At 49.3% G+C, this 142,875-nt stretch overlaps 7 protein-coding genes across 11 annotated transcripts; 2 read left to right on the top strand and 5 right to left on the bottom strand.

The window, feature by feature from the left end:
* Nucleotides 1-11,938: 11,938 nt before the first annotated feature.
* LOC122367100 (lysosomal aspartic protease-like) lies at nucleotides 11,939-37,649 on the bottom strand. The gene is made up of 9 exons (XM_043339907.1): nucleotides 37,218-37,649; nucleotides 36,058-36,184; nucleotides 35,790-35,913; nucleotides 35,087-35,205; nucleotides 34,468-34,667; nucleotides 33,560-33,682; nucleotides 18,300-18,447; nucleotides 15,737-15,829; nucleotides 11,939-12,765 (listed from the first exon to the last, which is right to left on the bottom strand). The coding sequence occupies exons 1-9, from the start codon at nucleotides 37,286-37,288 to the stop codon at nucleotides 12,604-12,606; spliced, it is 1,167 nt and encodes a 388-aa protein (XP_043195842.1). The 5' UTR covers nucleotides 37,289-37,649; the 3' UTR covers nucleotides 11,939-12,603.
* A 9,047-nt stretch (nucleotides 37,650-46,696) lies between these two features.
* On the bottom strand, nucleotides 46,697-47,986 carry LOC122367099 (heavy metal-associated isoprenylated plant protein 7-like). Its single transcript, XM_043339906.1, has 3 exons — nucleotides 47,698-47,986; nucleotides 47,405-47,589; nucleotides 46,697-47,099 (listed from the first exon to the last, which is right to left on the bottom strand). The coding sequence occupies exons 1-3, from the start codon at nucleotides 47,718-47,720 to the stop codon at nucleotides 46,978-46,980; spliced, it is 330 nt and encodes a 109-aa protein (XP_043195841.1). The 5' UTR covers nucleotides 47,721-47,986; the 3' UTR covers nucleotides 46,697-46,977.
* Nucleotides 47,987-54,092: 6,106 nt separating this feature from the next.
* On the bottom strand, nucleotides 54,093-69,788 carry LOC122367095. The gene is made up of 5 exons (XM_043339894.1): nucleotides 69,713-69,788; nucleotides 61,595-61,712; nucleotides 60,422-60,523; nucleotides 56,183-56,391; nucleotides 54,093-54,866 (listed from the first exon to the last, which is right to left on the bottom strand). Exons 2-4 carry the CDS (start codon nucleotides 61,708-61,710, stop codon nucleotides 56,226-56,228), a joined length of 384 nt encoding a protein of 127 aa, XP_043195829.1. The 5' UTR covers nucleotides 61,711-61,712; nucleotides 69,713-69,788; the 3' UTR covers nucleotides 54,093-54,866; nucleotides 56,183-56,225.
* A 7,578-nt stretch (nucleotides 69,789-77,366) lies between these two features.
* Nucleotides 77,367-79,761, bottom strand: LOC122367103 (testicular acid phosphatase homolog). Its single transcript, XM_043339915.1, has one exon. It carries the CDS (start codon nucleotides 78,917-78,919, stop codon nucleotides 77,804-77,806), a length of 1,116 nt encoding a protein of 371 aa, XP_043195850.1. The 5' UTR covers nucleotides 78,920-79,761; the 3' UTR covers nucleotides 77,367-77,803.
* A 455-nt stretch (nucleotides 79,762-80,216) lies between these two features.
* LOC122367102 (PRKC apoptosis WT1 regulator protein-like) lies at nucleotides 80,217-122,574 on the bottom strand. Of its 5 annotated transcripts, none has more exons than XM_043339910.1 (7): nucleotides 122,480-122,574; nucleotides 121,236-121,465; nucleotides 119,733-119,859; nucleotides 119,163-119,271; nucleotides 118,726-118,904; nucleotides 85,386-85,521; nucleotides 80,217-81,923 (listed from the first exon to the last, which is right to left on the bottom strand). In XM_043339910.1, the coding sequence occupies exons 2-7, from the start codon at nucleotides 121,381-121,383 to the stop codon at nucleotides 81,762-81,764; spliced, it is 861 nt and encodes a 286-aa protein (XP_043195845.1). In that variant the 5' UTR covers nucleotides 121,384-121,465; nucleotides 122,480-122,574; the 3' UTR covers nucleotides 80,217-81,761. The 5 variants fall into 5 exon arrangements, with proteins under 5 accessions (XP_043195845.1, XP_043195848.1, XP_043195846.1 ...); XM_043339913.1 differs by having other exon boundaries at nucleotides 122,473-122,516; XM_043339911.1 differs by having other exon boundaries at nucleotides 122,412-122,489.
* A 198-nt stretch (nucleotides 122,575-122,772) lies between these two features.
* On the top strand, nucleotides 122,773-135,941 carry LOC122367101 (OTU domain-containing protein 5-B-like). Its single transcript, XM_043339908.1, has 10 exons — nucleotides 122,773-123,312; nucleotides 126,019-126,194; nucleotides 126,869-127,088; nucleotides 130,794-130,949; nucleotides 131,818-131,974; nucleotides 132,362-132,582; nucleotides 133,270-133,389; nucleotides 133,795-134,067; nucleotides 134,430-134,535; nucleotides 134,872-135,941. Exons 1-10 carry the CDS (start codon nucleotides 123,172-123,174, stop codon nucleotides 135,012-135,014), a joined length of 1,713 nt encoding a protein of 570 aa, XP_043195843.1. The 5' UTR covers nucleotides 122,773-123,171; the 3' UTR covers nucleotides 135,015-135,941.
* Nucleotides 135,942-136,930: 989 nt separating this feature from the next.
* LOC122367105 (dual specificity tyrosine-phosphorylation-regulated kinase 2-like) lies at nucleotides 136,931-138,291 on the top strand (the record flags this gene model as incomplete). The annotated part of the gene is made up of 1 exon (XM_043339918.1): nucleotides 136,931-138,291. A coding segment is annotated over exon 1 (1,005 nt), but the record flags the coding sequence as incomplete, so codon positions are not given.
* Between the last annotated feature and the right edge of the window lie 4,584 nt (nucleotides 138,292-142,875).

Here is a 142,875-nt window from a genome sequence, read left to right as displayed (position 1 = left end):
ATTTAGGTATTTGACCGGGAAATTAATATATACCTATCCATCGATTGTTTGTTTCATCTACGGCGTAAATGAAGCAAAACACCTGGACCATAGGAAAATTTACTAACGAAACCACGTTTTACTTACAGCAAGTAAACGTGGCATCATTCACACATAAAAAATTGATAACCGTATAGTTTCAATCTTGCAGACGTCAGTCAGGTCAGAATCGTGACAAGCCTATTGATGAACTGTGTCCTGCTTCGAGAAAACGAGTCAAAACCACCCAATTCTTTCTGAATTAGGTACGTCAGGTCAGATTATCTGATCTGTAAGCACCCAGGTGGCATTTACTGACAGGGGCACCGGGAAGGATCATCTGAGGTGAGGTGAGGTCATCAACAGTTTTTAGCCAATAAATCACGACATGATGGGGCTAGATAGTTGTTAGTGTACCAAACCGTTCGCCTGGTCATGACGCGCCGATTGGTACCCAGCGTGACCTTCCTAGGTCAGATTTTGAAGTTGACCTATCTATGTAGGTCGTTATAAACCATGTTATTTGTTATGACCTCTGGCGACCTCAATATTGACCTGACCCAAAAAAGTTGTTTACAAAAGTTTTAAGTCGTTCAACGAACTATCAAACGCCGTTGCCGTTTGTCGCTACGATTCGTGCTTTTCGAGTTCTGACGGGGGCCAAAAAGGCCCCCGCCCGATTCAGAGTCTTTCAGAGCCCGCCCGGAATACGGTTAAGCGCTTGAACGATATATGATAATACACCAAGTGTTAGGTACTCTGACCGTCATCCAGTATCCATCCATTCCTCGCAGATCCTCCCCCCCCCCCCCTCCTGCTGCGGTCCGGCCGCCGCCGCCGCCGCCGCCGGCGCCCGAGTTTTTTTTTTTTTTTTTTGCCAGTTACCATGCCACTGGGAGACTTGTGATATGCGTATGTTTCTTACCGCGACAGCGGTAAAAATAAAGAAACATACCAGTGCGCTGGCCATATGAAAGCTGAACAAAAGTCTGCATTATGTTGCATATGTAATTATGTAGGCATGAGACCCTCTGTAGAAAGGAGGCCCCTTTAGGGAGGAGGCCCTCTGTAGAAAGGAGGCCCCCGGGATTCCTCCGCCCCTCCCTTGGCCAAATCCTAGCTACGTGCCTGGTCACCAAAAACAAAATATAGAAAAGGGCATGTGCGACACATGTTTTATGGGTCATTTTACTCATATAATTCAATAGGCACACTCAATAAGTGATATGGACCACTTCTGGATGAATTTCAGGTCGAGGTCAGGTCAAGGTCAGGTCACGTGAGGTCAAATTTTGAAGTTGGTTGTTAAGGCCTAAAAAGGTGTCTATCTGATGCAGTATTTCACGGCGAATCGAATGGTGCTATTTTTGTTTCCGTACGAGGTCTAGAACTTCCAAAAAAAAAATCATTTTTCAAAATTTTTGTGTGTCGTGACGTCATAAAATTTTGAATAACTTCCACATTTTTGAACAGATTCTTCTAAAAATTGGTATGTAGGTGCACATAGACCATTTCTTTGACATATATTCCGTTTTTTTATACACTCAAAATTTTGGATTTTATTAGTATTTTCCCAAAAAAGTCAGTTTTTTTGAAAAATTTTGGGCCAAAATCCAAATTTTCAAAAAAAACGAGATAGCCATTTGATAGACAGAGTAGAATCACGTATGACCTTTCTTGTTACGTCTTGATTCCTTTAAAAATGAAGATGTTAGCGGTGTTTGAAATTTTGCCATTTTTGAGGCGAAAATGGCGAACATGACGTCACTAAAACGTCATTTTCTCCAAAAAATTTCCGACGGATTTCGCTCAAATTTTCAGGGAACGTGTCAAATTGATGTATAATAAGTTACTGAAAGTTTGACGTCGCTGGCGTAACGTGTTTAGAAATTATTGGCGAAAAACGGGAGGGGGGGCAGATTCTGCCCCCCCCCCCCAGCGGGGCGCGGGTTAATCCATCTTTCACACAAATACAGCTTCCGTCATTTTACAATGCAGCACCACCCAGTATTTTTTTCGACAGGCAGCGTTACACAAAATTATGATTTTCAAAATCATAATTTAGTGTAACGCTGCTTGTCGCTTGAGGATTAATTAGCAAAATCAGATTTTGCTAATAAATCCTCAAGCGTTCAGGGGTCTCGAGTTCTTCTCCATGATCGTTCAGCAAACGCATAGATGACACGTCAATGTTATCTATGGGGAAGGGTTTGTTTCATGAAGGCATACCACAACGCCGACCATATACTCGTATTCACAATGTCTACCTTTTCTGTCTGCGTTACGTAGGTATGTGCAATGTGTGTATGTGATAAGTCAGTCACTAAGCCAAGTGCCGTGTGTACTGTATAGTACAGCAGCCACTGTTATGACGGTAAACATGCTATCTAAATGCTTCCCTTGTTGACCATTGTGCGAGCTTTGAAATAAGTCGATGAGCATACAAGCTCAACTAAAGGTACCGAGGACCTGCCTTAGTTTAAGCTGTCAGTGACTCTTAAAGTGCATTCATCATTCATTCACGTCTACTTAGCGCTCCCCTCGGAGCGTTTTCGAGAAAGTTGTTTTGGGATCATAAAAATAGGTAATGTTGCAATGCATATGAAGAAAGAGTTACTTACTGAGGTTACTGTCAATGACATTCAAAGAATGGTGCGCAAAAAAAGAGCCTGACCATTGATTATCACTATAGGTTAGTGGAAACGGGGTATAAGACGGACGGGGACGCTCTCGGTTCCCAAAGGGGTAGGGTGGGGCTGGGGTGCCGCAGGTGATGGTCGGTAGGGCGGTTGTCATGCTGTCATCGCTTTATCAAGTCGTTTCCACCCGGCCGTCCACACGTCACCATCTGATGAAAATCTCACACCACCCGCACCTGCCACCGGTACCGTGATTAAGATTTTTCACTTTTAGTGACGCAGTTTTTAGGCATCGTTATGGGAGAAGAACTAAAAACGACCATGACATATGCTTCCTTCCATCAAATACAGCAGTATGCATTCAAGATGTGTAGAACCCTTGACTATCACCCATGGTGCCGGGTGACAGGACTTGTGACGGGTTCAAGGAAGGTGGCACGGCACGAAAGTCGACTGGCTACCACACATAAAGATGGACATGTATGCGGGAAGCGCTTTCGTTTGATACATGTAGTAGTTTTACCTTGGTCTTAGGGCAAACAAAATTGGTCATCCCATTCCCAATCACACATGGGTCGAAGAAGCCCAGGGGCGTAGGCAGGGGGGGGGCCACTGGGCCATGGCCCCCCCCTTGGGCGCCGAAGGCGCCCTTTGCGATTGGAGGGCGCCGAAGGCGCCCTCCAATCGCAAATGCAATTGTGATATAATCGAATCGAAAAACAATCGCGACTGGAGGGCGCCCTCCAATCGCGAATGTGTTTACAGGGAAAATACGGATGGAGGGCGCCCTCGGAGGACGCCCATTCCAAATACGCCCTCCAAATACGGTTGGAGGGCTCCCTCGGGCGCCCTCCAACCACATTTGTAGGCTGTAGCTCTCTAAGCGTAACGGTGGTCGCCTATGTAAGCCGCTGTCCTGTAAATAAGCGCCCTCTCACCCGAAGGCACCCTCCTGTAGGTCGCCACCCTGCTACACATTGCCGCCCTTCTGCTGATCGGCGTCCTCATAATTATTGGCGCTCTCCTACCTATTGAGCCCTCATGTGAAATTTTGAAGGCCGCCTTTCTCCCTTTTGGCACCCTCTTGTTCAGTGCCGCCCTCCTACCTATTGGTTCCCTAGTCCTTCCTGTTGAATGTTAATCGGGGCCCTTCTCCTATTGGCGCCCTCGTGTAGATCGCCGCCCTCCTAACCACTGGCACCCTCCTGTTGATCACCGCCCTCCTATCCACTGGCACCTTCCTGTTGACCAGCGCCCTCCGCACAGACGCCCTCCTGTTCGTGTCATCCTCTTGAGCAAAGGCGCCCTCCTCACCATTGCCACCCCCATTTTAATCGTCACCCTTCCGCTCATTGGCGACTTCCAGTTGATGACCGCCCTCCCACCTATTGGCGACCTCTTGTTGATCGCCACCCTCCTATTGGTGCTCTCCTGTTCCTCGCCACCCTCTTACCTGGTGGCGCCCTCCTATTGATTGTTGATCGGCGCCCTCCTACCTATTGGTGCCCTCCTGTTGATCGCTGCCCTTCTATCCATTGGCGCCCTCCTGCTGCTCGCCAACTTCCTACCTATCGGTGCCCTACTGTCGAAACTCGGGCTGTTGATCGGGGCTCTTCTACCTATTAGTGCCCTCCTGTGGATCGCAGCCCTTCTACCTATTGGCAACATCCGTTGATCGCTGCCCTCCTATCATTTATTTACTCCTTTGGCATGTTTTTCAACTTAGTCGTTCTATTGCACATAGTTGATGTCTTGCCTGTGAAAACTGCCACAAATGAACGTGCATTCAGCACAATGAATGAAGTATCTATACCTACCAAAACTATCTACGCTCTACGATGCATAAAACACGTCTTTGGTCTTAACGGATTGATCCTACTTTACGTGCATCATGGCATCTATATGGATTACGATTAAGTATTGTCAACAGGTTCGGGCGCAACAGCAGGCATCTGAAGTTTCGGTGATTGAAACTGGTTATGTGGGTACACTGTATGCATCTGTGAGAAGGCTATGAAGGCTGGTCTGAGGTAATTTGGATGATGTTTACGCATCTCGCGCTCCGGTATCAATCCGATACGGTGATCTGGTGCGTAGATATGCCACCACCAATAAACTTTTATACATCGACACCCATGGGCCAAGCTTTCTGTATAGTTTGTGTGGCAGCGGCCCGACCAAACCTTAGGTATTTTTTACACCTTCAAATTTGGTAAAAGAGCGAGAGGAGCTTTGAACAGTGATCGTATAAAAGGCGTGCCTAAAAAGCGGAGGAAAAGGTTGTTTTCAAAAATTTCGCGCGCCTTCGGCGCAGCATTTCAAGAACACTTGACCTTTTGTGACCTGGAGTATAATGAATACACACGATGCAAAATCAATGCAGCACGACCTATACGAGGTTACGCAAAAAAAAACTGGTGGCATGGTAAAAAACGCCTCCCAACCCCCCAACCCCCACTGAGCGATTTTTTTATCTCGCGACCGTATGGCGCCCTCCTTGGGTGAGGTGGCGCCCTCCAAACCCTTGGCCCCCCCCTTCGCGATTTTCTAAATACGCCGCTGAAGAAGCCTGAACCAAGCCTGAACAGAGCCTGCCGTCCAATCCGACCGCACCGCACTCTTGCAGTTGGGCAGAAGAACTGTTAGTACTAAATGTATCTGCAAGGTGTCGCTACCATGCAGGCTTTTTTCATCCACGTACGGAAACTATCTTGAGTTTATTTGTAAATATTATTTTTAATGGAAATTTTTTTACTGATAATATCATAAACACCTTCCATTCTAAACCATTCAGAAACACCTTCATTTAAAGCCAGTAAAAGAAACTTGAATTTGTTACGATATTCAGCTATCGATGAAGGCACAAAAATTAACTATCGATGTAGGCAGTAGGCACAATCACTTCGAAATATTCGCACCGAGAGCAAGTTTTAATTCAAATTTCTATAGCTCTGCAATTAGATTCACCTTGCACTATGCATTTAAATCACCAGTACTATACAATCAAGACAACGCACCTGAAACGAGAATATTTCAACAAAACGTAATGCTGGACGAATATTGTAAACCGTCAGCTCTAATTCCCTGCGCCACTGCGCCACATGGCACCCAGCGTGAACTAGACGTGAAAAGCATCCCCCATAGGTGGCAGCACATACACCAAACGCCGCCAGCATATTTACCCAAACCGGATGTGACGTCAACTTTAGCCGGCTCGCGGCAAGCAAGGCCCTAAATACAGCGGCAAGCATATCCGTGCCGGTGACCCGAGATAAGAGAATATTGGCACCGAGTAATATTTTGTTTATATTTTATTACGAATTAGGTTGCCCGTAAATGTTCGTTCCACCCTCGACGATTATCTACTCGCAGCTCAAGACGAAACGCACACAGCTTGCCGGCGCGACGGTGCCGGATGCGGGATGCCGACACATTATTGACCGGCTGGGGGCCTGGGGCCATGCCCCAGGGGATATTGATAACGACGCTATCAGGATTCAGGCATGATCTCTGACAAATAAGCCGCTAAACGTTCGCAGCGCGATGACGGAATGAAAAGTGGGACTCGGGATTGTGATAATCGGCAATGGTAGCGAACGGAAAAGGCTGGATGAATAATTTACAATTGTACGACTGTCCGTGCACGCACTGGGCAGACTTAGGTATTATTTATCCTATCATTGGAGGATTCAGAATGGTAATATTGATCAGCGCATGCGAGTAGGGGACCTTCATGCGCCAATACCCAACTGCATTCAGAGGCGGATCCAGCTCAGAGTTTTTTTTTGGGGGGGGGGGCAAACCATAACAATTTATCGATTCTTTCCATGCATCGTCCATAGGCGTAACGTTAAAATTCTGCCGTTTGGGGGGGGCAAATGCCCATTTTGCCCCCCCCCCCCCCTGGATCCGCCACTGACTGCATTGTGCAAGACTGACGATTCAAATGACGAATACGTAAAGCAAATAATTGAAACGGCTCTAGGTCGACTTAGGCTTTTTCTATTCGGGCTGTCAAGTCGGCATCGTGGCGCGAGTTCATGTCACTTGTGTCCAGTGTCATTGACCTCCGCGGAGCTGTTTTTTGCTACCAGCGTTTAGGGGAATCCTCCAAAGACCACGCGACTACCATGCCTGTGTCCAAGATTCCTGGATCCTGTCAGTGCTGCACCCTCGTCCATCCCCTGAGACTGTCCAGCTATAAGAAATTCCTCCAAAACCCGGTATCAGCTGCGGCGCGACAGTGGCTAGGTCCAGGGGCGCACCCAGGATTTTCCAGGGGAGGGGGCCCGGGCTCAAAGGGGCCTCCGTGTTCCGCTTGCCAGGGGGCCTTTTCTCTATCGAGGGGGCCTCCAAATGGCTTACTTTTTGACGGCCTCTGTATGTTTGGTGACGTTCTTAGCGTTATTAGTAAAGCTTAACCCTCACCCTGGCAGGGGGGTCGATGCGACCCCCCCTAAGGTTTTTCAAAGATAGCGTAAAATTGGCGGCGCGCAACGCCGCTAAATTTGGCACAACCTATGGGGCAACCTTTTTTCATGTGATCTGCAAATTTCAGGTCCGGTCGACCTTGGGTCAGGCCACCATGTCAGAAAAACGGGTACAAGGTTATGGTCAAATTTAATTTTTTATGTACCTGTCCAACGCACAGTTTTGGACTGATTTCCTTCAAACTTTCAGGATGTGCTAAGTTCACCGAGCTGTATAATATGTAGTTCGTTTTTTATGTCACTGACCTGAGGTCAGTTAGGGGGTCATTACGTCGTAATGTTAAGCCTATGGGAAAATATTCAAATAACTCCTATTCGGAAAATATAGAGATGTCCGCTTCGTTGTATCCCTTTTGTTCTTTGATACCACAGTACTTAACATAATGTCACTCGGTGTTTCTTTGTTTGGTGTACTTATCTAAGGTTCAGGTCAAATGAGGTCAACTCAGGTCAAATGACGTTTGTGCCGATAACTTGTCACATAATAGAACAGGTTTCAAAATGGTATCATTCTGTTCCTCTTGAACAGCTGAGTCGAATGATATGCAACATTAAGCATTTCAACCATTCCTAAGACTTAAGTTTTACTTAAGTTGTGCACTTAAGTACACTTTAATACCTACACTTTTAAGTACACTTAAGCAAACAAAAAAAGTATATCATTCGACACGCCTTGACGTGCTGAGTTCACTGGTGCTTTTGTTTTGCTCTATCTTAACCCGCGCCGGGCCGGGGGGTGTTTGAACACCCCCCCCCCCCCGGCGGCTTTTCGCAGCTCCGCGCCGCCGTTTTTAACACACCTGTTCGTGCATCTTTTCCGCACATGCTGTGAAAATTTCAGACCCAGGTCTCTCAAGGTCAGGTCAGAAACAAATTAGAATGTTCGTCATGGCTACACCGACCGCACGATTGCCTTGAAACTTTCAGCGATTGATGAGAGTAACAGTGTATCTCGTGTATCCTATAAAAGCGTGTATAAAAACCTATTAAACGTGTATCTCGGAATTTCGATATCGGTGACCTAAGGTCAGGTCAATTTTGCGGCCTCTCTATTATAATTCAATGGGAGAAAATTGAAAGGCGTCTGATTTGCACGAACGCCATTCTAGACACTCTCAAACATCGGGATGTAGGTAAAATGGACACACTGAACCCGAAAATTGCACCTGTGACCCGGAGTGTGACCCCTAGTTCTGAGATGTCCCCGAGGTCATCTCAGGTCACGAATAGTATCTAACAGTTTTTTGCTAATAACTTCTGATAGAGGCATGATAGAGCGATGAAAACGCCTTAGATGTGTTCGGCTCGACGATGCGGATCGACTGATATGCAACATGACCTTTTCCGGTCAGGTCCTGAGGTCAAATTGTTAAGTTGACTTTTCAAGGTCAACTTATAGTTCATTCGACGCGTTTTGACAAGAGGAACACGATTCTGGCAAAAGTAATGTCGTGGCTTTTTTGAGTCAGAAGTTATTGCCGAAAAACACTGTTCGTAAAAAACGGCTATTTTTGGAGTTTTTGCCCTCTGGAGGCTAAACCGTTGACCTGAGGTCAAATCTGAGGACATATTGGCGAAAGAGCGTCAAAAGAGCTATCGAATGCGCTTTTCCGCGGCGCTGTAGCTCTATCGGTTCCCGAGTTAGCCGTTGGCAGTTTCCAAAATGTTGAAATAGCCAACATTTTACCTTTGGTGACCTCTGGTAACCTGACCTTTGACCTGACCCAAAAAATGACTGAAGTGTTTTCGTACTTATTTTGGACGCTCTTTTGAATGCCGCTTACCGCGTGTCGCTACGTGACCCAGGAGCCGAGTTAGAAGGGGGGTTTTCAGACACCCCCCCCCCCGGCCCGGCGCGGAAGTCGCGGAGCACCTGCCCGGCGCGGGTTAATTAGATCAAAAGTTATCAGCGAAAACTTTTGACCTGTTTTAGCAAATTTTTTACAATTATACCTCCCAAAAACCCCTAAATATTGACCTAGAGCAACCAAATTTGCACAGGGACGAGGATTTTAAGAGGGCCACCTACCTACCAAATTTGGTATTTCTAGGTGCCATAGGATCCAATCGCGAGGGGGGTCGCATCGACCCCCCCCCCCTCTGCCAGGCCGCGTTATGAAAAATGCCCTGCCAGGGCGAGGCGCTGCCCGGATAGGACCTCTTGTGAAGAGGGGCCTCCTATCCAGAGATGGCCTCTTTCCCAGAGACGGTCTCCTTCCAGAGGGGATCCAGAGAGAGTCCTGCCAGAAGGGGCCTCTTGTGCAGAGGGAGCCTTCCATCAGGAGAGGGCATAAAGGGTCTCGTTCAAGAGGCCAGAGGGGCCTCCTGACTCCTGCCCAGAAAGGGCCCCTGTGCAGAGGAAGCCTCGGGGTCTCCTGCCCATAAAGGAGCTCCTGCCAGATGGGGCCTCCTGGCTCCTGCCTAGATAGGGCCCTCTGTGCAGAAGGGAGCGTCCCATCCAGAAGGGGCCTCCTAAGCATAAAAGGTCCTCTGCCAGAGGGGACTCCTGCCCATAAAGGGTCTCCTGCCAGAGGGGGCCTCCTGGCTCCTGCCCACAAAGGGCCTCCTGTGCAGAGGGAGTCTCGGGGCCTCCTGCCCATATAGGATCTCCTGCCAGAGGGGGCCTCCTGGCTCCTACCCAGATAGGACATTTTGTGCAGAGGGGGCCTCCTGACTGCTGCCAAGATATGTCCTCTTATGCAGAGAGAGACTCCCATCCAGAGAGGGCCTCCTGCCCAGAAAGGGTCTCCTGCAAGAGGCCAGAGGGGCCCCCTGACTCCGGCCCAGAAAGGGCCCCTAAGTAGAGGAAACCTCGGGGCCTCCTGCCCAGTATAAGATTTCCTGCCAGAGGGGGCCTCCTGCCCAGTATAAGATTTCCTGCCAGAGGGGGCCTCCTGGCTCCCACCCAGATAGGGCCATCTGTGCAGAAGGGAGCCTCCCATGCAGAAGGGGCCTACTAAGCAGAAAAGGTGTCCTGCCAGAGGGGCCTCCTGCCTATAAAGGCTTTCCTGCCAGAGGGGGCCTCCTGCTCCTGTCCAGAAAGGGCCTCCTGTGAAGAGCGAGCCTCGGGGGCCTCCTGCTCATGAATGATCTCCTGCCAGAGGGGGCCTCTTGATTCCTGCCCAGATAGGGCCTCTTGTGAGAGGTGCCTCAAATCCAGAAGGGGCCTCCTGTGCATAAAAGGTCCCCTGCCAGACGGGGCCTCCTGCCCATCAAGGGTCGCTTACCAGAGGGGGCCTCCTGTGCAGAGGGAGCCTCGGGGGCCTCCTGCCCATGAAGGATCTCCTGCCAGAGGGGGCCTCTTGATTCCTGCCCAGATAGGGCCTCCTGTGAGAAGGTGCCTCACATCCAGAAGGGGCCTCCTGCCCATCAAGGGTCGCCTACCAGAGGGGGCCTCCTGGCCTCTGCCCAGATAGTGCATCTTGTGCAGAATTATAGTAGGTTAGACAGGAAAGTCAAGTGTAAAAGTACCCTAAGCGGTGCTCAGGGGGCCTCCTAATTATGACCGAGCGGGGGGGGGGGGGGGGGGCCGGGCCCCAAGGCCCCCCCCTTGGGTGCGCCACTGGCTAGGTCGGTGGGATCAGTCCCGGTCCCCGTATCTTTGTTGCCGCTTGTTTTGGCGGCCGTAGGCAGACTGTGTTGATAAAGTCAGCGTCTGTTGGAACACCGTACCGCCGACAGGGAGCCCACAGGGGTCGTCCACCCCCCCCCCCCGCCTTTCCCTCCCGCAGCCCCTTCAGCCTTCAGTCGCCCGCGTCTCCAGGTGCAGTGTCGTCCGTTCAAGGCCACACAGTACCTCTACGGGTACTGCCTCCGGCCATTAGCGTGTGGCAAGCAAAGCACCCACGTTGAATACACAGCCGAGGCTCGATCATAACTGAGTTTGCATTGGCCTGCAGCCAATGAGGTCAATGTGTGCGGGTGAAAAACCTGTTTGGGAGGCCTAGGAATAGCCTCGGGTTTTTGTCCGACGGGCGATGGCGCTTCCATAGACTATTGCTGCCAACTGAATATCGGTTCTCGCGTAGACTGTTTAGCGGCACGCGGATAAATCACGCTGTCACGGTAGGTACCCCCGCCTCCGACCACCCTTGTGGCGCAGTTGGCAAGTGCGTTCACGTTTGGTGTGGGAGGTCCTTGGATCAAAGCTGACCTCTGGCAGCGTTTTCCTCGGCCGGCTCCTACCCAGGAGATGGCAGTAACTGGGGAGTGTTCGCTCGGTCGTGGGGATTACCGCTGTGCCAGCCAGCGCCCCCGGCCGCAGGTATACGGGCCTGATCCGCCTTTAAACAGATCCTTCGGTCCGGTGACATGTCCCGAGGGCACGGCCTCTCTTCATGTCCCGGAGCAGCCCTCCGACCTGCCGGGCCCGAGAAATCGGGATAGCCCCAGCGTGCGCACCAGTGCGGTGCCACCTGGGGTGCGTGACAGGAAGCGTGCGGTCAAGGCTGTCCCGCGTAGTGGGTGCCGAAAACGCTTCGTACCACTGCCGTGTATATAGTGTACTAACCCAGTATGAATGTGTGCTACTAACGACAAAAGCCCGGGTCGGGCAACAAAAATATTAAAAAAAAGGTACCCCCGGCTCCAGACTGGCTTTAGGCTGGTGGAGCAAAAGAAACTGTAGGTAGATGCTAACGAGTGCCTTTTTGATGAGAGGGTTGACGGTCGACCTTTCTAAGGGAAGGATGATTATCAAACATTCGCCGCGCTGTGGACAATTCGACGTGCCTACGATTCAGTTTTGAATATCCAAGTCACTTGTCCGCCATAGCGCGATCAACTAACAACGATAGCTCTGCTCTTTTATTGCGTATCGTACGATAGCATGGGTCATAAACATTACATCACCGCTATTCGCTAAATATCACACCGGTTCGAGCACAAGATAGGCACAGATTGGGGTCAGTACTCCCCCACTTCCGTCCCTCCCCTCCCGCCAACTGGCCCCTCGGGTTTACCTCTCCCCTCTACGGCACCCCATTGACACGGACCCCAGGCTCATAACGGTCTCTCGTCCCCTACCGCGTCCTCGCGTCAACAAGGTGCCCTTTCAAACCGGCCCGGCGCGCCAAATTTGAACGGCGCGCGCCCGCGGGGATCACATCTCGTCGCGGCGAGGATCTCTAATAAATAGACGATAACAGCCACAGCGACGATCCATGCCGCGGAGACGGCACCACGCCCATGCGTGAAATCACTGAGATAGTCGCCAATAAATCTCTATCGATACAGATTACAGCCCTCTGGCCATGCCCTGATACTGGCGGCCACGTGGGTACCGGCTGGCGTGACGGGATCGCGCCGCGCCGCGCGGTGGCGCCCCCTCTCCCGCCAGGCCGCATTGTTCGCGCGGTTTTTGCCGCGCGCTCCGCCGGCCAGCCTCTGAGCGGGCCGCGGCGCGCGCTAGCCTCAACGCAGCACTTCGCGCGCGAGGAGTCTGGCGGCCGGCGAATCTACTTGGCCACAGCGAAGCCGACGCGCTGGCGAGTCATGTCGAACTCGGTGTAGTACTTGCCGATGAAGACGTCGCCCAGGATCCAGATGGGTCCCATCGGCGCCGGCACGTCCAGACCGATGAAGCCCGACAGGCACATGGTCTGGCCGGCCTGCGAGACCTGCGGCGGACGGTGTTGGAGTCAGAACGGATAAGACGTTACACGGCAGGAGGAAGGCAGCCAAGAAGTCAACTGCTTACATGAGAAAGTTTCGTAGTCCATGCTGCAACAGCAAAAAGCCGGCACTGAAGGCCAGAGACGAACGCGATGTGACTAAAATATGCTTAAAAAATAAGCTACCCGGGTAGTAGACGTCAGACCACCAACTCGGAACCATATACGGTTCATATCAAAACCGCATCGTATCAATCACCGCACAAATCTCCGCCAATCTCCCATTGTGAAGTCGTCGCCCTGTCCTCCCAGCGCCGCGCGCTGACGCCGCCGCTGACGCCGCCCCTGGCGCTCCGTTCGCGGCATGGCGCGCGGGGCCGGCGGCCGTGCGGGAGGGGGGAGGGGGAGAGGGGTCGGCCGGTTACCGACAAAGGCAGCGGCGCGGCGGCGGGCCCGCGGGGAAAGTGGCGGGAGTGAGCCGCGTCCGCTGATCCCGCGCTTTCGGCGGTCGGCGTGCCACGTGGGTCCATGCGGCAGGGAAAAGGCGGGAAACGGACGGGGCCAGAGGAAAGGAGCCGACACTGAGAGTGATTTGCTGGGAAGTGTGTAGTAGGCCTGAAGGACACAGATTTTAAAGCACTGGTGACAGTGTTCTACAGTGGATAGATCAGGTGTGTCTTCTGCTCCTGCTCGCGATTTCCATGAAATGTTTTTCGTAAGAGAAAACAAAAGCGAGTGAGAGAGAGAGAGAGAGAGAGAGAGAGAGAGAGAGAGAGAGAGAGAGAGAGAGAGAGAGAGAGAGAGAGAGAGAGAGAGAGAGAGAGAGAGAGAGAGAGCGAGAGCGAGAGCGAGAGCGAGAGCGAGAGCGAGAGCGAGAGCGACAGAGAGAGGGGGAGGGAGCCCCATAACCAAGACGTCCATCCGCTAGAGGCCCTGATTTTTCGAGATTATTTTTTAGGTGTGGATGAATGATTCAGTGAAGACCAAATCTAAAAAACGGTCCTTTTCCCACCGGGTCATGCATTCTGCACCAGCCTTCTCACTAGCTTCCTCAGGCGGTCCATCGGAAAGGTTTCTAAAAATCCATTGAACTTTATCCACATAATAAAAATTGTTTGATGCGGTTAGCGCTGCACTTTTTCCACCCGATAACCGGACGATTCTACTGCGGACGCGCGTAACGAACAATGCATTGCAGGAATGCAAGGAGAAATACAAAACATCCTGCACGGCGAGTTTGATCGACGGGCGACAACTGCGGCGCGCTAGTCAGCGCACGACCGGTGTTGCGCAATCAAAGGTTGTTTGTGCGGTCATCATGCAATGCGGTACGGGCACTGCCAGCCCGACCAACGGTATGACAGCGGCAGGCGAGTCAGTACTTAGTAATCGTTGGTTTAGGGGAAATGGCAAAAATGAAGGATTTGAAACAGCAACTGAATCAGACAAAAATGTCCCCGGTGTGACAAGATAACAGATTCAATCTTGTATGCCTAGCGCATCGCCTTTGACTCGGCGCCGGACAAAGAGGGATCAAAAGAAATGAAGCGAACACATGCTATCAAACTGATAAACAAAAATATGAAGCACATCGGGATAAAGCTAACAAACTAAATGGAATTAAAACTTGCGCAAAGAATTGTAAATCCCAGCATATCAATCGTGAGTTGAAAAGCAACGCTGGGGCCACGGGCTAAAATACTTTAGACTTCAGAGTAACTAAGCCGGAAAGCATTGGCAATGGCTTCCAAACTTTAAAAACAATCCATCCACATACAACTGAAAACTTGCAGACCGCGGCAGATTTTCCTCGACATAAGCCCAGAGCGGCCTGTGAAAGAGTTCATTGACGTAGGTGGGTTCCTGGAAGTTGGAACCGCAACCCACCAGTATGCGGTCTTTTGATAAAACAGAGACTAAGCGCAACTGATCCCACCCGCCCGTCTCCGCAAGATGAGAGGCAGCGCTGGCAATCACAGCTTTCATACCTTCATAGGATAATCATACCGACATGTAAGTTGGGATCAGTGAAAAATAAAAAGCCAGAGCATCTACAAAGTTTCACGTTCCGAATCAACGTCTTCAAGTTTGTGCCTTTGGAATAATCAGGGATGCGGAGCCGGAGCCGGAGTCGGAGCCGGAGCCGCCGGAGCCGGCATATTTTGCCCGGAGCCGGAGCCGGAGCCGGAGCCGTGAAACAATATAGACCGGAGCCGGAGCCGGAGCCGGAGCCGCCAAAAAGGGGGCGACTCCGGCTCCTTTTTATTTTTTGAAGAGGAAAAAAAAATAATTGACCTAGTTCGGTTTGACAGTACAAGGCAGTGAAACATATGGTATGTACTTACGTCATGGGCAATCAAGTGAATGAAAAAAGCCGAATATCCCCAGTATCCCACAGTACGCAATCAACTTCCTGTCTGCTCCTCCCCCCCCCCCCCCCCCCACGTCTACTGCATCCCCAGAACATGAGGACCGGTCATCAGGTGACGGCCATTGTTTTCAAGCCAGTGCAGTGGACTGCGACTCCCAGCACCGTCTCTGCCGAGACGGGTGTCAGCTTACGATGGTTCAGTGAACTCCGATTCGCGGCGACTGCGTTTCCAATGCCATCGCTTCCTAGTCCTTTGTTCTGCCAGTTCTCTCCGAGGTGCGTTTGCGCGGGGACGCGGTCATGAGCCGGTCATGGCAAAGAGTAACGCGTATAACCAATCCAATTTTTCTTCCACCCGTATTTAATTGATTGCATAGGGGATGTACTGAGTCGGAGTCGGAGTCGGAGCCGGAGCCGGAGCCGCCGGAGCCGGACCATTTTACTCGGAGCCGGAGCCGGAGCCGGAGCCGCCATAACATTTCACCCGGAGCCGGAGCCGGAGCCGGAGCCGATTTTTTCTCCGGAGCCGGAGCCGGAGCCGGAGCCGTCTGAAATTTCCACGGCTCCGCATCCCTGCTTTGGATGGTTGCAAACCAGGATGCTTACCCGGAGGATGTAGTCCTTGCCCTCGAGCGTGAAGTTGCGGCCGCCCAAGATGAAGTCGATGGTGGGCAGGTTCGGGATCAGGTTGCAGTCCACCTGAAGAACAAACAAGAGAAAATTACAGCACACTGCATCACTTGCACAGTGAGTCAAACGATCACAGCTCTTTTCTGCATCCACAACTGTATGTTTCCTTAGCGACAAACTAACAAGTCTTGCTGGTACAATCAATCTCTATAAATTGAGCCTCTCCCAGAGTGTCGGGAGCCGTGTGAGACGGGCGCGGGGCGTGGGAGAGTGCCGGACCGGCTGCCCTTGGTTTCCGCCGCGGCCATTGCACCGTGGGGACTTATGCCATCCTAGCACGACATAAGTGGCAAATACGAGCATTTTGATATCCACTTTTTTGTCATCCATTTCACGTAGAATTGCCCAGTGCATCCATACCCGACCTTAAATCCTTTCAAAAACGATTGCTTACACCTCAAAACACCTCTCAAAGTGTAGCATTGCGCCGACCAGCATCCTGCTTCCCGGATATAGCGAAAAAACACATGACAATGAAACGCCCGCTCACTCGTTTTCCTGAACAGCAGCTTAAAGTCGCGATATGTTTTCATTATCTCTGTTTAATGAGGAAGATGATGGTATACACGAAAATTTTCAAAAATCAACCAAAGGTATCATTTTCGAAGGAAATGCTAAAAATGTTAAAATGCTTTTGATTCCGGGAGTTGAATCAGCAAACTGTTACCCTGCAAAGTTTGATACGCGGTGGTACGCGTGGAAACACATATCAAAATGTTCTCCAATAATTTCTGCGTCGGGGGCAACTCTCATTTTTTGCCGAAATTTGCCTAAACCAGTCACTATGAGACGTCAAAGCAGACGGTGACGCGTGGTTTCTTACGCCCCGCCGGGCCGCGCCGCGGCGGGTTACCCGACCGCAGCACACCGCCTGGGGGTTTCCGGTCAGTAGGGGTTGGGAGGAGGGAGGGAGGGGTGATACCATGTTGACCTTGCTATTTTCCATCGCCAAATATTGTTTTTGGATAAAACAACAACGCTGTTGCAACGCTGCGTCTACATTACTGGCTCCTACAGTTAATGTTCACCTCATGAAGCTTCAGTTATAGAGCTTTGATATAGGCAAATCGAAAACTGATATAACTTCGTAAAGTGGGGATGTAGGTTTTGGGGGTGGTGGTCACGAATTTCATGGTAGTTTTGATCAATGATGATCTTTTCATGCAAGGTCGGGTCAGGCTAGGCCCGACGATTAGGTGCCCTGCCGCCTATCCATAGGCCGGTGTCAATCACTACTAATGGCTCCGTAACAGGTTACGTAAGCACCAAAACTTCTTATTAAAGGTTTTAACGGGTGTTAAATTCGAAATTATCTTCAAGCACTCATCTAGAAAAATGCTTACTCGGAAAGGTTAACTAAGGTCATCTAAGTTAAATGACCTCGACCTAACCTTCACATGACCTTAAAAATACCAGGAACAAACAGCATTTCATATGTTGGAGCGTTAGCAACCACAAGCGCCGATGATGTGCGCTCACATGCGCCAAATCGATAGCAGCCTAACCTGGTCGGGAGAAACAGGTCATATGTCAAAACTTATGAAAGTCAAGGTCATGAACTTTTCAGTTCATGTATAAAATTGACCGACTCCAAGGTATAAAAAGTTTCGTCGCGTTCCACCACGTTTTGCTTGAGTAAGTTGCGAAAAACCGAGGGGGAGGATCTGTTCGACCCCCTCCCCTTCAAGTGCAAGGCTTCACAAGGTTAAGTCCGAAATGCCTTTTGATTATTGGGCTAAGCACGAGCAAATACCTATTTCTAAAAACAATTGTAGCTTCATTCCACTTCTTGAACGCTTCCACGCCCACGATGCATTGCTAGCCGAAGACGACTTAGCGCTAAGTCTATGGGAAGGGGTGGGGGGAGGGATGGATGCAACAAGGGAGCCAACCATGTTGTCTGGGATCAGTAACCATTAGCCCAACCATTTGACGGCGAAATAAAGCTAGTAAAAGTAGCGTAGGGTGCGATATGAATTAAGTCGTGCTAGGATGGACAAAGTCCCCACAGTGCATTGACTGTATCCCTCCCCGTCCCGCCAGACCAGTCCAGCAGGCCAGCACATACTTCAGAACGGAGCGGAACGGGTTTTCCGTCCAGCAGAGCGGACTGAAATCGGACGTGACGGTAAGCGGTCCTCTATCGCGCCGATCGCAGGACTGGGGAGGCTCTGCGGTTGTGAACTGAGTCGTCCGGGCTTTTGGTGGATGAGCATGCAGCGTGACAGGGAAGACAGAGCTGGTGATTATCATGTGCAGCCAGCCCTGACGATGCGAAGATAATCACCTGCGGGGCGCCAGACTGGCGCTAAAATTGGGGGAAATGACCTTCGCTTGCAGCACAAACAGATGCCAACTGCATTGTAGCTTTCCGTCTAAGAAACCTGCCCTCCTCGCCCCCGAACGTATTTACGGATATGCATCTAGATTGATATCAATGAAAATTTTCAATTTGTAACATTAAAAGTTCCTATCATACCTTGTACTCCCCGCCGACGATGAGCACTCCTCCGATGGCCTTGTTGATGGCGTCGGCTTCCTTGGTGGGTGCGGCGATCAGCGAAGTGCCCGTGTCGGCGATCGCCTGGCAGCCGCCGGCGCAGAACTTGGAGCCGCCAATCTCCAGGCTGCAACGGACCGGCGCAAATGGATGTCAGCATCAGGTAAGTATTGGGCATCCAGCACGACATGACGTCAAAGCTGCGAGCCGGACACAGCCGGGACACTCGGCATTATGTCGAGGTTATATCTATTATTATTATACCGGCCACGACTGTGCCAGCGCCCTGGGAGCCCGCACAACGGAAACCTGCACTGCGCACAATGCACACGGACAGGAAAATCCACGAACACTGCCTAGTATCCACACGGCTGATTAGCGCACCAAATCGGTGGGATGGGGAGGTGGAAATGTTATATAACAGTGACAAACACAGGAAGTTCCGGTTATGGCCTTACAGTGAAGGAAATGGAACGAAGAGCATCGAATTCTCACATGTTGCGATTTCGGCTGAGAGCAGAATGGCAAGTGAAAATGGTGGGTCGGTGGTAAGAATTTAGCACAATAATTTCGGAGATGATTGTAGTTAAGGTCACGTAGGTATACTACACCCAACAAGGGCTCTCAGGAAGGCAGCCCAGTTCGTCCGCTCGCTATCCTCATTATCAAATACCACGCAAGTCCGGCCCCGTTGATGTCCGTCACAAACACTGACGGACTGGGGACGGCGAGTGTCAGTCAGCGACTGACAAAGGTCAGATGAATCAGCTCCAGCGAGTGAATCCGGCGGGTGAGTCACACCAACAAACAGGACTCGGCATAATGCTATGGTAAACGATTCAACTCGAGGAGTGACATCAATTCAGAGGGTTTTCTAACAGTGATTTCCTAGGAGTGATTCATAAACACCAAACATGATGAATCATTGCAGATTCAAGTTATGAATCATTGCAGACTCAAGTTAGAACAAGCGGCGCCTACACGTCTTTTGTTGCCAGTTCGCCATGATTCACGATGAATTATGAATTCATCATGAATAATTTCGACCTTGGGTGATTCACACATTAAACATGAATCATTGTATATTCAAGTTAGAACGCGTGACGTTTACAGGTTCTTTCCTGCCGCTTCCACTAATGATTCACGACGAATCATAAATAAATAAATCATGGATCGAATATGAATCGATGCTAAAGAGCGATGTTGTACCATGACACAGTTTGCGTGTCCTGTGCATTTACTACTTGCATTAAATAAAAATAAAGTTCGAGTAAGAGTGACATTGAAGTGCTCTTAGGCGGGCGCCTGTGCGAAAACTCAATATCGTTTCTGCCGTGGGGACTAGCCAGCGGCAACAACGGTTGCTAACATCTCAGCGCAATGCTCGACAGTACAGGATTGCGTCGCGGGGGAGAATGTCGGTCTCTTCCTTACCAAACTTACACAGATGACAGAAGTCGTTTCTCCACCAGCAAAAAAGCGCCGCCTTTGTGAGGACTGAGGACTACATCCTGGTTCCAAATAGAAAATAATTTAATCCGCAGACCGCGACACCAAAAGGCGGTCGCAGCCGGGCACAGCACACACCCGGCCACACCATAAGCACCTCATCCATCTGCGGCGACCAAACAAACACCGCTCGCCCACACTCCAGCAGCCTCACGCCACAGCACGCTGTCACCACTCCACTGCAGACCAGACTCGACCAGCAGATCGGTGGGAGTGGTGACAACCAGGGTAAGTCACCACTCAACCACTGCACCAGGCATTATCGGCATTGAGCTTTGGTTGCTATTAAAAACATAGCAGCCAGTGACTCGAATCTCGAAAGAATCAGCGGCGTCAGTGGGACCCCCAGCGCCGGCGGCATGGCCGTTCATAGGGTAGTGGTAAGCCGACCGAGTGCAAAACCGCAACTTTGCATATCTGTGCCATCAACAGATCCACGGACAAAGCCTTGAGCGTACGGTGGTTGCATGCCAAATTAACGGTCAACACAGTGCAACGCGAACATAAGGTACGATGTTGTAAATGTATCGTGCAGCCCGAATGCATCTGCATTCGACGTTGTACGAAAATAAACAAGCTGCGTTAAAAACCGCAAGTTTAGTGCAAGTGCGCTTCGCGGAGGGCTATGGCCATGTGTTTGTATGATGCCCATGCCGGGCCTGTAGGCTTTATACCAGGCTCTACGATAAAGCCTCTGATACCGGCGCGGGGCTGACGTAGTCCGGCGCCGGGCCTCACCGCGGGAGTTCCCACGTGCAGTGTGCACACCGTGCAGAGACGGCCGTGCACTGCACTGTCAAGGCCAGCGACCGGGAGGGGGGGGGGGAGTGGAAGACCGGCCGGCCGAGAGATCGGCCCGGCCCGGTCCCGGTGCAGCGGGAGGCCAACAACATACCGGCTGAACCGCCCGCTCTGCCCCCCAAGGGCGAACACTCAAATTATACACACCGTTCTAGATAATCGGCACTAAAAAGGCTCTGGTTTCACTTTCGCAAAGAAAGTGAGCGCAAATAGCCGTTACTTGTGCTGAATGATTATGGACACCTTGAACCGAAAATTGTGGGATCACTTCAATTTCTTCAGACTGCTGATGCTGGTTGCTTCATTTTTTGAGCTCACAAAGAAAACAATTGCCTTAAAAATTATGGTGAGAAGATACTAGCCATCTCGGTCTAAATACGAAACTAAAATTCACATTCTTCACAACATACTGGTGCCCGCAGCAATTCAAACATTCGGATGACTTTTGTAGCAATCATGCCACACGGAAGAGTGTTCTACGCACGCCCAGCTTCCGGTGTCTACCGTAGGGCCGAGCTCCAGAATAATTTTTTCGCGGCCCGCGCGGCGCACTGTCCGCCGGCAGAGCCTCGGCGGGCCGCGCCGTGTGGTCGTGAATCACAGCGCGGCAGCGCCGGCCGGCGTCTCGCCGCTCCTTCTTCCGCGCTCTCTCCCCTCTCCCTGTACCGGATCCGTGCCCGCCGTGGGCCGGCCGGTGAGGGAGGGACGGGGAAGCAGGGGCCGGGCCGGTTGGTGGCCGGCCCGCCGGCAGCTCAGTCGGTTGTCCGGGTTGTCGGTATGCCGTTTACAATAACACGTGAAAGTGGAGACTGCTCACCAGTCACCCTAGTAAAACCAGCACGGTTTCTACACAGCTCTGCAGATTCAGTTTGCTACAATTTAATGCTTTATTTTGAAAAATCTTTATGACTTATCAACTAAAATGATTCAAGCTGCCACATCAAACATTATTTAGTTAGCCCTTAAACTTGCCATCATCGGTAAACTGCACGAATTTCGAGACGAAGAACGAGACCCCCAAACCTCCCGATTCTTGTGATCCGTCATTGCAATCTGCAATCTTTCAGCTCTTCACTCAATACCGGACAGCTATATACCATAAATCATCCTCAACTGATAGCCACGTACAGTCACCAGCACTTGCTACTAATCACCTCGTTTTTGTTCAGTAGTTTGAAGACCGATCAATTCTCAGTCGCGCAAGATACGTCAAACGATCCGTTTGGTCCTCCGATTTTCGAATATCTAACTTGTTTTTGTATATTCGAAGCATTTTGGGATGGGGAGCCAAAAAACCTCTTTTCTGCCCTAAAGTGTGCCCCAAGAAGTCGTAGAACCTAGTCCCGCCTCTGATCCACAGACCACTAGTGCCATCTCTTGTCAGCCGAACAAGCCGCAGAAGTAAATAATGTCACGTGACCTTTGCACACGCTACAATTACTACGCAGCTGTAGTGGGGGAAGCGGGGCGGAGGCGTGGAGAGGGACGCGATCGGTCGGCTGGGGTCAGGTCGCCGAGGTCAGAGGTCATCCGCCGGAGGGTGTTTGAGCGGTTGGGCCGTATGGGCTGGGGCCTGCGGAGTGGGAGCGCCTGGACCTGTCTGGAAACAAGCCCTACAACGCAGTGACAGTCGAGAATATTGTGAGGAAAGAGAGAGAGAGAGAGGGAGATGGAGAGGGAGAGAGAGAGAGAGGAAGAGAGAGGGGAGAGATGGAGAGAGAAAGAGAGAGAAAGAGAGAGGGAGAGAGAGAAAGAGAGAAAAAGAGAGGGAAAGAGAGAGGGAGAGAGAGAGAGAGAGAGAGAGAGAGAGAGAGAGAGAGAGAGAGAGAGAGAGAGAGAGAGCGAGAGAGAGAGAGAAGAGAGAGAGAGAAAGAGAGAGAGAGAGAGAGAGAGAGAAGAGAGAGAGAGAGAGAGAGAGAGAGAGAGAGAGAGAGAGAGAGAGAGAAGAGAGAGAGAGAGAGAGAGAGAGAGAGAGAGAGAGAGAGAGAGAGAGAGAGAGAGAGAGAGAGAGAGAGAGAGAGAGAGAGAAAAACTGAAAGGAAAACCAGAGAGGGTAAAATGAGAAAGAGGGCAATTGGTAAATCAGTGAGAGGGAGCGAGAGAGGAAATATTTAGTTGTATCAGCTTGTTTCACATGTAAAATGCAAATTTGCTTTCCATCATTACAGCTTCGGATTGGAAATTAAATTTTAGCATCCTTATGATAAACCCACGTTGACGGGATGCAGTAGCGGCGGAACACCTTCAATTAAGGGGGGGGGGCACTGCCGACTTTTGGCCCTATTATTTCCATGCAACGCTCATAGGGCTAATGAAGAAACGCCAAAATCAGAGGGGGCACGGTGTCCCGGTGCTCTCCCCGTTACGCAGCACAGTGAAAACTAGCACAGTGACAATCGTCTGAAATAAAATTGGATTCAGTAAGAACTAAGAACTTCATTGTCCGAAAACCGCTGACAGTTGATAGCTCAATGACACTTAGAGCCGTGCAAAAGGAGGCGTGAAAACACTCTCCTCATTTCGTTCTATTACGAGAGGGCCTTGTCATGGCGTGAGAAAGGTGCTTTCAAAATAAATGACACTGTATGAGTGAATAAATATTCCGCGCCCCCTTGGGCTATTGGCGGACCCTACCACCTGATCGGGTGGTGCAGCCGTTTCGCCCTCCACCTGAGATCTCGGAAAGTTACCGACCGATTTTAAACATTCCAAGAGCGTTCGATAGCCCACCAGGGAACTACCATGTTACCAGGTTTCGTTGACCTAGGTGCAACCCATGACGTCACAAGTCAGGTCAAAGGTCGCATTGTTTTGACCGATTTAGTCTAAGGAATGCGTTACAGTCAGTTAACACATCAAATAAAACGCATGCTATCGAAAAAACATCGATGGAGCGTTGGTTGTCTAATACATATGCTGCCTAAAGATGTCATTGATGCCAGGTCAGTTCACAGAGGTCAGGTCACTTAGGGTCACAATATGAACCCAACTATGCTAGGGTCGTGTGATACATGTTTTATGGCCAATTTTACATTTAAAATTCAATGGTGTGAGCTAGACGGCCGTAGACGGTGTGAGTGGAGGTCAGGTCAAGGTCAGGTCAAAGAAGGTCAAATTTCAAAGTTGATATTTTGCATAAAAGGGGTATCTATTCGATGCAACTCATCACAGGAAATCCAATAGTCTTTGGCTTGCTTTGTGTGTTCTGTGACGGCTAAAAATTGAATTTGAAAATTTTACGTAATAAATTTTGAGTAGCTTTCCTGCCATAACTTTGCTAAAAATGGAGCTATCGAGTTTAAGTTTGGCATATCTAGAGCAGATAGTTCTATAACATATATTTCAGTTTTAATTTTGAAAGTTGTTGGTATTTTCGGGGTGTTATACTTCTATAGTTTTGATGGTCAAAATCAATTTTTGTTTAGAGATAAGAGTTAGCAGTTCGGTAGCGCTGTTTATTTTACATCTTTTTGATCTTGAATATTTTTCGTTATCTTCAAAACTGTAGCGTGACAGCTCTCCCCGCTAAATCTTTTATTGGGTCGAAAATGACAAAACATGGCATCCCTCTGACGTCATTTGTGACTAACCTTTCATAAGAGCTCTGGAAAATTTGGTCACAAGGTGTAAAAATGATGCCCGGAGGGGTCTTGAAAGTTTGGTGCCGACATTTGCTATACTTTAGGAGATATCGACTTAAAAGGAGAGAGGGGACCGTTTTGCGCCGCCCTCCCCCCTCAACGGGGCTTTCAGTTGCTGCTCTCACAGAACAATTGGTTATATTACAACGTAGTGGAATTGCAAGCGGCAATATAAGCTTCCTGCCAGCGCCGGACCAGAGTTTAATAATGTTACATGCAGGCTGAATTTTAACATTTAACTTTTGAATTTTTAAACCGTTGAGCTTTTTAGAAGTTGTATGAACTGTTCAGCTCCTTTTTTGGTCCATCACAACGGGCTTGTATGCCATTTGTCAACCAAAATCGAATTAAAAACTTTTTATTTGGTCTGGCTACCTTGCCAACTCCTTAACTGGATCGTCTAGTAGCTTTTGATTGGGCACTGTCCACATTGTCTAGCTTTTCGTGTCATAGACACTGTCTATTTCGTAGTGTCTATTTCGTGTCATAGACATAGACACTGTCTATGACACGAGAAGAGGCTACTGACATCGTTTGTCGCGGTTGGATAATACCAATCCACGTCCCAGTGGCTGCTCGATCGCACTTTCCCTGGCCCACCTCTCCCACCAGGCTAGACTTTGCCCGGCACAGCCGTCGCCTCAGTGCCTCGGGCGGTGACCCGTTCAAAGGGGCTCACAATTCGTATGGTGCCGTGGCTCTCAAACCAATACAGAACTGTGAAACGCAAAGGCTCACTTTCCATATAAGGCGAACGGCTGATTCTGGCGCCGGGGCTTCATTCATGCTAAGGCGCCCAATCACAGCGCCGCATTTCAGTTATAGTGTCGGGCGCAAAAGCTACTATGCTCCGCCCCTCCATCACGTGACCCTCCCCTCACGTGGCCTCAGTCACGTGGTGTTTCCACTTCTTGGCGCATGGCGGCGCTAGTCTCGCAGGGGCGGTGGTAGCTTGCTCCCCCGCCGTCCGAGGGTGATGGGTAGCAACTGCTGGTGACTGTACAAGCGACGTCACATGGGTTTGTCGTCGCTGTCTCCAAACCCAGAACAATCGACAGCAGTGCAGTGGTGCCGCACTAGCTTTCGAGCACCCGGCAAAACACGCCTGCGAGCCCTGTATGGTGGCGCCATCTGCTTCCCCTCCCCCTTCTCCTCGCCCCGTCCACGCTTCGCGCGCTTTTCGGGGCCGTTCTGTGCTTCGCGCGCTTTTCGGCGCCGCTCTGTGCCGGTCCGGTGGAGGAGGGAGGGGACCGGCCATCACCCCGGCCGAGGGCCGCCGCTCGCACCTGCACGGCCCGACAGCCTTGAGCGCGGCCATTGCGCGTGGCGCGCCGCGCCGGCCGGTCCGACCCACGTGGTTGGCGCCGGCCGGCGCGCGCGCGCCCGGCGCCGTTCCGCGCCATGGCGGGAGGCGGCCATCGACCGCCTGCGCTGCACTGAACCGGGGCGGCGGGCGGCAGGCTCCGACTCGCCGCGCAGAAACGCTCGTTAGTGGCGCTGCGTTATGTAAGTCATTCCATCATGCGTGTGCAATAAAAATATTTCAGAACATGGACGTAGCATGCACAGTAAAATCATAGGAGAAAGAGTCGTGGCTACAAACGAGCGAATTTCCCTAAAAATACACGAAACACCGTCATTTTTTATCTACTCCCACACCGAGAGCGGACGTGATCGGACACGCACCCAGTTCTGGGAATCACGCCGCGCCCGTATGGTGACGTCACGGCGCTGAGCTGAGCCCCAGTCGGTGAGTTCACCGGCCGTGGGGGTGCGCCCCAGCGGTGAGCGGACCACGGCAGACTACGGCGGCCCGGGCGGCCCGAGCGGCGACGAGCCCGAGCCCCAGCCGTGCGCCGGCACACGGCGAAACGCCACAGCCGGAAACGAGCCGCTCCGTTGCAGATGGAAAGCTTCCGCCTTCACACACAAATAACGTCCCATCACGGTGGGTTGTTAGTGGCGACAACTGCGATTCAACTATGGTCGAGGTTCCGCCACAGTGAGTCGTTGTCGAAAGCCAACTCTCCATGTGTTCAAAAGTCATGCTTTGCTTCTTAAAACATAACATTGAAACACTGAATTTTCCTTGTCGGTTGCAACAAGAGTAACGAAAATCCCAAATAGCGCAAGCCCGTCCTCTTCGAGTTTATCCGGCGGGGATCACGCAGGCGGACGGTGCACTGGAAAATTCCCCGCTATCGCGCGCTTGGCACCGGTCTCGGCGCGGCGGTGCGGTGCCAGCGGCGCCTGTGCCGCCCACATGGGAGACAGGTGAGGTGGCGCCGGTCGCCAACCTCATGTCAGCGGCTGAGCACAGCACACTCAACGTGGATCAGTGTGTGTGCGTGGGGGGGAGGGGGCATAGGCGGCGGAACGGAGAGGGCACCGGGGCACCGTGCCTCCCTTTGATTTTGGCATTTTAACATTAGCCCTATGGGCGTTGCATGGAAAGAATGGATGGGACCAAAAGTCGGCAGTGCCCCCCCCCCCCCTTAATTGAAAATATTCCGCCGCTACTGGGAGGGGGTGCAAAAGCGGTGCTTTAAAGGCATCTCTGATCTCTGCATTACATTCCACATTCGCTAAAGCACGACGAATGCAAGGATTGAAAGTAAAGAACCTATTGTGTAATCGGTGTTGTTTTTCAATCGAAGTCTGATACTAATCGTGAGGTGTCGACATCGGCTATAATCTATCACTCAATCAGTTTGCTTATTTTACGCTTGGATAGGTCAATTTAGCGCTAATGTGACATCCACCATTCACCAATGGACCTTTGAACGTCTGGCTTGGTGGCTTGTCGTGAATCCTGACGAATGAATGCCAAGCTAATCATAAATCGTTTCTAGATAGGCTCACAGAATGACGGCGATAACGCCCGGTCATTGTTATAAAGGCCGTTCAGAAATACCGGTACCGGTACCCACACATGATTTAAACTTTTCTTCAATGCAGTTTTGGCACCGCAAAACTACTGCACTGTCAAACGACTTTCATTTACGACCGTGATTCAACAGGAGTTCATCCAATGCGTTTTCCCCAAAGTGCTAAAATCCCCACCAGAGTACAAAGTTGAAATCAACTACAAAAACCAAGCAATATCATGATTCAGTCTCCTCATCGTTACTGCGAAGTCCAGTTCCAGTCCCGTGATTTCAGTCTGATAGGCCGCCTGTAACGGACATCCGCCACGCTGTCGCTCATGCTCTGGTGCTTGTCAGCTCGTGCGGTACCCCTCCCCCTCCCCCGGGCTCCAGGGGGAGGGGCGGCAGCTGCGGGACGGCACGGGCCGGGAACATGCCGGGAGGGCGGGGAGGGGGCAGGTGGGGGCCGGTTCCGCCACCACCTGCCACCCGGCGAGCAGATGGCTGACGGTTGACAGCCGGCCTCTCCCGCCTGCCTGTCGGGAGAGCGCGCCCGCTGCCTCTCCCCACTCCCTCCCCTCTCTCTTCCTCTCCCTCCCGGTTCGAGGTGACCCGCCTAACATCCGCCCCAGATGCGTCCAAGGCGTGTGAAGGCATGCGGGGGCGCGCTCGGCGCTTGGTAACAAAACCAGAAGGCGGGAGAATCGGCGGGTCACTGCCATGGAAATGAAACAAGCAAAGACAACATCGGACGGTCACCGTGACAGCCAGTGGCAAGCTGCCACGCTTTGGATCATGTTTTGAGCATGGGGAGAAAATTACGATGTCCGTTATCACACAAAACATGGAGACTGGAGCCGGAGAGGTATGAAAATCAAATAGCCAGTTTGTTTCCGTTTTAATAAGTGTATGTTGAAATCAAGGCTGAAAATCATACGCATTTTCCCAATGAGCTGACAGCTCGTTCGCCCCCGTTATGCAAGCCGCAATCATTGGATTCACCGAGTCTGTCAGGTGGCATTACCATAATCGCGCGGGACTCGAAACGCCAACTGATAACCCACTGATTGATCCCGACTTATCTTTGACACCCCGCCGGAACAGCGAAATTGTTTGTCAAGTTTTCCTGGCGTGAAAGAAGTCAGCCTCTTCATTCAACGATTCCTCAAAAGGACAGCGTGACACTCGAACCTGTCAGCAGCCAGCTTTATCAGCTCCATTTCCGGAGGGCCACATCCGCAGCACGCCTGTCCGGCCAGGAGAGGGCGCTGGCGGACCGAGGTCAGCCCCGCGGCGCGGGTCGCGACCCCGAGCCGACCCCTGCACGCCGGGCCGCGCGAACCGAGTCGGGTCGCCGGCCGGGAGGCCGTCTTTACGGTCGGCGGCCGTCCAGGGCCGGCCCGAGGGCGATGAACCGGCCGGCCGCCGACCATGGGCGCCGCGCTGACGGAGCCGGGCGCCGCCGCCAGCGCCGCGCTGCCCCCTCCCCGCCCGCGCTACCCCCCCCCCCGGCCGACTGCGGAGCCACTGACGGTCACCTTCCCGTGCTATTTTGGGACCGGCAGAAGGGGAATAGCACATCCTGCCGCCATTTTGGCAGTTCATTTCGCGTACGGCTACTCATTCAAGAGTGCCCCTCATTGAGCGGGCTTGACCGTACTCGGCAAATATACTGCCCACATTTTTATACGACTCGCACGTCACTACTCGGAAAGTACAAATATACAGCTATGGGCTAAGGCCTGCCCTCAAACAAAACTATGGCGTGATGCACGTAAGAGGCTATCCTAAAACTTGGAAGGAGTAACGTACCGTTAACCACATTCTATCGCTCATAAAAGTTTTGAGCAGAATACGATAAGCGAAGCGCCGTCAGCCCGCAGTGTGACGTCGGCACCGCTGGTGGTATCGACCGCGCCGCGGCGGGATCGTCGACAGTGCGCCACACACGCCGTCGTTCTACCGGCCCGCTGGGAGCGCCGCGCGGCAGAGTGGAGTGCAGATAACGGGTGGAAGGCGGCTGGGAACGGGGCGGGACGCTGGCAGGTCATAAGCCGCCGCCACAGACGTAGCGGGAACTGTAATCAGGATCACGACGAGCGTTGAAACCACGACTGGTGGTGAAGCTACAGCCATAACCGCAGTCATGTCATGGTAAAAGCCGTCCGTAGTCGGAGCGCTGAGTTCGGCTCCGCAACCGAACCCTGATTTTAGTGACAATTTCGTACCACATCACAGTGATGCAAATGGGGTTCACGAGTGGCCATAAATACGAAAAAGGCCCAAAATTCAAGTTCACTTAATCGAATAAATCGTAATATGGTCAGTCAGGCAAATGTTTGGGGTGTCTGAAAAAGTATGATTTTAATGTTTTTGTCAAAACCGGCCTCGTGTAGGATTGTCAGAAGTCGAGACATTTTCGATGTCGTAAAAATGACTGTCAGGTACTTGAAATTCAAGTGCCGCTAGCGTGCGTGCATGTCATACAAACTGCAAAAACTATACATGAAAATGATCCCCGAAACCTGCTGCTTCTAATGCCACGTCATAAAAAGCCGTATCTATTTTGGTTTGGCGGTGAGCTAACTATTTGTAATCATGTTGCAACCGCAGTATTTTACCAAAAATATTTGCTTTCAATTCACCTACAGCACTTCACACAGTGTGCGCCCGTTAGTGCACCATATCATAGCATTCCCTAATCATTTCTGAGTCGCATCGTGAAAGAATTAAGGCGCTAGCACAGGGCTGACCGGCGCTACAGAAGTTTTCGTCCGGCACGGTCGGGTGCCGCGGCGCAGCGGGCGGCTCGGGCGGCCGCGCCGCCGCGCCGCCCGGACGCCGCGCGGCGGCACCCACCCGCCCACTGCGCGCCCACTGCGGCACCCGACCGCCCGGACAAAAACCTCTGTAGCGCCGGTCAGCCCTGTGCTAGCGCCTTAATTCTTTCACGATGCGACTCAGAAATGATTAGGGAAGGCTATGGTATGGTGGACTAACGGGCACACACTGTGTTAAGTGCTGTAGGTGAAACGAAAGCATTTTTTTCTTAGTAAAAAACTGCGATTGCAACATGATGATAAATAGTCAGATTACCGCCAAAGCGAATGAGATACGGCTTTTTGTGACCCGGCATTAGAAGCAGAAGGCTTTGGGGATCATTCTCATGCATATTTTTTTCAATTTGTACGAAATGAACGCAAACCAGCGGCGTTTGAACTTGCGAGTGTCTGACCGTCATTTTACGAACTAGAAAATGTCACGACTTCTGACGATTATACACGAGGCCGGTTTTGACAAAAACATGAAAACCATGTGATTTCAGATGCCCCAAACATTTGTCTACTCGGCCATATCGCAATTAACTCAATTTGGTAAACTTGACTTTTGGGTATTTATGGCCACTCGTGAACCCCATTTGCATCACTGTGCACATGGGGTGAAGAGAGCATGCCTTTCCACATGAGGTTTCCAATGGGTCAATACACCTGCAGAACGAAAGATACGTTTCTAATCGGATAAAAAGACAATGTACCCCTCCACGTGGGCCGTGGAGTGACTGAGTTTTCATGCAGCAGAGTAGGCGGCTGCTTTCCGATTCCGTCCCTTCACCTGAGGGCTGAGGCCTGAAAGCCGGCCGAGAGCGCACAGCCGACGGCCGCCATGCCAGCTGCCGCAGACGCTGAGGCGATCAATGCGTGCTCTCCACCACGCCGAGTCGGTCGCCGCGAGAAGGCGCCGGTGCGACGGCAAACGTTGGTTCAGACTAAACCTCTGCAGCAACTCAACTGTTCAAGAAGCCCCTTTTGCAATACAAATATCGTCTGCAGCCCAACCTGAACCGTCCACTTTTCCACAATCAAGCAAACACACGAGTGCCGTGTCTGTTAATGTGTCTTCATTGTAGCGTAAACTCCTGAGCGGATGGCTCAGTGTTCATCGATTTCCCCGAGACTGCGGCCACGGACGGGCAACAGGCGGGTAATTACCAGCGGAAACTTCCCAAATGGGGCCAACTCGCTACACCTGTGGCAAACCACAACAAGTAGGTAACTATTTACCCCGTTACCGCCGTTTACAGCTCTAACCGCGCAGCCCCTGCCGGCCGACCCGGTACGTGGCCGCGTGTTCGGCGCTGCGTGTCCTGTACCCACGTGGGCGGCGGCGAACGGCGCTCAATACGGCCGGCCGGGCGCGCGGAGGGACGGGGCGAGGGACGCTCAGCGGCGCCCGACAACAGCCGACCACCGCACACCCGGCGGTCAATCGTTAAAGGAAACAGCTCACTTTCCTGAAATTAGTATTTTGCTATGAGTTTACGATTCTTTATGCTCAAAATGATCAGAAAATAAAATAAAACCTTTTTGTAAAAACAATTATTTTCTATATTTTAATATAGGACGAACTATATTCTATGTAAAATAATGTTTGACGCGGAAGCTTATTACGCGTTGACCAATCATATTGCGTAGTTCAAACCTACGCATGCTGCATTAGCTGTAAGCAGCATGCTGATTGGCTGACGATGACGTGGCTGCATTCCTGTGCAAGGCACACATTCCTCTGCAAGGCACTCTTTTCGGAACGAGAAATGGAATATCTTCGTCTAGGGTGATCGTTGAGCCGTAAAAGCTCCTGATTTGTGCTAGTCTCAGCTCAAGCTACGAAACTGCTATTCCAGTTCAAAATCCCATGTTAAAAGTGAACTATTTCCTTTAATGGATATCGGCGGCCACAGGGGGAGGCAGGGGTAACCGCAAATGGGGACAGGACAGAATAGAATGTTCTGGAAAAGACGGGCTACCGCTGGCTGGGACGACGCCTAAACTCACATCAATATGAGTTCTAGAAAGGTGACAAGAGCCATGTGTAAACCCTGTGAGGGCCCAAGCACTTCCAGCGCCCTCTCATCCCCAGCCGCCTCTCTGGGCACCCGGGGAAAGCTGCCCACGTGGGGAGAGCCGGGACGGGACCCAGTAAAACAGGCGGCTGTCGGAATTCTGTCCCGCCTCGGCCACAGCGGCGGTCCAGAGCCACCACAGACGCCGACAGTAACAACAACAGATGAGACTGGTTACGGGGAATGAAACGGGGAACGACAAAGCTCACACGTAAGTAACTAGAAACACATCAGTTATGATGAGCTTAGAGTACAATAACTAAAATTCGCATGCATTTTAAAAACGACAAAGAAAGTGAAAGAAACACAAGAACACTCAACAACATAGCGAATACCAAACCACTCAAAAGGCGGCAAGGCCATCCGTTGACCACTGTTTGGGATCCGCTAAAGGGTTGGTGGGAGTTCCATTAACATTCCAGAGCCCACCGGCCCAGCGAATGCGCCCGGAGACCGGCCGGGCGCCAGAGCCGGTCCGCGCCGACCCTGGACCGCCGCAAAAACAGACCCAGCCCGGCCGCAACCGTTGGACCGCTGCGATGGGTACTGGGTAGGTCCCAACCAGTCCGCCCTTGGATTCTACCGTCGACACTGAAGTCAATGCTGATAACTGTGCGATGCGCGTCGGCCGTTGATCGATTCATCGATTGCGTTCGATTGGTTGATTAAAAGGTAACAGAACGTCCGCATTAAAGGGACCCTCCCACCTTAACATTAGATTTGAGTTGAGATAGCCAAAATGGGGTCCCTGGCTCACAATTACCGGTTTCGGCACTCACAACATCGAGAAATGCCTTAAATCGGAAATATTGAATTTCAAAATTGCAGCATTTTGATTCAGAGGGGCTAATGCTTAGGAATACCCCTCTGAATGTGTGACGTCAGCGCCGATATCTAACGATTTTTAAATGTTTGACTAAAACGTTTTGTAGCACGCGGTGGTATATGCTGCGTTGCGCGCAACAAATGCCGCACTTTTAAATAAAGTCGCTAGGAACAGTGGAGATCCCAAAAGGTAAACAAAAGTAAAAGTCTAATATCTTGAAAACCGATGAATATTTTTCGATGAAATTTGGTAGACATTCGTTTTCGCTCTTTCTGAATCGAGCGACATCACTTTCATGCCAATTCATAAACTTTTTTGAAGGTGGGAGGGTCCCTTTAACAGCATAGCCATCGTGTGCCCATCGTCGTTGATCGATTTTGCGGCAGCACGTAGTTTATAACTATGCTTCAGACACATGCTGTCACAATCGTAAAGTCCAAACTGCTGACAGCTCACGACGGCTTACCCATCACCCGTTGGCCTCAAAACTCGGTTACGAACGATCCAAGTAACTCCCGGATTCCGTAGGTCATAGCATAGCATCGCCACGAGATGTGCCGTTCATGGTTGGTGCTTGAGATATCGTACACGATCCCGAGGTAACGATCACCGAGATAGTTACACACATAATCGGATCACGTCAGAGTAACATCACGGCTAGGGATGCCGTTCGTGCATCCTTTGTCAGTACTTACCCATCCATCTTGAACTGCCAGTAGCCGGGCTTGTCGACGCCGATGTAGGTGAAGTCACCAGAGTACTTGGCCGGGTCAGAGCCACCCAGGATCAGCTCACCTCCCTCGGCCGCGTGCGGGTCCCTGAGGACACGAGCGACAAGTTCGGTTAGGAGGTCTGAGGCACATGCTGAAATCTTCAGTGTCCTTCTCATCCTTAGGACAACAACATCGTCTTGCTGATCATCTTCATCGTCTTGTCGTTTTTGTCAAGATAAATTTTCTCAGAAACATAATTCACATTAGTTTGTTAGCTTAGTCTCAAATCACCAGCCATTAAAAGAACTGCAAGACGTGGTTTGCTTGCAGTCTCTATGTAAATGTCGGTGGTTTGGTAAACATAGATATGCATTCCTTCACAGACGACGCGTCGATGCGGCCAGCCATAGCAACACAGCGTCATGACATTCAGCTGCTGAGTGCTGACCCCAGTTTTTGCTGTGACAGAAAAGATCCGGGACGGATTGACTCTGATCTCTGACCTATGCACTCAGTATGCACTATGCAGTGATCCATTAGACAAAAAACAGCGGCGGCAGCGTCGAATGTTCGGTACGAGAGCTAGCTTCTCATCAGACATTTTTCGACAATTACACTTTTTCTTTGGAAAATATAGCTCGAAATTTCAAGGAAAGTGAGAAAGAGCAGATGTAATGTGAGAATATTTATCACGAAATAAAATCTGAATAAAAGCAACCGAATCTCGTTAACAGAACAAATTATACATAAAAACAACGGTACAGAATGTATCAAACGATATAAATGATGCATGTTGTGCGACCGAGCAAAATATGAAGTCGTTACAAATAAAACTGAATATCTGCACCAAACATCAGTTCCCCATTCATCAGTCAGTTTCGCAGACTCACCTGTTGAGGTAGAAGGAGAAGACGGCGTCGCCGACCGCCTGTTGAGTGACCATGTTGTTGAAAACGGGCACCACGCCGTCGACGGAGATTTGCGGGAAGGCCATGCCCAGAATGCCGTCAAATTTGGCCGCTACGAAGGCGAGGCCGGGCTCGCTCAGCGCCTCAGCGAAAGTCTGGCCCTTGACCTGCACGTCACCGACCTGCGTAGACAATAGCGCCCGTATAGTGACTGGCGGAAAAAGCGTGCAAGAAAGTGCACTGAACACATCAGCAAATGATCACAAGAGTTCCAAAAATAACGGTAAAAATTGTCGGACATCTCCAGTGTTCTAAACAAAGTTGACGATTTAATTATAATCTCACTCATCGCATTTGACGCCGTTCGGGACACGGCATGATGCCGGGAAGCTGAACTTGAATTTTGATGCGTTATGTTAGAGCATCCACATATCCAGCCTAACCCATCCGAAACGTGTGAGTAAGCTACGACTCAAATAATGCATCAGCATTCAGCCCTTGATGTTACCCCTTTGAAAGCCTAGCGAAGCTATAACCCGTAGTTGATAATTGATACATTCATTGCTGCATTCATTGCTCAAAGACTGTTGATTCTCCTTACAAAGACGGTATCTTCGGAGAGGAAGCCGGAGAGGCTGCCGCTGCCATACTGGATGGCAAACTTGGTGTCATTCTTCTTGTATGTGCTCGACTTAGAGCTGTCATACTTGTTGTGGAGCACTGCCGACAAAAGCAACGCCCGGCGTCAGTCTGCCAGTCACGTGACCTCGAAATCGGGTCACCGACACCAAAAAAACGGGGGCAAAAACAGTGCGCTAATCAGCACAACTGAGGATCTCGCACGTCCGCTGGCGCTGTCGACACGGAGCTTTTTCCGGCATAAAACGTGCCCCCCAGGGGTCAGACCAATACGGATCGCGGGCAAACAAGGACACACCCCGCCCGCCCCGCAACAGTGACCACTGCGCAGTTCGTAGTTTTTTTTTTCAATCATGGAGGTCCAACGTCCGGGAGGCCATCCTCAGATGCAGTTGTCGCTTGTCAGGCTTCTTCGTCGATACCGAGCCTGGCCCCTCCCGTGAGACACGTATCCCCAGTGTCCGGAAAGCAGGTATGGTTTTTCGAAAAACACAGTACAACTGAAACCGATAGATTAGCCAAACATTATCCAACTCGCACCCCACCCCACCCCAAGGCCAGAGTTCCCTCAATACGAAGCGTCGAAGCCGAGCCACGACTCATCAAGTCACACTCCGACTCCACTATTTCAGTATGGATCCAATAGGGAACGAACAGGTACTTACAGCACGCAATATTGGTGAGGTGGCACTTCTTGGACGGCACCCAGAGGTTGGAGGAGCCCGTGTCAAAGACAACGCGGAACTTCTGCGGCGGCGTGCCGATGCTGATCGGTCCGTAGTACTGAGCCTGCAAATCAAATTTGACCGAGTGATGCCGCTTGGAAGTGCAAACACTTATGTAGAGCTAGCCACACCAGTTCATCAACATACGACTGTAAGAGAATTTATCGGAGGGAATAGTAGGCATGGCATCTGTAATGGAAGTACTTACATCCAGGTAATTGGAGAGTGGCTCCGGGTGCGGTCCAGCGGTCGCCCAGCGGCGGCGGATCACTTCCACAGAGGTCCCCACCTCTTGAAGGGAGCGGCGAGCCGAGGTGAAGCGATGAAGAGGTACCCTATCACATAAATGTTACACAAGTAACAAACCAGTTACAGGTGTGCATCAGAAAGTCAGAGTGGTTATGCCTGTTGCTTACTAGCCAGTGATGAGCCTGAAAAATTCCTCTTATCTTTGAATGCATCAAATAAAACCCATTACAGGACAATGTAATCCAAGTTCAAACAATAACAGCATATGATTATGAGTGACAGCTTTGAGCCTTCAATGAATTCACCACTTTTGTTACCACTAAACCAAGCTTAAAACTCCGCATATTAATTTCTTAGCTTTGTTCATTGACATATTCTAAAGCCCTGGAATTTCTTGAATATCAATCTTTTTAAACATGATTGTTACAAAGAGACATTGATTCACAAATAATTTTTCCTCATATATTCTTTCAAAACACTGAAAACTGAGACTTCAGATTGAAAGTGATGTTGAGTGCCTCTTCATAATCACTTTCAATGACTGATTCTATGCTGAATATTATCAATATACAGCAGCTCCAGGCCATGAACAACATCGTTGCCTACAAATAGACTACTTCTTGTCATTGGTGCATTTCCTAAGCAAAAAAAAAATGTGAAAGATTTTTTTTAAATGACACCAGCAATATCACCCCAAGCTGCCAACACTCGCAATAATGTCAAAAGCATGTACAGAGTTCTGAATGTTAAGTGTAGTGTCATAATTCAACAAATTTGCATTTACCAATAAATACCTACAAAAATACTCATGAACATAACAAATATGCAACATTGCAACCTGAGCTCTTTTATGCCTGACATGTACAAAGGCAAGGTGGATTGTTTTTAATATAAATGGCGTCAAACAAATAAAAGCATAATTAAATAAAATGTGCAGTATCACAGGAAAATGAAAGGCATTGCAATTGCGCTTCCAGCTTACGACCTCTTCCCATCCAATTGAGTATAGTTAAGAGCACTTTAATGACATGAATCATGAATGCAACCTAGGCTGAAATATATTCCATCTTTTGGGGACAGTTTGAAAGAGATAATTGGTGACAATTGTGAAATACAAACCTTGTGAATCCATTGATGCTCTGAATAACTCCCAGGCATAAACAGACTTGCAGGGCCAACATGGCTCTCATTCTGAAATTAACGATTAGACCGCTCGATTCACTCACAACAAATCCACAGAAGTTAAGGATAGCCCTAGCTCCGGCCCCACAATCACAAGAATACAGAGAATCGGCGCCCTCCCCTCTCGGCTGTCCGCCTCTCTCCTTTGTTTACATTCGTCAGTGCGCTTCGCCGAGTCAGAGGTCACATGACATGACGTCACTGGGCGCGCGACGGACGCTGCGCGAGTCTTGACGATACTGTCGAGCCTCAATATGCGCATGCGCGAGGAAGCTTGTCCTCTCGAGGTCAATGAACTGCAGCGGTTTTCGCTCCCCAACCATATTTTTGCGCTTATTTTATTTTGAATGTAGGTATTTCAGAGACAAGCTGGTAGTTGGTACCTACCACTAGCGAATCCAGGGGAATTGGCGGGGCACAGCGCCCGAAAAAGATAAAAATCGGTTTTTTTCTAGAAAATGGCCTAAACAACTTTTATTGCGCTTGCACAGCAGTGTAGAGGCCAGTGCGTACAAGGGATCGGCAAATGATGGGACATGCCCAGGGGTGGAGATCTGTCAAAATTTCAGGGGGGGGTCCAGGCCGGGCAGATGGAGGCGGGCTGGATGCAGTACCATTGACTTACATAGCTGATAGCAGTAATTCGTTTTCAGGGGGGGGGTCCTGACCCCCCCGGATCTCCACCTATGGACATGCCCCCTTTGGGAGTATGTACATACCTAATGCCGTCTGGAGCCCTTTTGGCGGGGAATGAAGACCTCTGAAAATGTCTGTCTTTAGCCGTAGTCGGAGTCGGAGTAACTCCATCGACTTCACAGCCCTGGCCTCAGTGGCGGCGCCACCATAGGGGCAGGGGTGGCAGCCTGCCACCCCTGCCGCGAGGCAGGGGTGGCATTGCCACCCCTGAAATATGGGACAAATTTGAAACGTCACCGATGTAAAAGACTCGCATACTGCGTTCGAGGCCCCTATGACCTCTAAGCCTACACAACATACAGGAGGCCCTTTTACACGTGGGAAGTTTTCTAAGAGGTATTTATCGTTACACAGGAGGCCCTGTGCCAGCATAGGAGGCCCCTGTGCCCGCGCCCTCACAGAGGGCCCTGGGCCCGCACAGGAGGCCCCTCTGCCCAAATAGAAGGCCCCTTTGCCCATAGGAGACCACTGTGCTCGCATAGGAAGTCCCTGTACCCGCATAGGAACTCCCTGTGCCCACACAGGAGGCCCCTGTGCCCGGACAGGAGGCCCCTCTGCCCGCACAGGAGGACCCTATGCCCGTACAGAAGGCCCCTGTGCCCGCTCAGGAGGTCCCTGTGCCCGCACAGGAGGCCCCTGTGCCTAAAAGGAGACCCCTGTGCTCGCACAGGAGACGCCTCTGCCCCAGTAGGAGGCCCCTTTGCCCACAGGATACCCCTGTGTCCATACAGGAGGCCCCTGTGCCCGCTCAGGAGGTCCCTGTGCCCGCACAGGGACTCCGCCCAAATAGGAGGCCCCTTGCCCACAGGAGACCCCTTTCCCTACGACCGCACAGAAAGCCCCTGTGCCCACACAGGAGGCCCCTGTGCCCGTAAGGAGGCCCCTGTGCCCGTAAGGAGGCCCCTGTGCCCGCTCAGGAGGCCCCTATGCCCACACAGGAGGCCCCTGTGCCCGCACAGGAGGCCTCTGTGCCCGCTCAGGAGGCCCCTGTGCCCACACAGGAGGCCCCTCCGCCCAAATAGGAGGCCCCTTGCCCACAGGAGACCCCTCTGCCCAAATAGGAGGCACCTTTGCCCAAATAGTAGGCCCCTTTGCCCACAGGAGACCCCTGTGCGCGCAAAGGAGGCCCCTGTGCCCACACAGAAGGCCCCTGCGCTCACACAGGAGGCCCCTCTGCCCGCACAGAAGGCCCCTGTGCCCGCTCAGGAGGTCTCTTTGTCCGTCTATGCCCAAATAGGGGGCAACTGTGCGGCCATAAAGGACGCCCCTGTGCCACTGGCGGATCCGGAACTCCGTTTTTTTAGGGGGGGGGGGCTAAACGTTGGTACAAGGCCGCTTTCTGTAGGCAAAAAGTTGTTGAGGGGACGGGGTGCACTCCGCAATTTTCAACCCCTATTTTTCCATATACCGCCCAATGTATGGTTAAAAAGTTGTTGAGCGGAAGGAAGGGAGTGTGCTCCGAATTTTCCAGGCCGTTTTCATTCATTGCAACGGCATAATATGAGAGTTCAGATAAAAAAATGTGGAGGGGGGGGCTTATACTATATGTATTGCCTGTATTGTCCTATTCATAGGTGTAGCGTAGTGGCACGTGGGTGTTTGCATCATTAATCTGGGGTACCTGGCGCTTCAGCAACCGCATCCCTTCATTCTGCAGAACCACACACAGAGCGTCAGCTTCACTGACGTCTCTGGTAACAGGCAAATTTCAACCGCGTTTCCGAATAACATGGGCGTTTTCCAAAGTTCGGCACTAGGTCCCCTCTTATACACTATCTTTTCAAACGACCTCAGCTTGTTCGTGTGCGACCGTTGGTGCCGGACGACACCCAGGTCATGGTTTGCGGCAACAAGACAACCCTGTCAGATCTGACTGAGCGCATGGAGCAGGCACTCTTTTCTCTCGACCTTTGGTTCCGCGCAAATTCGACAAAACTCACCTGATTGTTCTTGGCAGTACATATAGACAAAAATTGCGGAAGGTTACACCTCTCGGCGTGAAATTCCCCGAGCGTACAACATAACCCGTATTATAAGCAAGAATATTTGCTTCTAATACGGGTTGTAACCAACGGGTACGGGTTATAATTAATACGGGTAATCAAAAATATTACTTCTAATAAAAAATATACTATATTTGCCGGTCCCGTAGCTCAGTTGGTATCAGGGGGGTACGCTCCGGCTGTTAAGCATTATGAAAAATGGTGACAGACGTTTGTGGAGGATTGTCGACGAACTCTTGTTCCGTGAGCAGTACTTACACGCTAGCGGAAAATTCACCAATCAGCGCTCGGCGGTACTCGACGCTGATTGGTCCGACGCTCGTGACGAAATTGCGGGGGACCGCAGTTATTCTCTATGGACCCGAATAGGCTTTTGGATTTCGGAGGGGTTTCTTTAAAATTATATGCTGTTTCGAGCTGTTTTCGAGTTGAAATATATTTCTTATGACTGTTACCTATATAATGGCACCATAAAATCATGATTTTGATAAATATTACCGATGAAATATCGGCCGAAAAGACATGCTGTCATGGTACGGACTGCCCTGCGGCTGATGTGGGGTCCCTAATGCCAGCGTATGGTAATAATGGGGTGACGAAGGGTTATTGGAGACTCTTAGAGCCCCATCAGCATTCAGCATAGGGTCATCAGAGGCCGGGAACGTCCATCAGGGGTCTGAGTAGGCCTGTCATAGGGGCATACATGACACATCATGGCCCATGGGTCAATGTAGATCCATGGGGCCGTTGAAGGGCCAGCATTGTTCAGCGTGGGCTCGCAATTACCTCTGATGGGCATATGCCGTGCCCCGATGGACTAACGCTGGCCCCTGATGAACCATCACCAGCCCCTGATAGGTCTACAAAGCCCACTGCTGGGTCTAAATTGGTCACTGATATGCCCAAATGGGCCACTGAGAAACCCGTACAACATCCCCTGACTGCACCTGCTGGACCAGTGCCGTCCTCTCATGGGCCCACCACAGCTCTTGAATGACCTTTTCAAGTCCCTTGAAGTGCCTTTATTGGCCTAAATGGCCCCTGATTGGCTTATGTGGTCCCTATTGGTCCTATATGGCCCCCATGAGCCCTCAACGTCCCTAGACGGCCTTACATTATATGTCACTGGGCCCTGTTGGGTCAGCACCGGCCCCTGATAGGCTTGCACTGGACCCACCGGGCCTATACCGACCCATGAAGGGCCTATGTCGAGCCCTCATGGGCCTCCGATGACCACACGCCGGCATGTGTGGCCCCATCAGCAGTGGTCCGTCTATCCCATGTACTTACGGTCTTTTTGGTCGATGTGACACCGGTAGTATATAGAAATGTTATGATTAAATGTCGTTATTACACAGTCAAAAGTCACAGAAAGAATATCCAAGCTCAAAAATGGCCTCAAACCCAACAAAAACTGGTACAAATCCCCTTCAAAAGCCGTAAGTCTATTAAACGCCATAGGGGAATAGCTGCAGTCCCCCGCAATTTCGTCACGAGCATCGGGCCAATCAGCGTTGAGTATTGCCGAACGCCGATTGGTCGATTTCCGCTAGCCTGTAAATGCTGCTTGCGGATATAGTTTTGAACAAAAGAGGGTCGCGGCTACTAATTATCGCTTGTCACCACTTTTTCGTCGGGAGCGTTCTACCTGGTTTATATAGCCTTGGTTGGTATGTAGAGCGTTGGACTCCGCGTGGTGAGAGCACGCGTTCCTGGTTATAACAGTCCGGGTTCGAAGCGCGACGGGCGCTTGACATTTATGGGCATCCTGACGGGTATGGTTGCGGTTGGTGGCAGCCCGTAGCCAGGCGAAGTCAGTGAGGGGACCGGCCGTGCGCGGCTATGTGCGCAAGTTAAATTTTGGACTCTAAATTCTGCCATAGAACTGGAATTGCGCGATCGGAGGGTAGAGGGCAGGGTCACCGCAACAAGCTTCGCTTAGCAGTGGCTCTTGTCCTTGTGAATGCTTCCTATCAAAAAGGTTCGGACTAAATTTATTTAAAAAAAAAATATGGGGATGATCTTTGATCACCACCTTTCCTGGGACGCCTATGCATGTACAAGAAATTACGCGCATTTTTTATATATAAATTTAGTCCGAACCTTTTGATAGGAAGGATTCACAAGGACAGAGCCGCCGCTAGGCGAAGCTTGCTGCGGTGACCCTGCCCTCGTCCCTCCGATCGCGCAATTCCAGTTCTATGGCAGAATTTAGAGTCCAAAGTTTAACGTGCGCACATAGCTGCGCACGGCCGGTTCCCTCACTGACTTCGCCTGGCTACGGCCTGCCACCAACCGAAACCACACCTGTAGGAGGCCCATAAATGTCAAGCGCCCGTCGAACCCGGGCTGTTATAACCGGGAACGCGTGCTCTCACCACACACCGTTCCGTGCTTCTATCCTCAGGATGCTGAAATCCTCCACGCCGCAACCCCCTCCGGGCTGGACATAGGCAACTTTATCTCATGCGGGCTGCTCCCTTGGAGCGGCACCGCTGCTCCCTATCATTCCGTAGCCTGGTGCAATGAGTACCTTGGGGCTGGTCGGCCTGTCTTTCGGGACGGGCTCAGCCCCGGTGACTCACTAGGGTGTCTGCCCAGACCAATGTCTCCCCCTAATTCCTATCATCTTTCCGGCTCTGAAATGGTCTCGTCAGACCGAAAGGGTCTAACCCAACAAAACTAACAAACAAACTCTCACCACGCGGAGTCCAATGCTCTACCAACTGAGCTACGTGACCGTCAAATGCTTCGGGATCCTCATTGGCCTGTCGCACATAGTCATTACCTTCCGGCCGAGATCTTGCCCGCCATCGCAACCGCCCTGGTGCTCTCAAGCGTCCGCTTTTGCCTCCCTATGTACGGCAGCGGCATCGGGAAGAATGCTGCTAAGATTTAAAAGGTGATCATTGATCAACTTTGCCGCGCGTGTCGTCTCAGATAGAAGGAAGTTCAGCCATTCTGCAGACGTTCGGAGGGCGCTGGGATGGCTGGATGCAGAGGATCTAATCAAATATTATACGCCCGCATTACTCCACAAAATTATCAAATACCATACACCAGTGTCACTTTCATCCTTTATCCAAACAAACCGTGAGACACGAGTTGGGAGCACTCGCCAGGGTGACGACCTGTGATTGCCACCTGTCAGGACGGAGACTGGGAGGCGCCGATTTCTGTACTGTGGCCCGATGCTATAATACAACCAACTGCCAGCTGAAATGCGTACGATGTCAATCGGTCATTTTTATTATGCTATCAGGCAAGTGATAAATACGCAGTAGTACACCTTTTTGCGTTAGCTTTTGACCATTGGACAAAACATTTGTACACATTCGCCATATAGGTGGCGCTACAAATGGGCGGTTGGTCACAAAGAATCACCATTGAGCAAAACTATTCGGCGGTCCTCCTCTACAATTCGGCGTTGAGTGAATGGCTCAACATTGTGGAAAACAAATCGTCAATTGTCGAAAATATTCGTCATATGCCAAGCTGGCTCACTCAATGCCGAAGTGTGGGGAAGTGTCAAACTGTTTTGCACATCGCTCATTTCAGTGTTCAATCTGTTTTGCTGAATGGCTAAAATGAGACACACAATGCCGGAATAGTTGTGCTCAATGTCGATTGTCGAAATGGCTCCCCAAACAGTTATGGCGAATGGTTGAATTCAAATGCAAAAAGGTGTAATGCACTGCCATGGTCACTTTTATCATATTCTTGTTTATTTTTATCGTTTTTATCAAGGTTAGTTCGTACCGCGTCTGTAACGTGTGAAGCAGTCCCATCATTGTATCATTTGTTTTCCATTGACTCTAGGCAAGAAAAAACCAACTTCTGCGTGGAGTTGCCCGAATAAACGGCATTGGTATTGGTAAAGCGAAGACGTTCTAAACTGCAGATAATAGATATAGGTACTGTTTTTGACAAACGACCACAATTTCACTTTTGAGGAGGCCCCAGAGGCGAAGAGGAGGCCCTCTTATGAAGAGGCCCCCTACTTCGGCTTGCCACCCCTAGCAAAATTTCGTGGCGCCGCCCCTGCCTGGCCTGGTAAGCACATCACCCGTCGTAAGCTAGTTCTCCTTACTTTTAGAGGCGGAACTTTGCCATTATATGTCAGCAAGCATTTATAATGCATCGTAAAAGGTCTCACATACGTTTAAAGGGACCCTCCCACCTTAACATTAGATTTGAGTTGAGATAGCCAAAATGGGGTCCCTGGCTCACAATTACCGGTTTCGGCACTCACAACATCGAGAAATGCCTTAAATCGGAAATATTGAATTTTTAAAATTGCAGCATTTTGATTCAGAGGGGCTAATGCTTAGGAATACCCCTCTGAATGTGTGACGTCAGCGCAATTATCTAACGATTTTTAAATGTTTGACTAAAACGTTTTGTAGCATGCGGTGGTATATGCTATTTGCGCGCAACATCTGCCGCAAACGCCGCACTTCTAAAATAAAGTCGCTAGAAACAGCGGAGATCCCAAAAAAGTAAACAAAAGTAAAAGACTAATATCTTGAAAACTGGTGAATATATTTCGGTGAAATTTGGTAGATATTCGTTTTCGCTCTTTCTGAACCGAGCGACATCACTTTCATGCCAATTCATAAACTTTTTTGAAGGTGGGAGGGTCCCTTTAAGTGTCAATTTTGAAACCAGGGAACCATTTTCAACGGATCCGAGCAGCGCTGGGGTTTAATTCGCGCTAAACTGGTGTTTGGCCACACTGTGCACCGGTCCGGCGCGGGTCAAAAAGTTAGGTACTAGTGTATCCAGTATGAATCGGCGGCGCGAAGCGCCGATAAAATTTTCAAAGCGAAACTACTGTTTAAAACTGATGTCAAATTTTCAAACTCAATTTTTAGCAATTCTAGACCTGCCGCCAGTAGCGGCGGAACACCTTCAATTAAGTCAAACGGTCTTAGAAATTTCGAACACCGTTTGAATTTTGAGGATACGTTTAGTAGTTTCGGAGATACCGAGGGGGGGGGGGGGGCAAAAAATAGCCCCCCCCTACCAGGTCGCGATATAAACGAGACCCCACCAGGGCACGATTCAAGGTCAAGATTTGATATCGCGCGGCGTGAGCTAATACTTGTCGTTTATTGAATTCCATAACTACTGCGACGATTTAACCCTCGCCGGACCTATTGGTTTTCTACATACGCGCCGGCCGAGGGGGGGGGGGGGGCGGCCGGGCGGGTACGACCCCCTCGCCGTTTCGCCCCTGGTGGAGCTAGCGCGTCGCGGAAAAAACGAGCGTGTGCGCCGTTACGAGACGCAGAGATTGGTACCCGATTTTAAGGTCCTAGGTCAACCGGTGACCTCTGAGGTCAGGTCAAGTGCCCCAGGGTACGGTTCAGTTTTTGGTGAATAACTTCGCAAAAAACGGCCGCAGAGCCGCTATTTTGGCAGCATCGTGTTCGCCTCGCTCAGGCGCGTCGAATGGTATACTTTTTGTCCGGGTCAGGTCAACTTGGGGTGTTGACCTCAGGTCAAGGTCAGGTCAGCACCCCCAGGTCACGAAGTTGGTCGAAAGGGGTCATGTCGCATATCATTCGATTCGGCAGGTCTTCCTGAGTCCATTGGTGGCTTTCTCGACTCGCTAGCTCAATTTGATCAAGAGTTATTGACGAAAAACTAATATGACCTTGATGACGTCATAAATGACGTCACGCAAGGTCAACATTGCAAAAGTGACGCATCTAACCTTGCAAGGAGTGCATCAAACCACGATTCTGTGTGCTTGAGATAGTTGGAGATCGTTCCCGGCGCCAGAATAGCAGTTTTCATTTTTCCCCATTGACTTATAATGGTGAGGTCACGAAAATGACCTGACCTCATATGACCTTTAGGAAAAATCCGAGATATACAAGTTGTGGGACTCATAATGGATACTAGATCCTGCAAGTTTCATTTCCCTGTGACATCTCCTCTGGCAGTGAGGGCGTTGCAAAGTTGCGACATCTGAAGACCGTGCAGAGGTTCACTTATGACGTCATAGGTCAGTGACCTGACCTGACCCAAAAATGCGGTTGGTGTCAAAAGATGCGGCTTGGATCAAAGGTCAGGTATGCCAAGTTTCAGCTCTCTATCGCCAGCGTGTTCGGGAGCTATCGCGAAAAAACCCTATGGGGGGGGGCGGCACCCGCCCCCCCCCCTCGGCCGGCGAGGGTTAAAATATTTGCCCCTCCCGTCGTTTGGATTATCGTTCAGGTTTCCCTTCGCCCAGATGCTATTCTCCGCGACATAGCTATTGCACGTCCCCGCAGATGGGAAGATTGTGCTCTCGTCCCTAGCTGTAGCGGCTGAGCCGCTGAATAAATCCCCGTAGCTGAGCGCAGTCAATTGCCTGGTACCTTCAACGCCGACTTCTAAAGAGTAGGTATCTTTACCCCAGTGCCGCACGCTGATGTCCGTATTTCAATTTAACTCATTCCTAGTTTCAAACAGTGACGGCGTAACACCTTCCAATAACAATGATAAAGGGGGGATGGAGCACTGCCGACTTTTGGCTTAATTCTTTCTATGCAACGTCCAAAGCGCTGACGTTAAAATGCCAAAATCAAAGCGAGAAACGGTGCGCCCCCCCCCCCCCCCATTCCACCACCTATGGTTCTCAACCATGTAATCAAGTACCTATAGATTAGAAAACATTGAACACTTCAGATATGGGTCACCCCAGCGCCCCTTCAAACAAGACTTGGACAAATTTTAACAAGTTTTATTCATTGTTAGGAATGCTTGATGACAGTCTCCACATGAAAGCTGTGTGTTAGATGCAGATGGACCAGGATGACAAGACATGTAGGATGAACATACAACTGGAACAATGACAATGTACAAAATAAATACTCATCATGGATGGTACTTAGCTCGGTTCACCCAGATTGCACAGCTCTAATTGGGTGCTTACACATCTAGCTTCCTGGTGCTTCCAATGGCCTTCCAGAATAAATCGCACACATGTTCCCTATGATACAAAAAACTTAGGCAGCCGCCTCTGCCACCTTCTCACTTTCTTCTGTTGCCACCTCATCAAGCTTGGGCTTTTTGACTGGGCTGTCTTCCTTCTTAGTGTCCCCATCTCCACCAGTTGACTTCCTTTTCTCTGCAGAATAAAACAAAGCATTTAGAACTCATGCAAATTGCAAACTACTGCAGCCTAGCTACTAAACAATGCTGGAAAGATCAAATGCTGTTACATTTCCTTTAGTCAAGAAAATATCACACAAGCAATGTGAAATCCAGCCCACCTTGCACCTTCACGAAACCACTTCTCAAATAATTGTACCCTTAGCATAGACACGAAAACTCGGCACCAAATTGCACAATGGCAAGCAAACTCCTGAGATTGCAATTCCTAGTCCACCTAGCGAAAACAGGAAGCGCAATGGCACAAGACATTTTACCTACCTCCCTGCTCCTCGGTCTTTCCATTGGACTCGGTGACAGCATCACCGTTCTCCACTTTCTCAGCTTCCTCGGTCTTCTCCTCCTCTCCCTCCTTGGTCTCCTCCTTCTTCTCTTCCACTTCTGCCTCCTTGGGAGTCTCCTCGGGCTTGGTCTCTTCCGCGACCTTGGTGGTCTCCTCGACGGTCCTGGAGGCGAAGAAACAGTGTGATAATCTCGTCGAGTCTGACACTATCCACTCAAAACACTCATTCATATCCGCTACAAGGCATACGGTTTTCGATTTTTGTACTCACTTAGCCTCAGTGGTATCAGCCATTTTGTTAGTTTCTTTGAGAGCAAAGACCACGCAACCACACGCGCGAACACCTGAGAGTCGACTGCGAATTTCCCGCTCGTCGTCAGTGAATCACGTGACAATTCGACTGTTCGCGCATGCGCATACTATCGACTGAGTCATCTAGCAATTACGAAACAACAGTCATAGCTACTATAAGTGCGATTGCTCTTTATTCAGGTCAAATCTGTTGAATAATGTCTGTTGATAGAAAGTAATATGGAGAAAAATGACAAACAGATAGAGATGGGAATCTTTTAAAAAAAACTTTGACTGCTCACATTCTGGTTTTTGTTTGATGCTGTAAATGTCAGGCTGTTACATTTCGAAAAAACTGCTTTTGTTTGACTTTTACATTTAAATTACACGAGTCTAAAAAGGATAGCCTATAAAAATTATTATAACTTTAAACATAAATGAAAAATGATCGGATATTCAAGATTTGTTATTTGATTTTCTATCGATATTCACCGACCCCGCTGCTGAAATAAACGGATTCAAATAATTGAGGTTTTTGTGTACATCTAAGTGTGTTTTTTACTATTGTTGTTTAATTTCCTTTCATAAAATCCTTGAGCAATGCTTTTCAGAATGTGCTTTTGTGACTGGTCAGTTTCCTCAGCTTCCATTATTTGATATTAGAGCTGCAGCTTTTATGTCCAATGCATTTGGTGCTGGTGTAGCCCAAGGCCATATATAGTGTGTACTAGCCTGTTACCTTGCCTGTTATTATGGATGAGATAACTAATTCTCTTTATACCGTGAGATAACTGATAATAGTAATTTTATGACTTATCTATGCTATAACCATAGCCTATAGCCTACATCACTTGTCTACTGTTAGCATTCTCCGAGCCTAGCCTGAATATTGACGGCCTAGCTGCTTAACTGGGCTTAACCTTTCATTTTATTCAATCAAACGATAGGTGTGGTAGATACATACATACACTGAAGTCTGAAGAGATGGAAAGAGCAGCGACCGCATTTTTTTGCGACCGATGCTCCTTGTCCCGAGTGTATAGGTACTGATATCCAGGAGGATAAAAAGAGCACGGTCTAGCGAAAAATAATGAAAATTTCTGGGTCAGGTATGGTTAGATTAGCAAGATCAGACTGCATTTTATTAGTTTCAGGACTCTGGACTGACTATGCTCTTCCCATTCTCCATTTCAATAAGTACCTATAGGCCTGCAAAGTGCAAATGGTACCTAATGGGCGCGCAGACCAAGAAGAAATCAACTCTTAGATGTTTGTAGGTAATATCTGGGTTTGTGCTCTGTGGTGTCTCCTAGACATCGATGACCACCAATGCTGAGGTTCTTAGACCTTTCGGTAGCCTTGGTGCATCGCTAAAATATGCAGCGACATCTATAATATGAAGCAATAGACGCCACCTCTAGCCGATTGCCGTGTATGAGTGTTTGGGTCTACAGTTACACTTGCAGGCTGCAGTGCATTGGATCAACTCACAACTTTTTTTAGGGGGATGGGGGAGGTATGGGAACTACAATTCTTTTATCACCTATTGGTTCACTGGTTGGCACAGTTCGTTCCTAAAAAATTGCAACAGCGTTCTGAAGTTGAGGAATGAACCCATAGGCGATCTTACCTTTTAAGATTGTAATGAGAAACGAAACTTCGGTTTGTGAATTAGGTAGTAGGTACCCATGTAAAAATTGCAATGTACATTAATGGTTCGTTTCTCATCTATGCCTAAGTCCTTTTTTTCTTGGCTGCATCGTGTACCATGCACTGGCTTATCCAGACTTGCGTTTTCGGGGGGGGGGGCGGAGGGGGGGGGGGGGGGGGGTACTCATGCAGGGACCAAACCTGTAGGGTACCCCCGAATCTTGTTTTCTCATCGGATTTAGGCCATTTATTTTTCGTCACAGCCCTGACACAATGAATATTTTCTCTTAACTAGAAATAAAAATAGATATGGTGATCCATACCTTTATATTACTTTGCAAACACTTCACATTGCTTTTGTCGACCAGTTAACCCGCTCCGGGTCGGTGCTTGGCGCAACTTTTGCGGGCCGGGAGGTGGTAACACAGCCCCTGTCTAACTCGGCTCCTGGGCCACACACTGATTGAATTATATTTCATTATCGTTTGGGGGACAAATGGGCCACTTTATGCCTGGGGGGGGGGGGGGGCATTGCCTCAAATGCCCCCTTTCCCCTGGACTAACCGCCAGTGTAAGAAACCATTGGAGCTGCAGTTGGGAACCTCAGACGTCAGGGTACGCACTACGCCCTCAGATGTATAGGACTCGCGCGTGGAGACCTCTTATGCTATAGTGAACTGAATTACAGGGCCTCGGCTAAGGAATTTTGACTGGTGGGCCACTTGGGCAGCGACATGGACTGACCTTCGTAGCCATAGCCCTCCCCCCCCAATTTTCGATTTCTCCCCAGATTTCGGCCACTTTATCCTGCAAAAAAACGTCAGGATGGCATTCAAAAAATGTAAAAAAAAAAACGGGGCTCGACCCCCCCCCCCACCCGACTCTTCAGAGAGAGGAGAGAGTAGGGACCCACAACCCTCTCAGTGGTGATACTCCAGCGGGGTGCACATAAAATCGCACAAGTATACACAAAATATTGACGCAGATTATAAAACTTTGGAGGATATAACTTACGGCCGATCGGATGTTAAAATCATCGAGCCCTGAGTGGATCGCACGCCGACTAGTCGAAGAGTCGAAGAGTCGGAGAATCGAAAGCGGTCGGACGGGATCGGGCGTTGTCGAGTGGATCGGGAGGAATTGTGGAGGAATTGTGAACAGCACGAATGCAACTTTATACCTATATAAAGTGGGTTGTGGCAGGAACCCCCGGGGGGTTGTAGCAGCAACCCCAACATCTCTGAAAATGATCATTAGGCCTATTGGTGTCGCATGGAAAATAATTTACTCAATTAGCCCAAGCGCACTGCGCAACCCTAATATTTTCTATAAAAAAGTTATGTACACTTCTGGTGAACAGTGTCCCAAGCTTCAGATTTCCCTTGGGTGTCTGAGTGGAAAATTCTAGCAACCCAAAATGTGAGAGTGGAAAATTATCCATTCTTATTCTTGAGTATCATCTTCAGCCCAAATGAGAAATTTTTGGAACGCTGACTGTGAACGGTTCGAAATTCATCCGACTGGTCAGATGTGTGACTGCAAGCATCATACCGGTCGTGAAGACGTATATTATCGCTTGCAGACTTCAATCGGCTGGAAGTCGCCGACACTACCTCTAGTTTGACTCTGGCTTGTATCGTGTCTATCGGCGAGCCGTCTGAGATCGCTCGCAGGCTTATCCCCGACCGTCTGAACTGGTCTGTTCTTTATTCATAGTTTTTCTTGTAACCGACTGGTCTGCGGCAGATGCTTATGTGACTGCAACCACTCGTTGGTCCAATCCGCCATCCGGTGAAGTGTGACTGAGGCTTATTCTACGCTACGGCTGTCTCAAGAAACCGGGAATGGTGATGGTATTAGGCGGGCAACGACGATCATTCTTTTTTAAGTTGCGGGTACTATAGTCCACTTTTTACCCCAAGGATATTGCAAACAATAGGTTGAAGTTTTTTCACAAGAATATGTTTCACCGATGTGTATTTTACAGCCTGAAACTGTACGATAAGATCTGCTAATTCAATTTGAAATGTGAAAAATGTGAAAACTTAGATGTTTCGGAAAATTACTGGTGGGCCAAATCTTTGAGGCTGGTGGGCCATTTCGGGTCACTGGTGGGCCATTTGGCCCACCAGTTAACATGTTAGCCGAGGCCCTGAACTGAAAGGACCCAAAGGAGTCCGTCTAGGGCTCCTTAGAGATAGGCAATAGGCCCTCAGGTCTGAGAGCCCCCAATGAGGGATAAGTGAGGGAGTGTGGAGTGCCTGCATATTGCATGAGCCACAACGCCTTTAGAAATCAACATATTATGTTTATTCAGATTGTGTCATGTGTGTGCCTATTTTGCTGAGATCGTATCACAATCAGCACAATGTACAATTCAAATAGTATCCACTTAAGTTCCCTCCTATCCACTAATGTCCTTACTCTCCAAGCTTACCTATTCCCCGCACCCCCTTGCTGCTGATTCTTCCTTGCATCCCGTCAGGTCAGCGATTCTATCTCACGTGACGTCCTCCCCCCTAAGATCTCGAGAACACGCAACCTAGCAACAAGCGGCAAACGGTGTTGGATAGACCTATCAGGGAACTACCTTGTGACCCAATTTTATTGACCTAGGTCAAACCGATAACGTCACAGGTCAGGTCAAAGGTCGAATGGCTGAATGGGCGGATTTGAGGAATCAGAGCCCGCACTAAGCATAGCTTGTTGTGCTGACCCTGACCCCACCACCCGATCGTGCAATTCCAGTTGTATGGCAGAATTTTGTCCGAACGTTTAACGTACCCTCACGACTGGACACGGTCCCCTCCGCTCTTTCACGTTACCTGGCTTCTGTGCGGCCCCTGCCACAGACACGCACGCCATTACACGTAGGAGCTAGATGTGGCCGCCCGCACGCTTGAACCGGGCTCTCTCTTCCGGCTAAGCGTCGAATTTCGGCGCTTTTATCCACTCGGCCACGGAGAGGACTGTTTACTGGCATTTCAAGAAATGCGCTGTAAAATCGAGTAAAATGCATTTCATTGAAAATTATCGATGGGGAAATGTTATTCAAACACATATTTTGCTATTTGAGGTCACTGATACCAGGTCAGGTCACAGAGGTCAGGTCACTGAGGGTCACAATAAGAAAATATCATGTGATGCATGTATCATGGTCCATTTTGTATGTCAAATACGATTATGTGGGTCAGGCAGCATTTGGGGTCAGTTTAGATTATGTTCTGGTGAAGGTCAGGTCAAAGTCAGGTCAAGGTAAGGTCAAATTAGGTCAAATTTCAAAGTTGATATTTTTGCATAAAATGGGTATTGATTCGATGCAGCTCGTCACGGGGAGTTCAATGGTGGTCTTTGTTTTGCCCTACGTGGTCTAGAATTGCTAGAAATTGAGTTCAAAAAGTTGACGTCATCATTTTTGAACGGTTTTTTTCGCTATAACTTGACCAAAAAACGAGATATCGATCTGAAATTGGGTATGTATAATGTATATAGAAGAGCGCAGAGACTATCATGCATTCCGTTTTTACGAAATTCGTTTTTTTATTTTTTGAGTTTTTCTAAAAAATCTCCTTTTTTTAATTTTTGGGGGTCAAAACCCAAAATTTTGAAAATCCGAGATAACAGTTTTATAGCGCAGCTTTTTGTCTACTAGACCATATAAATAACTTTGAAATAACTTGGTAACTGTACATTTGGTGAGCGTTTCAAGATTGCATGTTTTTTGCTCATTTTTGCTCGAACATGACCTCAGCCGTCCACCGGACGGCTGAGTTTAGTTCCGCCGTCCGGCAACCACCGGACGGCGAGTGTACAAATCTCAGCTTACTTAATTGGCGAAAGGTGGCAGTAGCAGCTACGGCGCTGTTCTAGACGGATGCAGTGCACTCAGTTCTATGCAAATTTATGTAGAATATCGACTGAAACCCATAGCGAGGGCAAATTATTTATGATCTTAGAATATCCCACACTCCCAAGATGCCGCGATCGATGTTGTTTGCCAAGCCGACCGCCGCTTGATGTGGGACGGCGCATGAATATTGAAAAGTACGAAAGGTTTTCTAAAGTCGCTATCAATTCAAGGTGATTTGAACCACTTATCCACACAACGTGATTCATACATTTCAGTACACTGGGACTTTAATCACTTTCATTATTGTCACCATTCTTCTGCATTTCGTGCTGAGATCCGGCACTATTTTCATTCATGTATGACGTCATACCTAGATTTTCCAAATATTTACGAAGTAGGTCACGTCCTTTATGCAACAGGTTTTACGGTGCTTCGTAGAGTATGGCCGTTTCGTAAAAAAGTTACGATCTACTCCGGTGGAGTAAATCTTATGTCATTATGCAATACCGCTCAGGTCTTGAAATGGTCATCTTGTAAATCAGTTGATCCGTAGGTACCGTTGAACTGAGCGCATTCACGGTGCAGTTATCACTCAATCATATTCGTATACCCCTACCATGAAGTTACTGTCGAAAAATTGCTAGTGACCCCGCATGACCCAAATTATGAATCTAAGTTAGGTTTACGGTATCATTTTTCGATACATTAACCATTTAATCGGTATCATTTAACCTCTTCAACGATGTTTGATAGTGTTCAACATGACTTTTGTCCGGAAAAGTCGCAGGACACAGCTAAATTTTTTTCTATTGTCTTGAATGGATGTTGCAACTTGCAGGAAGTGATTGACAAAAACAACTCCTCAGAAAGCCTGCTGAAAAATGGTGTTTATTGTGTACTGATTATAGCCGAATGTAGCTGACATCGATAACAGTCACTTAGATATATCATAGACGCTCCAGCGTTCGGCAATCGGCAGGCGCGGAGGATCGAAAAACAGAGTTCGATGCAACGGCGTGCAACGCCGCCGGAACCTCAAAACACAACCACCGACGCGAAGGTACAGAGAGCGCACTGCCTGCGTCCACCGTCTCAGCTCGCTGCACCGTCCACTACCGCAGGGAGGCGAGCCCAGAATACAGCGATCGGAGAGGGCAGGATCATATCCCGCGATTGTAAATCAGCAGCAATCGGAAAGGGTGGTTCGTGATCGTCAAATTATGGGTCGTATTTCAATAGAACAAGCGGCATGGGTTGACGGCATTGTTGTGGATCGCTATAATTTATCGCTGGGAATCGCTCAGTATGAGATCGGGATATAAGATGAGATCAGCGTGAGATCAGGGCCATCCAGCGTACTGCAGGCTGGTTGATGGGAGAGTGGGACGGGTAAAAGGGTCGGGAATAGCTGCGCTGGTGTGGGGGTGGGGGGTTAGGAGGGTCAGGTTTTCTGAGGAGGGGGTCTGGAGCGGGTCAGGTCACCCGAGGGGGTCTGGGAAAGGTCAGGTCGCCCGAGGGAGGGGTCGTGAGCTGTCTGTGGAACCGCTGTCAGCGGGCCGTCTTCACCCAGTCGAGGTGGTAGGCTCTATTCTCTCTCCAGCGTGTTCAGACGTATGTCGATCAGCCGTTACTGCCTGCTTTGCTGCCACCTGCCGCCCGATGAAAATGACGTCATTAAAAGTCGTATACTACGGTTGGTACGGAGAACGGATATGATACATGACTCATGAAATAAATGCTAGGTTAGTAATCTGAATACACCAAAGTAATCTTTTTTTGTCACGCACTTAACGAACATATACAGAAGCTTAATTTATGTAAAGATGCTAGCATAACAAAACGTTAACGTTAAAAAAACGTTTAAGATATTGAGCAGATATTTGATAAATTGGTGCCTGCATACCAACAATTTATGGCGCTACCGCCATTCATCGTCTTTTTAAAATGAATTTGTGAAAAAGACAAGGCATTAGTAACGCCTACAACGCATTACAAAAACCTTATTCTGTGAAAAGGAGATCAATAAAAAGCCAGCCAAAGTCGTAAATTGGCTTCCTCCGTGGTTAGGGGGTTGCAGCGGTTAGCGCAACAGCCGATGGCCTCTGGTGCCGTTTTAGGCGTGACGGAGACCAAAAGAACCGTCGCCACCGAAACCCAAACATAAAAGAGATCACAAAGCAAGAGGTGAAGAAAACAAAAGGCGACGAAACATGAAATACATCATGTCACTTTGAGTGCAAAAAGGCTTTGCGTTTGTAGTGTTTGCGCCGCCACCGTTGAAATGTGAAGCCGTCACCGAAAAGCATAAAAAGTCCAAGCGTGGTAAGCAGAAGTAAAATCCCATCTTTGCTAAAAGCGGTGTCGTCTCCCGTTGGAGGCGTGAAATCCGGACGCTGGATTCCGGCTGAAAAGTGAGACTTTCACCATAAGCTGCAGCGCTCCGAGTTGGAGCGTAGGACCTTCACCATCACCAGATCAGACGGAGGAGCGTCGTGTCAAAGAGGGAGGAGAACCGTGTCACAAACGGTCTTCACCTCACCCGACCAGCTAGTGGAACGTCTCAGTGTCCACAGCCTGGTCGGAAGCCCTCAGGTGAGAAGCGATCTGCGTGGAGTCTCGAGTCGCGGCCGAGAGAAGCTCCTCCATCACCGAGAGGGTTCAGAGACCGGTGGAGGTGCTCAGCGCTCACCCGACCGCCGGGAAGACGATGGACACTTGACACATAGCCCGAGTAACAGTGTGGCATTAAAAGTAACAGGCTTGCACAATAAAGGCTTTTAATTTATTGCTCGTTATTAAGTGTTTTTCTTTGCAAACTTCTTTGAAAAAGCAGAAGAACTATTTTGTTTTGCGATCTCTGGAGCGTATCGTCAGCTTACGTTACTCGTTAGCAATGTGTCAATTGTCCAGTCTCTCGGCCGGGGCCAAGCAGGCCGCTCCGCCGTGTGCCGCCGAGTCGTCTGACCTGGGCAGCTCTCCCCGTCATCCCGCGCGGCCTCCATGACCGCCTACTTCCCCGGCGAGCTGCCGGGCACGCTGAATCGCAGGTTGTCCGCCATCGAGCTGATGAACTGCTCATCCTTACAGGACGCGTCCGCCAGGTGGAGGCAGAAGGAGCGCGAGCGCCGGTACAGTCGCACGCCCAGAGGGTAGGGCACGCGCCGCTCGCGCGGCCTGTCGACACACATCGTCACACGTTAGATGTTATACGTGAGCGTTAGCAGCCGCCGCTGTAGGGTCGCCGTCTCTGGACCTGGAAACCGAGAAAACGTTCGGATGTGAGAGTGACGGTCCAACTGCTTCTCCAAACCGCCGACCACGGCTCTTCTCGTGACACAAAAATCGCCTCAGGCTACTGACTTCTGGCTCAATAGGTTGTACAAAATGACCGTATCAATGACAGAATTCGCAAGGGTAAGCCAATGAGACAAACATCACGAGCCTCTGGAGAAGCCGATTAGACTGTCACTATCTCAGTGCCTGAGGCCGATCTCGGGTCTCGGGGGTCGGGCCGTGGTCGGCGGTCGGGGTGCAGTCGGGACCGACGCGGCGCGGGTCGCCGACCTACCGTGTCCTGCGCCGTTCAGACGGCGCGTCTCCGCCGTTTACCGGGGTAATCGCGCGAGACAAAGTAGTTGGCCTCGTCACGCGCGCCCACCATGTCCTTGTAGTCGCAGGAGTGCGAGTTGATCAGGCAGGCCCGCTTTCGTGCCATCCTGCCGCCATTGCGGTGATGGTGCAGGTCAGTGAGGGGTCACCAGACGGGAGGGAAAAAACAGAGCCGAGTTGATGAGCACAACCGTCACCGAAAGAGTTGAAAAAGCACCGAAAACTTATCTTTTAGGTCCATATAGACAAGTAACAGACAATGCATAGGGTATCAAGTATCAATCAAGATACCTATATAGAGGAAAGTACATGGGAGAAAGAGCAAAACAAACTGAAAATGATAGTGCGATCAATGCACGTAACATAACCTCTACGTGTACAGACGTAGATCGCACAAAATAAATCAGGAGCGCACACTTCTCATTACCAGTTCGTTTGGAGTTCTTACGTTAAAAAACGTACTTAATCATTATGTAAAGGCGGCCGTGAGTAATCTGAAACGGTCGGGTCTGCGGTCGGACCTGAGTCCACCTAACGAGCAACTGAGGTCAACCGAGGCAAGAGTGAGTGCGTAAATAATGAGGCCCCAACTGCCAGGCTATGTTCATTGCCTCCTGAGAGACTCTGTGATGTTCAGAGGCCGTGCGTAAATATGAGGGTGGCGCTTGTCATTATTTCCAGACGCCTTGCCATCTGCGTAGTAGAATTACGCGAGTTTGCCGATGTCAGAGGGAAAGCGAAAGAGGAGAGAGAGAGAGTTAACTATTTATATTAAATAATACACTTTCACTAAGCGCTACATTTTTCTGTAGAGTGAAATATAAAAGCTTAAATAAAAAATGGCATTCATCGATATTTAAGCTTAAAGTTGCAGGAATAACCGCAGGCCTTTTACTTTTTATCATGGGAAAAGTAAATAAGCCAATTTGTATTTTAGCTATTATGTTCCAGGATACGGTCATTGCTTAGCGTTGGTCATTGAACCAAATAATTGAAGGAAAATTGCCAGAATGCGGAGTTCTGATGTTCGCGGAATTAGTCGCCTCATGTGGCTTGCCAGCGCTGTCATATGAAATGGCGCTGCGTATGCTGCAACTAAAGCTTTTGAGGCCCCAAAAACGCAGTGCCCCACATTACTGCATCACGTCTCGTTTCCGTCAAAGCTGACCCAAACCAACTGGTCACGCCGGTACTAGTTGAACGACAATCCCATTTGGTCTAGTGTCGGCGGCGGCGATCGGCGATACACAGTGGCCGCTGCAGCCAAACGTGCCGTGACATTATTGTGTTGACACTGCGGAGTCGGGTTCCGTCGGCAGCGGCGACGCGACGGTACCGACGCGACGCTGTCTCGACGGTCAGCGGTGGTCGTCACCACCAAATTAGGGCCGACAACAGCGGCAGATGAGGCGTCGTAGGCGGACGGTGACAAACAGAATTCAATACCACCGCGTGTGCGATGTCCCACCTTGCCTGAGAATGGGTGGTGGGAGGTCGGGCCCACTCGTCCGTCAACAGCGCTTCAGGGAGGCAAAGTACACAAGGTGTGCCACTCAAAGGAAAGGGAACGTTTTTGTGGGAAATGGCAAACAGTAATAGGATTGTTGATGTAGTGTCTGTGCGTGGGGAGGTATTGATGTTAAACATTATTACTGGTGTGAGGTGGGAATGTAGAAAAAAGAGGGAGATGGGATGGAGAGAGAGAGAGAGAGAGAGAGAGAGAGAGAGAGAGAGAGAGAGAGAGAGAGAGAGAGAGAGAGAGAGAGAGAGAGAGAGAGAGAGAGAGAGAGAGAGAGAGAGAGAAAGAGAGAAGAAGGATAGGACAGAGATAAAGGCCCACAAAATAATTAGCGTTGGCAAGCTTCTAATATGATATGATATGATATGATATAAATATGATATGAGTTATACTCACAATTTCGGCAGGCAGCGTGTCAGCGCTGCTTGATCAGGTCATGCTTCATATTTGCTATGCTTCAATTGGGGTACCTTGATGCATACCGTAAATAGCAGGGTACAACGCAATCCAATTTTCATTGAGAAATTATCATCAAAGCAAACACTAAAAAGATACAATTCTATCGGCTTAGTTTTATACCCCAATAGACCTTTCGGAAAAGTACCAGGCTGCTGACCCGATCTGTGCAATCAATAGCGATTGGTAAAGCCCGGTTCAGTGCTCCGTTCATTATACCGTCGAGTTGGTGACAAAGCCTACCCCACCGTATAGCGTATCCTGTCCTTTCGGCCGCGCCGCTCTGCGCTCTCGTAACGCCTCGCGCCGATGCCCGCGGGCGCTATTAGCCGCACACGGCCGGCGGCTGTCGCAGCTCAGAGCAGCGGCTCAGCTGCCGGCCAAAAGCTGCGCCAGCTCGGCTGCCCATAGAGCTTACGACTAACGATGCATCGCTATACTGTCGTCGTGTTGCCGCGGCAGTGGGATATAGATCATTGGCTGGTATCGTAGGAACTGGTCGGACCCTCACTTTTGTCCCACACTGGCGGATCTGAGTAGTAATAGACAAATATATATATTGAGACGGGTTACACAGCACATTGGGTGTGCTTATTCCGCTCATGTCTGACAAGTTGAGTAGTAATAGACAAATGTGCTGACACCCAATGTGCTGTGTAACCCGTCTCAATATATATAACTGGCGGATCTATACAGGATTATTGAGATGGGGAAGGAGGTGGGGATGACGGAGAAAGAAATACCAGCAAACGATTGTGGGTTTTTGCCATCTTTTTTAAATTCGTCAGTGTACCCTAATGGTAAATGCATTTAAATTATCTCGTACAGCTTGTACCCTGTAATTTAAAAGCTATTGAAATCGACGGAAAAAATAATAAAACATACGAATGCTTAGGTACAGCAGGAGCGCTCCCTCGCTCGCCAGAGCGTGTTTTTCCGTCGCCGATCGTCTATAGCCGGTCTCCCGATCGACTGCAGGTTGTAGGGCGCGGGGCTCTCGGGTACGGCACAGCGCATCGCTCCGCTATACGGGTCACAGGTGATTGGCAGACGGCCATGGAACGATCCATCCCCAGCGTACTGCATAGGGCGCCTGACGCGGGCATCACCCCGGCCCAGTGGTGCACGCTGCAAATGCAACGCGCATCGGTCGATGCGCCAATTGGCACACTGGCCTCCTGTGATTACAGGTGTTGATTACTTGTCAGCAGACTGGGAGCGACTGGTGATTGTGTCATTAGCTGATTCTGTGTTCGAGTGCCTGGAAGCGATCGTATCGTCGAATTGACCGAACTCAAAGTCGAGGTAGTCAAAGGTCATTTTGTTCATCATGTTTCGAGTAGAGAGAAGAGCTTAAATGTGTGAGAACTCGGAATGTCACTCGTCTCAGCGCACCGGTATTTGATCAACTGAAGCGGATGTGTAAAAATGCGAATTGCGAGCGAGTAAGAGACATTGTAACGGATGTTTGCATACCTACCTATTCTCATAATTGTTTTTGCTTGAGCGTCAGTAAGGATTAGCGGCGAGTCAAGCTGGTAAATAAGAGAAGTTGACCAATTAATTCAAAATTATTCTGAGTTAATTCCACTGATGAGTCCTACAGATGTAAGAGCGCACCTGTATTTGATCTGTCCCGAGCGGATGTCTTCCAGAAGCCGGCGTAGGAGCAGCGCTTCGTTCGGGCTCCGCACTTCGGGTGCCTCATCTGACTCCGCCACGCTGGGAACAACGAGCCACACAGAGGTGAAAGGGGATAGTCATACACTGCTACCCGGTCAGATTCAGATGACAAGCAGCTTTTAAGTCATTGATGATGACTAACGAAGTGTCGGATGACAGTTTGGTGTCAAATTACAATTCCTACGACCGAGTGTCAAGTGACAACTGTAAAGCGCAAGTATCAAGTAACAATCGTTCAGCGAGTGTCAAGTAGCATTTACATTCAGCCAATATAGGGAGTTTCCAGGTGGCGTTCTGAGAAGCGCCGAGCTACGCTGTGATGAGCACTTTAGTGGTCACAAGGGAGGGGCTCGATCAACATTGCCGAGAGATATTGGAGTACATAATACAGAGAAGAATGTAACTAACGTTCGTTCAGGGATGTTTGCTTATGCGACAATTAGGCAGTTGCGTGCATAGCATAACATAGATGAAAACAAAGGTATCGCGTTCTCTGTAATGCAGCCATGCATGGAAACGAGCATTGGGATATAGACACTAACATCGTTATTGGTCATCTTTAGAGGAATACTTTTTCAATTAAAGTTTTTGTTTTTGTTTTTGTGCGCTGCGTTTTTGTGAGTTCCCTGAGGTAAATTGGGAGATCCAGGCAGACATGCCCTCATTAGCACCTACATGAAGCAGCCTGTACCTACTCCCCGAAGTCCAGTACTTATTGTCCGTAGAATTTAGTTTTTTGTTTTGTATCCAGCTAACTCTGGTCCATATCTGTTACAGCCCACAGGTCGACGGAGCGGGGCCCTTTGTGTATACCGCCAACCTCCCGAGGAGTGGTCGTGTGTGCCGGTACCCATACGTCACTGATTTGTGTTGTGGAAGTAGAAGCGATATTTCACTGATCTGTGGAGGCGGTACACACAGTACTTAACTGACATATAGGAACTGTAGACGCCGATTTTTTTTTTTTTTTTTACTGACATTTAGGGGCTGAGGACACGGTATTTCACTGACCTGTAGGGACTGAAGACGCTGTATTTTACTGACCTCTAAGGGCCGAAGACGCAGTATTTCACTGACCTCTAGGGGCTGGAGACGCGGTATTTCACTGACCTGTAGGGGCTGTAGACACCGTCGAGTGGCGCTGACCGCACCTGGGTCAGGATGGCTAACAATGTGAGCAGAAGGGCGGCGAGCATCGCCACGCGGTGGCTGGAGGTGGCTGCCATAGCTGACGGCAGAGACCAGGGCAGTGTCAGACGTATGTCTGTCTGTCTGTCTGTCTGTCTGTCTGTCTGTCTGTCTGTCTGTCTGTCTGTCTGTCTGTCTGTCTGTCTGTCTGTCTGTCTGTCTGTCTGTCTGTCTGTCTGTCTGTTTGTTTGTCTATCTGTCTGTCTGTCTGTCTGTCTGTCTGTCTGTCTGTCTCTCTGTCTGTCTGTCTCTCTGTCTGTCTGTCTCTCTGTCTGACTGACAAGGACACAGACACAGACAGTGTAATACACTTACACATGGTATCTAACTCGAGCCTGCCTAGCTAACGGAGACGACCAAGTCAGACAAAAGTTTAGTAGATACGGTGGCTCGAGCTGGCTCCCATATGTAGCTAACGAGGCCGGTCAGGGTAGGGATCGGGCACTGATAGTACGATAGACAAGGTGCGATAAGGACTGTGTCAAACACTAACATTGTAACAGAAACGAAGTCAGGGAACACGGCATCACACACGAACGATGTCAGGAAAGTAGGGAAAGTAGGGTGAAGGTAGAGCATTTAGACGAGGGATTGACATGAAGCACGATGTATGCCTTTTATGTACTTCTCTTCTTTTCTTCCCCTTCTTTCCCTCCATCAAACCATGCATTGCACAATATCATCAAACGTATCACCACTAGTGCCCACGAATGTGCTGATAGCATCATATGCAGCTCAGATCAACCGCTAGACACACGAGTACCGTGAATTCTGATCTCTTTGCATCGACCAAGCAATACCTGAGTCGGTTACCAGTCAACTGGTCCGGAATTTATTTCTTTGTTTTCTACGCACGTGGTCAAACATTGCCAAGATGATATGCTAGGCGAGCCATCTCTAACTGCGCCTTTGGGGCTGCACGAGCGCAAGTGCGCATCGCTGCGGACCAGTATAACTCCTCTGAACGGCGGTGCCATTACGGACAGCGGTTCAGTCATGATGTCGACGAGGGCTTTGTCTACGAGAGTGTCGGGAAATGGGCAGACATGACTGTCCGGCCGGACTGTGACTACCGGTCATGGTAACCATCTAGTCAAGATGTGACGCCATCGCTAAAAATGGCGCCTGAATGACATTATAGTCGGTGCTGCTACTGAGCCATCTCGGTCGGAGATTGCGCATCTCCGCGGGGATTCAGAGAGATCAGCCGCCGCTCACCATAGATCAGCTCAGGCGCGGGATCAATCCGACTTTAACGGGTCCGGAGAGGCGGCTGTGACTGCACATTGTGCTTTGATGAGGGAGGGCACTGGTGTATCGGGTCGGCCGATTACCTTGTCGCTCAGATGGAGTTTCCATCGACTGTACAGAGGAATTTCGGGTTAGGAAAAATTTAGATTATAAAATTTTCTAGCGGAAGCCACATTTGGTGACAAGCTAGATGAATAGCCATTTGCAGTGCGTCTAGAGAAAACTTAGGCCAAACTGGGCGCGTCTGCCACCAACTTATAGACACTACGGCATTTCAGGCAAAGTTATGAGGAAGTGATACGTGACCTGAACGAGGCAATTAAAAAAAAAACATCATGTATAGCACCTACAGCCAACCCTGTATTGCTTCAAACTGCTTCGCACAATTGCACACTTACTTTCACAAATCTATACCGCGCATTATTTCCATATCATCAGACTGTTTTAGGTCGAGGACCGTCCAACGCCAAAGCTGGCACGTGGCATCGACCATTGCTCTGCAGCGTCGGACGGCCATCGTGTCGCAATGTAATCAGCTCCGATGTATTGACGCTGCAAATTGGCACCGCTCGTCAGCGTGGATCACACGGTATACGCGATGCGGCGCTGAGCGGTCAGCGGAGGGAGGCGAAACGTCGTACCGGTGACTGACCCGCGCGCGGACATCACAGCGAACGCTAAGACTGTCCTAGAACTGGCATAGAGCGTTGAGTAATAGGCGGGGTTCAGGTGATGCATGCAGGCATGCGTATGCGTATGTCCTTGCATGCATGACACGTGATTTATGGTATCTGTGTATTGCGTAACAGAGACGAGCGGCTTAGTACGAAAGTCAGCGTAGTGAAAAGAACGTTTCTTATCGGAATTTAATTAGAGTTCATTGTCAAATGAGGCATTATCATGTGATATTGCCTTTTATCAAATGAGCCTCGCAAAAGATTCATTCATGCTTTGCGTGCATCGCTCACGAGTTGCGGCTCACAAATCTTGATTGTAGATCATATTCCATTAAATCATAAAGGAGACACTACTTTGAGGAAACGATTTTGGGCTAGGACCCAGATATTCACACTACAACATCATACAAGTAAAACCGCTCTATTTGAAATGAATTCAAGTGATTAATAATACACCTCAAGATTAATATCTATTGCACATTTTAGCTGTTCACAAAACCGGCATGACGAAACGTAATTATGAATTGTTAGAGCATGTCAGTATGTTACCGACGATTGCAAGTGGGTGAAAGCGGAAGTGTTCGATTTTGTATGTATGTATGTATGTATGTATTGACGATCAAGAGCAATCCACAATCGGCGTGGCGATTACACTCCGAGTCCGAGCTGGTTGAAGATAACACAAGAAATAGGTACCTACACAAGAAAACGCACACACTTACGGATACGAAATACACAACGCGAACGCAGAACACGCACATACTTGGTGTAACCCGCACGAAGCCGCGTTCATAACTATGTACACACAGACTCGTTTGCCTTTCATAGTCCAAGAGTCATGAGGCTAGCTACTATGACTACTCTGGCTAGGCTTAAGCCCCTTTTTTACAGCACGGGCAAATCTGGCTGGAGGCAACTGCGTTAGCTCGAGGGGGAGAGTATTTAGGAGCGCCGCGGCACGGTAGGCGAATCTACGTTTTCCGGTCTCTAGTCGGGGTCGCGGTAAGTGGAAAAGGTGGTCTTGGCGAGTAGACCTTGCTCGTGTTTGGGAATTTTTGGAAAATAGGGTCGCGATCTCCTCGGGTTCACCTCTCTGGATGGCCTTGTGCGCCGTGATAAGGGTATGGTATTCAGCCATTGTTTTAGGTGCCATCCAGCCGAGTTGGTCCCGGAGATGGGAGACATGATCAAATTTACGGCGACCGAAAATGACTCTAGCGGCAAAGTTAAGAATTTTCTGAATGCGATCGAAGTTCTTTTGGCTACCATTACCAAATACGGAGAGACAGTACTGGATCCGTGACATGACGAGAGCCACCACTAGTGTCTTGGTGACACCGTCGGGGAGATAGTGGCGGACATGGGAGAGGCCAATTAGGAGACCCGTGCATCGGCGACTGAGCTCGGACACATGCGCGTCCCAGGACAGGGTGCCGTCGAAGATAACGCCCAGGTTGCCCACCTGCTTGCATGGCACTAGTTTGGTGTCGCGAAAAGAAACGGTGAAAGCAGGTATGCTTCTCAAATTTTGCCGACTGCCGAAAACCATGAGCTGAGTTTTAGCAGTGTTTACTTTAAGAGCATTTGCACTGAACCAATGGTTGAGAGACGCCAGTGACGCTTCCAAGCGCGAGATGAGTCCCCTAAGGTCGTTTAAAGGGCCACTCACCAACAATTGAGTATCATCAGCGTACTGGAAGACTGCTGCATCCTCAGAATAAAGTGATAGATCATTGGAAAATACCGTGAAGAGTAAGGGACCGAGTGCCGAGCCTTGAAAGACGCCCATAGAGTTGGGGAGAGGTTGTGATAATACCCGGCGACCGGACTCGTCCTTCAATGACACACTCTGTGTGTGACCCTGGAGATAAGCGGCGAACCAGGATGTCTCTATGCCGTGCATTGCCAATTTAGCGAGTAATAACTCATGGTTGATGACATCAAAACATTTGCTTAAATCAATAAGGCATAGCATAGAGACATCCCCCCTATCGGTGGCGGCCAGGATTTGGTCACTGACGGACAGAAGTGCTGTCTCAGTTGAGTGCCGGGGTCGGAAACCGTGCTGGGTATTGGCCAGAAGATGGTTTTGGGAGAGATAGCGATAGAGCTGTTTGTGAATGACTCGCTCGACCACCTTCATAATGACAGGTACTAAGGAGATAGGTCGAAAATTAGTGGGATCAGATGGGTTTCCAGACTTGAAGATGGGGTGAACTATAGAGTGTTTCCAATGAAAGGGGATATCGGACCTTGAGATGCAAGTGTTAATGATGTGAAGGATAACGTCACCGATAGATGGGAAAGCAGTTTTCAGCATGCGAATGCAGACGCCATCAGACGCACAGGCGGCAGAATTGCGCATATTGAAAACGGTGTGACCGAGTTCACCGAGAGAGATAGGTCTGGGCTTAAATCTACCGGTTACGACACGCGGCAAACGGCCAATTTGCTCAACAACTGGATTTTGGTCACGGATCTCTGTAGCGACGCGGGGACCCACAGAAACGAAAAAAGAATTTAAAACGTCAGCCGATACATCAGGTTGAACACTAGGTCCGTCTTTCTTACCAGCCACAACCGACCTAATACTTTTCCACACCTTGTTGGGACCCCGCCCACTAATCTCTCTGTGAAGTTCGCCGCGACGGTCTCGCCGCACTGCGGCCCGGACAGTTCGGTTTAAGTCTTTGTAAACCTCCGACTTTCTACCGAACTGCTGTAACGCGGTACGACGTTGATCCATGATTTTAAGTGTGGCGGGGGTAACTGGTGGTGCTGTAGGATTACGGATGGTAATATTCTTTATAGGTGCGTGATCGTCAAAAATCGGCAGAAATTCGGTCAGGAAAGCATCCCACTGGTCACTTACGTTCGTGGCACTAAACACGCCCTCCCAATCGGCAAACATCAGGTCAGAGTTCAGGGCATCGACATCTATACGGTTGATCGAGCGGGATTGAACAACTGTAGGATTTTTGCGTTGTTTCGGAACGTTAATAGACACACGAAGGAGTTTGTGTGGGCTGACAAAAGGATGCAGGCTGAGAGCAGGGCGGCGCCTACCGAGGTGCGCCGACTGCGCCCGTATTTAGGTGCGTGCGGCATATAGGCTCCCCTAGGACAGTTTCGTTACCATAATTGAATATTGATGACCCCTACCTAGCCGATCAACTTCTCGCCACGTGCCTTCTTATCCAATGTCACAGCCAGCATTAGCGTGGCACACGCATATGGGTGCACTTGAACCGGTCATTGACGTCAAGGTACAACGAACCTCAATTCTGATATGACTTGTTCATTCTCTTGTGATTTAGGCCTTACGACCGTCTGCTTTTATACTTGTGATATATATCGCAAATAAACAAAAACGTCACCGTTTGCATGTTAACACGTTCCAGATGCAATCTTCATGCCCAACGAATGTTGGTAAATTCAATAACCCATATTTGTAGGAAGCTGTTTAGTGCTCAAAACACCACCTTGATGAGCATCATAAGACATCGGAGCCCGTTAGACCGGGTGTGTGTGATTGGTCTATGCATAAATGATCTTATTTTTCGTTCCAAACAACAAGGGACAAATGAACCAATTGACACCTGTTTGTACCGTGTCGAAACACGACTCAAATGTCAGTCCAGCCAGCTGGGACATTGTTTCAATTTATTGAAGATTCACGGCATTGTGCACCCAATAAGCAGGCATGATGTGTGGCTGAAAGGTGACAGAACAAAATCCAAAGGTCTGGAACGTCTTTGGCACACCAATCCTCCATCACATTATATGGCTCTGAGAACTTGAGAAGAATTGCATGATGCCGAATCTGCCATAATGTTAGAGTAGATTGGCATGACGCCAGAAACGTAATAAGAATTGTACGTAAATGGAAGAGTGTCGAATGCATTAAAATACAGGCATTTGGCCGTGAGATTCTTTAAAAGTGACTGGGTTAAGACATAATGTTCAACTACGAATTTGGACTAAAGCAACAAGGACAATGTCGCACTTGGTAATTATAAAGCATGTAACTGAATTTACTATAAGATGGATACTGAAGGCTTTTAGGTAGAAGTAATTCTAATCAGCTTACGCACTTGCAAAAAAGAAAAGAAAAAAAAAATTGATAAATGAATTGTACTGATAGGTACTAAGGACACTGATTCAGCAATGATCGTCAAATTTTCTCAGTTCCGGCTTCACTGAATATACCAACATGTCGATGCCTCTATTGTTTTTGCAGTTGTAAAGCCTACCAACGGCATGGAAATCGCCTTAACCGTCACATACCCTTATCGTCAAGCTTCTGACCAGAAGCTAGCCAAAGCGCATTGAACACAAACTGTTCAAGAGAAAATGACAAGCATGACTTCTATGAATTTGGCCAATAAGCACACCATGAAGTGAAACTAATACCTTGTTCACCCTAACCTTCAGTTAGTTCAGCGGTGACTATTGACCAGCTCATGTCGTCAGCCGCCACGCGAGTCGCCCGCCGCCGGCCGCTCATTCAGTTTCGGTGCATTGCGGTACAGCATAACCGCAGGCGGACGACACTAGAGCCATCTAGGGGCAGGTGTTTGAACTAGGGGAGATCCCAGCGCGGCGGTCCGCGCCGGGCAACTCGCTAGAGGGGCAAAAAAGGAGACTGCTGGTGGGGAGCGGAATAATATTATTTCAAGTAACTTGATACATTTGGACTCTGTTAGATTCCGTGAAAGGTGGCTAAGAATCGCCAACGATGCTAAAATCCATTGCAAGCACTGCACCGCCTTTCTATGAGTTCTTCGACGCAACGCTCCTTCTTACTCGATCTACAATTAACTTCAGATTGGTATTTTCGATCAAAAGGAAACCTTTTAATATACAGATTGTATGAAATAGGCAAAGCTGAAAAGTTTGCTTAGTTTAATCACTTCTTTACGCAATTGGACCATTAGCGGCGGAACACTTTCAATTAAGGGGGGGGGGGCACTGCCGACTTTTGGTCCCATTCTTTCCATGCAACGCCCAAAGGGCTAATGTTAAAATGCCAAAATCCAAGGGGGCACGGTGCCCCGATGCCCTCCTCGTTCCGCCGCCTATGAATTGGACAACGCCAAACGTTTTAACTTTTATTGTTATGCAAAATGTGTCTTTTTACTGCTTCCAGTGAGTTGATACTAAGCGTTCCCTCCGTTTTCCAGCAATGTGTTTAGTCCACAAAGTGTAACAAAGGTTACGCTAGCTCTGGTTTATTTTGTAGCATGACAGTTTAACAACTAACAATGCTTTTATCAGACCATAATGCACCATGAGAAAAACCAGACACCCTGAGGACGCCAGGCTTCTAAACTACGCAGAAGACCTCCCTCTCTTGAGATAAATTCGATTTTGATAGCTCATTGGACGCAGCTGACTTGAATGCATCTAAGTGAGTGGCTGATGCTATTCCTCATTAAGTTTATGAAAATTGGACTTGCATGTTTGACAGAGTACTCGTAATGAATTGAGTAAAGTTTCTTTGGGGGACAACGTTTAATGGAGTTGATAATATTTACGTTAAGATGGTGTGATTCAAATGCAGTTAAAAATGAATTTCGCGGATCGGTGGTGTGATAAAAATGTGATCGGTGATGTAAAACATGATTTGTTTTCATAGTCAAGAAATAAAAAAAAGCTTAAAGACATCTAGTATAGTGAGCATTTTGAAGGAAAACTGTTACTTATTAGCTTTGAGAACTGCACTTTACTGATTTGCTTAATTATATCAGTGTTTGCAAAAAGTGTTTGCTATCATTTTTGGTTGATTACAAAAATGTTCAATGAGTATGCTTTGACATAAATGACCTTATAACTATCAGTTCAGAAGCACAGTTTTCCGTTGTAAATGTTACATTTTTTTACAGATTCATTACTAAACATGTAACGCGCTTTGAATGAACGTATTGGCGCAGGTGTCTTGTATATCCTTTAAAAATAAAACACGCACTACTCAATGCAGTGATACTAATATACGAGCCACTTTTCCATCATTACCGATCGTAACACCTTGCCATACAATGCCGCAAATGTCTTTCCGCCGGTCTGTGCCACTGTCCCCGCACTGTGTGCCACTCCACCACCTGCTGCGTACCTGGTGTGATCCTCTCGGGGTGACCTGAGAGCTGACCTGGCCGTGACCTGCGCCGCTCGAGGCTGACTGCTGACGGACGGACGGCCACGCGCCACTATATACAGGCCGTTATCGTGGCGCGGCCACCGAAGCTGCCGGCCGACAGAGCGTCGGATATGGGCGCGTCTGCGCAGGGCGGCTCAGGTGTGCAGGGATACACACGATACAGGATAGACACCCCTGCACGCACCAGGGACAGTTAGGCTGCATAGCGGTGACAGCAACTCCCCCAGCAGTTAGCCGTTCATCGGGTATTGTCAATCAACATTAACTTGCGTGCAGGCACGATGAAGTTTCTAATTCAGCTATTTGAAAGGCTGCTTTAATGACTAAAGGTCTACCTGGTTGGCAGGATTTGCCCCTTACCAATACCTCAAGCCATGGTTTCATGACCTACCGGCTACCACTTCAAATGAGACGCGACACTACTACTTTTTTGGCGTTCTTTTTAAATTGAAAAAGGCTACTGCGTTGTTTCAGAGATCGTATTTTGTAATTTGCTTAAGTAATTTTGTCAAATAACTTTTTAAATGACAAAATGCTGAAAATGATGGTTGTTACGGAGCGAGCGAAGCGAGCGTAGTCTTTCCTTAGATTAACGGAAAATTCTGAGTATGAGCGACCGGCCGGCCGTGCGGACGCTTTTGCGAAGCTTATATCTCAGCAACCACTTGACCGATTTACACGCGGTAATTTTTGTAGGGTAGCTTCATTCCTTCTACCAAGTACTGGACTATTCCCGGTGCATGTGGGTGACCCCTTATGCACGTGCCACGTGCAAAACGAAGAGGTGTCAGTTTTGTAATTGTTGCAATATCTCGGTAACTACTTAGCCGATTGCGCTGAAAGTTGGCATATAGGTAGGCACCCACTAGGCACTGCATATCCATGTGCCAGAGTTGGGGTGCTGCTGCACGTGCGCACGTGCAGGGGTCGTTTCCAGATCTCGAGAACGGCTCGACCGATTGCGCTCAAATTTGGTACACAGTTAGGGACCGGTTAGTAGGGTGCCGTGCATAATTCAGTTGGGACCCATTTTGCACGTGCGCACGTGCAGGGTGTCGCTTCCAGATCTCGAGAACGGCTGGGCCGATTGTGCTCAAATCTGGCACATCGCTAGAAACCAGTTATTAGGGTGCCGTGCACGAGTCAGTTGGAGGTACCCCCTCGAAATTTCGCACGTGCAAGGCTCACCCTCTCGCTCGCTCCGTTAGTCGCCCCAAAAGGCGTTATACTGGTCAGAATATATACCTACAATAGAAAGTTCTCTGAAAATATGAATGTACAATGCACATACTAGAGAAACCTGCAAGCTATTATTCCCGTGAAGGTTCTGTCACAGTTCTGCTCCGCAACGTCTCCGTTATTATTTTACACGATAAGATGCCAGATGGTATGAATCGAATCATCAAATGTATCAAACTCATAGTGTAGCTGCAGGTATTAAATAAAATACGGGGGAAAATGTTGAGAGGGACAGTCAAGTGCATAGGCGGCGGAACGAGGGAGGGGGGCATCGGGGCACCGTGCCCCCTCGGTTTTTGGCATTTTAACATTAGCCCTATGGGTGTTGCGTGGAAAGAATGGGACCAAAAGTCGGCAGTGCCCCCTCCCCCCTCTTAATTGAAGGTGTTGCGCCGCCACTGCTCAAGTGGCGTTCTATAGACAAATGAAACAGAACAGAATACGCTACAAGATAATGCACATATCTTACAGTGGTTCTAGCTAAAAGTCGGTCTCAGGTGTTCTCCAATGACCTTGGATGACATTTCCACTGTACGAGTATCACGGCCAGAAGACGCTCCTCACTGCCTCGGAGAGAGGCTCCATACTCCGCAGAGTGCCACTCCACACAGTCCACATGGCACATGACGATGCTACCTCCTCTCAATGCTGGACCGAACTACCAGGTCTTCCGCTACCGCCCTCAATCAAACTACCAGGTCTTCAACGAACCAAATACGTCATCAAACCGTCCACGACATCGCATCAGACCTGGAAAATTACATCATGGGTTATAGGTCAGCACTTACTTCCTATAGATAGCTAACGGTTCGTGATGTCATTTCCTTTCGCGCAGAGAAACGCTGGAGAGTTGATTCTCTTGCACCAGCCTACATGATTTATAACATTTGCACTGGTCGTCTGAAAATGTAACGGTGTTCTTCTTCCCTACTGTTCCCGCTCTGAAAGCCCTCCAGCATCCTTCCAGTATCTAGCTGAATGGAATTGTCAAATGGTAAAACAATATTAGATGCGCATTGCGCAGTTCCTGTTTGCCGCTTACGCAACATCTGTTTTCTATATCGGTTCGAGGACGCCCCCATTTGGCCACATTCGGGGTGGGGAGTGGGGGACGCCAGCAGCCCGGACCGCCGCCCACCGGTCCCTGGCGCGTGACGTCACCGGAACATAAGGTGGCCGGCCGTGTTGACCCAGCACTTGATCGGCCGGCTATGATTTCTATTTTATGGCCGCAGCATCAGCGGCGATGGGTGTGTGTTTTGCCAGGCCGCCGCATCCCGCTATCTGTCCAATATGGCGCCAGTGCAGGGCTGAGCCGGCCGCCGCTATTAGCGGGGAGGCTGAGGGTGATAGCGGCATCGGCAGGGGTGCAGGATTTCGCCGGACGCACCGACAATCACAGGCCCGGTGGGCGGGATGATACACGCCGAGTTTGTACAGAGTGTAATGGTGCAGCGACGCTCAGCCCACGCGACCTGCGACACGGCTCAACCCTGTAATGTTTCTGAGAAGCAGTCTTATTGTGTTTACCTGGCTTGAGCGAGGAAGTCAACAACCGCGAAAAAATAATTGGCATGTTTTGTGCATTACACTTGCTGGAGTGTGCCCAGATACGGCATACATGTGACCAACTAGTAGCTCTAATGTCGATCATTATTCCTTGAGTGTTCGAGGACTGCACTTGACAGTTAACCCTCGCATGTGTGCGGCGTTTGCCAGCTTCTAATGTGTAGGGGGGGGGGTCGGTTGGACCCCCCCCCTTGCCGTTTGGCCCCTGATCGAGCTAGAGCTTCGCGGAAAAAACGAGCGTGTTGCCCGTGACGAGAGGTAGCCGATGATACCCAATTTTAAGGTCCTAGGTCATTCTTCCAGGTCAGGTCAATGACCCAAAGTCGGGAAAATCGGGACCTGTTAGAAAGTCGTAAAGTGTGGCTGCTAGGGGTTTTTCGGGGTGCTGATCACGAACATCGTGTTAGTTTTGATCACAGATGATGTCTTGAAGCATTTAAACCAGGTCGGGTCAGGTCAGGTCAGGTCAACCAGTAGGCGTCGTGACGGGTATTCGTAGTACGTGTCAACCGCCTCTGACAGCTTCGTAACATGTTACGAAGTCACCAAAACTACTTCGTAAATGTTCAAATGGTTGCTAAATTCTAATTCAGCTCCAAAAACTAGCCTAGAAACATGTAAAACTCGAAAAAGTGACCCGAGGTCACCCGAGGTCACCAAAGGTCAATGACCTGACCTGACCTTCAGGTGACCTTGACACACACGGGAGTAACATCAAATCACATGTTTGAACGTTTGAAACCACGAAAAGCTTGCAAACACGCGGCTAGTGCGAGCCGACATACGCGAAATCGCGATTCCGGCCAAACATGGTCTCGGAAAAGAGGTCACAGGTCAAAGGTCATTTGGGTCAGGGTCATGAAATTTTCAGGGTAGGTGTAAAATTGATCAATGCGAGGGTACTGAAAGTTTCGTCGCGATCGGCCGCTTTTTACGCGAGTTATTCGCGAAAAACCATGGGGGGTCCATCCGACCCCCCCCCCCTACACATGCGAGGGTTAACATACCTGCTTGACTGAAAGCCTTCTTTTGATGTGAAAGGTCATGGCATGTATACGGTGAACGATCTGTACCATTTAATGCAGTTTGATCTGGAGATCAAAACGTAGAAATGTTTTGCATTGTTGCTTGTTGTGTTGATTTGAAGATAAACGACTGCCGTCGGTACATTCAGCACGATTATTAAAGTTCAGATGGTCAGCTAGACTCGTAGTCCAAGTCTTTGACGCGTGCATTATTGTCATCCTGCTTATAAAACAACGAGACAAGGATACTTCGCCCAGAGAACACTGTAAAAAGCATGCAACTTGCATTTCAACGTGTGAAGTCATAATGCATGCATTCATGGTCGGTATCGCACGTCCATGACAGCGTGCAATGATTCATCTGCTTTGTCTGCTTATGCAAATTGGAATCTTTGCACGGGCTTACTGGTCAAAGTACAATCTTTGCGTGACGTTGATCGCAACAGGGGCCGCGTTACACCCACGATCCTACAGTCAAGTTATCGAATGCCGATCACGGTTTCGGAATTCGAACCAGACCATCAGAGGATGATGGACTATTGTGGACTATTGCGATCGGCACGGAGCCGCATTATTTGGCCGATATGGGTGCCATTGGACCGGAGCCGTCATGGACTCGGCGACCGTCTCGGCCGGGGAGATCCTGGTTCGCCCGCCCCCAACAGCTGCCGGCATCAGCTCATCAGGGTAGGACCCCTGGGGAGGGCGAATAACGTCTTATGGCCGGCCACCGCCGTCTCCGAAAACAAGGACAGAGCGACGGGAAAGGGATGGGAGGAGCAGTGGATTGCGTCACAACTGTTACGAGTGATCTGTATCTGTGTTTGAACGTTTTTTTTTTCAACGATGATTATGTGTTATTGCTAAGTGTCAACTAATGATCAATTTAAAAACACCTAATGCATTGCATAAAATATTTTGGAAGTCTAAATTCGTATGGCAAACGAGAGAAAAGCACACGTAATGCCCCAAACCCATCTTTATTTAGCACACCGATAGTGGAAGCCGCTAACACCAGGACATAGGGGAGAGAGGGGGCCGAGCGACGGGGAAACAGCTACGTCAGCGGCGGCCCGGGATCATCTCTGACGTCACAGTGACGTCACTGTAAGGCCGGCAGGACAGGGACACATCCTGCGTGTGCGGGCGGCGCCTGACGCTTCTGTGGCGCCGGGAATCGAGCTTGTCATATCATCAGACTAGTGACCATTTGACCACAGCGAGCACTTTCCCGGATGGAAGTGGCCCCTGCAGACAGCCGATAGGTATAGCTGCCCACTACTCGGTGGTCGGTGGTCGGTGGTTGACTAATCACAAATATTTTTTTTTCTTAGAGTCCACAATTTCCACGTGACTGTTCGATGACAATGCGCAGCTACGTCTACTGTCACGTCACGTACTATATATAAATAACAGGCTATGCTCTCATTTTGATTCACTGGTAAGAAGGGAGATTCACATTGCTATGGAATGAGTGTTTTGAGCCATTAAGTAATTTGATCATTCGGCTACCGACACCGTCAAGTACGTTTTAGAGTCACAAATGACACATGCCACTCGTTGGCACTTCAATACATTACTTCCTCTCCGCTTGAGACGTGAAAGCTGCTAAAAATTAGCCATGTTATGCCGGTACTTCGTTTCTCGCATTACACCTTCTTATTTGTTCCTCTTCCCCGGCTCTTTCCCTTAGCAATTAGTGCTAACAAGTCCTCCAGCATTTACCTACTTTATGACAAACAGTAAATCAACGAGGACCGTTTAACCCTCGCCCGTAAACGGTGTTTTGCCACCTTCGCCCATGCAGGGGGGGGGGGTTGGTGCGACCCCCCCCCCTGGCGTTTGAAAGCGGAGCGTTGTAGAGCTTAGCGGAAAAGACCAACGGAGTGCTCTCAACGAGATCTCGCGATTGGTGGTATATTTTTTGGTCTTAGGTCAACATTTGACCTACTTATGACCGGTCAAAGGTCAAATTTTCGGAAAAATCTAACTTTTTCAGATTTCCGCGCCGATTGCGGCAAAACGGTAAGAGATATCGACTTGAAACCTTCACTATCGTGATCCTTGATCAATTCTCTATCGTTTGGTGTGTATTTCGATGTCATAACTCTAAAAATGATGCGTTGGGAGCATCAGAAGTCTGCAAGGTCATTTGTGCATTGGGTCACGTCAGGCGTGTGACGTCACTGACCTGACCCTGACCCAAAATGAACTACAAGAAACAACCGACGATGCCTGAAATGGATAGCAAATTCGAATTCAGGGCATCAAAATACCCCGAAAAGGCATACAAGTGCAAGAAGTCATTACAGGTCAACCGAGGTCACTGACCTGACCTTGACCTTTAGTAACCTTGAAAAGGTCAACGGACATTGTGCCAATGTCAAAACAGCCAGTTATGATTCTAAAACAATCCATCAGTGTGTCAGGTCAGTCGGCATTTATACCAATGTGAAGCAATCTCCAATTTAGCGTAAATCTGGCCGGAGGTTGTTCCCTTTATGACGTTATAACTCCGTGACCTGACATGACCTTGAAAATTTTTTTTTACCAAAAGTTGCGCAAAGGATGCCCCAAAAGGTACTGAAAATTTGAGCAGGCTATCTGAAACGGTTCGGCGTGTAGCTAAGAAAAACCTCAGGGGGGGGGGGTTGCACCAACCCCCCTACATGGGCGAGGGTTAATATTTCGGTTTCTTTGACATATGACTGGTAGAGAATATAAAAACGAACCATGAACAAAATCCGGGCTCTAGCACCGTTTTCATTGGTCAGTCTGAAATAAACGAAGACATATATAGACCATATCTCTATCAGTAGGTAATACGGTAGTCTGACGAAGTGTGTTGCACTTTAACAAATGCCCAGACCCCTCATGTGTTTTCCTCCTAGTAATGATCCGATCCAGTGCAGTGGGCCGAATAAAACTGACACTGCCAAACAGCCGTTCTGCCAGCAACGACAGAACGGTGAGCCTGGTGAGCTGCAACAATTCATTTTTCGGGAGTTGGAAATTTTTGAAGCGATTTGTTTCATTTCAACCCAACACTCCCCGTTCAGTGAGGCCTCTGTTAGGGACTTGTTATTTGAAAGTAAAGATGAAAGTGGTAAGTTACCTTCTTTCTCAGCGAGGTTTTCCACCTATGCACTTATGTTGGACCAAATAACTTATCGACTGATGCAGTGAAAAGAGGCATTAGATACATGACTGAACACATTTATGTGCCTATATAGATGAATGCGACCGCGTCTCTCGATGCTCTACTGACGTATAACCGAGCATGATCACCAATGCGAGGGATAAGTCCCATTGAGAGGCTGAAAGCTTATTGAAAGATACATTTGAATTGGCAATCATGCTTCTTATGTGCTCTGTGTATTTGCCGCTTAAAACACATTACAATTTAAGTGCCTGATACGTTATTAAAAATAAAAGACGCATCGTATTAAAAACGTTCACCATACGCCATTACGCAATTACGCAATTCTATTTCAGTGTCACAAAAAAAAACTTGAGGTACCTACAAAATCCAGCTGTGAGCCCTAAAATGTGTGTACCTACATTGCGTAAATTTATATTGCTGCAATAGTCCGATTGTTGATGCCTTCGTCTGAAGACTTGGTTTTCTCCGAGGTCTCTTCGCTATTAATTCCAAAACTTGCAAGGAGTAATAGATAAATATCCTTTCAAAAGGTTCATCATCCAATTAATTATGCGTGGCAAAACATAACTGTAGGTCCCGAATCCCGATAACAAATAGTAGGTACAGTCCGAAATATTCCAGTCGTTTATTCATGACGCACATATACCTACTCACAGCCCACTACCCAGCGATATACACCTTATGATTTCATTTTGCTCATAAACAAATATTTTTGGCAGGAATCGCAGACTAGAAACTAGTTAGTACAAATACAATGCATAACACTTTCAAATAAAGCGTGCTTTCATCAGAAAAAAAAAATCGGACAAATGACGAACAATTTATCTATACATTCATGAGCCAGTATAGCCTTTGTACGACTTAAACACTGTTTAAAAATGGACGAACAAGAAGTAAGTACCTATATGGATATGGCAGCATGTGTACTATACCTAAGCATATTTTAAAATATATCTGATGAAATATGTTTCAGTATAATGTGGCTAGCATTTTTAACATCTCTTAAACATAACACGGTAAACAGACGAATAGCGTCGAGATCGCCGTCCCTTACAGGCGGCACATTCGTTTGACGTCATCCACACTATCGGGCAGCCAGCGGAGCTCCTCCAGTTTGGTGAGCGGACACGGGCCGCGGCGCGAGCCGAGGGGCAGCTCCCGCAACTCTCCAGAGCTACCCGAACGTCGCAGCAGCCGCACGAACCGGGCGCCGTCGGCGGCAGCGAATACCTCCAGGAGAAGACAGCTGGAGGTCGGCAGGGGGCCCGAGTACACGCCCAGCGCCGCCTCCAGTGCTGCCAGTGTGGTGTCGTGGGCCGCGTACAGTCGCAGAGCCGTGTCGCTGTGCCGAGCTGTGTCAACCATGGTCCGCAGGAGACCTCCAGCTGATAGAGAGCGGGTGGACGGCGCACCCTGGCTGCCGAAAGCCAGGAAAAAGAACCGCTCCAGCGCGGCGTACACGGTGGGGAGTCCGGAGCCGAGCGACTGGTGGGCCCACTCCGGGATCTCCAGACCGCTGAGCTGCTGAGTGCGGAAGATGTCGAAGACGTTCACCAGGTCGATGGAGCTGGGGGACGGTATGTCGGCGTGCTCAGCCACCACGCGCTTCAGAAGGGGCACCAGGTCGCGGTACTCGGGGGTGCGCTTCAGCATGGCCTCGATGGCGAGGATGAGCCGCGGGCAGCGCTCAGGGGACACGAGCCGCAGCACGAAATCGTCCCGCTCGGGGATGACGCGGATGGGGCAGATGGGGTCGGCAGGCGGCAGAGGACCGCCTTGGTACTCTGGTCCGCCCAGCTCTGTGTCCTGGAACAGACCGTGAAGCAGAGACCGCGCCGACTCGCGCGTTCGGTCACGGTCGGAGGAGATGACACTGATACGCTGACAAGACTGGAGTCGCAGCGCCGCGCCGTACCGGCTCCTCAGCAGGGCACCCAGCCGCACCTGGTCACCCACCCCAGCCGGCAGCAGACTGCCGAACCCGCCCTGCCAGGTGACGTTCCGGTAGGGGTCAGCCGGGTAGGTGCCCCGAGGGGACCGGCCCCCGTGGCGACACACAGCCTGCACTTGGGTCAGCAGGGCCGTGCGGCGAGCACCCCTCGATTGAGCTATCACCACCACCAGCAGAAGGCCGCCCAGCAGACCTCGGAGACAGAGACTCGCCATCGCAAACACTGACCACCGCGGGTCGCGCTGAGCTTCCAGCGGTACACTGAACACCTCGCGGGCTGCACTGAGTTTATAGCGGGGTCCTGGGCCGGCCGGGCGGCGAGGCCGCGGCCTCAGGATGACGCCACAGGGTGTGAGTCACTGCGGCCCGGCCGGCGGCGTCACCTCCACTCAGGCCGTCTTCCAGTGTCGCACTGACCTCCTCGAACAGCGTGAGGTCGTTATCACTGACATCCCGGCCACAACTTCCTGAATATTCCATATGCAGCACGAGTAGCACAAAGGCCACAACAGCCGAACACACGTGTGTCCAGTCCAGGGTCAACTGCTCACCCTGTCGTAAGTGAGAGGCACCAGGACGTTCTACGGTATTATCCTGTCTGACTAGACGGATATGACGTCACTGATTAGACGTGCGCTGCGGTGCAGACGTTCATGAAATAAAACATTCCCGTCGCTGGCGAGGAACAGGTTTCGAAGCGGTATGGTCACGAACTCATTGGAAAATCATGAAGGGCAGCCGTCGGGCCAGGGACGCCTCTTGGGACGCAGGGAGCCCCGAGCGAGGAGCGCCACATAAAAGCGGAGCGGAGCGATGCGGTTCCATCTGTCACTCGTTCTGGTAACGGGCGTCCATGCCCGTCTAACGGCAGTCGAATTCTCTGGTGGGACGGCAGAGCGGTGCCATTCCCTGGCCGTCCAAGCCAACACAATTAGAGCCAGCGGCGGCTCTGTACAAATCTCACGTGGCCACTAACAATATTTCCGGCTTCCGTTTAGTATCATTTTATCACACAGGCGTGACATATAATCAATTGAAATGTTGAGCGTGCGTTCTGCGTGCAAAATGACACTGTCGGACAACTAATGGCACGTGCTCTGTTTAACAATGTTCATTTTGCTCATACCTTTTTCAAATCAATACTGGGCGATGCCTTTGCGCAATAGACCTCTGTATTCCATATATGCCGCGAATACATACTGTTTAATGCTTGATGCCGAAAACACAAGATTATTGGGAAGTTCCGGTTATAGTAATGCATCACTACAGAACCTAATATACCTAATAGCCCTAAGCGAGTCATTCGACTGCCCTAAACACACATCGCAGACACAGGCTGGAGTGTCCGCCATGCTTATCAGCAGGATCCCCCCTCGCCCTTCTGGCCTAATCCAACAACACAAGCAAAAAGGTCGAGGCATCGTCGGCAAATCGGTATGTCCTTCCGTAGCCGTAAAAAACCTGCAGTCGCGCGGCTTACAGTGAACACGATGAACGGACCAAAAATCGAGCTGAGAATGCGCTTTTTATTGAGAGCATAACATCTGAAACAATGATACAGGGTCTTACATTTTCCGCACATCACCGCTCACGTTGACAGGAACCTGACAGCTTTAAACTGTACTCATACTTCAAATGCCCGCGGCTAATAAATGATGCCAGTTTAACAATCGATGGGTCCTCACCGAGTTAAAAGCTTTTAGCTGACATGTAAGTACAGTCTATTATGGACCCATTTAGGGCGCAGTAGGAATTAAGCGACTGAACATGAGTTATACATAGTCAAACATGACAATGTCAGATGATAATGAAAGACCAAAGTATGCATACCTATCCAAGAAAATAATACCACATTATGCCTCGAGGACAGGACTCACAATTAACCTCCATGCATGTGAATGTTATTTCGGAAAAGTGTCGCATATAAGCCGACAACAAAAGAAGCGTCTCCCTCATTAAGCAAGCTAACTACATCAGAATACTAAAGCATCCTAACTAGATCTAAAGAGCTTAAATAACGACTCGCGTTGCCTAAATCCAAAAAGGTCTAAAAAATGACGAGACTGCATAAAGCTTTTAGACGACCAGAAGCGCTGGCGATTGCCATATAGCTTCTGTGTAACACCGCCACCTCTGGGCGCGCGCTGGCGGGTACGCCGCGAGGGGTCCCGCCTCCCCGGCTCGTTGGGGCCGGTCAGCCCACCGTCCGGCCGGCGGCACGGAGCCCCGGCAGCCCGCTGCCAGGACACGCTCCACTACCATTCGCTGTACTCGGCCGCTGATGCCCGCGGCCCACGCACGGCGTCATCCTACACCACAACCCCAGCCAGTCAGACGGCCATCAGGCTTGGTAATGTAAGAACACCCATACGAGTCGCTTAGTCAGCCCCGGGCAGCATTACTAGCGGACCAGCCTCGACAGCTCTAAAGGAAAACGTGAATACCGTCAGTCCTACTCGATAGCAATCCTAGCAGGCCACGCATTATGGAATACGTGAAATGGTCAGCCTACGGTACATCTTCCAGTGGAAACGAAAAACAAAACGAAAATAAGGACTATTATAAATAAGCTGCACTACCGAGCTCGGTTGTCTTGAATACTAATTAATACTTACATCATCAGACATTTTACATCTGTTGACTTCATATTAGCGTCATTATTGGGCACATCTTTAAGTACCACCCAACCATATCCCTATTTCATAATCTCGACATTATTCACACATAGCAATATATACCCACCACCCCATACCTATGTTCTGCCCATCCGACCCCCCGCAGACTCACCTAGCCCGTCTATACCCCTTCCTAGCATCTGTCGCAACAGTGTGGAAATGCCACATCACTGTAGAACGACTCCCATCCCCCTCCCCCGTGAGAAGCCAGGCAGCTCAGGTGAGAATGTCTGCTGGCTGGTGAGACGCGCCCCGTGAAACGCCCGGTGCCGAGTGAGAGCCCTACTACTCCGGTGAGACCCCGCTGCCTGCCTGGTGAGACGTCCCTCGCTCCTTCGGTGAGAAGGGGCCTCCCCTCGGTGAGAGCGCGGCGAGTGAGTCCCTATTTGGCGGTGAGCGCCGACAGGGCCTTGGTGAGCGCGTCGTTGCGCAGACGGAGCTGGTGGTGCTCGAGGGCTCCCCTCTCGGCGGTCTCCTCCAGGCCGGCGATCCGGCGATCCCGCTCGGCCAGTAACTGACGCAGACGGTTATTCTCCTCCTCCAGCTGCGGATAAGGAAGAAAAAGATACAGGTCATACATAAAAGAAAGAAAAAGAAACAGCGATGGCATAGACCATAGACCACTATATACCATAGATATGTAGTGGTCTATCATCTATGCATAGACACAACAGAGACACTGACACTGATTTAGGAAAGACGGACGCTGACAATGATCAGGACCGACAGTGTCAGCGTTTCAGTGCAGACACCGACACCAACACAAAACCTACGCTGACAGGGAAGGGCCGGAACTGGACTCGAACAACACAACACAGATGGATGCAACTGAGACAAAAGCACAGGCGCAAAATATGCGTGGGGCATCGAGTGCGTCCACTGCGTTTCCATGATAGGAAATTCAAGGGCAATTAAAGGAATGAAAACTTTCAAAATTTCGGACCAGAAGTAACGCATTTGTATGGCGAATCTGACATTCATTTCCAACAAACGCGTATATACACAATCGAAGGCAGGTAGGCTTTCTTCAGCACCGTCGACTGCACATTTGATTTGTTGGTAAGCCCAGCACTGCAGGCAAGAAGAGACAGCTTAGATAGAGCCTTCAACGGTTGTTGCTTTAAAAGGCCGTGGAGCGTGGGTCGTTTGGCAAACAGCACACGTCCACATAAGGACAGAGCGCAGCCGACAGATCTGATGGGCTTTACTGAGTGGGGAATCAAAAGGACCACACAGAACGGGGAGATCCGGCGGGCAAGCCGTTGATAACCATAAAAGGTAGGAGGTGCGGCGGGAGATCCATTGAGCCAATGGGAGATCTATTGGGATTGACTGGCGGGAGATCCATTGAGAGATGAACCTGACTTTATTTGCCATACAAAGTAAGAGATCCGGCGACTCGGTCTGCGCTGCCAAGTGTTCCGAGCTTCAGTTCAAAGCATAGCTGTCTCTCGGCCAGGTACGCGCTGCCTGTGACCTCGTATTCTTGAATTGGAGTGCCCTCCTAACACGGGCAGGAGCTGCAGCCGGTATACCCCATTAGAGCCCTCCCAGTCCAGTCTGGGACCTATATCTCAATATTCCTGCATAGGACCCTCCCAGCTCGAACAGTGATTGAACCAAACCAGTAAAAATCCGCGCCCTCCCAGAGGTCCCACCTACCCCTAACAGGCACCGCAGTCGCCCACCGTCACACCTGGCACTGCCCAATAAAGCGCCGCGCCTGTCCATAACCGTCGGGCCGCTATCGTCGCCGGTGCCGTGTCCACACAGTGGCGGCCACCGGCAATATTGGCCGCCCCACGGCCACCGCGCGCACCCACGGCCGCCGGAGACATGCCGGTCACACTGTGAATGGGAGCTAAATGTACTGATGTCCAAACACGGCGATAGAAGGATGATCATTGATCAGTACTGCACACAATATGCATGATTATGCACTGCAGCCAATGCATTCATTGCTGTGTTTAATACGGCATCGGGGGTACATTACCACACGTTGCGTAGTTCTGACTTCTAGGACGTTCTAACATCCTTCCCCGAGTAAGGCTCAAATCAAACAGAGATTCAGTTTATTTTACATCGCTTAGCCAGCTGTCTTTCACTGACACCGTCCGAGCGTGTTTGGTGTCAGAATGCGAACTATGACGTCTGGTATTCACCCCATTCATAGAAACACTCTCAGAGCAGCCCTCTCCTTCCTGTCGGCGCGTGTCCAGCGTTCACTTCAGTCACGTCCGGGGCGGTACCGGTGGCGCTCCACAAACGCACTCGGTTCGCGAGCGCCCCACTCGGCGTCCACTCCACATCTCTCCACACCTCCCCACCTCTGTTCACGCCTTCGTGTCCGCCATCGCACCAAACAATTATCGCGCCGGTCTCGGCGGGGAGCGGTGCTCGGTCGAGCCACGTCGAGCGCCGCGCCGCACGCCCGTTTGAGACACAGAGGTGCCGGCCGAAGACAAACGATGAGGAGGCGCGTGGCAGGGGACCGATATGAAATGCACACGCCGACAGGTGTCGGAGGCCGCGCGCTACCGGGCTGGCTGTGATGTGACACTTGGGACCAGTGTGAGGTATGCCTGAGGTGAGGTGAGGCGTGCCTTTAGGTGAGCTGGACGAGCTAGGGAGCCCTGTGCTGGCTGTGCGGAGGGTACTAGGTGTGGTATTATACCTGTCAAGTACTATAGTACCACACCAGTTACTATACCGGGATAGTAACGGCATTGTGTTAAATAAAAAAGGAACGCGTCGAAAAAGGCTGGTCCCGTGTGTTCCGTGTCGCAGCCGTCAGACAGTTCCGGTCACGTACCATCGGCACGCGCCAACGACCGGCGCCAGCCACCACCGCGGGGTCACTGCCATCCACGGCTGAGTGTGAGACTCACAGTGAAGCTGTCCGTTCAGGGTACGAGTTCTCACTACGGTCGGTTGAACAGTGAACAAGACATGAATTATCATAGGGATAATCCACGTACCATGCGACGCTTTCGCTGAGGTGGCTCCACCCAAGATACGCATGCAGTAACTACCAAACAGATGATGACAGCCTAACCTATGACTCCACTGACCGACCCAATACGACAGGGTGCGACACTCTCACTGACGCCACCATTATACAGAATATGTCTCTCACCAAGCCCACCCGTATACCACAGGACATCGAGACATCCGACCGACCTCGCCTCCTCTCCCAGTGGAAAAACAGCGCCGCCATCCGTCTCAGTAAGTCAATATAGGTGCACCGCCGGGAGCACAGATCCAATTAGCGATTGTTTCGAGAACATCGAGGAGTGCATTGACGTGGCCTTTGACCGCCGCCATCCAGACGGATACGGTCACGGGCAAGTGAGCATCAGAAGTAGCAGAGCAAGCACGTGGTGAATGACAATGCACACGGCATCATAAGAAACGGCGCAAACGTTACGTAAAAAGCAGGACGGCAGGCCTACAGCCAATTAAGACAACGGCTAACAACGTACACGGCCGGATAAGAATGTCATGTTATGACATTTACACCGGAAGTGACAAATAAACAGGAAGCGTATAATAATTCAATGCTATATCTAGGCACGATGCATTTCATTTTTTTCTCTTTTGCGGAAGTTGCGACATGATGACGTCCTGAGACCAAGACGGTGGCTCGAGACCTTTGTGGCCTGTGGGCTGTGACCCCGACGGTGACTTCTGTGACCTGATGGCGACCTAAGTGACCCTGAGCAGTGACCTGTGACTTGACCCGGAAATGACCTGCAACAGTCGGGCGGCGACCTCTGACTCGCGTTCTGACCTCTGTGACCTGACTGGGCAGCGGACCCCGACCTGTGACCCCAAATGACCTCTGACCCAAACTTTGACCTCTGTGACCTGACCTGCAGCAGTCGCGCAGTGGTCTCTGACCCAAGCGGTGACCTCTGTCACCTGACCCCGGTGACTGACCTGCAGCAGCCGCACAGCAGCCTCTGACCTGAGCGTTGACCTCTGTGACCTGACCCCGGTCACTGACCTGCAGCAGTCGGGCGGCGGCCGGCTCCAGTGGCGGTGACGGTGGCGGCACGGCTCCGGCAGCCGGAGTGTCCGGAGGTCCCAGAGAGTCGCAGTCCTGGTTGTTGTCCTCATCGTCCGCGTCCAGATCAGACAGACTGTGGAAGAGACGGGAGGTGAGGAAGTTAGAGTTAGACTGACAGGAGGCCGGAGCGGGCGAATGTTATTCACAGAGGGACGGGACGGGTGGAGGTCAGTCAGACGGCCAGAGAGACAGACAGGGCGGAGATTAGATTCACGGATGGATAGAGCGGGCGGAGGTCAGACTGTTGCTGCTTGGAATAGGCCGGGGCAGGTGGATGTCGGAGGACAGCGTGGGACAGAGGGAGGACAGACTGCCGGATGGATGAGGAGAGTCATGAAGGCCAGACTCCTGCATTGAATGGCACGGATGGCCGTCAGACAGCTGCTGTGTAAAACAGGTCTATTGCTAATCTTGGCGAAAACCTTGCACTGGCTTTTTCTTAATGATCGGATGGAAATGAGACAGTCGGATGGACCAACAGAAGACGGACTGAAAGGCTTAAAAAGAAAACGCCGAAGACAGATTGATAGTGAAGCATAACATCAGTTGTTCACGACGCCCTTCATTCATTCATCACTGCGCATTCGGCGCCACCCATGAAAAAAAGCCCATTCGTTAGCTGTTACAGTATTTAGGACCAAATTTACAAATTCAAACATATTTAAATGGCCATATTTACTTTGATGCACCTTAACTCGAAATTAACGGTAGATGCATTTATACAAAAAGTAATTCAAGGATTAGGTCAAAATCGGTTCAAGGCGGCCACTCTCCAAGCCAATAAGCTGTAACTTATTCACCGGACACTTTTTACGAACTACATCAAACGAAAACGTTCAAGGCACGCCTACACCGATATACCAACAGCATTCGATCAATGTCGAGTCTAATGTACAAGTTGATCTCCTCAAAACTGCTTGACATACCACTAATGACAAGTTTTCGCCACTGCTATTCGATGCGGATCGGATTCCGAAATTGATCCCGTTCCTTTGAGAATATCCGGTGGCATGCCAATCATATCTACTTCGAATCTGTCCTACATTACAAAACCAAGCTGTAGATGGCAGCTCATACACGCAACGCTAGTCGTCGCTAACGGTTGAAAGTCCTTGTTCCGTTTGGATACTGACCCGGGAACAAACCTTGGTCGGAGGGACAGGAAGAAAGGAAGACAGACTGACATAAGGCCATCACACGTGACCAGATCCCCCCCCCCCCCCCCGGGGTGCGGCTGAGTGGCGGCAATGTGCATTTGGTAGCTCCACCTCACACCCACCCACACAGCCCCGGCGTCGGCCAGCCTCTGAGACTGCGTGTCTCGGCGCCCTTCGGAGCATTTGGCGTGACCGAGCAGTGCCTGCCCGGAGGCGGTCGTGCATAATTGATCCCCGGCCGAGGATCACAGACAGTGTGGCAGCCCTCCCCCCGGACCGGCGCCGCACACCCGACTTTAGAGCACAGACGTCCGACAGGGCAGCGCAGTAGCGACAGCCAAACTTGCTGAAAGGTAGCGACAGTGAGAATATAACTACTGACCAATTATTGATGGAAGGGAGACCCATGAATGTCGGATGACATATTAGTCACATCGCGATAACATTATGCAGGCTAATGCGTCTACCGTGTGACTCGTGACAAAACTTTCTGTTGAGTGTCCTATATGGTTTTCTGGGAAGATATTTAGTCGGTAAGAAGGTTATCAGGTCAGCGCTTTGAGCACCACCATGTGTCTGACACGGCATCTGTGGTACTTGCTGGCCTGACCGGCACGAGCCGTTCACGTGCAACCGTAAAATGCGGCTCGTAACGGAATCAATTAGAAGATTCAAAATGCCTACAGCACTGATAGGTACTATTCCGATGCCAACAGACCAAGCTCATGGACTGAGACACAGCCTCACCCAAGGTCTCGACGAGTGCGAGTTCAGGGGGGTCAGTTTTAGGCCAGATTTATTGTTACGAGAATGTTCGGTGAGAGCCGGAATTGAAACTTCAGAATATTCTGAATATTCAACCTCCGCTAACTTCATAGTAATGCACTGCATGAGCAAAGTGCACGCTGCCACAGAAAACGGAATGACCCAATGTTTATGAATCGTGAGTGTTCAGGGTCGGCTCAAGGCAAGGCGGCCGTCAGCTATTGATCAAGATTTCCTCAACTTCAGAGACACTGAAAGCATATACTAAAACAAAACTGCCTACTGACTTCAGAATGAATGATAACCATCTCCATGGATTACGCAACGCGTGACGTAACGCATATCACTAAGTCACTGACCTGACCTCACCAAACTTTCTGCCGTCCTAGGGAAATTAACCATCACGCGTTAAAACCCTCCACACATAATAAACCACGACCTTCTCCTCACCATTGAAGCACACCATATGCATAATATGACTTAATTACAGTGAGTGTTCTCCATTGTAAGACCGACGGGCGAAACGTGCGGAGAACGAGCCCATGCAAATTACCTGACGTAACCTGAATGGCTACAAGGACCGGACAAGCACCACTCAGCACACATCAACAATTCATTTCCAGAGAGCATCTCCCCGCGGGCGTGACATTGCCAGCGAACGTCTCTCCAAAGGGGCGAAAATACGCCCGTCGCCTGGGGCAAAATTTACAGAATGAAGCGGGCTTTTCTAGCAGGCACTGTGACGTTTGAGTGAGCCGGCACCATCAAATTAGCAACCCACCGTGGTCACTAGAATCCGCAAGATTGAGAGGAAGAAAAAAGACATGGTAGAGATAAAGGATACACTTCAAATAGCGACAAAAAGTGTGAAAGAGACAAACATACATGTAAGACAATAGATAGACGGATAGGCAGACAGACAGAAAGACAGACATCAGACCTACAGACGTCGGAAACTCCCACCGACTGGTGACCTGTCGTGCCACCGACCGGTGCAGTGCGGGGCCCAATCATCACCTCCGTCTCGCTGGGAAAAGCCTCACGCGCCGTGAAATGAGGAATCCTGTCCGGAGTGTGGGAGGCGGATGTAGGAATTAACTAATGGCGCCAATTTCGGTTCCGGGTGGCACGGACCGCAGCGTTGGAGAGCTTAGCTGATGTATGTAGCAGAAAGCTGCGAGGCTCTGTCACTTTCCTTCCAATAAAAACAATGATTTTAAGTGCGTTTTACGATTTTATTGTTTACCACCAGGGATGCGGAGCCGTGGAAATTTCAGACGGCTCCGGCTCCGGCTCCGGCTCCGGAGAAAAAAATCAGCTCCGGCTCCGGCTCCGGCTCCGGGTGAAATGTTATAGCGGCTCCGGCTCCGGCTCCGGCTCCGAGTAAAATGGTCCGGCTCCGGCGGCTCCGGCTCCGGCGGCTCCGGCTCCGACTCATTACATCCCCTACGCAATCAATTAAATACGGGTGGAAGAAAAATTGGATTGGTTATACGCGTTACTCTTTGCCATGACCGGCTCACCGCGTCCCCGCGCAAACGCACCTCGGAGAGAACTGGCAGAACAAAGGGCTAGGAAGCGATGGCATTGGAAAACGCAGTCGCCGCGAATCGGAGTTCAGTGAACCATCGTAAGCTGACACCCGTCTCGGCTGCATTGGGGGGTGAGGGGTGGGGGGGGGGGGGTGTGGGATGAGACGGTGCTGGGAGTCGCAGTCCACTGCACTGGTTTGAAAACAATGGCCGTCACCTGATGACTGGTCCTCATGTTCTGGGGATGCAGTAGACGTGGGGGGGGGGGGGGAAGAGCAAACAGGAAGTTGTTTGCGTACTGTGGAATACTGGGGATATTCGGATTTTTTCATTCACTTGATGGCCCATGACGTAAGTACCATATGTTTTACTGCCTTGTACTGTCAAACCGAACTAGGTCAATTATTTTTTTTCCTCTTCAAAAAATAAAAAGGAGCCGGAGTCGCCCCCTTTTTTGGCGGCTCCGGCTCCGGCTCCGGCTCCGGGCTATATTGTTTCACGGCTCCGGCTCCGGCTCCGGCTCCGGGCAAAATATGCCGGCTCCGGCGGCTCCGGCTCCGACTCCGGCTCCGGCTCCGCATCCCTGGTGGCGCCAATTTCGGTTCCGGGTGGCACGGACCGCAGCGTTGGAGAGCTTAGCTGATGTATGTAGCAGAAAGCTGCGAGGCTCTGTCACTTTCCTTCCAATAAAAACAATGATTTTAAGTGCGTTTTACGATTTTATTGTTTACCACCGTTTCCAAAGACAGACATCAGACCTACAGACGTCGGAAACTCCCACCGACTGGTGACCTGTCGTGCCACCGACCGGTGCAGTGCGGGGCCCAATCATCACCTCCGTCTCGCTGGGAAAAGCCTCACGCGCCGTGAAATGAGGAATCCTGTCCGGAGTGTGGGAGGCGGATGTAGGAATTAACTAATGGCGCCAATTTCGGTTCCGGGTGGCACGGACCGCAGCGTTGGAGAGCTTAGCTGATGTATGTAGCAGAAAGCTGCGAGGCTCTGTCACTTTCCTTCCAATAAAAACAATGATTTTAAGTGCGTTTTACGATTTTATTGTTTACCACCGTTTCCTTTATTAGTTTGACGTCAAACATGTTTGATGGATTTCAATGGCTGCCGGATCTAAGCAGCGGTAACACACATCATTCGGCCGTCAGCTATTGATCAAGATTTCCTCAACTTCAGAGACACTGTAAGCATATACTAAAACAAAACTGCCTACTGACTTCAGAATGAATGATAACCATCTCCATGGATTACGCAACGCGTGACGTAACGCATATCACTAAGTCACTGACCTGACCTCACCAAACTTTCTGCCGTCCTAGGGAAATTAACCATCACGCGTTAAAACCCTCCACACATAATAAACCACGACCTTCTCCTCACCATTGAAGCACACCATATGCATAATATGACTTAATTACAGTGAGTGTTCTCCATTGTAAGACCGACGGGCGAAACGTGCGGAGAACGAGCCCATGCAAATTACCTGACGTAACCTGAATGGCTACAAGGACCGGACAAGCACCACTCAGCACACATCAACAATTCATTTCCAGAGAGCATCTCCCCGCGGGCGTGACATTGCCAGCGAACGTCTCTCCAAAGGGGCGAAAATACGCCCGTCGCCTGGGGCAAAATTTACAGAATGAAGCGGGCTTTTCTAGCAGGCACTGTGACGTTTGAGTGAGCCGGCACCATCAAATTAGCAACCCACCGTGGTCACTAGAATCCGCAAGATTGAGAGGAAGAAAAAAGACATGGTAGAGATAAAGGATACACTTCAAATAGCGACAAAAAGTGTGAAAGAGACAAACATACATGTAAGACAATAGATAGACGGATAGGCAGACAGACAGAAAGACAGACATCAGACCTACAGACGTCGGAAACTCCCACCGACTGGTGACCTGTCGTGCCACCGACCGGTGCAGTGCGGGGCCCAATCATCACCTCCGTCTCGCTGGGAAAAGCCTCACGCGCCGTGAAATGAGGAATCCTGTCCGGAGTGTGGGAGGCGGATGTAGGAATTAACTAATGGCGCCAATTTCGGTTCCGGGTGGCACGGACCGCAGCGTTGGAGAGCTTAGCTGATGTATGTAGCAGAAAGCTGCGAGGCTCTGTCACTTTCCTTCCAATAAAAACAATGATTTTAAGTGCGTTTTACGATTTTATTGTTTACCACCGTTTCCTTTATTAGTTTGACGTCAAACATGTTTGATGGATTTCAATGGCTGCCGGATCTAAGCAGCGGTAACACACATCATTCGGCCGTCAGCTATTGATCAAGATTTCCTCAACTTCAGAGACACTGAAAGCATATACTAAAACAAAACTGCCTACTGACTTCAGAATGAATGATAACCATCTCCATGGATTACGCAACGCGTGACGTAACGCATATCACTAAGTCACTGACCTGACCTCACCAAACTTTCTGCCGTCCTAGGGAAATTAACCATCACGCGTTAAAACCCTCCACACATAATAAACCACGACCTTCTCCTCACCATTGAAGCACACCATATGCATAATATGACTTAATTACAGTGAGTGTTCTCCATTGTAAGACCGACGGGCGAAACGTGCGGAGAACGAGCCCATGCAAATTACCTGACGTAACCTGAATGGCTACAAGGACCGGACAAGCACCACTCAGCACACATCAACAATTCATTTCCAGAGAGCATCTCCCCGCGGGCGTGACATTGCCAGCGAACGTCTCTCCAAAGGGGCGAAAATACGCCCGTCGCCTGGGGCAAAATTTACAGAATGAAGCGGGCTTTTCTAGCAGGCACTGTGACGTTTGAGTGAGCCGGCACCATCAAATTAGCAACCCACCGTGGTCACTAGAATCCGCAAGATTGAGAGGAAGAAAAAAGACATGGTAGAGATAAAGGATACACTTCAAATAGCGACAAAAAGTGTGAAAGAGACAAACATACATGTAAGACAATAGATAGACGGATAGGCAGACAGACAGAAAGACAGACATCAGACCTACAGACGTCGGAAACTCCCACCGACTGGTGACCTGTCGTGCCACCGACCGGTGCAGTGCGGGGCCCAATCATCACCTCCGTCTCGCTGGGAAAAGCCTCACGCGCCGTGAAATGAGGAATCCTGTCCGGAGTGTGGGAGGCGGATGTAGGAATTAACTAATGGCGCCAATTTCGGTTCCGGGTGGCACGGACCGCAGCGTTGGAGAGCTTAGCTGATGTATGTAGCAGAAAGCTGCGAGGCTCTGTCACTTTCCTTCCAATAAAAACAATGATTTTAAGTGCGTTTTACGATTTTATTGTTTACCACCGTTTCCTTTATTAGTTTGACGTCAAACATGTTTGATGGATTTCAATGGCTGCCGGATCTAAGCAGCGGTAACACACATCATTTCCTATGATTTCGGTTCCTTGAACTTCTTTGTTCATATGGAAGTCCAGACAAGGGCGGCGCCACCGTGGGGGCAGTGGGGGCAGACTGCCCCCACTGACAGTAGGCCGTGGGGGCAAGACTATGTTTTTGCCCCCACAAAACTTGGCTGATGTTGAAAAGGGAACAGAAAACCTGTTCAATATTCATGATAAGATAGGATGTGATGATGCAAACAAGGTTTTAAAAATTCCAATGCAAAGCTGTGGTGATGTGATGATGGCAAAGAAATTCCTGTATCTGCCATAACTTTTCCTTCAACCATGGGCGTAGGAACTTCACGAAAAGTGTGGGGGAGGGCTAGCGAAACTTCAATGTCACTTTGTGGGAGCCCAAATACCCCTATGAAGAAATTGTTTGCAGTTTTGTACTCATCTCACCTTGCTGAGCCATTCCCCGCTCTTAGTTTTGTATTTATATCAAAAATAAAGATTTTATTTAACAAATGGCTATAAAGTGGGTGGCCATGACCCCCCCCCGTTCCTACGCCCATGCAGCTTCATTTTGGACAATTTTGGATGGCAACGGCTAGGGACAAGGTGCTGTGCTCCTGGATTCTGCAGATCAAGGTGTCAGACAACAGTCGGGTCAGCTCAAGCTTGCCCCCACCGGCGAAAATTCGTGGCGCCGCCACTGAGTCCAGAAGATAAGAAGGTGACTATAAGAAATAAACCGTACGTAATGAGCCGCACAAAAACGAGATTGCAAAAAAAGGACGAGGCGATAAGACACCAAACACTACCACTAAAACGTGTCGATGGTTGTTAGTTTCGAAACTACAAAGACAAATAGAGTGGCCTTTGGTCAGCTAAAAATGGATCCAAATAGGGGAGAAGAGAAGGCTCAGGAGGAGGAAAACGCCGATAGAGTAAAGCCCTTGCCGTGTATCTGAAGCCTAAGCCTCCGTGCACTTAGGACGCTCATCGCACAGTCACCGATACCGCCTACAAGAACCGGCGCCGGGCTCACATCAGACCCACAGACGCACCAGACACCGCCACCATATCTCCGTTGCAGCTCCGAGCGATACCCCGTGTCCGTGAATCATTGAACACGCACCGGCTCTCGTATTCGCGCCAGGTTTCAGCTTTTGTCGGACGTTTAGCTGTATGTAACGTACAGCTTTGATTCGATGTTTTACTGAGTAATGTATAGCAAAGGAGCTCACAAACTCATGTTTTTCAACCACGATGCTCATTCCATATCATACCGATGTGAAAGCATATCATTCTATGTGAAAGCTAAGCATAGAACTTTACAGATTGAAGGCCGTGCTAGCGACCAATCATTATTCTTCGCTCAGCAGACCTGTCCTGTGTAGTTGGCAGGGGAATCCACCGGTGCCCGAACGCCTCCTACCATTCCGGCGCTGCGCGGCCGCGATTCCTCAGAACTTTCCCGGTGTTGGAATGAGGGACACGTGACGGCCGGGCCGTGTCAAAACATACTCTACTTAATGGGTGACCGCTTCAATGGACAGAAATACAGGCCGTTAGTGTCGCCGGTCATGGCTCTAATGGACGTGCTAATAAATTAATTACATGCTGGACACGCAACAAGCCGTGTATGATTTACAAATGAGCTGTGTTGCCTTTGGAGAGTGCTTTGATTCTGCAACATTTCATCTCCTAGCTAGCTATCAAACAATTTCGACAGGTAAGCACTAGGTCAAACTTGCACATAAAGTTGAAACACATGCTCAAGACAAAAAAATGACGCTTATCATCGCGCAGCTGAAAAAAACCGATGAAAACAAAAACCGAGGAAGATAATAATTCCATGAGTTATGAGTACCGTAAAGTGGGGCTATTTGAGACAGTGGGGCTATTTGAGACAGTATTTAAAATCGTTATAAAATGAAGCTCGTTTGATTTTTGTGTGATATTTTTGCTCAGGGAGGTGTGGAATCGAGCAGTAAATCACCTGAGCAAAAAATTAAGCATAAATTTTAAGTGGTTTTTATTTTATAGTAATTTTAAATACTGTCTCAAATAGCCCCACTGTCTCAAATAGCCAGTGGCGGCGCCACGAATTTTCGCCGGTGGGGGCAAGCTTGAGCTGACCCGACTGTTGTCTGACACCTTGATCTGCAGAATCCAGGAGCACAGCACCTTGTCCCTAGCCGTTGCCATCCAAAATTGTCCAAAATGAAGCTGCATGGGCGTAGGAACGGGGGGGGGGGGTCATGGCCACCCACTTTATAGCCATTTGTTAAATAAAATCTTTATTTTTGATATAAATACAAAACTAAGAGCGGGGAATGGCTCAGCAAGGTGAGATGAGTACAAAACTGCAAACAATTTCTTCATAGGGGTATTTGGGCTCCCACAAAGTGACATTGAAGTTTCGCTAGCCCTCCCCCACACTTTTCGTGAAGTTCCTACGCCCATGGTTGAAGGAAAAGTTATGGCAGATACAGGAATTTCTTTGCCATCATCACATCACCACAGCTTTGCATTGGAATTTTTAAAACCTTGTTTGCATCATCACATCCTATCTTATCATGAATATTGAACAGGTTTTCTGTTCCCTTTTCAACATCAGCCAAGTTTTGTGGGGGCAAAAACATAGTCTTGCCCCCACGGCCTACTGTCAGTGGGGGCAGTCTGCCCCCACTGCCCCCACGGTGGCGCCGCCCTTGCAAATAGCCCCACCTTACGGTATCCATATTATTTCTGCGGTTTCCCGGCGAATTCAAAAATTTCTGACGAACCCCTCTTGCCCTCAGAATGAATATTCAACACCTCCGCAGGTAAAATTCCACCACAAACACCATCATGATATTGTATTGCGAACCCAATTTTACGAAGTGACCACTGGCCCAAGCCTTTCGGTAACGATAACGGTATTGGCAAGCGCTTGTTCCAGCCAATTTATCGATCCCTATAAACAAAATTATGCAAAACATCTTTTCAGTCACAGGCAGCTAATGAAAGCTGAAATTCAGTTACAGCTGTCCAATCCCATTCATGCCACTATGTAAAATTGGACACAGGCATCGGGGACACACGGGATTCACAGAAGAAGGTCAGGGAATCCACAGACGGCCGAACTCGGGCCAAACTCGGCGGCGCAGTCTCTACTCGGGTCCCCGATGGGAAACCACGTGCGGTTAGCATGCTAAGTGCAGGAATCATCAATCACGTCATATAATAACCGACAAGGTCGTGGTAACGCTCCTCTTTACACTGAAAACTTTTTTACACCTTCCTCGGGTGTAAACACCTCAGGAGGGTGTAGCTGAAATTCTGCGTTTTTTACCCTCGTCTGAGGTGTAATATTTACACTCAAATAAAGTGTAACAAGACACTCGCCCGGGGCGTTGACTTTGCACGTTTACACTCTCCAGGCGGATGAAAAAGGCGGGTACACTCGTGATTGACCTTTTACTGTAGTGTTACACCTAGAGCAGAACACGCCTTCCGAGTGTATATATCGATCCGATTTCGGGTGTTGTTGATTCCAGACCCCTTTCCCCTTTCCTCCCCCTTTCCCCTGCACCGGTCGCGCTCACGCTCTTTACGAAGAATAAACACCAGTATAATGTCAGAATATTTTAACGTTTATTGGACGTTGATCCGTGCAACAAGTACATGAAACGGCGAGTCCTCTGCAGATATGAACCGGGGCTAGGCGTTCGAGTCCAGCGCCTTCGAGCGCGCTCGAAAAAGATAGCGATGTTCATGATGTACATACAGCTCGTCCTGCATGTTCGCCATTGTTTGGAATTTGGCGATCTTCTCCCTTTCGACCCAAAGTGCGCCATCTGCGATGGTGGACGGTCCGTTCGTTGTCGCAGGGCCAAAAACGACCTGCTCCTCACGCATCTCTACTTAGAAGGTGTTCGAGTTCCTTCTCTGAAACACACATGGGAAGCGAAATTACTCATACTTGCCGCTGCCAGAAAGTTTAACCCGCGCCCGGGTGGGCCTCTCAGCCAACTTCGTGGGGGGGGGGCACACCAGGGTATCTAAGAAAGTATAGCTAAGGCGCAGACAAAAGCAACAGATAGCTTGTTATAGATCGTTCAGAATCATTCAGGTCATTTTTTGATCAGGTCATTGCTGAGGTCACTGGAAGTCTCCAAACGTAAAAATTTCACGAAGTTCTAGTATTAAACAAGGATGAAGCAAAAACCAATAATCCTAGTGCCAGAAATATCATCAAGAGAAGCAGAGCAGAGCCAGCACCACGGCGCGCCTCATTTTCCCATCCCTGCATTACAAATTGGCTTTGGAAATCATGCACGTCCTAATTTTTCGAAAAAAGTATTATCTCGAAAATGCTGTCATCTACTTACCCGTTCCAGAGCAGGTGGGTCTTCCTCAATGCTCAATAGTCACACCAGCTCAGCACACTAACAACCACGTTCGTTGAAGCACAATGGCGCACTGAAACTGAAAGCCACGTGGGTGCGAGCGGCGTCACGCGCATGCGCCTTTGCCGTCCGGTACATTACACTTCAGAGCAGTGTTGAGCCAAGACAAAAATGCGGCAATCGCAGATCAAGGATCCTTTGTCAATAACACAGCACACATGAAGCGCGATCATCTACACTACAGGAAGGTGTTATTGGTAAATGAACAAAAGCTAGGTGTTAAAGTTCAGAATTGCACTTCCATAAGGTGTTGTATGAGTGTGATTTGCACACCAACGAGGTGTAATTTCGCTTTGATCAGTTTCTAAGCGTAATTGCCGTGTTATAGACCTGCGTATAGTGCTCAGTCTGCTATTTACACCTTTAGGTGGTGTTAATACGGCGATGTGAGTGTAAAAATGCTTTCAGTGTAGGTGACGATGTTTCAGCAACGGCTAGGACAGCAGCATCAACACGTGCACGGCTCATTACTGCTTTCGCTTGTTGGTCGCCACATAAGACGTCTTCAGGATAAGAGGGATGGTAAGGTGGTAGGACAGCGTAGGGCAAATGTAAGAAGGACTGAACTGAGACGTGAAAATGTAAGGACGTGAATGAATATAAATGAAAAAAACAGAGGTGTGACACTGGCGCGAAGCTCCCGTGGCAAATATAGCTCTATAATTCCGAGCATGTTTATTACATATATATTTTTATTATAATAGATGTGCGATACGCCTCTGTAAGTAAGCTCAGGAAGTGGTGAGTGTGAGTGATCCTGTGGAAAGTGAAGTGATTTTCGACATGAAAACATGAGCTTGCAACTATAGTTATACAAACAGCCTCAAACATCCGGGAGAACAAATAAAACGATATCGAGCAATAGGGTGGGTGCTTGTTTGGGAGCTGAACATATCCGTGTTTACATGACCTACAACAATGGTGAATGGAACAATAGAATAAAATGACTGAATAACAGCCCGAACCGCGTTATAAAACGGGAGGTGACGTGTGCATAGCGTTCCACGCCATAATCGCTCTTAGTATTCAGCCCCAATGCATAACAACAAGAAATTATACCGCCAATTTGTCAATACTGTGATCGGCGACCTATTCAGATGTTAGCACAAATGTGTCCCCACTGTTATTTTTGTACGCACATACAAACCTGCTTCATACAAGGAAAAACATAAAAGTGGTTCCACCAATCGAAGTCGTCGGACATGGATACCTTGACCGCTGCGCTTGGTAGGTATATGACGAATGAAGAGCAACAGTTTTGAAGTTGACTTATAAAATGAACAAATGTAGCTCAACGATCTATAATATTACATCCAAAACCACACAAAACTATTGCTTAGCTCTGCAGTCTACATCACCGGAGATAATTGATTAAGTTGATAATGCATACAATGAACGAAAAGAAACATTTAGCTAAAGGCCAGTATAGTTCCAAAAGCTACAAAACGCGAGAAAGCAGGAAATATCCTCATACCCTACATCCAACTGACGTTCTTTGCTGTGGGAGTCAGAAATTCGTGAAGAAATAATCTGCTCCCAATCTCCCCATAGCCGAGTGGATGCAACGCAGCATCTGCACTGCCGCCTCCTCTGTCGTTTGCAAGTGTGCCGCCTAAGCGGGACTGTCGCAGTCTGAGGGGCTTTCCGGGGATTACTCGCGCTTATTTCTGGCCTCTGAGAGTGTCTATCACAGCAGTCTTTGGATCTCGATGAATGGAAGCACTTAGCCAAAACATGCTGAAAAATGCATGAGTCGGCAAGTACCAATCCATCAGTGCAATGTAACGTCAAAAGGAGATAAGGCAGAAAATGGCAACTTTTTGTTACCTTTACTCTGACGCCGTTTTTAACCAGCACCTTACCAGCTACCTTACAAGTTACCAGCCTGTTAAATTTTAAAAGTCAAACCGCTAAATACTTGTAATACTATTTGCCCATTCACGTCGGTAAAAGGAGAGACTTGAATGACATGGTTAACAATTTTACTCTTCTTTAATTTTATTCCAAAGAAAAAATAAAAATAAAGGAGCGGTTCAATACAAAAATAAGAAGTACCGATGACTACCGTAATAGGTAGTGTTTCCTAGCGCAAATTGCTCGATGACAGACTTTCGCAGTAGTTCGAAGACACAACGAAGGGAGGTATAAATGGGTACCATAAATCAACATATACAAATACAAACATTTCTGTCACATGCATACATGCGTAAAACAGACACACATCTGGCACATGCATCACATTAGCATATAACTCGCAGACAGACACCCACCCAGGGTTGGATTTAAAGCATGTATGGATTGCAGCCAAAACGAAATTGACGTCATTCGTTTTTACCTACGCAGGATTGGCTGACATTTTCTTTCGACATGGAGATGTCGAATAAATTACTGACGTCAATGCATCGAGGAAAGCTTTTTGCCGTTGACCCTGGATATGCCACAACACACGAATAGTGTGGAAATAGCTTTGGTGACCTGGCACAAGTCGGACCTCTTTAACCGGACCCTATCAAATGTCGCTCTGCCTTCATTCAGATGTCTTTCCTATATGCCAGACCGTTGATATTTGATACAGCGGAGAGGCCGTAAGAGCTGCCAGTCAAAGGCCAGGACTGAGCTAGAAAGCCACCTACATGGAGATCGTCATCCGTTAGAACGCCATCCCGCCTATCCCCATTACCGGCAGTCAGTCATACCAAACAGACAAGCAGGCACATCGTCGACAAGTGGGCTGGAAACACGTCAGCCTATGTCCTAACAAACGGATATGTTAAGAACCGGAATCTTTGAGCTTTTGGGGTTCAGGAAATAGCTTATCATGTAGGTCCGTCAATTTTCTTTCGAAATGTTAACAAGCCGGATCTGAAAACCCAGGCCACCAGTATCCACTGCGACGGCATTGTTACAGATCTGATGCGGCCCATCAGCCTCTGAGCGCCTTTTTCGCCGATACCTAGCTGCGGTCTCAGGGGATCATTACAGGTGGAGAGGGGCCGGGCGAGCAGCGGTGGGACTAATGGACGGCGTTTGGCGGCACCCGTGTCGGCACTGAATGGCGATCGGCACACTCCCCTCCTCCGGCTTCAGAGGAGGGTGGTTTGTGGTCCGACGGTAACCTGGGTGGTAACAAGGTAAATGTGGGATACATTACAACCTCCACGCACAGGTCAGTGATCAAAGGAGCGCCGGCATCTAAGATGCATTTTGTTGTTCGTCTCAAAATATAGAATACCTCCAACAACGCCTTCCAAGGGCTTCATGCGATTTCCAACATCATGCCATTAGTACTGCAACAGTTGAAGACTCTCGGCTCCACTTGACCAACAACTTTCACAGCTCGCCGTTCTTTAGTACGACTGACTGGTTCGTGAAGTCCTTTATACTTAGATAACGATCATTGCTCAGAACCGGGAAATTTTCAGTATTGGTGATAGCCTCTAAAATTTTCAGCCAACTCCTTAAAGTAAACATTTCGACAATTCTGAAACTAATCAGGCAGACTGATATCTGATACCTACTTTACTGATTAGTGGTATCTACTTTACACATAACAACTGTCTGCAGTCTGTGAAAGACTCGACTCGGGTCAGGATACCGAAATTAAAAAGAAAAACACTTGCCACAAAATGCAACGCCTAAAAATACGGGCACAGAAAGCACCTTCGGATTGAGTGACCATAGACTTCTGTACAACTCTGTACTATTCGAACGGACCGCAAACCGGTGTACCGCGATAGAATTACCATCAACCATATACTACGACAATAACCCACATCAGGCTACGCGCGGAGGAAGCTCTACATAAATACCACGACTTGAGCAATGCAAGCTCACAACTCTATGTAGTCATCAGAAACCACCCCCGAAACCATCTTCGTCACACCGGCTCTTTCCGACGCCGCTCGCGCCGCGTCAGCGGGAGTGGCGCTCTCTGCGGGGGCGGCGGCGCTTGTCCACCAATTACAGGCGTCGGCAGCTACAGCGGCAGCGAACGACGCCCCGTGTCCCTCTCTCCGGGACGTGGGAGGGCCTCGTCGGCGTGCGGTCGGCGTCTCGCGACACGCGGATGAGCGGGAAGTCCGACGGCACGGCCGTTCAATTAATAGAGAGGTGTATTATTAGGGCGGCTTTTAGGGCGTATCCGCATATGTAACGGAACGAGGAGAGCATTACGGCAACTGTTTATTGCGGTTTATATTTTTCTCTTTCCGGACGGCTGTCGAAGCCGATCGGTCACCGCAACTCAATGCAGCTCCACTTGTATACATGTTTTAGAAGACATAATGACACATGCGTTTCAAATTGTTCATTTTTGGTACCATCTCAGACGAAAAATGACAACCCACTTTTGATGAATGCAATCCTACATGGATTTCTATGCAGCTAACTGAATGCAGACGTCAGCAGTCGATGGATGTCGAGGCAGTCCACTGAAAGACATTCACGTAAGAGTAGTTCTCGGATTACACGCACCTTGCCCATCTCTTGTAACGGAGAACCGCAGGTCATGCAGGGCGGACTCGTTTAATGCGATGGCTCCACATGTATTATTCAGCGCCATTTGCTACTTCCACACAAATGGGGCAATTCTGCGGCTAGAGTCCTGTGTTAAAATGATGGATGTTATGGATGCGAATATACGTGTAGCCATTGACATTTTACAATAAGTGTTTCTGGGAATGTGTGGTATATTCAACAATGATCATCCGCCCAAGGTTTTAGTAAGTTTTTGTTCGACACTCCTGACCCATCGCAGGATCAAATCAGGGCCGGTAATCCAGTGACCAAAGAAGTGCCGGTCGTAGAAAAAAAGAATTCGCCTCCTGGCCTGGCAGACCATAAGCTGATGTTAAAAAGAAACAATCTTTCCTCACGCAGAAAGGAAAAAAAGGAAAGCGGAGACAGACCTCTGTCAAGCAGTGTAAAGTGAAAATGTTTAATGTTTCAAGATGTCGCTATTGAGAATGGTAACGAAAGTCATGATCACAATGGCCACATCCCGTTTTTTTTTCCCAGCGACTCATGACAACTAAGGTCTGTGGGTGTCTGAATACATTGCTCACCGACATAGTTCGCGTTTCTGATTTTTTTTCTCATTTCCAGGACACTCGTTGATAGTTACCGGGAGCTTGTGTTCACTGGACTTTGCCAGTGTCGCAATATCTCTGGATCAGCCCCACAGGTCGATCCTAAACATTGTCCACCAGACGCTGTACACATGGGCCATCGGCATTCAGCGATATGGTATTGGGGCCAAAGCTATATAACAGAGGAATGAACCGTGCACCACGATGAATGGCAATTGGGTTTGGCTGCGACGCCAATGTAGTTTGAGAGATGGATTATTGTTCGCGGACTACTGGATTCAGCTGGTGATAGGTCAGGCAGCTTACCAACAAGTTTTCTGCTCATACGCCAATCGTTTTCAAAAGTTTGATCTGTGGTGCGTCATGCATATATGTAGATATCTAACTTACTATTCCAACAGAATCCGTCTGTCTGTGAGTGTGTGAGTGTGTGTGTCCGCCACGCCGTGTAGTGGGTTCAATTTGTTATGGCTACAGGGCAGACGGTACGGGGTAGGAGGTTGAAAGTTGCACACCTTCTAGGTGACAGAGCGGGTCAGCGCCTTTTCTAGGTTTCCACTCGATGGGGTGCACGGTTCGCGCGTGGCGCGCGCTGGAATAACGCCAATGAAATTTTGATCGATTCTTATATCTTCATTGAGAGCCGGGGTCGACAAACTTTGTGGACTAAATGCATGCCGATCGGCGGCGAGTGCCTCGCATTGGCGGATCGGCAAGTTATTAATTTGAATGAAAAGTGGCGAAAAAATGTGCTGATTTTCATTCAATGGGAACAGTTTGCGATACGAGTTTGCAAATGCACCGTGTTTGCCGCAATGCGCCACTTTAGTGACAAGGCGCCATTTTTGCCGCAAATCGCATAGTTTTGTCAAATATAGTCCGATATGGGTGCAATTTGGTGCCAAGATACATGCTCAATCGCCGGGTGAAAATGCGCCGCGTTTGTCGCAATGCGCCACATATGCCACAAAACGCCATTTCCGACAAATACGATTAAGCGTAATGGAATGGCACGAATAAGGGCAGGGCTGGGAACACTTGAAGTCTGATATTTTAGTACTGATTGGATCCAATTATTCTGTGACCTGACATGACCCGGCGGTGTTGGTAGGGGTAGGGTAGTGGTAGGGGTAGGGGTAGGGGTAGGGGTAGGGGTAGGGGTAGTGGTAGGAGTAGTAGTAGGGGTAAGGGTAGTGGTAGGGGTAGTAGTAGTGGTAGGGATAGTAGTAGGGGTAGTAGTAGGGGTAGTGGTAGGGGTAGTGGTAGGGGTAGGAGTGTGGGTAGTGGTAGGGGTAGGGGTAGATGTAGTGGTAGGGGTAGGGGTAGGGGTAGGGGTAGTGGTAGTGGTAGGGGTAGTGGTAGGGGTAGGGGTAGGGGTAGGGGTAGGGTTAGGGGTGGAGGCAAAAGCAGAACAGTGGCCCGGGCTGATCCCAGCGGACGAGAGGTGACCTATGTGACCTGGCCTGACCCAAAGTGACCGAGGCTGACCCCTTTGACCCGTCTTGACCCTGTATCACCCAAATTTCATCCAACAACGCCCTCAGAACAGTTCTTTTTTTAAATTCTCTTCACGTGTTCCGTCCATATCTATGCTTCTAGACGACACATCGACATGAATCAAACACCATTCGAAAGCAAATTGGCTGGTGCTGTATTTTTTTCTACCACGCAGCAAAGCAAGTGGCGCAGCCGCTTGTCTAACTTACTATTCCAACAGAATCCGTCTGTCTGTGAGTGTGTGAGTGTGTGTGTCCGCCACGCCGTGTAGTGGGTTCAATTTGTTACGGCTACAGGGCAGACGGTACGGGGTAGGAGGTTGAAATTTGCACACCTTATAGGTGACAGAACGGGTCAGCGCCTTTTCTAGGTTTCGACTCGCTGGGGTGCACGGTTCGCGCGTGGCGCGCGCTGGAAGAAAGCCAATGAAATTTTGATCGGTTCGTAGATCTTCATTGAGAGCCGGGGTCGACAAACTTTGTGGACTAAATGCATGCCGATCGGCGGCGAGTGCCTCGCATTGGCGGATCGGCAAGTTATTAATTTGAATGAAAAGTGGCGAAAAAATGTGTTGATTTTCGTTCAATGGAAACAGTTTGTGATAAGAGTCTACAAATGCACCGCGTTTGCCGCAATGCGCCACATCTGTCCCAAGGCGTCATTTTTGCCGCAAATCGCACAGTTTTGTCAAATATGGTGGGCAAAGGGTACAATTTGGTAGACGGATGCATGCTTAAACAACAGGTACAGATGCACCGCCTTTGTCGCACTGCGCCACATTTGCCTCAAAGCGCCATTTCCGACAAAATCGAGTAAGGGTAATGGAATGGCACGAATAGGGGCAGGGCTGGGAACACTTTAAGTCTGATGTTTTAGTACTGATTGGATCCAATTATTCTGTGACCTGACATGACCCAGCGGTGTTGGTAGGGGTAGGGGTAGGGGTAGTGGTAGGGGTAGTAGTAGGGGTAGTAGTAGGGGTAGTGGTAGGGTAGTGGTAGGGGTAGGAGTATGGGTAGGAGTTGTGGTAGGGGTAGGGGTAGGGGTAGTGGTATGGGTAGGGGTAGGGGTAGGGGCAGTGGTAGGGGTAGTGGTAGGTGTAGTGGTAGGGGTAGTGGTAGGGGTAGTGGTAGGGGTAGGGGTAGGGGTAGGGGTAGTGGTAGGGGTAGGGGTAGTGGTAGGGGTAGGGGTAGTGGTAGGGGTAGGGGTAGTGGTGGGGGCAAAAGTAGAATTGTGGCCCGGGCTGATCCCATCGGACGAGAGGTGACCTATGTGACCTGGCCTGACCCAAAGTGACCGGGGCTGACTCCCTTGGCCTTTCTAGACCCCGTGTCAACCAAATTTCATCCAACAAAACCCTCAGAACAGTTCTTTTTCAATTCTCTTCACATTTCCGTCCATATCTATGCTTCTAGACGACACATCGATTTGAAAAGAACACCATTCGAATTCCGTCCATATCTATGCTTCTAGACGACACATCGATTTGAATCGAACACCATTCGATAGCAAATTGGCTGATGCCGCAATTTTTTCCTACCACGCAGCAAAGCAAGTGGCGCAGCCGCTTGTCTAACTTACTATTCCAACATCTGTCTGTGTGTCCGCACATCGTGTAGTGGGTTCAATTAACCTCGCCTACATGGCAGACGGTATGCCGTAGGGGGTTGAAATTTGCACACCCTATAGGTGACAGAGCGGGTCAGCGCCTTTTCTAGGTTTCGACTCGCTGGGGTGCACGGTTCGCGCGTGGGGCGCGCTGGAACAACGCCAATGAAATTTTGATCGGTTCGTAGATCTTCATTGAGAGCCGGGGTCGACAAACTTTGTGAGCTAAATGCATGCCGATCGGTGGCGGGTGCCTCGCATTGGCGGATGGGCAAGTTTTAATTTGAATAAAAGGTGGCGAGAGATTGTGTAGATTTTCGTTGCATGGCAACAGTTTGTGATATAATTTACAAAATGCACCGCGTTTGCCGCAATGCGCCACAATTATCTTAGGGCGTCATTTTTGTCGCAAATCGCACAGTTTAGTCAAATATAGTCCGATATGGGAGTAATTTGGTGTCAAGATGCATGCTCAAACAACAGGTACAGATGCGCCGCATTTGCCGCAATGCGCCACATTTGCCACAAAGCGCCATTTCCGACAAAATCGAGTAAGGGCAATGGAATGGCACGAATTATTCTGTGACCTGACATGACCCAGCGGTGTTGGTAGGAGTAGGGGTAGTGGTAGGGGTAGTGGTAGGGGTAGTGGTATGGGTAGTAGTAGTGGTAGGGGTAGATGTAGTGGTAGGGGTAGGGGTAGTGGTAGGGGTAGTGGTAGGGGTAGTGGTAGGGGTAGTGGTAGGGGTAGTGGTAGGGGTAGGGGTAGTGGTAGGGTAGGGGTAGTGGTAGGGGTAGTGGTGGAGGCAAAAGTAGAACAGTGGCCCGGGCTGATCCCATCGGACGAGAGGTGACCATGTGACCTGGCCTGACCCAAAGTGACCGGGGCTGACCCCTTTGACCCGTCTTGACCCCGTATCACCCAAATTTCATCCAACAACGCCCTCAGAACAGTTCTTTTTTAAATTCTCTTCACGTTTCCGTCCATATCTATGCTTCTAGACGACACATCGACATGAATCAAACACCATTCGAAAGCAAATTGGCTGGTGCCGCAATTTTTCCTACCACGCAGCAAAGCAAGTGGCGCAGCCGCTTGTCTAACTTACTATTCCAACAGAATCCGTCTGTCTGTGAGTTTGTGTGTCCGCACATCGTGTAGTGGGTTCAATTTGTTACGGCTACAGGGCAGACGGTACGACGTAGGGGGCTGAAATTTGCACACCTTATAGGTGACAGAACGGGTCAGCGCCTTTTCTAGGTTCCGACTCGCTGGGGTGCACGGTTCGCGCGTGAGGCGCGCTGGAAGGACACCAATGAAATTTTGATCGTTTCGTAGATCTTCATTGAGAGCCGGGGTCGACAAACTTTGTGAGCTAAATGCATGCCGATCGGTGGCGGGTGCCTCGCATTGGCGGATGGGCAGGTTTTTAATTTGAATAAAAAGTGGCGAGAGAATGTGTTGATTTTCGTTCAATGGGAAGAGTTTGTGATACAAGTATAAAAACGCACCGCGTTTGCCGCAATGCGTCACATTGGTCACACGGCGTCATTTTTGCCGCAAATTGCACAACTTTATCTAATATGCTGCAATAAGGGTACAACTTGGTGCCAGGATGCATGCTCAACCAACAGGTACAGATGCGCCGCGTTTGCCGGAATGCGCAACAATTATCTCAGGGCGTCATTTTTGCCGCAAATCGCACAGTTTTGTCAAATAGGGTCCGATATGGGTGTAATTTGGTGCAAAGATGCATGCTCAATCACCGGGTGAATATGCACCGCGTTTGCCGTAACACGCCACATTTGTCACAAAGCGCTATTCCCGACAAAATCGATTAAGGGTAATGGAATGGAACGAATAGGAGCGGTCCTAGAAGATCTTTTAAATTCTGATTTTTTAAAAACATTTATTGGATCCAATTAGTATGTGACCTGACATGACCCAGTGGTAGGTAGTGGTAGTGGTAGGGGTAGTAGTAGTGCTAGGAGGTAGGGGTAGGGGTAGGGGTAGGGGTAGTGGTAGGAGTAGTAGTAGGGGTAGGGGTAGGGGTAGTGGTAGGAGTAGTAGTAGGGGTAGGGGTAGGGGTAGTGGTAGGGGTAGTAGTGGTAGGGGTAGTAGTAGGGGTAGTAGTAGGGGTAGTGGTAGGGGTAGTGGTATGGGTAGGAACATGGGTAGTAGTAGTGGTAGGGGTAGGGGTAGTGGTAGTGGTAGTGGTAGATGCAGTGGTAGGGGTAGTGGTAGGGGCAGTGGTAGGGGTAGTGGTAGGGGTAGTGGTAGGGGTAGGAGTATGGGTAGTAGTAGTGGTAGGGGTAGTGGTAGTGGTAGTGGTAGGGGTAGTGGTAGGGGTAGTGGTAGGGGAAGGGGTAGTGGTGGAGGCAAAAGTTGAACAGTGGCCCGGGCTGATCCCATCGGACGCGAGGTGACCTTTGTGACCTGGCCTCACCCAAAGTGACCGGGGCTGACCCCTTTGACCCGTCTTGACCCCGTATCAGCCAATTTCATCCAACAAAGGCCTCAGAACAGTTCTTTTTTAAATTCTCTTCACATTTCCGTCCATATCTATGCTTCTAGACGACACATCGATTTGAATCGAACATCATTCGAAAGCAAATTGGCTGGTGCCGCAATTTTTTCCTACCACGCAGCAAAGCAAGTGGCGCAGCCGCTTGTCTAACTTACTATTCCAACATCTGTCTGTGTGTCCGCACATCGTGTAGTGGGTTCAATTAACCTCGCCTACATGGCAGACGGTATGCCGTAGGGGGTTGAAATTTGCACACCCTATAGGTGACAGAGCGGGTCAGCGCCTTTTCTAGGTTCCGACTCGCTGGGGTGCACGGTTGGCGCGTGGCGCGCGCTGGAAGAACGCCAATGAAATTTTGATCGGTTCGTAGATCTTCATTGAGAGCCGGGGTCGACAAACTTTGTGGACTAAATGCATGCCGATCGGCGGTGGGTGCCTCGCATTGGCGGATGGGCAAGTTTTTAATTTGAATAAAAAGTGGCGAGAGAATGTGTGGATTTTCATTCAATGGGAACAGTTTGTGATACGAGTTTACAAAAGCACCGCGTTTGCCGCAATGCGTCACATTGGTGACAAGGCGTCATTTTTGCTGCAAACCGCACAGTTTTGTCAAATATGGTCCGATACGGGTACAATTTGGTGCCAGGATGCATACTCAGCCAACAGGTTCAGATGCGCCGCGTTTGTCGCAATGCGCCACATATGCCACAAAGCGCCATTTCCGACAAATACGATTAAGCGTACTGGAATGGCACAAATAGGAGCAGGGCTGGGAACACTTTAGGTATGGTTTTTTAATACTTATTGGATCCAATTGGTCTGTGACCTGCCATGACCAAGCGGTGTTGGTATGGGTAGGGGTTGGGGTAGGGGTAGGGGTAGGGGTAGTAGTAGGGGTAGTGGTAGGGGTAGTGGTAGGGGTAGGAGTATGGGTAGTGGTAAATGTAGTGGTAGGGGTAGGGGAAGGGGTAGTAGTAGGGGTAGTGGTAGGAGTAGTGGTAGGGGTAGTGGTAGAGGTAGGGGTAGTGGTAGGAGTAGTAGTAGGGGTAGGGGTAGTGGTAGGGGTAGGGGTAGTAGTAGGGGTAGGGGTAGTAGTAGGGGTAGTAGTAGGGGTAGTGGTAGGGGTAGTGGTAGGGGTAGTGGTAGGGGTAGGAGTATGAGTAGTGGTAAATGTAGTGGTAGGGGTAGGGGTAGGGGTAGTAGTAGGGGTAGTGGAAGGAGTAGTGGTAGGGGTAGTGGTAGAGGTAGGGGTAGTGGTAGGCGAGGGCCAGGGGTAGGGGTAGTGGTGGAGGCAAAAGTAGAACAGTGGCCCGGGCTGATCCCATCGGACGAGAGGTCCTGGCCTGACGCAAAGTGACCGGGGCTGACCCCTTTGACCCGTCCTGACCCCGTATCACCCAAATTTCATCCAACAAAGCCTTCAGAACAGTTTTTTAATTCTCTTCACATTTCCGTCCATATCTATGCTTCTAGACGACACATCGATTTGATTCGAACACCATTCGGAAGCAAATTGGCTGGTGCCGCAATTTTTTCCTACCACGCAGCAAAGCAAGTGGCGCAGCCGCTTGTCTAACTTACTATTCCAACAGAATCCGTCTGTCTGTTTGTCTGTTTGTGTGTCCGCACATCGTGTAGTGGGTTCAATTTGTTACGGCTACAGGGCAGACGGTATGCCGTAGGAGGTTGAAATTTGCACACCTTCTAGGTGACAGAACGGGTCAGCGCCTTTTCTAGGTTCCGACTCGCTGGGGTTCACGGTTCGCGCGTGGGGCGCGCTGGAAGAACGCCAATGAAATTTTGATCGGTTCGTAGATCTTCATTGAGAGCCGGGGTCGACAAACTTTGTGGACTAAATCAGTCCCACGCACAAGGGGGAAAAGCTCAAAAAATTGAGCGCTCAAAAAATTGAGCGGGCCCCATTATGAAGGAATAGGCGAAACGATGGTATTTTACAATGCCGTTAGCGTCACACTACGGCAAATATCGTATCCAAATAAGGTATCAATGGCAAGAGAGAGCAACAAGGTTTCTTCTCTAACACTCGCCGTGATAATTCATATCGGTGTTTTTGGAAAGAAAATGCCCTAAAGACGCTCAACTTTTTGAGCGCCACTTGTCGTTCGAGACCGCGATACTCAATAAATTGAGCGCCACGACAGACGACAGTCAGCTGGCGCTCAAAAAATTGAGTGCCGGCCAGCATCTACACTCAATTTTTTGAGCGTTCTCCGTGACAGGTGAAGCCGGTACTGGCTGCCATTTTTGATGTTATGTTCGTTGAAATACGTTAAACTGAGTTGAAACAGAAATGCAGTAAGTTGAATGCTACGTGGTACCTAAACTTTTCACAAACATCATGTCACATTTTCCGCTAGTAGTTTTATCGGTCGCCTTTCGGATTCGGCACACCTCAAATAATTATACAGGGCTTGAATAATCCGTATGAATACTGTATTGATATTCTCTGACTGTACTGGGAGAAGGGAATACGTGAATACAGAAAGATATCCACCCACGCTTGAATATTGGAGAATTATAGCAGGAAAAACTGTATTGCCACGGTTACAACTTACAAGGCTATTGGCCGCAAACAAACAAAAATACTATACAATGTGGGTTAGATTCACAAACATCATCAAGTGTGGAACACAGAGACGAGCAAAACAACATCACATTATCGCATGCCAGCCCGACCACATTGGAACCGGGTGACCTGCGACCGGAACCTGCGTCTTGCGTGCGTCTTGCCAGCATACATCACAAAAGCAGGAGGCAGTGTCGTACTGCTTTGATATAAACGACCTAAGCTCGGACTAAGCTAATCATTATCAAATCCTTAACATGTAAAGGACGAATGGAAACATCGAGTCTCAGACCAGCAGTAGCAACCATCACAGTAGCAACATCACAAAGAACACGCGGCATTTTCAGACAGCCGTTTTGTTATCGGGCTACAGGCGACGACGGCGTGGTTGCAGACCAGCTGCGAGGTAGCGGCGTGCCGGCAAAAGGCGCGGGCACACCTCCATGTGGCCGTGCGGACAGTGCGCGGTCGGCGTCGCATAGTGGGCGGCATCGGGCTGTCCCGGGGCCGTCGAAGCCGCACAGGTTGTCGGCGCATGTGGGCGCGCGCGGTCACCACGGCCAGCTGCTCACCGCCAGCACAGACTGCGCAGCGTCGCCGCTCCGCCGGCCATAACACGCAGACAACCCTTCTTGCAGTCGCACAACACGTCGCCAAACTCATTCACCTGCTCCACCATGTTGTTGATGTCACCTAGTCGTTCAAGTTGTGGCTCGTGCCGTCGAGCATGACCTGCCCGATCGGACACGGGTCAGCGGCTTCTGCTCCAGCGAAGCCTTCATCTTGGTGACGTCTTGCTGATCTCCACAAAGGCTGAGCAGATGATCTTACCCACAGGGACGGCCGACGTCCTCGCCAGCGACCGCTTGGTTGTGCAGACCTGCCAGAAAAAGAAAAGCTGTTTGGTGATCTCAAACGATTTTTTTCTTTATGCAGTGGAACAAAATGAAAAATATGTCATACAACAGGAACTAAAAAAAGATGCAGCCTAGGTCGTCTAAGAAATGGGTGCAACATTGATAAAATTCTTCATTGAATGAATTCTGCAAATACTTTTGATAAAATGTGTGGTGATTATAAGGAGACCACTTTACTATAAAATTCCTCAGGATTCCCTATCTGGACCTGTCAAAAAATCCTGACTGCACACCAACAATGAGCATTAAATCCGAAACCTCTACCACAGGGGTCGGCAAATGGTGGGGCATGCCCCCTTTGGGGTAATGGAGCCCTTTCGGTGGGGGTAATGAGGGATTCTGAGAAAACCTATCTTTTTTGAGTTTGTGGCTCCATTGATGAAACCATCGTGACTGTTGCATCCCAAGATTAGCCCAGGTCAAAGGCAAAGCACACATTGATTATATACCAATTTTCACGTAGCTGCTCGCCTCACCATCTCACCGCGGCTCCGTACAGTCGTACAAAAGCACCTGCAATTTTAAACCGTCGCCCGTCTGTTGGCGTTTCCTCAGCCGCTAACGTAAGGGGGAGGAGCCGATCGGACCCCCCCGGCCGTTCGGACTCTGAGATGGAGCTGTGCATAAAAAACGAACGTATTACCCGTGACTATATAGGAAGCCGCTGCTGCCCATTTTTAAGGTCCTTGGTCATTTCGTCTCATTCAGGAGGTCAAATGTCGAGAAAATTGGGACCCGCTATAACTTCTTGAAGTGAGATGATGATCTCCAGAAAAAGCTCATAAGCCAATGATCATTATGGGTCCAGAGGCCAGTTTTACCGACAGAAAAATAGCCGCCTGCCGGAATTTTTCGCCTAAAGACCGCTTCACATACGGAGCGTAAACGGTAAAGCCCTATCCACTTACATGCTCATCGCGCTTACATGCCACTTACATGCTATTCGCGTATGTGAAGCGGTTTTGAGGCAAAAACTCCGGCAGGCGGCTATTTTTCTGTTGGTAAAACTGGCACTCAGGTTTTCCCGGGCAGGTAAAGAAAGAAAAAATGATTGGCTCGAGGGTGCAATTTGGTCGTGATCCAACGGCTTTTACGTGAGCTTTTAACGAAAAACCACCCGCCGCCCCATAGGTACATGTACGAGGGTTAAATGGGATATATTAAATGCTTTGTGGAGGAAGTGTCATGTTTTAAATTTGATGCATCGGAAATGCAGAAATACCCAAAGAGTTCCAAAAAGGTATGGAATTTCAGTAAACTTGGTTGTGTCAGCAATGGGGTCTGGTAGGTGGGGGGGTAATGGCCCTGCCTGGCGCCTAAAAAGGGGGCACAACCCCGAATGACCTGCCGACCACTGCTCTACCAGGTACCTAGGGATAATTAAATTCTGATTCAGAAAATATTTCACATCATACAAATAAAAAACCTTTACTATATTGAAACTGAAAATGTGATGCCGATCCAGTGACCTAAGGGTCTCAAAGTATAATAATGAATTAATCTATTATAAACTTGGTGGTGACTGCCGACTGGCGTCTGGCGGCCTAGACCTTCAGGCTTAAAAGTGGCTTTCCTTTTCCGTTGACTTCGAACCTCCAGATGGAAATGATATAAAGGATCATTTTTATCTTATTTAATATGAGCCAGTCAGCAAATTGGCTATCCTGTTTCAGCATTCACACACACAATAGTTGACTGTCAGTCTGTCATGCTGTCAGTGTTGTGAAGTAACGAAGGAGTTGAGTTTTGTTGATTATAAATTGTGATGTTATGTAAAGGACTGGAAAATGAATGTGAAAACTATGGAAACATATTGGCAGAGTATTGTCACTTACTATCAGGACATATGGATAGAGAACACACTCAAATAAATAAGAAATGCTTAATATCAAGGTATTCAATCACTGATAGCAGTGGACTATCATATGTTTTAATGTCAATTATATGAAAGTTAAGACTGAAACTACCTTTTACCTCATCATACCTAATGAAAAATTGTGTGAAGAAAACATTCACAGCCTCTTTGAAGCACTTAGACCACTACAAAACAAAAATTTTCACGTAAATATGTTGTGTCTCCTTCCTTCAAAACATCATATCGGATGGCGCCACTTTCGTCGACAGTTACTTATCTGCACGCAAATCGAGGAAAACGTGAATTGATTGACGTTTACGTGTTTCCAAATTTAAAATCACAGCATATTCAAACTTTTTAGTGTACCTTTTAACATCTAAGTATAACTAAAACGATAAAAACTTACCTTCAACACAAGGACGACGACAACCACGCGACCGGAGACGTCGCGACGAAATAAACAAACGGCGCCGCCAAATGAAAAATATTCTCCGATATGGGTAATGTGAAATTGAGTCGCAATCATTTTGGGTAGTATGAAAAATGCTCTTTCCAAGAGAACCCTAGTAAAAAACGTGAATGGACAAAAAATAACTTTTATTTCGACATAAATATTGGCCTGTTTTTAGGTCATCCTGGTATGCCGTAAGATTTCGACCTATAAATTGGTGTTCCCCCAATCATTGAAGCTTGAGCAGTGAAAAATATGAAAGCCTAATCTGTTTTGCATCATTAGTGATTCTCCTAGGGTGTTGCCATTTCTCCCTAGGTGTTGCGAGTTGCTTTTGCAAAACGTGTTCCTGAAACGGCTCAATTTTTTGAGCCCTCAGCATTACGCCTATGGGAGCCTCTGACGTCACACGCTCAATATTTTGAGCGCTCAATAATTTGAGCTTTTCCCCCTTGTGCGTGGGACTGAAATGCATGCCGATCGGCGGCGGGTGCCTCGCATTGGCGGATGGGCAGGTTTTTAATTTGAATAAAAAGTGGCGAGAGAATGTGTTGATTTTCGTTCAATGGGAAGAGTTTGTGATACAAGTATAAAAACGCACCGCGTTTGCCGCAATGCGTCACATTGGTCACAAGGCGTCATTTTTGCCGCAAATTGCACAACTTTATCTAATATGCTGCAATAAGGGTACAACTTGGTGCCAGGATGCATGCTCAACCAACAGGTACAGATGCGCCGCGTTTGCCGGAATGCGCAACAATTATCTCAGGGCGTCATTTTTGCCGCAAATCGCACAGTTTTGTCAAATATGGTTCGATATGGGTGTAATTTGGTGCAAAGATGCATGCTCAATCACCGGGTGAATATGCACCGCGTTTGCCGTAACACGCCACATTTGTCACAAAGCGCTATTCCCGACAAAATCGATTAAGGGTAATGGAATGGAACGAATAGGAGCGGTGCTAGAAGATCTTTTAAATTCTGATTTTTAAAAAACTTTTATTGGATCCAATTAGTATGTGACCTGACATGACCCAGTGGTAGGTAGTGGTAGTGGTAGGGGTATTAGTAGTGCTAGGAGGTAGGGGTAGGGGTAGGGATAGAGGTAGGGGTAGTGGTAGGAGTAGTAGTAGGGGTAGGGGTAGGGGTAGTGGTAGGAGTAGTAGTAGGGGTAGGGGTAGGGGTAGTGGTAGGGGTAGTAGTAGGGGTAGTAGTAGGGGTAGTGGTAGGGGTAGTGGTATGGGTAGTGGTATGGGTAGGAACATGGGTAGTAGTAGTGGTAGGGGTAGGGGTAGTGGTAGTGGTAGTGGTAGATGCAGTGGTAGGGGTAGTGGTAGGGGCAGTGGTAGGGGTAGTGGTAGGGGTAGTGGTAGGGGTAGGAGTATGGGTAGTAGTAGTGGTAGGGGTAGTGGTAGTGGTAGTGGTAGGGGTAGTGGTAGGGGTAGTAGTAGGGGAAGGGGTAGTGGTGGAGGCAAAAGTTGAACAGTGGCCCGGGCTGATCCCATCGGACGCGAGGTGACCTTTGTGACCTGGCCTCACCAAAAGTGACCGGGGCTGACCCCTTTGACCCGTCTTGACCCCGTATCAGCCAATTTCATCCAACAAAGGCCTCAGAACAGTTCTTTTTTAAATTCTCTTCACATTTCCGTCCATATCTATGCTTCTAGACGACACATCGATTTGAATCGAACACCATTCGAAAGCAAATTGGCTGGTGCCGCAATTTTTTCCTACCACGCAGCAAAGCAAGTGGCGCAGCCGCTTGTCTAACTTACTATTCCAACAGAATCCGTCTGTGAGTGTGTGTGTGTGTCCGCACATCGTGTAGTGGGTTCAATTTGTTACGGCTACAGGGCAGACGGTACGGCGCAGGGGGCTGAAATTTGCACACCTTATAGGTGACAGAGCGGGTCAGCGCCTTTCCTAGGTTCCGACTCGCTTGGGTGCACGGTTCGCGCGTGGGGCGCGCCGGAAGAACGCCAACGAAATTTTGATCGGTTCTAGTATCTTCATTGAGAGCCGGGGTCGACAAACTTTGTGGACTTAATGCATGCCGATCGGCGGCGGGTGCCTCGCATCGAAGGATGGTGAAATTGATTTTGATAAATGGTGGCGAAAATATGTGTTGATTTTCGTTCAATGGAAACAGTTTGTGATACAGTTATAAAAACGCACCGCGTTTGCCGCAATGCGTCACATTGGTCACAAGGCGCCATTTTTGCCGCAAATCGCACAGTTTTGTCAAATATAGTCCGATATGGGTGCAATTTGGTGCCAAGATGCATGCTCAATCGCCGGGTGAAAATGCGCCGCGTTTATCGCAATGCGCCACATATGCCACAAAGCGCCATTTCCGACAAATACGATTAAGCGTAATGGAATGGCACGAATAGGGACAGGGCTGGGGACACTTTAAGTCTGATATTTTAGTACTGATTGGATCCAATTATTCTGTGACCTGACATGACCCGGCGCTGTTGGTAGGGGTAGGGGTAGGGGTAGTGGTAGGGGTAGTGGTAGTGGTAGTGGTAGGGGTAGGGGTAGGGGTAGGGTAGGGGTAGGGGTAGGGGTAGGAGTAGTAGTAGTGGTAGTGGTAGGGGTAGTAGTAGTGGTAGGGGTAGTAGTAGCCAGTAGGGGTAGGGGTAGTAGTAGGGGTAGTAGTAGGGGTAGTGGTAGGGGTAGTGGTAGGGGTAGGGGAAGGGGTAGTGGTGGAGACAAAAGTAGAACAGTGGCCCGGGCTGATCCCAGCGGACGAGAGGTGACCTACGTGACCTGGCCCCACCTAAAGTGACCGGAGCTGACCCCTTTGGCCCGTCTTGACCCCGTATCAGCTAAATTTCATCCAACAAAGCCTTGAGAACAGTTTTTTAATTCTCTTCACATTTCCGTCCATATCTATGCTTCTAGACGACACATCGATTTGAATCGAACACCATTCGAAAGCAAATTGACTGGTGCCGCATTTTATGACCACGCAGCAAAGCAAGTGGCGCAGCCGCTTGTCTATATTACTATTTGTGTTGACGTAGTTTCTGTCTGTTACCGAGGTCGCGACATGGTGCTACGTAGCGCGGGTTACAGGTCACACCGTTGCACCTACCGCGCTGAAGTTTGCGCAACTCATAGAACAAGGATGGACAACGTGCCTTTGAGGGGTCTCAGCTCGATCGGATCGATGGCGAGCGCGTGGCGCGTGTCCGAAAAGTGCAAATTCGCGTCATAGACTTTACATATATAAATCGGCTGGCAAAAAACGGGCGAAAATGGCTAAATTTGCCCGACACGGGTCCGGTCCCCGTGCAATATCTCGGTAACCGTGGGTCCGATCGGCACGAAGAAAAAAGCATCGTGTAGAGAATCGAACGGGCTATCGAATGGTGTGCGGTGCAGGGGATAGCACGCGCCACGTGCACCCGTGAGGGCGCTTTTGTTGTAAAAATTGACGTTTCGGACGGATTTTGGATTTTATTTTATTTTTACGTGACCGTCAGACTGAGAGTTAAAACAATGCCTATTGGCAAGGGAAATGTACCGCCTCTCATGGAAAAATTGTGGAAAGCTAATTGATCAAAAACAATATGGAAAAAATCGATGGAGAAAATGATATTTGTCCATAATGTGCCACTAAATAATTACACGGGATTTGCTGCTTAAAGGGAGATAATGAGCTTTCTTTTTTCTTAAATAAAAATTACTCGACATCTATACTATTTCTACTGTAGTTTCTATAAAATATGAAAATTTCCTAGCACATTTTCGTATGTGAAAAAGGTTTTTATTTTTGAAAAAAAAGAAGCAGTACTTGCAGTACTTGTAACACCCACCGAAATGCGTTGTCCTTCTCTATAAAAAAAGTCGCAGTATATGACGCTTTTGTTTCAAACAGCGACGCTTGGGTTTTTGTTTATGTTATCGCCTTGTCGTTGCTTGGTTGTAAGGATTCTAATTTGAATTAGAGTTAATTCGGTTTAGAATTAATTAGATTCTAATTCGGGGGTACATAGTGCCTACTCTTCTTTGTTTCCAATATTATTTTGCGCCACAAATGAACGGCAAGCGCCAGAAACGCAGCCAAATCTTGCGATTGCGACTACGAAATTCATTATTTTGGCCTCAGAGCCTGAAGCGAAAAATACAAGCATATTTATTTCAAAAACACTTCAGGTTTGTCGAACGGTGTTATGAGAATTTTGATAACAGTACTGCATAAGTTTTTCAGTGATGCCGCAAAAGTGTTGTATCTATCTTCTTTTATTGTGCAGTCGGCGGGACCGATTCAAAATTAAGTCGTTGCTACTAAAATAGCAGCATATGGCGACAGATGATGAACAGGAAAAATAGTTGCGTAAATTTAGACATAAACCACCCCCAAACCATGAATATCTTTTGAAGGCACTATAGACGACCATTAACTAACTAGATGTGATGAAGATCAAATGTAATGAATACGCTCATTTTACAAAATTACATGCAAGTACCAAAAAGTGATGTAAGTACTTATTCAACGGTCATTTTCAGCGCTCCCCGCTAACGTGACTTCAAGTTGAGATATTTGCGGCAAGGTACCGAATTGAGCAAAATGGTTTTAATTTACATTATAACTTGTTGTGTTTTGTCAGAAAATGGTCCTAACTCAGATTTTGTGGAAAAAGGTCATAATCTCCCTTTAACCTGATAGGTACGTTTGGAAATTGAAAATGCAGTCATTAGAAAGAGCATTCAATTCTCTTCAAGATCCAATCATCACGTTTGCATGACAAGCAACAGTATTCTTAAAAATATAAATGTTTCAAACCTCTGCAAAACCAATTTTAGCGAAAATTATCTACGCCTTTCATTTATCATAAAACTACGCACTTAAATTATAAAGCACATTTGACAGGTTCTGAAGTAGAAAGCATGCTTATCAGACACGGGCACCTCGATGCGATGGATATTCTTTCCAGACCAAATCGTTTAGACATCAAAAAGCAATCGACCGAAATGGATAGATAACCCAACCGACACAAGAAACCAAACACCCGCCGATCGAAAAGGGGTAAATACCCCTTTTCGCGTTGCGGAGCACGCGGGTCACCCTAGTACCTACCTACTTGACAGATCAAATGAATCCTGCTGTATGACAGCATCATCGAAAATGTTTAAAATTGACCTAGGCCACTGTGCAGGAATGTACAGTCTACTCAAACGTACGGACTGTTTGTACTACGTTGGATTCCTTGTGGCACGAGAGATCCATCGTTTGTTAAACCACGGAGCGCCAATGCAACTGTTATCCATTTCGATTTAATCCATATGTGTGCGTCCAAGTCCATCCAAATAAAGTCCACCAGCACAAGAAGGTCACACTACCGTAAGCGCCATGCATGTAGTCTTGCAGGGGATATGAATATCCGCTCTCTCCAGCCTTCTGCCGACCTCCAGCTCTCTGTCCAGACCCCTGTACCCAACAAAAACCACACGACCCGTCGCGGACGCACCTTTTGTTCCTGCGCGGCGACTTGAAGTGTCTGTCGGGCCGAGGGACGGTCGGGACGGGCCCACCGGCCGTCTCAGCCGTCTCGGCGTCAGGCAGAGGAGGCCGCCTTGCCTCGGCCCCAGCAGCCGCCGCCGGACCCGAAGGCACCTCCTCGTCCTCGCTGGTGCTGCCACCTGTCGACTGGAACAGGAACCAGAGGTTAGACAAGGCGACACTGGGACAGACCGACTCTATGTAAACGAAACGCATCTGCTATTGCAAGATTACAATGAAATGAGTATAATTACTATACCATGTGAGCGATTCAAAAATCATGCGGCAGCACTGATTAAGTCAGTCAGCTTTTGCCATATACCTTCACCCTACAGATGTGAGCTGCATAGAGTTGATAGTCAAGCTCCGTTTTACATTGCGCGGGGGCTACCGCCCAGCACTCACGCTCATCTCCGTGGATGGCATGTGGACGACCCCAGAGCTGCGCCGCTTCTCTCGCAGCTTCCTCCTGTCCCGGTCCCGCTGCTGCTTCCCCTTGTTCGGGTGGCTCGGCCTGCGAACACATAGGAATGGCGCATTTAACAAATATGGGCACGGTCCAGGTAGGATGCATAGTCGGAAGAATGTAGTTCATACGCAAAAGTCAGGGGATATAGCAAGTTGTAAGCACAACAACACGACAAGACAAAGACTAGGTTCACTCGATCGTACACTTCTCCACCTTACTGTAATACATAGTTAATAACACTGTAATACGTACATATACGGTGAAAATAAAGCACAAAGTTCACTACCGCTTTAAACCAAAAATGTTTTCATTTGGCACAATAGCATCGTTCATGTTGTTCATGTGCAAGTAATCACTGATTTAAAAACGCCAGTGTCAGATGACACACAAATGAATGGGAAAACGGGAGTCTAGTCTCATCCATAACCATGGGTAGTCCCTTTATCATCGCTGACTGTTTGGTATGGCACGCCGCCCTTTCCGACGGAGGTCCCCCTTTCGCTCACCTGACGGGCCGCTTGTCTTTGGCTCGGGCGGCCGGTTTGGGGCTGGCGTCATGGTCTCCCGAGTAGCCCGATATGTCCAGCGGCCGCGGCTCGCCGGCATCTTCCGCTTCGGCCACCGGGTCGGCCGCTGGAGGCGAAGAGGGAAAAGGGTTAGACAGAAGGATCGGATAGCTAGAGGCGAAGAGGGAAGGATTAGACAGCACGGTTAGACGGCTGGAGGCAGGGAGGCGAACGGGTTAGAAAGCAGGGTCAGACGGTTGGGGGCGGAGAGGGGGAAGAGTTAGACAGCGGGCCAGATGGCTGGGGGCAGAGAGGGTAAGGGTTAGACGGCAGGGTCAGACGGCTAGAGGCAGGGAGGGGAGAGGTAAGACAACAGGGTCGGCCGCTGGAGGCAGAGAGGGGAACGGGTTAGACAGCAGGGTCGGACGGGACGGGCAGACGGCATGGAGCATGCAAGCTCGACCATTGAGTTCAGAGGGGTATAGGGATTCAGCCGTATGACACTGGTCACACAGGCCCTTCAAGAAAGTGACCATGAATAACTTCGACACTTGCCTTATATAAAAGACATTTTCAATCATTTAAACGATTAACTCCAAGTACGTACAAACATTCAGCTACCCGGACTGGAGAAATTGTAGATCCGGATGCGTGGAAAGTTTAACCAGGTAGTTATGAAAAAACTCCATCCGCTACCTAAATAATCAACAAAACATCTGAACAACGTCTATCAACAGTATATCCTCGAGTCTGTACAGGGTCAAATACGGGGAAACGGCAGTATCTGACAGAATTCCACACCGCCCTGTTACCAACAGGAAAAGCTGCAGCCTATACCGGTAGGTATGTAAATTACCAAGGCCATCACTGTCACGGCGAACCGAGCTTGGCGAGCCGTTTTGGCCAGGGCACAACAGATACAGCAGCAGGTGAACTATGCATCGCAAGAAGTCTACAACAATCGCGGGCCAACTGTCTTGATATCAAATATGTACATGTGTAGAAAAGAATATCATATAGTAAAACCTTCAGGCTTAATGTGACTCAACACCCGGTCTTTAGCGACATCCGAAGTTCAAACCGCTACAAACCGCTACATATCGAACCGAAAAACTTATTCAAGCCAGCAGACGCTAACGCCAGTTATTCCGTAGAGTTCAAAACACGCACAACTCAATTTGTCGAAGAACATGCGAGCACATATTCACAGACCCAAACACGAATGCGGTTTGAGTCTTCCTCTTCTGCTACTCTCACCGTAATAAAGTAGTGTTTCGACCATTGCCTAACACTTGTTCTGCCTGTACTTCATCACCTATCCTTCTCCATCGTATCTTCCTTCTCCTTCTCAACAGTTCATCTCGCCTCTGTCTTCACATCTCCCCTCTACCATAGCATCTCCCCTTCCGGCATCCTATCTTCCTATTCATTATCTCATCTTCCCTCTCCCATCCCATCTCTGATCTCTCTCTCCACCTCCCTATCTTCCCAACCCCCACTCACCGAGTCGGGTAGCGGCCGTGGTCAGGTGCTGTCCCCTGACATCCCTGCCGCGCGCCATCCGGATCCGGGAGCGACGCGAGGTGCGCTCAAAGTCGTTCTCCATGTCCTCCTGGCTGACAGAGCTGGACGCCATCGCCGCCGACGACATCAGGGGCGGCACGTGACGTCACTCAGGGCCGCGCGTGTGACGTCACTTGCAGCAGGGTGTGATGTCACTTGGTGTGCGTCACCTGCAGTTTGTCAGAGTCAGTACATCAGTCAGATTTTATCAGAGTATCCTTGTCAGAACCGGTGCACCAGAGTGCCAAAAATACAACTTCTAAGCAGTGCTGAGAAAAATTCTTGAGCTAAGCTAGAGACATTCCAGGATAATATTCCAAGCTGATTCAAGAGTATATAGAGCTTCAACTTTTGATAACAAATGATTCATTTGATTTATTCTTATATCAGCAGATGGCTTACATATCATAATGGTGGCCTCAGGCTCTGAAGGCAATACATCTGTCAATGCTGAGTGGTACCTACTTACCACTGCCAGGATCTATATTGCTATTCAAAACATCAATGCTAAGCAGTCTGGCTAGATTTATTTGTATTTTTTTTTATTATTAGATTTATTACCTATTTTATTTGTACCTACCCAACAGCTTATTACTAGGATGACCCGCGTGCTCCGCAACACGAAGAAGGGTTATTTTTGACCCGTGGGTATTGGATTGGTCTGTGTCAATTTGGTTGGCATCCATTTCGTTCAATTGCTTTTTGACGGCCAAGCATTTTGTAATAAAACAAAAAAGATACATCGCATCAAGGTGCCTGTGTCGTATTATCAGGCGTTCTACTTAAGAATGATTCAAAAACTGACGTGAAGTCTTTTGAGGGCCATCAATGAATTTTGCTAAAAATGACTGTAGTGGTTTGAGTCTTGAGACATTTGTATTTTAAGAATATTGTTGCTTGTCATGCAAAAATGATGAGTGTATCTTGGACAAAATTGAATGCTCTTTTCAACTGTACCATTTTCAATTGCCAACATATCAGGTTATGCAGCAAAACCCGTGTAACTAATAAAGTGGCACATCATCAACAAACACCATTTTCTCCAGCGATTTGTACCACCTTCGCGTCGATCAATTAGGTAGCTATTCGTGGCCAAAAGCTCAGATTCATACTTACTTTCGAATTATTATTGTTACATGTCAATAATGAAACAAAAACAATAAAGATATAAACCCACCACGAACCATAGGCATGCAGATTGCAGGCACGAAGCAGAGTTGTTGACTAATAACAGGAAAAGGATTACAATTAGGATTACCATCTGCGGTGGTATCGAAAGTGTTTTTCGTATAGTGGATATATAACTCTCGTTGACAGGTTCAAACAAGATAGATAAGCTATTGGTGTATACTGATCATTAGACACCTTTGTAAGCAGAACTTACCAAATAGAACACAAAAGAACAAAAAGTGATTTTGTACTTACTGCGCCAGTCTTGTATAAGATTATGCCCATCACTTTCAGATAAATACATGCTAATTTTTTTATATTTTTGTGGCAGTTTTTCCTCAAATCATATAAATTTATCATTACACTGATTAATTTGATTCAAAAAATATATTTAGCCCTAATGAATTAATCTATTAGTCCCTGCAGGACGACTTTATGAAGCAAAAAATGATACTTGTCACTCAGCACTATTATTATCTGTGGAAAATAAACAATGAGCAGCTGGGATGGTCGTCGCCATCGTCGCCATCGTTGCTATTTTCTCGGTGCTGGCTGTCGGCCATTAGTTTAGTAAATCCTGTGCTGGTCGTCGGGAGACGTTGATCCTTTCCAAAATTAAATAGTGATCTTCTCTAACATCAGGAATTTCGAAACTTAGCTTTGTCTGAATCAGCTAAAAGGATTGGTGCGAGACCTTCATGTCAAGATGACTATCAAACATAAAAAGAAGAGCGCTGAACGCCCTTTGGAGACAGAGAGTACTGAAGGTCCTACTCTCCTTGGATCTCATATCGGGCATCATAGTCATAATTCAGTGAATTTGACCCAGGCGGCAAATGCACTTCAGGTATGAATCCATATTGCTGTAGGTATGGGTCTGGCTCCGCAAATCCAAACTGAAACACTTGCAGATTGAATGTGACAATGTGACTTTTTCCTTTGCTTTTCATAAATATAAGTGTTTTAAATTCAACTTGTGACATACATTTTAATCTTACGTGCTTCTGCATGCATAATTTTACTGTTAGAGCACAACAAGTGGAGAAGAATAGAGAAAAGAGTGAATGCAGATTTAAATTTAATGCATGCATCCTTCTTGTCCACTTCTGTCAAAATAAAATACTGTAGTGCATGTTTTATAGTATGTGAGAGTCACAATTTTTCTGCAATTTGAAAGCATTACATTACATCATCCATAGCTTTGTTGCTGCCATTTTTAGCAGTCAGAGTTTTATGTCACTGATATCTTTTCTCCAAACTACTCATTCCCCCAGCTGGTATATTTTAGCATAATTTTTAATTAGTATTTTGATGGCAGGAGGTAGGAGAGTAATCTTAACAAGAAAGAACATGGATTCCACAAGCATAAAACATTAAACAAGATGTTTTTATCTTTAATTTTTTTGTCCCCTGTCTTTTTACTTGTTTTAGTCATATTAAGTCATATTCATTTTATTATGGGCATAAGTAAATATTTAAGGAAAGTGGAAGGATAACATGAAAGGTGTGGACATTAGGATGCAAACATATTTTTCTTGTAATGATATTTTGGTTTGAATGTTATGCTCCTGATAGGTATCAACCCTGTTTTGCTACATTGTGAAACACTGAACAATCCAAGGGAATAGGGAATCAATCATGAATAGGGAATAGAGGCAACTTGGTATAGGCATAGAGCCATAGAGGCATGTAGAAAAATAGTGTCATCTGGCGGATTCTGAATTTATGGAAGGGAGGCAAAGTGGATCTAAGTGAGCTCCTACATTATGCTAGTTATATATGTACAATTGGTGTTGCCCCAGCAAACATTCAAAAAATGCAAAAGCAACTCTTTGTTTTTATGCTTCACATGCCACTATGCCTATAGCTTAAAACATATTCATTGTGATGTTTGGCCAAATATATATATATATATATATTTTTTTTTAAAGTCACCATGCGAAAAGCAAAGAACATTGGTCGAGGATAGGCATAGTTTAGGTTTCAGTGATTCAGTCAAACCCAGATCTTCTTTACTTCTGCTTCTTCTAAGCTATCAGTTACAGCTCATGTTCACCTACCCACATGTTTCCAGCTACAAAACACAGCCCCTTTTTACATTTGTTCAACAATTATGATAGCTTGCACTCTTGGGTTGTCCTCTAAACCAAAGGAGTGTCATGATACTGGTATTCATTTCACAGGGCGCCTTGGAAGAGTTAGACATTGTTTTTCTACTATCTCAATGATACAAAACCACCTGCAGGGGTCCTAAAATGATATTACTCACACCGCCTTATTAGCAATGCATTTTGCATACCGTAAACCAGAGCAACTTTGGTCCATCGGTGCAACTTTGGTCCACCATGGAAAAGATACTTTGCTGATTTTTTAAAAAATCCATCGTAATATTTGGGACATTTTTTCATGCAGGCAATTTAGCCCAATATGTGCCCTAACTATGTGTGAACAGACCTGCTTTTGTTATGTGACCTTGACAGCAGCAGAATTTTTATAATAAAAGCCTTGATTTTGGCGCAAAAAACAGAAGTTGCTAGGATGATGTAAGGAGCGGAACTGGTAAGAACTGGAGCGACACTGGCTATCTAGACAGTAAGTACATGAGTTCTCCAAAGGCTTAGAGGAAGAAAACCCCCATTTTCTTTTTATGGTCATTTTTTAGGGGTGGTGGTCAAAGTTGCAAGCACTTTTTCCGTCAAAATGCTACAACTTTGGTCCACCAGGAAATCATTCTTAGGAAGCTTCTCATCACTATAGCATACTTTTTTCGTCATTTATGACAGTCAATGCTGGAAGTTATTGATGTTGATAGTCGATTGGTTATGCTGCTGCGTCTATATTTCATTTTTAGTCCTCCAAATCCAGATTATTTCCCAGCCTGTTGTATTCCATACCTATCCAATATGATTTTTCGACCTTCATTATGACCTTCATTTGTTAGAGAACTGTCAAGTGACTTCTGAAGGTGCTGAGTTTTGTGGTTCTTACTCAGCCGCTCATTTAAAAGCCAGAGTGCTCATGTGATTTTACTCCATCCAAAGCCCGGAACAGCCGTTCACTGTGAATCTGTTGCCCCATTGTAAACCAGTGTTTCTGTGATTGTTTTCAGGCAGTTGAACTCCTGGTGTGTCAGGATATTTTTTAAAAGATCTTATGTGGACCAAAGATGCTCTGTAAAATACCATTTTATTCGTTAGCATTGAATAAAATAGGATTATAATCAGTGGTACAAAGTTGTAAAACCCCTCTACAACCTTGACCACTTGTTCAATAAAAAAAATAAAATAACTCAAGATGCTAGCATTCTTTTACTCTAGAGCAAACTGTTGACAAAGGTTGTAGCTTCCACCTTGCAAAAAACTAGCCAGATTGGACAACAATTAAAAAAGATATTCAACAAAAACCTAAAAAGTGGTACAAAGTTGCTCTGGTTTACGGTACAGCTACCAAAAAAAACTCAGCATCAGCTGCCTCTTGGCACTTTGTAGTGTGTCCTTTGTACCACACTGGTAACCTAACCTGTCCTCGCACGTCTGCCCCTGCTCTGTCTCAGATGCCAGTGGCCAGGAACGACCTGGAGCGTCTGTTCGCGTCCAGCGCCAGTTCGCCGCCCGTGTGGCCTCTGCAGCCGGGCCGCAGTGACGATACGGCTCCGCAGTACGACGAGTACGACGGCCGCGAGCAGCCGGCCAACCCGGCCAAACGGCGACACCGCGCCAGTCCGCACAGGTACGGAGACGCTCAATCACAGATGATTATTGATTGGTAGTGCAGTTCCAGTGCTCTTGGAATGCAAACATCATCAGGGATTGGTGGAGATTCTGGATAGGTATGGGAGAGGACTGTTGTCTGAGGACGAAACTGGATTGGCTGCGGACGATGTGCTTGTCGGCGGGGGGGGGGGGGGGACGATATAAACACCAACTGGTAGGTACGCCGGTACGGCAAAGAGACGATTTCTAAGCTCGTGGCGTCATTCAGCTGAATCGGTTCGTGATACAAGATGTTTGAGGATACAACCAGCATGACAGTACAGCCTCTGAGGGATCTCGGCGAATTTAATGGCTGATCGTCTTTCTTTCGAGAAACGTCTCTGCCACCATGTTTAGAAGTTAAAAGGAACATCGCAACTCCCATTGGATGGTGACTCAACCATACAATAATACGACTCATGCTTCATATCTTCGTGATCGGGGCATATGCGCAGTTACAGGACAAACTAGTCTCGGAAATCGTGGTCTCGCAGTACAGAGTTCCTTGCAACATGTTTTGGTAAAAAGGAATTCATTTTATTCCATCTTAACCCGCTGAGCTTTTGAACTTTAAAATTATTTATGCGAGTGTCTTCTCGTTCGGGTTTCGTTGACTGACCCATGTCGCTGCATGTCGCCCTCTCTTTGCAGATCGGTTCGCGCCAAGCACCGCGACCGCACGGAGCGTGGCACGGCCTCGCCCACCACGTTCCACCCCGCGTCCGCCGCTGCTGCCGCTGCTGCCAGCGCTCCACTGGTGGTGGCCGGGCCCTCGGGCAGCCGTATAGAGACCGAGGCTGCGTCTGGGTACAACTCTGGCGACGAGTACGGGGCCGACTGCTGGGACCTCACCGACGACCAGTGGCAGGAGGTGAGTCGGGAGGGGTGAGGTGGAGAAATTAGAAAAGGTGGTGGAAGAAACTTTGACAGGAGGTGAGATGGAAGGGACAGTTACGTGAGGAGAGGTGGTGGGAGAGAGATTCTGGCACGGGGTGAGACCGATCGTGAAGCTGAAAAAATGTGTTTTGGTGTCTTGAGGTGAGAGACGGCGCTACAGGGGAAGGGGAGATGATTCAGTTAAGAGGACGCGTTGCTGTGGCAGCAAGGTGGAGCAATATTCTTGCAGATGGAGGGCCTTGTATCTGATGGTTGGGGAACAGCTCCGTATTATTGAAACGAAGACGCGGATAGGTCAAAAGCAGACTGCATTTGGCTCGGAAGTGAGGAGAGCTGGGGTGCTCAAACACGATGTTTCAGCGGGAACGGATGCTCCAGAAATATATGCTCTGTACGATATAAGCACGGCAGCCGTACGGATCCGCCGTGACCCCGCAAAGACAATCAGACTGGTTGGACGAGCAGCCAACGACATATCGGGCCTGATTTAGCCTGGGAGAGCCAGCATATCAGCAACGGCTTATGACGTCCTCATATTATAGTGAGTCACAACAACAGTGTTGGATGATAAGTAAAAACAGTCCAGTGTCCACACCCTAGGTGTTGAGATGCCCCCAGCTTTTGCGGCACAAATGCATGAATAATCGCTGGATATGGCGATGGACAAGTGCTGTTGGCTGCCAGACACCACCCACGCGCTGACGGGGGTCAATACTGCTGCCTGGGCTGGGGCGGGGCCGGGGTGCTATGTCACTGCCACGCTCTTCATGAATGAATATCATCTGGTGATGGCTGGGGGAAGGGGGGGAGGAGGACTTTTGCGAATTTCAGCATTATTTAGTCTCACGGGACAGTGCAGCGTGGACTGTGGTCGTGGTAATTTGGTGCTTCGATTCGTTTTCGAATGTTCGGGAGCGGGACGGTGGGTTACGTAAGGTAACATTACATAAAATAGCGCTGGATATGGAGTGTGTTCTAGTTTTAGCTGAGTTAATATTGATTTATATGGCAAGATCTGCTTCCAAGAATGTTTCCACTTCTGGGGCTATTGGAAACGCTAAAACATTTAAAATTGTCAGTATACACTATACTGTCGATGACTCGCAGATTCCTTCGTTGTTCATTGTTATTAATCATGCTTTCAGATAAAGTTACGAAACACTCTGCCGCCCTTTGGCCGTTATGAATCAGAGACAAAGTATCTTTGGTAAACCTGTGCGGTATCGGTCTTTTGACGCTTGGAGCGGTACCGACTTGTAAATTGACCGCCGAGACCTAGAAGAACTTCGTCTGAAACCCTCACGCAAACACATTCTCGTCCATACGCGCAAGGTTGTTTGTGTGAACAGAATGTCGCCCGCCCCACTCCCCTAGAGTGTTGGTCTCATTTTCAGCCGCCCCGACTCCGCACTCCCCTCCCCTCCTCCCCCGCCTCCTCCCATTTCTGCCCTATCGCTCCGCTGCCGCTCGCTCCGGCGGCGATGGCGGCGCTCGGTCCGTCGAGGGAGTCGGTCGGCCGGCATCGACCGCTGCCGGCCCGGTGTGTCCCTTTGTCCGCCGCCCGGGCCGCCTATGGCAGCCAGGGTAATGTAGGGACCGAGAGAGGTACCCGGGGATGACGGTGGAGTGAGATGGGCGGCTAGATGGACTGTCCTCGGAGATACGGGTGGAAGATGTGGGCTGTGACACGCCGGGTACGGGATTGTGGTTGGAGACGGAGCATGCGGCTGCTTTTTCCTACCGCCGGCCGCAGAAGCGTAGCTCATGTGACGACTGCGTATAACTAACGCCAAGGTTTTTTTTTGTGAACTTGGATAGCGAACAAGCTACCAAACAGGCAAACAACAAGGTTTGACTCGTGATGCTCAGGAATCTCCAGTAGACCACCATAGCTGTGGGTAGCTCACCCGCCGCGTCTGTGGACCCACTGGGGCGGTGACGCCGCGGTGTGCCCCGGCGCCCGCTGATGATTTGCGACGTCCGGGGAGGGCAGACGACCGGCCGGGGAGAGAGCGAGGAGTTTACGATGGGGGAGAGGGAGGGACGGAGCTCACTGAGGGCGGAGGGAGGGAGAGCGCCCCCCCCCTCGGTTTGTTCGCGGAGATAGAGTGGTACTCCATATCTGGGAGGAGAGATAAAGCGTCCGGCGTTCCGATCCTAGAAGACGGCGTGGTAGAGGATTGGTAAAAGGGAGAGGGAGGGAGGAGCACAGGTGAGCAGGACAGCTCGCTGCCACCGCTCCGGTGCCAACTCGTCGTTTTTATGGTGGTCGGATCGGGACGTTTAGTTCAGCTAGGTGTGCCAAAACCAAGGTCAGGCGCCTTTGTCGGGTAAGAGGATTGGAGTGGCGGTAGGTCGCGTTAGGTAATTGAGCCACGTAAATTACTCACCGACAATGTGCTCGCTAAACGCTCAGTGTTTTGCTCAGTGTCGCTAGAGTTATTTGATAATTTTTGGGAAAATAATTATATCCTTTCTACGATTAACTGTCGTCGAAATAATTTATATTTTGAGCATGGCGTGGGTGCCTAATCCTATACGCCCCAGAGATCTGCAGCAATGCTCCCTCGACCCTCTCCTTCCCTGTGGCTTCCGAATGGAAAGACGGAATGACTTGCGTTCGCTGAGTAGATATACTACGCTGAGTCGCATAAATGGCTGAATCACTGCACCGGAGGAAGGCAGGATTATTCGCACCACATGGTGCATGGTAGTCCATATGGCGGGCGCTGACATCGATTTAAACGCTCAATTATAAAATCTTACAGTTTTCTATGCGGGGACTTTGCCGTCCGGCCTTCGCCTTCCTTTGGTTTTCGCGTTATAACTAGGTGTGATTGATTTTCCGACTTCATGCTGATCGATCAACATCGGAACGCTTGCTGATATGTTTTAGACATTACCGTACGCTAAATTTCTGAAGCCAATCTTACATGCTGAAAGTGAAATTGAGAGACTGACGTATAGATACTAAAGAAAGAAGAAGACTCGCCGTATGGTCAATAATTGATTAGCCGTGTCGGATCCCGTCACTTGTCGGCTCATTTGCTCACCTTGTTTGATCAGTGTTATTTATGATATCTCGGCAATCAAAGAGTGATTCAGAGACGGCTGTTATAAATAATATTTCTCGGTGAGCTTCCTTTATAGCCGGTGAACAGTGTTCATCGTTTCAGTGTCTCTATAAGCACCTTGGATTCTATCGCAGCGAGGCGTGCTTCCTGTTTACCGCCTTTGTTCGATAATCATGAACGATACTCATGGACCGTCGCCACCCGACTGTGGAGCCGCTTAGTACGGGCTAGAGCATCATCGTGTAGTTAGGTGCTATGCAGCATACCGTCTCGCACAAATAGTTGTCGCCGCCGTCTGCTAGGCTTCACTAGGATCGGCGATCACTTTTGGGGAGACACCTCGCATTCCCCATCCTCCCCGAAAACCGGTTCAATATTTTCAAGGATTTATATGTTCCGTTCCAGGTCTATGTATACTCTCCGTTCTCTCTAGATGACCCGATTGATGTCACGGCCTCTTTCCGACGTCCGTCCCTGATTTTCCACCTCCTTTGTCTTTCTGCACGCCGTTAGGTGATTGCGGCATCGTCCTGCTCTTGACCGTGCTATTAGCTTGGCGCTATGGTGACCCAGGTCTGACACAGTTTATCTTTTGACACCCGCAGAAGGAGCGTCAGTTCGAGAAGAAGCTGAAGAAGAAGGGCCTGATGATCAAACGTACGGTGGAGGACGGTGCCTGCCTGTTCCGCGCCGTGGCAGACCAGATCTTTGGCGACGAGGAGATGCATCTCACCGTCCGCAAGTACTGCATGGAGTACATTGTGAGTACCGGGGTACACACGGGTATATACCTGCCGTGAGTTTCCAAACACTCGTGTCAGCGACAGGCGCAAACCTTTAGCTTGTTTTAGGTAAGCTGACAGCTTTCAACGAATACACTCAAATCTACTCTGGCCCATGGTTTGCCAGTCAGGCTCACATACTGGTATGCTAATGATGCTCACAAATAGATACAGTGTCGCAAGACGGCTGATAGTCACACATTGAATTATTGATTTCGGACCCTGGCAAGCTGAGGACATATCATTGGCAATACTCGTTGGCAAGCCGATCTGTATTTGTCCCGTGCCCACGTCTGACACATCCAAGTCATTGTAGTCCAGTCCAATGTCTCTGTCCTGCTTAGCTGAATGAGGCGTGAGTCACTGGTGCCTCACGGTAAAATGTACACTCATCGCTCAGGAATGCAGCCAACCTTACCCCTCCCCCGTAACACTCGGTGTGTCCGGTGACGAACGCTGTTATGCTTTTTGCAAGGCATCATACGCAAGGTTTATATCTGAAACCAATGGTAACTGGTGCATTATCGGTAATATGTGGTTGTGGTATGTCGGTTAGATGGTTGATTGTATCGAACCATCGCTGAATTTATTTGATTGCTTGTATATGCTCACGGACAGCAGTGGTCGGCGTATTTGCACGTCCCACGAGATTACGAGAGTGGCTGTTGCTGTAGTGACTGCGGACTGCGCTGATTCGATCACCAGCGACGACAGCGGTTTCATACTGTAACCATAATCAGTAATCACTATATGGTTACTTGCCTCCACCCATGGGACGCCACCCGCAGGAGTTTCCTGCTTATTTCCATCGTTATATATCGTGACATTTCCCGTCTCTTGCCTGCAGGGCTCGAACGAAGACTACTTCTCTCAGTACATCACCGAGGATTTCCGCGAGTACATCCGACGCAAGAGCAAGCCATGGGTACACGGCAACCACATCGAGATCCAGGCGCTGAGCGAGATGTACAGCCGTACCATCGAGGTGCTCTGCTATAGCTCCGGTGAGGAGAGGGGCGATGGTGACCCGGAGGTCCCTCCCCGTCCCCAGCGTAGGTGTTCCACTGTTACTGCTGTCCATCTGTCTCAATTGACGTAGCTTTAGTGTGTGTGTGGGGGGGGGGGGGGGGGTCTTACGGCCGATTTGGTAGGAATGGTTGACACCGAGTAAATCTCGTTACCCGTATGTGACAGTGCACACATAGTAATGGATTCTCCTTAAAGTTAGTGCTTGGTGAGTTACGTATACGTACTCGTCGTAGGTTTTAAAGCAGCCTCTCCTTGAAGTACATCTGCGCACAACCCTCCAAACCAGCTTCAGTTTGCTGCTTAGTCTTTACGTCTTCCCTTATCCAGCACCTAACCGGGCCCCCTTTCTTTCTACTCCACAGAGGCGATCAACATTTTCCACGCGCCCCAGGAGCCGGGCGGTCAGGTGAACGAGCCAATCCGACTGTCCTACCACCGCGGCACGCACTATAACTCTGTGGTGAACCCGTACAAGGCCACCATTGGAGTCGGCCTGGGTCTGCCCGGCTATGTGCCCGGCCTAGCCGACCATAACCTGCTCACCGACGCCGCCAAGAAGAGCGAGGACCTGCACATTGAACAGGTGAGAAAGGAGCGTGACCGGTGAGAGATAACACAGGCAAATGGTGATTGGGAAGGGATGGATGGAAATGCGTTCGTCATACTGCCGATGCAAGCTGTGTACAGCCCTCTGCAGACTGCGTGGTAGGTATTCTTTTTTTTTCGACAAAACCGAGAATAACGCGAATACTATGCTATCGGGCACTCGGAAATCGTAACAGCAAGATGCGCGAGACTCCGCAGCTTAGATTGGCATTATCATCGTATGCATTTTCCATCCAGTTTGGCAACAAAACCCAAAAGTTTAGATTTGCCACCAAAACGAACTTTTACATTTTGTTGCCGCACAAGGCGTATGCTTTGTTTATTGATAGGCCCTATCGAAGGAGTGGAGCATGGCGCATCTATTTGCAGTGAGTTTCGACCGACTGATAACATGCCTTTTGAATTATTATCAGTTTTGTCGGAAAAAGAATACCTACCACGCAGTCTGCTGAGGGCTGTGCATACTGTTAAGGGTGGCGCGGTGGTGTATGATGACAACATGGAGTGATTTTCCGCGTCCTGCTCATTCATTTATTCATTCATTCATTCATTCATTCATTCATTCATTCATTCATTCATTCATTCATTCATTCAATGCTCGTTTTGGCCATTCATTGACTCTCACGATGTCTCACACAGTTACTGATTGCTGAATGTGTTACAGACGATGCTGGAAGACAAGCTGAAGGCGACGGACTGGGAGGCGACCAATGAGACCATCTCCGAACAGGTGGCCCGGGAGAGCTACCTGCAGTGGCTCAAAGACAACGAGAAACGAAACAAGGTGACTGCCGGGACCTGGTCGATTGGAACAAATTAAACTGGTGTCATTTCCAGGGTTGAAAAGCATAAAGCAAGTGCTGGGAGGCATGTGATCTGAAAGTTAGGCTCGTAGTGATATTGAGCTTACGATTACGGATATAGCCATAAGACGGTTATTTCCGTGATGGAACGGACGTAGAGTAGATTCAAATGCATGTGGTGTTTGTTGCTAAAATTCAGCGCTTGAGTCTAACTTACGGACATATTGTGTTGAACAATGTTTCTCGATCAGTCTTCCGGCCCCCGCCGTATACCAACCATGTAGCACTACAACACACACGCTCAGTTCTTCTGAATTCATCATCCTCTCTGAGCGTCTGTTATATCATAGCTATCGGCCCCGCTGACTGGCCCCGTCCCCCGGCAGACGTCCTGCGCCTCCTCGTCGACGGCCACCTCTGCCGACGTGCGCTCCCCGCGCCCGCTGCCGGCCCGGAGTCCGCCGGCCGGACAGGCCTCCCCCTCGGCCGGGGCGTCGGCCCGCTCTGGCAGCGGCCGCGGCTCCCCGCGAGGCGCCGCCAAGCTGTCCCCCCTGGCGTCGCCGCGGGCGGGTGGCGCGGAGGGCGGCGCAGGATCACCGGCCGCCGGACCGGCCTCTGGTGCGGGCTCCGCGGCCGGCGCCACCTCGGCAGCAGCACAGGTGAGTGCTTACGACTTACGGATGTGAGGAGAGAGGAGGCACACCGAAGGGGAGGGCTAGAACATTGCGGAAAAAGTATTGGATATCTTTTAAAGCTCTTTCGATAGCGTGTCCTCGGATTTGACGTAAAATCAACGGTTTGTTCTCCAGCGGCCAAAACTGTCAAAATGGACGTTTTGAAAATGTACTGTAAATGATTTTTGACACAAAGGTAAGACATTGCCTTTACCAGTTTATCGCGTTTCTCGTGTTATCGTGTACTGTCTCACCGGCGCGATTCACTGACGACTGACGACCTCTGACTCGGTGTCTCGGTGCCCGGCTCGGTGTCTGACCTCTGACTGATCGATTTCGTCCCGTAGGAGCGCGTGGGTTCACCGGTAGCCGCTCCCGGGCCCAGTCGGGACCTGGGCTTCCCGCTGATGGAAACCGCCTCGTTCATGAACCAGCTGCCGCCGGCACTGTTCGGTACGTAGTGTGCCGTGTTTCGGTGGTACACATAATATTCGTATAGTAGGAAATTGGCCGTGTTCGATGCGTACCGTGTCAAAGTATGCCGGCACCGTATGCAAACAAAGTATGCGAAGTTTCAGTTCCAGGTCCGAATTCGTCTACCCTGGATACACCAATCCAAGTATAATTAGAAGCTACGAATAGACTGCCTGATTATTTTTTTTTTTAGAATACCCCAAACTCGCGTCCTTCGTTCGCAGACCGTCGACGCAATGGTCGGCGGCGTCCCTCAGTAATTTTGACCGGTACGCCACACCTTTATTGTTCCAATGCTGACACTACCACCCACAGGCCTCTCCGAGTGGGAGGACGCCGGCATTCTGGCCCAGGTGCTGGCCGCCTCCCAGCAGGAGTACCTCGACAGCCTCAAAAAGAGCAAAGACGAGAATGGCGACCGCAGCGCGGACGGCGCCGGACCTTCAACTTCGAGTTAACGACGCTAGGTGGCAGCACCGGCGCAGCAGCGCCCGGGCAACAGAACGACTGCATTGATTGGGAGAACGTGCAAAACGCATAGAGCAGTATTGTTTCGTCAAGCGCGTGATTCGTGTGTGTTTGGCCGAATCCCTTGTTGTCAAATATTTTAGATGCTGTTCCGTGCAGATTTCCCGAGAATATCCGTTACTTTGTTGCGCACAGACCCGATAAATCGGCGTTACATGGTTTTGTATGGACTTACCCCGTGCTTTACGCTGTACATTTGGTAGGTGCGGCCGCCGGCCGGTCGTACCACCCTCAGAGGATACCAGCGACTGCCTTGCACGTGATTTTGTTTGTGTGTTTGTGTGTGTGCACCGGCACGCAGCGCGGATGGTTTGCCGGTGGGGAGGGGCACGGGGGATGGTCGGGGTCCCGAGGTAGGGGACCCAGATCGGCAGGGCGCTGGTCACAGCCGCAGGGGTGCCGCCCTGTGTACATATCCCCGGCGATAGCGGCCAGCGGCCAGTGACGTCACCCGACACAGCAGGCCTGGCGTGATTGGCCGTCCGCGGCGGGTGTGACGTCATCGATCCGACTGCGCGACGTCACTGTGTGCCTCCCGATCGCCTGGGGTGGCCGCACGTGACGTCATCGAACCCGTAGCCTAAGGTTGATTTGCCGGCCGTCGATCGGCGGGGCGGGGTGGCCGATGAATAAGGGAAAGAGTACTGCGGTTGCCGCTGTAAATCTAGCACGGTACGTCATCAATAAGGGGGATTTTTAGTTGAGTGATTGGCAGAGGGTGAAGTTTATGAGTCTTCTTTTGTACAAATCTGTTTTGAATCCCGGTTTATTTACTGATAGTGCCACACCAGTGATTTCCTGTTGTTCTCTAGTCTGTTTCCCGAGAAAATATGCCAATATATCCGTTGCTTCACTTCTGACGTGCCTTTGCAGCGGGCGTGGAACGTTGATTAGCGCATTAGTTTCACCAATGTGATAGATTCCGGATAAGAAATGACGCTTATATTACCAGCACATGTTTATAACGTGTAGAATGCACCGTGGCGAATGGGAAAGGAGTGCGTGTAACACTGTTCACTTCTGATTGGACCATTGTTGGTTCAGATTCGGACCGTCTATCAATGCGAGCGCCATGATTAGGCCATTCTTCAGTTATGGATAGGCGCTCGGTACAGATCCAATATCTCATCCTACGTGGTTGTCGCAGCGCAGATATGCAATGCCTTCAGCAAGCTGTCTGTAAGGAGCCCAGCGGAGTGCAGGATGGCGAAGCTGTGTCGATGCTGGAGCCTGATGTAGGGGACCGGCCTATCTCCGTTGAACGAAGATACAAAAACTTACGTTGTCAGCCTACTGGATACCTGGATAGTCTAGTCACTATCGATTGGGCGAATGAAGTTCGTTCACCCAATCAATAGGGACTAGACTATCCATCCAGTATCCAGGCATCCAGTAGGCTGACACGTTAATTGTATGAGTTTCTTAGGAGGAAAGCATTGCAAAGTCGTGCCTTCATCATTTGGTACACTGCCTGATTCTGGTGTGGGACGCACCCTCCCAGCACCCATCCAAAAGGACAGCGTTATAAACGAGCAGAAGGCGGATTCCTCATGCTATCTGATGATTCGGTAAATGAGACTTCAGCGGTTTTCCAAGGTCCATCGCAGGGCAGCGTCAAAATCTTCCTGTAATCTGTATTCCTGCAGAGGCACGGGCTGCGCACGGTCATAGATACTAGGGCTGCGGCCTGCGGTAGGGCCTTGGGCTGCGGAAATTGGTCTTCCCACCGCAAGAGCTTACGGTCTTTTTAGCTGCAACCTCTCAAAACAGCTGATCGGCCGAGCTCGCCTTGTGATTGGTCGACTCTCTATGACGTCACGGGACATTGACGCGTCGCCATTTTCCAAGCCGAGCTCGAGGAGTGAGGGTCGTTTGAGTGCGGAGTCCGAAGAGGGGTAGCGTGCGCAGTGTGCTGGACTGGAGGGAGTTGTGAAACTGATTCAGGACGATTCCCGCAACGTTTTACTATGGTGTGATCAGTTTTTTGACATCCACCCTCCGAGGTGGGCATGGCAAACAGCGGAATTGGATGTGGTGTTCAACTGGCTTCGTCGACGAGCCCCTTTGTGCTGGATTTTCCTGGTGTGCGTTGTGGGACCCGTGAGGTCCTGGTGCGATTTTACCTCGATAGGCTCATGCACATGTACTCAGACTTTGAGTGAAGTGAGCTGCGTGTGAAGATTGTGTGCCCAGGACTTGACCATGCCCCTGTATCGCACAAGGTCTTTACTAGGAAACATGAATGGTACGACGTCCAACACCCCTGGTGCTAATGATGGATACATTCAGAACATTGGGGACAATAGCAATGTGGTTCACTTGCCTCCCTTGAAAGGACAGAATGGAGCAAATCAGAATGGTGAGGCAATGCAGGTGCAGCAGCTCAACATGTTCTATCAGGATGCAGCACAAACAAATGGTGATGCGCAGGCTGGACAGAATGGTCAAAACAATGACCAAGGCCAGACATTGCCTCATGTGCGACCAGGCACAACAACAACAGATGGGAACAGTCAGAGCACAAGTAGCCCAATGAAGAATGGGTCAGCTGCCAAGCCAAAAAATGTTGTAGCTACACCAGAACAGATTCTAAGGGTGTATAAAACAAAGTTGACACCCTATGAACAGCAAGAGATATACTCCTATCCAGAAATCTACTATATAGGAGCAAATGCCAAGAAGAAACCAGGTATCATAGGAAGTAGCAACAACTGTGGTTATGATGATGATCAAGGTTCATACATCCACATCATCCATGACCATGTCTCATACAGGTATGAGGTGCTGAAAGTGATAGGAAAAGGAAGCTTTGGACAGGTTGTGAAGGCATATGACCACAAGCATCACATACATGTTGCATTGAAGATGGTCAGAAATGAGAAGAGATTTCACAAGCAGGCACAGGAGGAGATCAAGATCCTTGAGCATCTCAGAAAACAGGACAAGTACAATACCTTCAACATCATTCACATGTATGATAACTTCACCTTTCGGAACCATATATGCATCACATTTGAGCTTTTATCAATCAACCTGTATGAACTCATCAAGAAGAACAAGTTCCAAGGTTTTAGTCTGCAGCTGGTGAGGAAGTTCGCACACTCACTGCTCCAATGCCTGGATGTGTTGTATAGGAACAAAATCATCCACTGTGATCTGAAGCCAGAAAATGTCTTGCTGAAGCAGCAGGGCAGGAGTGGCATCAAGGTAAGTTCAGTCAGTCTTTTCCATATCACCCTTTTCACTCAATTTATGCCAAGATGTGATGGGTAGTGTGTGGTTGGTGTGTGGCAGACTGACTACAAGTCAGCATTACAATTCCAAAATGAATCTTTTAGAAGCCTGTGCTGTAATGTTGAGGGGTGTGGATACTGGATATGCTTGTCTGTGCTTGGAGTGATACATACCAGCCCTAGATGTCATGTTCTTGTTAACATGTATCCCATTCCCAGAGTAGGTGCAATGCATACCTACTTTTTTGTTTTGAACTCAAAATTGTCTTTCAAACATTTAAGCCATTTAAAATGTACCCAGGCTGAACAATTAATGTCAATCCAAGATGCATTTCAGGTACAGTGGAGATTCAGCTATCATTTTCTGGCCATTGAAATGTGTTAGAAAGGAACCAGAAAAAGAGTAACAGTAAAAACTGGTAAATTGTTAAGCTGTTTGGGGCTTACTTTTAATGAAATCTGCATTTCAGTAATCAGGGTACATTGCTTTTTGGCAGTGGACAATAATCAAAACAGCAAGACATTGTTAGATTCTGTACAGGACTGTGGCTGTCATTTTGGATTTAGGTGAGATGGGAGAGATATACTGCAGAGCCATTGTTTTCTGAGTATCTACTTTCCCTTTTCCACCTGCACATTTTGTTGTACAAAGGGTGGTACAACTTGTTCACTGTTTGAATCTGTCTTGCTGTCAGACAATTGTGAGAGATATGAGCTGTGGGCTGTGAGTGGGCCATATTTCATGGTTTGTGCACATTGCACTGATCAAGTACTTCCCTCAGTGTGGTGCATGCAAATGCCTGTTTTTAGGTCGGTTCCCTTGTCTTAGTGAAGGTGGTGACTTTTCAAAATGTCTGATGCTCCTGGTAGTCTGCAGCGGAAATGGACATTGGACAATGCATCACAGTTCAGTCTCTAGGAAAAGGGCATAGGAATGTTGAATTTGGTCCGATCTTCCTAACTGCATATTCGTCAGGTACTTCTGCATTAGAATCAACTTGCGATGACCACCTTTTCCCGATTTATTATCAGCCAGCCATGTCATGTCATGATTAGTTTGGTTGAGTACTATGTGACACACCGGACCGTCCAGATCTAGTCATTTGTGTCGCCTGGTCCGGTCGAGTCCAGTCCATCCGGTGACCGCTAAGACTGGACGCCACACCGGCGCGGCGGCGCGCCGGCCGGAACGGCGGCTCGACAGCGGCGGTCAACGGCCGGCCGCGCTTCGTGGCCATGTGATTGTCCCGGGGCGGGGCTGCTCTCGGGCCCGCTGTCACGCCACGGCCGGCGGCGGCCTGTCCTGGCGGCCCGGCGCGCCACGCACCCGGCCGGCGCAGTCCAGTGATTTGGCCATCGATTGATGTGCCGGCACTGGACCCGGCCGCCGCCAGCCGCGACATCTGTCCTCAGTGATGCCGATAAGTTATTCAGGGCCAATCTATGCGCCGGCGAGTGGCAGTCTCCAATGAGAGTCGTGAGCGTGCCTGCGGTCGTGTTGTCCGCTGCGTTGCTGGGCAACAGCGCGGCAGATGAACCACAGCTAGATGCGCGTTCCGCGCTCAATACCTAGCGCTGCGTCGCAGTTTCTCCGTTGTCCGGGATCGGATCCGTGCCGGAGGCGGCGGCGGCATCCAGAGACCCGGGCACCCATCAGTCTCATCTTGCCCACGTCGCATATGCCCGCCTGCAGAGGTGGCCTCTGACAGCCCCAGCCTCGCTGTCCTCTGCTGCCGCGACGTCAGCGGCGGCGCGGTACCCGGTACCGGCCCAGTCACGTGGACAATGTGTCCTCGGCGGTGATCGGGCCGATTTCCGCCTGCGCCACGCCGCCGATCTGTTGCGGCGGCGGCGTTGTTGAGCGGGCCGCCAGCTCGGGAGGGCACCGGTGCCAGAGCGGCTGAGCGGCCCGCCCCCCGCCAGCTGACGGCGACACGGCTGACCGGCCGCGGTGGCGTGCCGGCCCGACCGACGGCGGCCCGTGCGCCCCGATTGGCACCGGCCAACCGGCAGCCGTCCCCAATCACCGACCGAGCCGAGCGGGATGCCACTAATGGTCATCTCAACGGGATTCAGTGTCTGTAACGAGGTTTGCAGCTCGTATGAGAGCATGCCTTACAAAAAGGCTTGCTCTTGACGTCGAATGTGACGTTCGGCTTTGTTCACAAGTGCGAGTTTGTTCGTCGATGTATGCGCCGGCTGCTCCCCCATCCGCGAGCGGCGTCCCTTCGCCACGGCCGTGTCAGCCGTCGGTGCGATGACTCCTCCCGTGGAAGCGAGCGGCTTTTTGTCCCCGTCTCGGAACGGGTTGTGGCTGTGCGAGCGCGACCGAAGGTCGCCGCGTGTGCGCGGCAGGACTCGGCGAGGCGAACAAAGCCCGCTGCGTTCGAGGAAGGCTCGCTGGAGCCCGTTATCCGCAGTTGTCTGATATCGGCTCTGATGGACATTACTAAATGTCATTGGTCGGACCGAGCTCACTCGGGTGGCGAGGTCTGACGCTTGATGCGGTATTGATGCGGTAGGGGTAGAATTCTGGAAAGTTGCGGTGATATTAGGATAAGTATCTCAATACCGACTCTTCGCTACTGGGCTTCCGTAGTCATTCTCACCATGATTGATTCGTTTCCTACTTCCCAATGTCTTTGAACTTCGAACAACTTCCATTCTACTTCTCGAAATCCGAACTACAATAGTGTGACGGATCAATTTCATTACCCCAAATGTCGGTCAAGCGTCAGACGAAAATGGGTCGCGTTCCTTCAATTCGTTTACATTTATTTCTTCCTTTGTTTCGTTTATAACTATCACTTATTGAGAACCTGTTCAGGAGAGTCACCCATTCGACTTTGACTAACTTATGCCTATCCAATACTTTCCAGCTCGTTAGTGTTGGAATAAGAATTAGCGCTATAACAATAAAGGATTAGCCCTGCCTAATGAATGAAGACACGTGTAATTACGTTAGCGGCTACCTGTCGATTGGGTACATAAGTGGTCGTTGTGTCCGACAAACCACTACATATGCACTACCTACTCTTTCTTTCGTTTTTGTTCCATCACCAGACATACTTGACGCTCTCTCGTCTCGCTAACCTGTTCGGGGTCTGTATCATTGACTGACGTTCACTGACTGACGGGTTCACTGGCCCCCCGAAGCTGCACGCGCCTCAGAGTGGGCGTAGTGCGGGTACAGCGCTCGTCGCGCGGCGATGATGGAAACCAGAGCCGACGGCCCACCAGGCCACGTGCCAGCCGACCCCCGCCCCGCCGCGGACGCTCGCACGGGACCCGTCATGTCAACACGGAAGGAAGCAGCCCATGCAGCACGTGACTGACGGACGGGCTGCCTCTGGGTCAGGTACCGCTCCGCTGGGCGGCGACCCGACTGACATGCCGACACGTGCGATCGGAGATTTATTACGGGGATTGACCACTTGACCAGGGATTGCTTGCATTTATTGGATATATTTCTGAGGCACGAGAAGAGAAGGACGACTTGTAGTGGTGGTTGAAGAAGGACGTTTATAAGGGGAATCGTACACGTAGGAAAGCAGGAAATTGAAGCCAGTGCGTGTCATCGAAGTTCGGCACAGTCTGTCAGAAAATTCTAACACAGTTTTGTTCAGTTCGCCGGCTGCCGGTACAGCGGCTGTGCTGTCCGTTCGCGGTGCCGGCGGCGGCCGATTTTCACCGCGCCGGCCGCCGGCCGATCCCGTTGTCTCCGAGCTCGGCCGGTTTACATTGAGCCGCGCCGGCCGGTATCCGGGATGTGCGGCCGAGCGAGACGAGTGCCGCTCTCAGAAGGCCCGGCGCCCGGCCAGGCTGTGCTGCAGACTTGGCGCGATGTCTGGTTATGTCTGCGCGGGCACTGAGCACGCATAGGGCGTGGTGATTCCCGGGTGGGTGGACGCTGTCAGCTCTGTAACCCTGTTCTGTGTGGTGTGGCCGACCCATCGGTGACAGCGCCCATCCCACCACGCAGCGCGGCCCCACCGTACCGCAGTGTGCCGGAGCGGCGCTAACGGCCGCTAATCGTCGCCGCGCGGCCGACCGGGCCGGCGGACCGCACCGCCTTCTGTCGGCCGGCCCGGCTGTGACTGATGGCTGCTGTGTGACCGCGCCTCCCGCCCGCACCGTCTGTGTGTGTTCGTGTCCGACCGTGACACGCCGCGCGCGATGGCGGCTCGTCCGTCTCCCGGCCGTCAGCTGCGGCCAGAGCGGGTTGGCCGCCGCTCGGCAGCGCCGTTAGTGACCTGCAACAGATGGCCGTCGGGCCCGGCTTTGGTCAGGCTAGTGACCGACTGCGCTGCGCATGGAGAGAGAGAGAGAGAGAGAGAAGAGAGAGAGAGAGAGAGAGAGAGAGAGAGAGAGAGAGAGAGAGAGAGGAGAGAGAAGAGAGAGAAAGAAAGAGAGAGAGAGAGAGAGAGAGAGAGAGAGAGAGAGAGAGAGAGAGAGAGAGAGATAGAGAGGAGAGAGAGAGCGAGAGAGAGAGAGAGAGAGAGAGAGATAGAGAGAGAGAGAGAGAGAGAGAGAGAGAGAGAGAGAGAGAGAGAGAGAG

This window comes from Amphibalanus amphitrite, unplaced genomic scaffold, assembly GCF_019059575.1.
Source record: "Amphibalanus amphitrite isolate SeventyFive unplaced genomic scaffold, NRLGWU_Aamphi_draft 000850F_arrow, whole genome shotgun sequence".
NCBI lineage: Eukaryota > Metazoa > Arthropoda > Thecostraca > Balanomorpha > Balanidae > Amphibalanus > Amphibalanus amphitrite.
Note: the sequence above shows the minus strand (reverse complement) of the source record. Positions and strands in the feature narration are given on the sequence as shown.

Bases quoted from the DNA above. Each gene is read 5' to 3' on its own strand.
- LOC122367100 (XM_043339907.1), bottom strand. From the start codon at position 37,288: ATGAGAGCCATGTTGGCCCTGCAAGTCTGTTTATGCCTGGGAGTTATT. The intron at 34,668-35,086 runs GTAAGGAGAATC...TTGTCTACGCAG, and splicing joins TCTCCGAAGATACCGTCTTT to GTCGGTGACGTGCAGGTCAA. The intron at 18,448-33,559 runs GTAAGTACTGAC...GGTCCGTTGCAG, and splicing joins TGGCAGTTCAAGATGGATGG to CCTGGAGATTGGCGGCTCCA.
- LOC122367099 (XM_043339906.1), bottom strand. From the start codon at position 47,720: ATGGCTGATACCACTGAGGCTAA. The intron at 47,590-47,697 runs GTGAGTACAAAA...CTTCGCCTCCAG, and splicing joins GCTGATACCACTGAGGCTAA to GACCGTCGAGGAGACCACCA. The intron at 47,100-47,404 runs GTAGGTAAAATG...TTTATTCTGCAG, and splicing joins AAAGACCGAGGAGCAGGGAG to AGAAAAGGAAGTCAACTGGT.
- LOC122367095 (XM_043339894.1), bottom strand. From the start codon at position 61,710: ATGGCAGCCACCTCCAGCCACCGCGTGGCGATGCTCGCCGCCCTTCTG. The intron at 60,524-61,594 runs GTCAGTGAAATA...CGTTGTTCCCAG, and splicing joins GGTGTCTACAGCCCCTACAG to CGTGGCGGAGTCAGATGAGG. The intron at 56,392-60,421 runs GTGCGCTCTTAC...GTGTGTCGACAG, and splicing joins TCGGGACAGATCAAATACAG to GCCGCGCGAGCGGCGCGTGC.
- LOC122367103 (XM_043339915.1), bottom strand. From the start codon at position 78,919: ATGGCGAGTCTCTGTCTCCGAGGTCTGCTGGGCGGCCTTCTGCTGGTG.
- LOC122367102 (XM_043339910.1), bottom strand. From the start codon at position 121,383: ATGTCGTCGGCGGCGATGGCGTCCAGCTCTGTCAGCCAGGAGGACATG. The intron at 119,272-119,732 runs GTGAGCGAAAGG...ATGTGTTCGCAG, and splicing joins AAAGACAAGCGGCCCGTCAG to GCCGAGCCACCCGAACAAGG. The intron at 81,924-85,385 runs GTCAGTGACCGG...CCTTATCCGCAG, and splicing joins CCGCCGCCCGACTGCTGCAG to CTGGAGGAGGAGAATAACCG.
- LOC122367101 (XM_043339908.1), top strand. From the start codon at position 123,172: ATGACTATCAAACATAAAAAGAAGAGCGCTGAACGCCCTTTGGAGACA. The intron at 131,975-132,361 runs GTGAGGAGAGGG...TCTACTCCACAG, and splicing joins GGTGCTCTGCTATAGCTCCG to AGGCGATCAACATTTTCCAC. The intron at 134,068-134,429 runs GTGAGTGCTTAC...TTCGTCCCGTAG, and splicing joins CCACCTCGGCAGCAGCACAG to GAGCGCGTGGGTTCACCGGT.